The 144,179-nt window shown below is 32.3% G+C and overlaps 4 protein-coding genes across 7 annotated transcripts; 1 reads left to right on the forward strand and 3 right to left on the reverse strand.

Annotated features, from left to right (window-relative positions):
• Window positions 1-4,280: 4,280 nt before the first annotated feature.
• On the reverse strand, window positions 4,281-17,809 carry LOC134722165 (trehalase-like). 2 transcript variants are annotated; one of them, XM_063585733.1, is made up of 13 exons: window positions 17,426-17,809; window positions 16,054-16,150; window positions 15,314-15,443; window positions 14,700-14,787; window positions 13,499-13,599; window positions 12,423-12,515; window positions 10,697-10,936; window positions 9,629-9,678; window positions 8,881-9,078; window positions 7,507-7,727; window positions 6,446-6,670; window positions 5,447-5,500; window positions 4,281-4,867 (listed from the first exon to the last, which is right to left on the reverse strand). In XM_063585733.1, the coding sequence occupies exons 2-13, from the start codon at window positions 16,112-16,114 to the stop codon at window positions 4,700-4,702; spliced, it is 1,629 nt and encodes a 542-aa protein (XP_063441803.1). In that variant the 5' UTR covers window positions 16,115-16,150; window positions 17,426-17,809; the 3' UTR covers window positions 4,281-4,699. The 2 variants fall into 2 exon arrangements, with proteins under 2 accessions (XP_063441803.1, XP_063441802.1); XM_063585732.1 differs by having other exon boundaries at window positions 16,054-16,154.
• Window positions 17,810-28,159: 10,350 nt separating this feature from the next.
• On the forward strand, window positions 28,160-67,855 carry LOC134722166 (phospholipid transfer protein C2CD2L-like). 3 transcript variants are annotated; one of them, XM_063585736.1, is made up of 15 exons: window positions 28,160-28,716; window positions 31,208-31,303; window positions 34,521-34,640; window positions 37,369-37,473; window positions 47,535-47,744; window positions 48,189-48,285; window positions 51,482-51,590; window positions 52,062-52,126; window positions 53,208-53,338; window positions 56,817-56,994; window positions 57,504-57,626; window positions 58,129-58,142; window positions 61,387-61,465; window positions 62,678-62,833; window positions 64,323-67,855. In XM_063585736.1, the coding sequence occupies exons 1-15, from the start codon at window positions 28,324-28,326 to the stop codon at window positions 64,568-64,570; spliced, it is 2,124 nt and encodes a 707-aa protein (XP_063441806.1). In that variant the 5' UTR covers window positions 28,160-28,323; the 3' UTR covers window positions 64,571-67,855. The 3 variants fall into 3 exon arrangements, with proteins under 3 accessions (XP_063441806.1, XP_063441805.1, XP_063441807.1); XM_063585735.1 differs by lacking the exon at window positions 58,129-58,142 and adding an exon at window positions 60,559-60,683; XM_063585737.1 differs by lacking the exons at window positions 58,129-58,142; window positions 62,678-62,833 and adding an exon at window positions 60,559-60,683.
• A 34,678-nt stretch (window positions 67,856-102,533) lies between these two features.
• On the reverse strand, window positions 102,534-116,383 carry LOC134722167 (uncharacterized). Its single transcript, XM_063585738.1, has 7 exons — window positions 116,239-116,383; window positions 113,671-114,084; window positions 110,683-111,045; window positions 106,339-106,386; window positions 105,217-105,318; window positions 103,036-103,066; window positions 102,534-102,719 (listed from the first exon to the last, which is right to left on the reverse strand). The coding sequence occupies exons 1-7, from the start codon at window positions 116,294-116,296 to the stop codon at window positions 102,629-102,631; spliced, it is 1,107 nt and encodes a 368-aa protein (XP_063441808.1). The 5' UTR covers window positions 116,297-116,383; the 3' UTR covers window positions 102,534-102,628.
• A 9,884-nt stretch (window positions 116,384-126,267) lies between these two features.
• Window positions 126,268-132,959, reverse strand: LOC134722168 (uncharacterized). The gene is made up of 8 exons (XM_063585739.1): window positions 132,855-132,959; window positions 131,639-131,788; window positions 128,655-128,723; window positions 128,353-128,441; window positions 127,973-128,096; window positions 127,248-127,350; window positions 126,877-126,938; window positions 126,268-126,666 (listed from the first exon to the last, which is right to left on the reverse strand). The coding sequence occupies exons 5-8, from the start codon at window positions 128,078-128,080 to the stop codon at window positions 126,541-126,543; spliced, it is 399 nt and encodes a 132-aa protein (XP_063441809.1). The 5' UTR covers window positions 128,081-128,096; window positions 128,353-128,441; window positions 128,655-128,723; window positions 131,639-131,788; window positions 132,855-132,959; the 3' UTR covers window positions 126,268-126,540.
• Between the last annotated feature and the right edge of the window lie 11,220 nt (window positions 132,960-144,179).

A 144,179-nucleotide genomic window follows, 5' to 3' on the forward strand; every position in this document is an offset into this window, starting at 1 on the left:
ATCTCTAATTAATCTAATGAACGGATGTCCTGCAAATTATAGAATGGGGTTTTATCAGATGATTAAATAGTTGTGACAAACTTTCATGGATCTACAATCTTTCGACTCCTGTATCTTGGGTTTGTACATGGTCATGTTTTTTTCTCGGACTATTAATGACGTCTTTACACTAAATATATTTGAAGTTGGATGTGTACTGATTAATAATTTTGTCTTAGATGCATGCTTTTTTATTTGTTGTTTCTGGATTTGAACTAGCTATCAGTATATGCGAGTAATCTCAGATCTGTACTCGGTGCCTTTATATTGTTGGAATGTACAAGTACCCGGTCACGTCCACATGTTTTTGTAATATGTATATCCGATGAATATAAAAAAGAAGATGTGGTATGATTGCCAATGAGACAACTCTCCATATAGGTCACTGTACGGCCTTCAATATTGAGCAAAGCACATACCGCATAGTCAGATAGAAAAGGCACCGAAATGACAAATAATTGAAACGAGAAAACTAACAGCCTAATTTATGAACACAAATTGAACGAAAAATAAATATGTAACATATCAACAAACTACAACCACTGAATTACGGACTGCTGACTTGGAAGTGGCACATACATACAGAAAGAGGCGGGGATAAACATATTAGCGGGATCTTAACCCTCCACTAACCTGTGTAACAGTACAACATAAGAGCGAACTATAACTAGAGGCTCTCAAGAGCCTGTATCCGCTTACCTGTTTGTACTTGGGTTTTTGAAATCATATAAAAAAAGATAAAATTTGGCTACAAAGTAACAACACTTGGCCAGCACCTCATTAAGAAAGGAACATTTATGTTATGTTTGGTTTCATTCATTTCAGTGGTTCTCTAAAAGAAGACATTTAATATATGTATTTCCCATTAGGTCCTATGTTAAACTAAGTCCCCCGCTGGCGGCCATCTTGGATGATCGATTGGCTACAAAGTAACAACACTTGGTCAGCACCTCATTAGGAACATTCATGCATGTTTGGTTTCATTCCATTCAGTGGTTCTCTTAAAGAAGTCTTTTGTATGCATTTCCCATAGGGTCTTATGTTAAACTAAGTTTCCCGCTGGCAGCCATCTTGAATGATGGATCGGCTACATAGTGACAACACTTGGTCAGCACCTCATAAGGAACATCAATGCCATGTTTAGTTTCATTCCATTCAGTTGTTACTTGAAAAGAAGTCATTTGTATGCATTTCTCATAGGGTCCTATGTTAAACTAAGTTCCCCGCTGGCAGCCATCTTGGATGATGGATCGGCTACAAAGTAACAACACTTGGTCAGCATCTCATAAGGAACATTCATGCCATGTTTAGTTTCATTCCATTCAGTTGTTACTTGAAAAGAAGTCATTTGTATGCATTTCTCATAGGGTCCTATGTTAAACTAAGTTCCCCGCTGGCGGCCATCTTAAATGATGGATCTGCTACAAAGTAACAACACTTGGTCAACACCTCATAAGGAACATCCATGCCATGTTTGGTTTCTTTCCATTTATTGGTTCTCTAAAAGAAGTCATTTGTATGCATTTCCCATAGGGTCCTATGCTAAACTAAGTCTCCCGCTGGCGGCCATCTTGAATGATGGATCGGCTACAAAGTAACAAGACTTGGTCAAAACCTAAAAAGGAACATCCATGCCATGTTTGGTTACATTCCATTCAGTGGTTCTCTAATGCCCGCGTCACACTGTCCCGATTTTACTTCGATGGCAACACGATTATGGAAATGTTCAAAACCGGGAGTGATCGTATCCAGATCGGGCTATTCGTAATGCCATCTTTAACCATCGTAGAAACATCGGCCACTTTTCTAGCCTTCGGGGACAATTTCGGGAAGGTTTCTAAATTTTTTAACATGTTAAAAAATCCCCGAAGTTGCGTCCGATGTTGAGGGTTCGTATTGAGTTCGTATCACCATCTTCACCATCGTAATGTCACCGGGAATGCATCTTTGAACATTGTATTGCGTTCGTGTTTCAATCGTTTCCATCGGGCAGTTTTGACATTACGATGTCTACACGAATGAATCATGAAGCTACCCGAAGGTCTTACGATGGCAACACGACTTCCTGAAGACTTTGTAATCCCGTTGTGTTGCCATCGAATAAAAGTACGAAGGCGAAAAGATGGAACTACGACGGCAATAAATCCAGCTAAATGTAAGTTAATTTTCGCGCTAAAATACATTTAAAGTTCCATGCGCAATATGCACTGGTCAGTCTAATACGACAGTTAGGAAAGACGTTCACAAAACATGCAGCTCATATCATATGAATCTATGAGAACAAGAAAGGCGACAACGTTGTTCTTAATAATTCAAATGGAACAAGAAGAGCAGCTATTACAGGCTCAGGATTTACTTTTACAAGTAAAATATTATTTTTTTGTCAATTTTTCATGTCAAGTAACATAATGAAAATCATAAACGCGCCTCGTACACCAACATTGCAGGTAAACGTATATAGGGAAACCAACTTTTTCTTCATTATTCTGATTTTTTATGTATCGTCTGAGTTGTTGTCACATGAATGTTTACTCAATAACCATTTTGTTTTGTAATGTCATATTTTGTCGCATTTGTTGCTTTCCCCACATCCTTCTTTTTGATTACATTATCTAATATTCTCCTGGAAAGAGCTCTTTTTGAATTTAGTGGTTCTCTAAAAGAAGTCATTTGTATGCATTTCCCATAGGGTCCTATGTTAAACTAAGTCCCCCGCTGGCAGCCATCTTGGATGATGGATCGGCTTCAAAGTAACAACACTTGGTCAGCATCTCATAAGGAACATTCATGCCATGTTTGGTTTCATTCCATTCAGTCGTTACTTGAAAAGAAGTCATTTGTATGCATTTCTCATAGGGTCCTATGTTAAACTAAGTTCCCCGCTGGCGGCCATCTTAAATGATGGATCTGCTACAAAGAAACAACACTTGGTCAACACCTCATAAGGAACATTCATGCCATGTTTGGTTTCATTCCATTAAGTGGTTCTCTAAAAGAAGTCATTTGTATGCATTTCCCGTAGGGTCCTATGTTAAACTAAGTCCCCCCGCTGGCACCATTTTGAATGATGGATCGGCTACAAGTAACAACACTTGGTCAGCACCTCATAAGGAACATTCATGCCATGTTTAGTTTCATTCCATTCAGTGGTTCTCTAAAAGCAGTCATTTGTATGCATTTCCCATTGGGTCCTATGTTAAACTAAGCCCCCCCCCCCTGGCAGCTATTTTGAATGATGGATCGGCTACAAAGTAACAACACTTGGTCAGCACCTCATAAGGAACATTCATGCCTTGTTTGGTTTCATTCCATTCAGTGGTTCACTAGAAGAAGTTCAAAATGTAAAATGTTAACGACGACGACGACAAACGACGACGATGGACGACGGACGACGGACGACAAGTGATGAAAAAAGCTCACTTGGCCCTTCGGGCCAGGTTAGCTAAAAATCAGTTGAAAAAGGCTCAAGTCATCAGATGGATACGAATAGAAATACATATAACATAAATACAGAGTGAACATGGCCTGGTACTTGTATTTCCCAACAAATAAAAAGAAACTAAGCCATTTTCAAGTGATTTTTATAGTTTGTTCTCATGTTGTACTGATACTGATAGGAGAAGGTTTTGGATCCCGATAACCCTCGACATAACCATTTAAAGATTGACAATAGTCATATGGGTCATTGTGATGGGACTAACAGATCTATATAAATAATAAGCACTTTCTGTAGATCGAAAACGATTTTTCGGTTCATAGACAAAAAACATAATGTAAATCAACGATTTGACGGTCACATGTTTAGAATAGGATTTCTGACTTCAAATCTGTCAACAAACCCGGACTTTCTACTGAACATAAGTTTTACTTTACCAGCTGACAACTGAAGTTGTCAGGTATAGGAACAGTCTTGTACAACTGGGTTCACATGCATATACATTTGATTAAGGTCAGTATATAGTCTGTGTGTTTTCTGCTGTTTTCTGCTCTTTGGTCTAGTTGTTATCTGTTTGACACATTCCCAAAGTTCATTCCCAACTTTATTTAACATCAATAATGTATGAGTGAAGGTTTCAGATTCTTTTTTTTTGAGAAAATTTATTTTAAATTGTTTATAACGAATATTTCTTCAATGTTCTGTCATGTCTTGTATATGTTTGAAGCAAAGATAATAAACACTTTTTAAGACAAGAAATACTTTCAAAATCATAGCCAAATCGCATTGAAAATAATTGTGCTTCTGATAATAGTTATCGAAGGTAACAGGCATACAATTTGTTACGCACAACGCGCGTTTCGTCATCATAAGACTCACCAGTGACGCTCAGAATCATAATAGTTATAATGCCAAACAAGTATAAAGTCGAAGAGCATTGAGGACACAAAATACCAAACAACAGTTGAGGTAAATAGGCTAAGGGTATCTATGTCTGGGATCTCATCAATCCTTAGAATTTCGAATAATTCATTCTTTTGCAAACAGTCAATTTATAAAAATGACAATATAATTGGTTTTCATGTCAACACCAAAGTGCTGACTACTGGTCTGGTCATAAAAGTAATTTAAACATTTTCATGGCTATTCCAAGCCAAAAGAAAGCTACAACTTTTGTAACTTCAAATTTTAATAGTGTAACAATTAACACCACCAATACTACTTTTAACTGGAATAAACAATATAAGCTAGTAAAATAATTAAAATGTTTGATTTAGAAATAACACAACCGTTTATGCACGTTGATTGTGGATTAGAATCAGGGGTTGTGAGGCCGTTACCATATGTCTGCAGAATTTCCAAGGCAACACCATTTGTCCATCCAAATCCTTCCTGATTTGTAAAATAAACGAGAATATCAGACAAGAAATGAAATGCTGTTTATATTTAAAATTAGTCTAGTCAATATATAATAATAAGCAAAAAAGATATTTAACATATTTTAGGAAATTGGTAACGACTAAATGATACTAAGAAGGTTATGTCCATCATATAAGTTAGAGGCATGTCGCTTTCAGATTAAGTGCCATTTACTCTATAAAAAAAAACCATCTGTACCGAATCATGACGGAAGAGGATTTCTACACTGACTAAGATTTAATACTCTCCAACTGTCAGAATAAGGACGATCTAGCTAATGTTCGTGTTGTTATAATGCTGCATGTTGAAGAACCCAGACACTTTTAAAGTTTTGTCTTCATCTTATTTGCTTCATTGCTTTTGTTTCTAGTTGTGCCAGCTAATAGAAAATGCATAGAAAATGCATAATTGCATAAGTATACATTATTGTTAAAATCATATTTAATTATCTTCCAACATTTTAAAATCAAAACAAGAATGTATACTAATGGTCGGTTAAAGCCCAAACAGTTTTCATATACAAAATAACGTAATAAATGACGTGAAACGTACCTGTATATCATATTCACCTCCTCCACCTCGAGTACCTGGCTCAAGTACATTATACTGAAATACACAAAGTGTTTAAAAAACAAATTAACCGACATATACTCTGCAGGTGCTGAAACGACAAGTCCATAATAAAAAACAAAAACTCCAAGGAAAATTCAAAACGGAAAGTCCTAATCAAATTGAAAAAATCTAAAACACAAACACACCAATCGAATTGATAACAACTGTCATATTTCTGACTTGAGAGAGTCCGTGGCGGAAATTGAGCAAGTCATGAAATGTTTCCTTTGAAAACACAGACACACAGATGTTATTGAAAATGACAATGACAAAGGAACCTGATTTTCTTAAAAAATAAAATTCTTTTCTGTCTTCTCCTACGAATTTCATTAATAAGTGATTTCAAATTGCATTTTAGGGTAAACAAATCACTACTTTAGTTTGAATTGATAAAGTGAAGTAGAAAAAACTTGGTGGAATTGGAACTACGTACATGGAAAAATACTGTGAAATACACATTGTTGTACAAATAAAGACAACAGTAGTATGCCGCTGTTAAAAAGTCATAATTCGATTGAGAAAACAACACATCTACTAAGTTACCAACTGCTCAATTGTAGATATAATTTCAGTGTATCATATCGTTATATCATTGCTCGTTCATATTATCAAATCAAATGTAACATTTTAACGTTGTTTTTCCGTTGTGTCGTTTGTTTTCTCTTATATTTGAGTGTAAATTCACATTACTATAAGACATGTCACGGTGCTTTTCTATCCCAAATTCATGTATTGGTTTTGATTTTATATTTGTTATTCTCATCAGATTTTGTCTAATGCTTAGTCCGTTTCTGTGTGTGTTGCATTTTTATGTTGTGTCGTTGTTCAACTCTTATATTTAATGCGTTTCCCTCAGTTTTAGTTTGTTGCCCCAGTTTTGTTTTTGTCCATAGATTTACGAGTTTTGAACAGCGGTATACTACTGTTGCCTTTATTTACCTTTTCAAACATGCCTCTAGTTCTTTGCCAACCTAGAAAGTTGCTGTCGAGCCATGAAGAAGCTAATTTTCGAGCCATTTGCTCAGTCTGGTAAATACTTTCCAAAGACCATATCATTATCTGTTGTAGTGGAGACCAACCGTTTGGAAAATCCCACTGTTGTCCAGTGTTATCTAAAGAGGTTGGAACTCCTCCTTTCGATATGTATTCTGATATCTTATTAGTCTGAAAACGTACTAAAATACAATTTAATTTATTCCTTGGAAATATTTTTTTTAAAAGAAAAAAAAATGTCTATAATGTCAAGGTAATTAGAGAAATAAAGGTAAAAAATAGGATGAACAATTAAATTCCTGATTTGAACAAGTCTCATATATATAAAGCAAAGATATTATAATCGATTATAATTTGCTTACCTTTTATCGTGAAGTTTGTCTTAAAAGATTTTAGTGTAAACATTTAAGAAATTATTTGCTTAAATGTAAAAAATGTCACAAAATGTGCACATGATTCCACAGGGAAGGTTAGTAGATTAAACAAAGTTTTATGGTCTCACTTACATTTCATTCTTCGTACATACCAATCAAAACATGTATTCCAGACAAACAGTCACGGAGCAAGATACATTTTTCAATAGATATACAGATTGCACCAACATTTTATGTATCAAATATGTGTTATAAGAGTGTGCATTACTAGACGCAGAATTAAGTTTGTGAAGGGGCATCAACAAGGCGGCATAGTAATGCGACTAATAAGTATATGCATAAGGTTAACAAGGGAGCATATTCCGTCCGCTTAAATCCGCCTCTGATGGCATAGAAGACATACATACTTAAAGCTTTGTGTTAAGTAGTTAAGAATGAAGTACATGATGTAATGGTTCATTTGAAAATACTTTATAATCTCTTTCTTTTGATCAAATTTGTGACATAATCAGTCCCTGTACATGTAATCTATTTCTATCTCAATTTGTACAGAAATAAATGATTCATTTGAAAACCATTTTGAAATTTACCTCTCGTTAATTTGAAAATCAAACACAAACGACAGTTAATTACCTTTAAATATTGTAATATTTTTTCCTTCTTTTCATTGGTTAAATCTGTACACTCCATATATACAGGGAAAATATTGGACATATAAAAATACTCCCTTGATTTATTAGTATGTAGTGAAAAGTCATGCCATATTCCTGCATCTGTATTGTATAACACAGCTTCGATGGCTTCTTTACGATTCGTTAGTTTTTGATAGTAGTATTGTTCTTTTGTAGAATTACCTGAAAATAAAAAAAGATATGGCAAAATAAGAAAGACATATTTGGATGCATGCAATTTATAAAACGTATTGTTTTTTTGTTTTAACCAATAACCAATCGTATGACAGAATGTCATAGCGAACCATTCTAAGATGTTGGTAAAAACGAAGTGTAACCTTAGTTTATGAAAACCCACAAACATTTCCTAACTTAACATTTAAATTAGTCGACACTACGGCTGTTGGAATATTAATCCTTAAGTGTATCATCGGCCCAGTAACAGAAGCTCGGAATTTACATGATATATATTTTGTTTTAATAATATTCTCTGTTGATTCGTTTAGAAATTATTAAGAAACTCAATGTTCCCAACTACTTGATATTTGATTAATTTGGTTTATTCTTTAGCCCCCTTTTGTTTATTTACCTCCTTACGCGTTCAAGCAAATTTATATATACAGCATTAGCTTTAAATGTCTTGGGTTCAGGCATTTCAAAATTAATCCAGAAAAACGATTTGGATGAAGCAAATTTTCAAGTGTTATTTTTAATGTACATATTAAAATTCATAAACGTTGTTACCACACGAGTCATCAAAAAGATAAACTGAAAAAAGTGAATGTAAATATATACTTAGTAGGTGTAGAAAAAAGCAAATATGTGCGTAACATATTAGTATGCAAATATAATAATCCTGTTCTGTCCTTAAAATGTCCTGTACCAAGTCAGGAAAATGGCCATTGTTATACTATAGTTCGTTTCCGTGTGTGTAAAATTTAATGTTTTGTTTCTGTTGTGTCGTAGTTCTTCTTATTTTTAATTTGTAACCCGGATTTGTTTTTTTCTCTCAATCGATTGATGAATTTCGAACAGCGGTATACTACTGTTGCCTTTATCTGTAACAGTTAATTGACATAACGAGACGAACAAGTGAAATCGTACAACAGATGCATATCAATATACATATTTTGCACCCTCTCTGTACCTAACTATAACAGAACAAAATATGACTTAAATTTTTAGTTTAAAACGTTTGTTTATTTCAATAGGCCTAATTCAACTAGTTTCTTATTAATATTTGTTTTAGTTTTCAATACTGATGAAATGTTTTTGAATGGGAGCAAAATTCACAAATGACACGGTTACATAATTTACAGACTAAATTTTGCTTTACCAATAATTCCGGCGAATTTCATTAAGATCCTCTCATTTAAACAAAGTATACTGTTGAGGTCAACTGGAATTATATCCATGGTTGCTATAGTATTCAGTGTTAAATTCTCCCCCTTTCCTCTGGAAAACCAGCGTGAAGAAAAATCCCAACCTGATTCGCAAGCAGATACTAAGTTTGAATACAGTTTGTGTCTGTCAGCTATAAGACAAAAAAAAATCAAAATCGTTAGCTTATTAATGTTTCAATAAATATATCACAGCTTTCAAACACTCTTTTGTCAGTCGTAACTTTATGAAAAAAAAATCTCATAATTATTACTTTCTAGGAATCGCTAGGATATGTATTGCATTGTTTGTTGGTACAGTTTGCAACAAGACAGAATCTTACAGTTAAGATATCCGTCCAAAAACCCATCTGACAAAGCTGAGAACAATACAGTTGATACATATGAAACAATGGTAGAAAGGGCGGCGTATTTTAGACTTTCTTTAGTTATCATTGAGTAAAAATGTGTTAACAAAATATGTTCTAACGTGAAAAAAGTTCTAACAAATTCCATATATATAAATTGTTAAAACCACCCTTTACAGAATAACGCGAAAACTTGTGTTATATAAAGAAAAATAATATTTACTTTGCCATTAATGACATCAACTAAATGCTTGAGTCTGTGCATTATTTTATTTTAAATGTTTAGAGTTTGTTTATCCTCTTCATCAATTTTTGTCTCGTATCAGTTAATATTTACCTATATTTCTTTGCTCTGCCGTCCTTACATCTTCAAAATAAGACTCTGGTCTGCAAATAATGAAATTGTTAGTTGTGCAAGCAAACAATAATAGCGGTAGGAAAAACAGAAATTTCTTGAATTTATTTTCTTGGAAATCATTTTAAATTTACAAATGGAATGCATTACAGTAAACCGTTACGGTTTTAGTTTTCGTGTAATTTCCTTAGACTAGGAGAACCAGATTTATCCTGCAATAAGCCAACTATTGTACAAATAACAGTTATACAAAAAAAATGCCATGTTGAGCAAGCGGTAATAGGAACATTTCTTTTTTCCGTACCTATTCGTTTTGTGGTGCTCTTCGCGGTCTGCGTTTAAACCATGTCGATTTCTTTAAAATATTAGGAAGAATTATTTGATTTCAATAACTAAAGTTACAAGTGTTAACTTCAGTGTAAAAACAATATATGTACATTGTCTAAAAATATAAAATGTGTTTGTACTCGCTACGAATCAAGAGACATGTTCAAGAATATTGGACCCTTTGCAAGCGAGATAACCCAAGTTGTTTAAGATTTTTTTTATAAAAACTCTGATTGTTTTAAATTATTCACCGAGATATAATTTTATTATAACACGTGATATATCGTATGTGTATTTAAATTAAGTCTTTATAATTTTGGTAAATTGACATAACCTATGTTGTGATTTGTAGATTTGTTAGTCATTCGGTGGTATTCTGTTTCATGCCAAATTGTTTTCAGTTGATCTTGAAGTTTGTGTATCTTATTGATATCTTTATTCTAATACCGCATTAATTAATCATATTAATTTATTATCATTTATATTAATGCAACAAGTCATAATTTTCTCAAACTAGCTATGACCAATCATTGCCATATCTCTGTTGAATTATTCTATTGCATGTCGTCATTGTTTTTTTTATCTGTATGTATGTCTTTAACAAATCTTCTACAATGAGATGCCAGGTTTATTTATCTATAACACTAGATGCATATACTAAGTAACATTCCTGCCACCTAACCTCTCAGTAATCTGATTATTCCAGTATAACCTTTCACTTACCTTGGTTTGCTTACGTCTGATTTGTACTGGTTCAATGTATGCATCTTCCCATCCTTTTCTACTGATGCAGTTCTATGGTTCATCCAGAATTGATATTCAGCTTCTAATGTATGCAGATTACTTCTGATGAATTCCGAATCTCCTGTTGCCTTATAATATTCGTACATCATTGGAATAAAAAATGGAGGCTGCGATCTTCTGGAGAAATATGTTCTTCCACCATTAGGTATAAAGCCAAATCTAAAAACATGAAAATGATTTCAGTCACAAATGTTTGACTTAGTAAACTGAGAACTGTTTAGTCATTTCAAAATCAACTGATGTACAATTGGTGAATCTAACAATTGTAGTGTTTTTGACCCAGGCCAGGCTCCAAAGATTTTTTTTAGTTGTATGGTTTTTAAACAACTTTTATTGAATAAAAATAATGTATCATTGTCAGTTATGTGGGACACCAATGCTTATTGCGGCATTGGGTAATATAATAATAATCGCCCTATTTCATGATGTGAACTAAGCATACGAATAACGTATCTGAAAGAACAGCCGCAGTAGGGAAGATTCTGCAGCCGCAGTAGGGAAGACACTGCATACTCCTTTTGAGTGTAGGATTGCTTGAATCGATCTAAAGCTTTAAAACACTCTATATTAAACTATCTTGTCCTGACCAGAATAAAATTACTGCAACCGCATGACATTCTTTGGACGGACTATAACTTTGTGAGCTTGTACGATACCCATCTGACTCATTATATGGGTCTTGTAAAAATATGGATTTATTTAGATTACGTTTCGAATAAATTATCAGATTCTGTCTACAACCGGATATCAAGAATCTGTCAATTAATTTGTGTATGTTTAGTTTAAAAACATGTAATAAAAACTTAAAATGGACAGAAATGCTTTACATTTTAAAACGTAACTTGTGTAAAAGCATTCTGCCAAGGATAGTCTTCTAATAACTTTATTGCACTCTTTATAAACAAGATTTGTTCAACAACAAGGTACATTAGTTTTAACCTTGAATAAGTTGGATCATTTGCACATCCTAATGCGCTTTTTAAAATTTTATTTTACAGTTGATTGAAAATTACAAAAGACTATGTTACATCTTTGAAAACATGTCTCCGTGTTGAAGGCCGTACTTTAACCTATAATGGTTTAATTTTTAAATTGTTATTTGGATGGAGAGTTGTCTCATTGGCACTCACACCACATCTTCCTATATCTATTTATCTGTTTATGGTTGATACGAAAAAAAAGTTATTTGCCTGAAAATACACATATTGTGTAGCTAAAACTCGCTTTTACAAAATTTTGGAAATTATTTTATTAATGAAACATATCTTTCTCATTAAAAGCTTTGATATCTAGTCCGGAATATGTTATCTCTTTAGTCCTGTTTAGTTTATAAGCTCTTAAAAAATTTTTGTATGTTCATATATCTTGACCTCGAGCATTAATGAAGAGACGTTTATTAATTAAATGGGCAGAAAATTTGGACCGTTAATTTTATTATAATGTTTTTTATTTTTTATCAACTTTGCTCTTCAACTTTGTATTTATTTGGCTTTTTTAAACTATTTTGATATGAGCGTCACTGATGAGTCTTATGTAGACGAAACGCGCGTCTGGCGTATAAAATTATAATCCTGGTACTTTTGATAACTAATTATGATATGCAAACTATATACATTTGCCAAGATTTCCAGTTTGCAAACCTTACGTTTTGACATAGTGTATAAAATTTTCCATCATTCCTTTGACTGTAGTTTTCATTTCACATACCAGTAATCCCTTAATTACCCAGTAGGAATCCCTGAAAAAGAATCTTCAAAACCTTAATATTCGTATACTATTTAATGCATGTGTATATATGTTTTGATTCAAATCCAGATCGTTCTTTTTTTGTTAAGTAAACGATCCTGTTTGTTTCTGTATGTTACCAAATCGACTCAGAAACTTGAAGATCGGTACACAACTGTCGCCTAAACAGTGCATACCGCCATGGGATTGGAATTTGATTCCAAGTTTGGCAAAATATATATATTACAAATAAACATAAGGCCAAATTTTAAAGAATAAGATAATGCAATCAGTACATTGAAGGGTAGACAATCCCCATACCTTTTTAGCCATACCTTTTTATTTTCATCCTCTACTTATTTTATAGTGACAGAGTTACATTTTATCGTTTTAATTTTGACATGATGTTTGCATTGATATATTGGTTTTGATGCAGCTACATTTACACATAATATAAAATGACATAATCCATTAACAAATTTAATATCAATATATAAAAGTTCATTGTTTAACCTTAAAAGAACATTTAAAGACTACATGTATAGCATCTATATAAGTATATAATCAGTAGAAATAATTTTGATTTTGTTTGATTTGCAAAATTCAAAACCCAAGCAAAACCCTTGCTAAAGGTATGCGTTATTTTGCCTGTGTGGAATGTATACATAAGAAGCCCCATTCGATTAGAATGAAGACTTTTAATTCAACGCTTTATATAGGATGAGTGTCATGCACCCTGCAAATCCTTGCAACAATTATCTAAAGAAGCTTTTGCAATGCAACATGCCAGCCTCTACCCACAACACTCTAAATTTCCAGTGGCAAAGCTTATTACCCGCATTTCGTTTTTAATCTAGTATATTCAATATAACGGTTCATTTCATATTGATTCAAACTGGTAACTAAGTCTTGCTATCGTATGTTTTCCATACTGAAAATGTAAACGTTCCTGAAACGCCATATATATAGTTAACTATTATAATATTATGAAAATACCAATAAAATGTCTCCCTGAATCGACCACCAGGAACAATAAAGGGTTTCGGTAAATAGATCATCGAATATCGATCTGGATTCAACTTCACATCGTCTTTTACCTAAAAATAAAGGCTGCATACAAGTGAATTAAAACAAAACCGATATAGATATGTATCTAATTTCGCTTTTAAGAAACCGTAGTAGAAAACGGTCTCTTCTTGACCAATAATAGAAAGATGCATGGTAAGTTTCACTTGCACTCCCTCGGACTAACAGGCTGATCTGACCAGAGTGCTTGTGAAATATAATTGAATAGAACATGTAAATCTGTTATATTTGAGGATTTTTTTAAATCAATTGTAAACCATTACTTGAATTTGAAACATTATTCAGTGCTTAGATTACTTTAAAAGATATTATATATTTTTTCGTCAGTAATGAGAAAGGTATACCGGTGTATATAGGATTTACTGTAATTAAAATAAGATGATTCAAACTATAAATAGTAAAATCACAAAAATACTGAACTAAGAGGAAAATCAATTTGGAAAGTCCATAATCACATGGCAAAATCAAAAAACAAAACGCATCAAAAACGAATGGACAAGAACTGTCATATTCCTGACTTGGTACAGGCATTTTCAAATGTAGAAAATGGTGGATTAAACATGGTTCTATAGCACTAACCCTCTCACTTTAATAACAGTCTCATCAAATTCCGCTACATTTACATGATGCGTCAAAAAATAATAAGTCACAATTAATAAAATAGTCAAAATATGGGTACATCAGTCATCTGTTTCCATTCTGATTGTACATACAGTTTCTTCTGTAACAATATGTATAAACGTTTTGGCAATATATAAAAGCAACAGTAGTATCCCACTGTTCAATAGCCATAAATCGATTAAGCGAAAGCTAATCCGAATCACCAAGGAAAACACATTGATAGATTGTGGGTTTCTTATGTGCACCAATTACGCCCCTACAATATCAGACTAATTCCTGTATTGATATAAATTACAGTTATGACAAAACACAGCAAAGATTCGTCAATAGGATGAAATTAATATCACTATCTGTTAATGTGTTGCTATGTTTGCTCTAAGACACAAGAAAACTAGCATTAAACACATTTACAATGACATTTTCTTAATTAAATTACTAGTATTGTTGCTACGATACTAATTAACTATTATTATAAAGCTTACTACTATACCTTTCTTCCCAGATCTTTCCAGATTCTACAAAGGTCCCATCCAAAGTCTTTAAGTTGTGGGTCGTGTAAGTTATTTAGAAAATGTGGTCTAATTATCGGCGAAATGAAAAAAAACACAAATGAAAAAGATAAAGTGACATGAGTTTACGATCTGCATAATCAAACAGATCAAAGATATTTGATTATGAAATGTGCAAACGTTTCAAAATATCCGGGTAGTGTAATGTTTTGTTCTCTTTTGTCAATTTCACGGTATTTTTTCTATTGTAATAATGTGTGTCAAATTTCACGGTATTTTTTCTATTGTAATAATGTTATGAACAATCAGAATGGAATCTTTAACAATGGCAAATGTTTTGTTAATATGTTGGTTAAAACTACAATATACAAGAGTATATATTAAAAAAATATGATATTATTAAGTTGTTAAGTCTTTCTCGTTTGTACAATATATTTCAGTCATGCTTTAAGACTATGCACTAAAACAATATTAGAATCCGTCCTTCTTTGGTCTTTGGTATGCACTTTGTACCAGATAATATTTGGTAGTATTCATAAAACCGCATAATTTCTCAATTGTTTCAATGATATAATTTAGCTGTCTATTAACTTACAATTTCACATAATCTGTTGGAACCCATGTTTCTAATTCTTCACCAGGTCCAGTAAAATACTGAGCGACAAAGTTTTTCAATGTACTCTTAGACTGGTTTGTCAAGTTGTTAAATGCTGAGATTATTACATCTACAATTCAAAAAAAATATTGTTACGTCGTTTATCTTATGGGTTGTAATCAGCAAGGTGGTAAAAAAAGATCGTATTATTACAGCCCAGTAGTCAGCATTTTGATGATGACATGACTATCAATTATATGGTCATTTTTATAAGTTTACTGTTTGCAAAGATATGAACTACTTGAAATACCAAAGATTTTCTTATCAAAGGCATATATTACCATGCCGTATTTGGCACAACGTTTTGGAACTTTGGGTCCTCAATGATCTTCAATTTTGTTATTGTATGGCTTGTATGTGTTTTGATCTGAGCGTCACTGATGACTCTTATGAAGACGAAACGCGCGTCTGAGGTATTAAATTTTAATGCTGGTACCTATAACTATTAAGTGTACCTTATATGTCTTTACGTTTTGTACACATAATTTAAGGTATGTATTACTAAAGATAAGCACAAAAATTTACATAAACACGACCTTGTGTTAAACTAAATCAATAAAGAAACAGTAACAGATGAAGATATATACTATGCGGTATTTCAATATAAACTTTAAAACTTATAAAATTAGTAACACTCTAAAATATTACATTTCATGAAAGTTTTTTTTATACTTTCTCACCTGGATTTTCTTTCATACTCATGTCAACAAAGGTTTTGCCATCAGGAAATATCTTGGCCATTTGTATAGCATGTAATAATGGTCCATCACAGTAAATCTGGCTAATGAAATTGACATTCTATATCAACATTCAATAGAATATATAAAGGATCGTTTTTATAACATGAACTAAGTCAGGAAAATGGCAGTTGTTATCTTATAGTTCGTTTCTGTGTGTGTTGTATTGTCGTTTGTTCTGTTTTGCATTTCAGTGTTGCCGATGCTTCGTTGTTTCTCTCTTATAGTTGATGTGTTTCCTTCTGTTTTAGTTTGTAACCTGGACTAATTTTCTCTCAATCGATTTTTGAACAGCGGTATACTACTGTTGCCTGTATGTATACATATGGCGACCATTTCTACTGATATTTAACAGTTACGTTAATGTAAGTTCTGTGACATTCAATTTTCACATGCATTAACCGACAATTTACTTTAACAAACATTTAATCTTTTATAACTAGTATTTCTGCCCTCAAAATGTCACAGACATAGAGACGTTGTATGATAAACCTCAAACGATGCAAAGTAGACATCAAAGTACTATTTGCAATAAAAATTGAAAATAACTACATGTTTGTTTTCATTTTTCATTGGCTAAAAGTTACCGTCAAATCCACAGTATCGCGAATTTTTTTTGTATGTCAAATTTATACATTTTTTCAAGCTCTATCGTATTAACTTATTTTGTTATTAAGGAATGACTAATATTTTTTTCTGTTTATGAAGAAATAACATAAAAATGTGGTGCACACTAAATAACCAGCGTCGCGGGTTATTTAAAAGTGTGCACCACATTTTTTAGAATAGACAAAAAAATATTACAGTCATTTCTTCTAATTCAATTCTTAATTCCATTTTAAACCGAGAGGTAAATCATGAAAAAACGTTGATGACATCACGGTCACATGACAAAATTATGTATATGAGCTGATAAACAAACTGACGTCAACCAATCAGAAGACGTGTTACATTCACGATTAAATCATTGGATTAGACGGTGACGGTGAAAACTATTAAAACAGTACCGTTATTCCTTAATTGTAGGTCAATACAAAATGACAGTTGTTTTCCATTCGTTTGATGTTTTTAAACTTTTGATTTTGCCATTTGATTACGAACTTAGGGACTTTCTGATTCGAATTATCCTAAGAGTTCGGTATTTTTGTTATTTTGCTTTTTAAATACTATGTACTATATTGGATGTTTTTCGCATTAAAACAGAAGTATCATATTTAATTTTACTTCCCTGTGTAGACGTATCATATATATGAACGGATGCAGTTTACAAATCTGTACACTTCAATACATATCAAAGTTTTCTTCCAATTCTTACCTATCACAAGCGGCCAAATCCTCACTCAATGTATATCCATGATATCCAAAGCAAAGCAAAACAATTAAAATGAACATCCTAAATATACAGTACACGAATCATACTTGTATAAAACAGTGTATATTTGTGTATAAGTTCAGTACTGATGCGTACAGATAGTGTTACATATCTCATTTCCTCAGTGTTGTGTTGACAAAATGTATTTTATGAAAACATGCTTCAAGTTGTTTGTATAAATATTGCACAAATAAAACTTTCATCCAATAGAATCATGAATACATATGTTCATGAGCAAAACATACGCTTTTTATATTAGGTACGGTATTTTCATTCCTGATATAAACATTACGATACGATGGATTGTTTGTTTCCTGAGACATATATATGTAGGTATAACAACCTGCGTTGTTTGGTTGTTATTGGTTTATGACTTTGTCCACGTTAGCGTCTTCCGCTTCTCTTTTGGCTATTATTATTGCAGTATTAACCTTAATTTTCTTGTGGTCTTATTCTTTTTATTGTTGTAGTTAAATTGTTCATTTTCAAATATGTGTTTTTGGAGGAACCATTTGTTTAGAAAGTAAAATATAATACGCCGCTAAAAATGGATTTTTTTTGGCGATAGTCAAATTCGTGATCGACGTCAAATCGTTTAAATCAAAATCTAGAATATCTGTAAATAATTTACTTTTAAATGTTACACGTCTTCTAATTGGCTGAAAGTGTTTTGTCTATCAGCTCCTAGACACGATTTTGTCATCCGACCGCGACGTCATCGACATTTTTATCATCATTTACATTTTTTTTAGAACGACTGTAATAATTGTTCTGTCCATTCGAAATAATATAATGTCTTGCACACTTTGGAATAACCTTCTACATGGGTTATTCAGTGGGCACCATATATTTGATGTTATTTCTTCATAGACAGAAAAATATCAAAGTCCCTCTTCCAGCTAGAAGAGATTTTCTCAACCAGGGCATAACCAGCTCTGTAGGTTTTGCCAAATGCAGTTAAATGTAACATATATATGGTGAAGAAAATCCATAGTATTTTGAAATTTCAAAGTTTTGTAAATAGTTAATTTGTAATTATTACATTTCAATGATAATTTATGTAAACACATAACTACTTACTACTGGGCTGATGGCTTCAACTTGGGCTAAGTGAGTTGAAAGCCTAGTTTCTTAATACTAGTAGGTTATAAATGTATAAGCAGACAATTTTTTAATAGCTTGTTTTTCGTCATGTCAATATCGAAGCTGAGCTGATGATACCCTCGGTGACTGAAAGACCACCAGCTGAGCTAGCCATCCAGTGCTGTAAAAATTTAAAACGACGCTTAATAAATTTTATGGGCTTTTCTAGATTGTCTTCATCATAACCGTCCAATGCCGAATAGTAGTATTTAAATGCCAAGGATCTGTAATGAAAGAGTTTTAGATATATTGATGATGTCCTATCACTGAATATATATATAACCATATTTATATATGGGCATATTTCAGCCTACTTGCATCTCATATAACCCATCGAACTTGAAATTAGGGATACTATTGATAATTGAAGGACTGCTTCATACCATGATTTTTTTTTATCTCTTTATTGACACAGATGGACGACTTCATACTACAATCTATGACAAGCGGAACGATTTCAACTTCCCAATGATCAATTTCCCATTTTTCAGATGAATATATCCTTTTCCCCCATCGTATGATGTTTACATATCTCAGTTGATACGTTATGCTCGAGCATGTTCACACTACACGGACTTCATATACAGGAGTGTACGCCTTACACTGCTCCAACAAAGTAATATGATTGGTATACGTCGGTGAAACGAAGGAAGGCTAAACAAACGTATGTGCGGTCATAGATCAGACATTAACCTCAATGCTAACGACATTCTATACCAGCATTTCAACCAGCCCGCTCATTCCATCGTTTCTATGACAGTTCGCATTATCGAAAAGATATACCATAGCTCTAACAATTATAATCTTTCAACGACTCTCCGTAGACAAAAAGAAGACTACTGGATTAGACAATTGGAAACTGCAACACCGTATGGCTGCAATGACAAAATTGATGGTATAGGTATTTTATCTATTCCTTCGTGTAACTCGGTGAATGTGATGAATATTTTCAACTCTACTCCTCGACGTAGACGCAGTCGTGGTCATCGTCATTATACATCACCCTCTCTGCATGATGTCTCTATTAATGACTTTCTGCCATTCATACAAAAACCGTTAGGTATTCATCATATTCGCACGAAACTTTATTCATTACCCCTTTCAAAACTTCATTCTCTGTTCAATTTATGTTTGGAATCCACTGTTACAAACCGTCATACAAACCAATACAAACTTCAAGCTATAATTTCGGATATTGCAAGACACAGACTTTTCAAGCCTGTTCGCATTGGAAAAGATGAAAAAGAGAAAAGATCTTTTCTAAATCTTTCCTTTGCCAACAAAGGTCTTGATGGCGTCAACCTAGGCAATATCCTTCATCATAAATTAGTTCAATCGAAAATACCTCCTTATTTCAAAGACCAGTCTGTACCAATAATTTCTTATACCTATACCAAACCTATTGCAACTAAAATTTTCAATTACAAACGCGTTTTGCAGGATCTCGATATTGACGACTTCAAGTCTAAACCTCCTGATTGCTCTTGCGCTAGTTCCCAATTCACATATAATCCTGCTGGCAACGTTATTACCGGCGACCTTAACATTGTAAATAACACTTCTCTACGAAATGTGTTATCGAAAGGTCCGAAATATCGTGAGCCTAAATCCATCAATTGGAAATACAACTTTAAAATTTTGATGGATTCAGTCGAGGATTATGCCAGGCAATGGGCTAAGCGCGAGAAGGAAGACGTAGACACTCTATCCGAATGGATTAAGGCAGTGAGGTCGTTAATACAAATCAGAATTAAGAAACTGAATGGGTCCATCAATGCCCATGCTTCGTCAATATTCAAAGACCCAAATGTTGCTAAACACCTATCTGACCTTCATGATAAATATGTTATTGTCCCCGCAGACAAAGCCCCAAATAATATCGTTTTTGTCTGTTAAAGTCATTACATTAATTGCTTGATAAACGAATTAGGTATAGACAATTCACTTGGAAACTCAACATATACCCTCACGACACTTACCAAAGAGGAAATCCTGGATAATCATAGGTCTGTTCTTTGTTCCTTTGGTATTTCAACTAAAGATGAAGAACTGGATCTTCCATCACTGTATTGGATACCTAAACTACATAAGTGTCCTTACAAACAACGATACATTGCTGGGTCTTCCAAGTGCTCCACGAAACCCCTTTCTAAATTATTAACATCTATTTTATCAGCAATCAAAGACGGGCTTCAAAGTTATTGTGAAACTGCCTATTCTAGAGGTGGCGTGAATCAGATGTGGATACTTAAAAATTCCAAAGATCTTTTAGAGTACATACAATCTAACTCTCTTTCATCTTGTAACAGTATTAAAACATTTGACTTTTCTACTCTTTACACAAGTATTCCACATTTCAAACTAAAAGACAAATTAAAAGAGTTGGTATTACTTTGCTTCATAAAAAAGAATGGCCAACGTAGATACAAGTATCTGGTCTTAGGGAGGGATAAATCCTACTTTGTAAAGAATCACTCTGATTAAAACAAAAAATTCTCTGAAACCGATATTATCAAGATGCTTGATTTCTTGATTAACAACATATTTGTTACGTTCGGAGGACGTGTTGTTGAACAGACTGTCGGCATCCCAATGGGAACAAACTACTTGCTGACTTGTTTCTTTATTATTATGAGGCTGACTTCATGCAGGAACTTCTTAGGAAGAAAGAGAAGAAGTTAGCAATATCCTTTAACTCTACTTTCCGCTATATAGATGACGTTCTTTCACTAAACAATTCAAAATTTGGTGACTATGTGGATCGCATCTATCCCATCGAATTGGAGATAGAGGATACTACAGATACAGTTATGTCGGCTTCATATATTGACTTACATCTAGAAATTGACAATGAGGTTCGGTTGAAGACAAAACTTTACGACAAAAGGGATAATTTCAGCTTTCCAATTGTGAACTTTCCATTTCTAAGTAGCAACATTCCAGCAGCACCTGCATACGGGGTATATATCTCCCAACTTATACGATATTCCCGTGCTTGCATTACCTATCATGATTTTCTTGACAGAGGGTTATTGCTCACAAGGAAGCTATTAAACCAAGAGTTCCAAATGGTGAAGTTGAAATCATCCCTTCGTAAATTTTACGGACGCCATCACGAGTTGGTTGACCGTTATGGAATAACCGTTTCACAAATGATATTGGATATGTTCCTTAAGTTCCTTGTTCCTTTACCGGATTTGTAATCACATAAGCAACACGACGGGTGCCACATGTGGAGCAGGATCTGCTTACCCTTCCGGAGCACCTGAGATCACCCCTAGTTTTTGGTGGTGTTCGTGTTGTTTATTCTTTGGTTTTCTGTGTTGTGTCATGTGTACTATTGTTTTTCTGTTTGTCGTTTTCATTTTAAGCCATGGCGTTGTCAGTTTGTTTTAGATTTATGAGTTTGACTGTCCCTTTGGTATCTTTAGTCCTTCTTTAATAAGGGGGAAAGATTAATAATCATACTCCGTAAAGTTTAAAGACACCATCACGAATTAGTTAATCCGTACGATGTGTCTTTGTTTAAACTAAGTAAGGACAGTTTACTTCGTCTTAGATCATAATTTACCATTTACGTCATCATGTCTTTTTAGTACCGAACATGACCTATTCCCAAATATGACTGTTTTGATGAGTGTGAATTCGCAAAAGTGAGAGGCTTAGCGCTGTAAAACCAGGTTCTGCTTCAATCCACCATTTTCTACATTTGAAAATGCATGTACCAAGTCAGGAATATGACAGTTGCTGTCCATTCGCTTGATGTGTTTTGTCATTTGAATTTGCCAAGTGATTAGGAACTTTCCGATTGAATTTTTTCTCGGAGTTCAGTATTTATGTGATTTAACCTTTTGCTACAAGACGTGTCACGGTATTTTATATCGAACTTTTTTGGGAATTTTAGGTCATCAATGCTCTTTAACTTTATACTGATTTGGCCTTCTGACTATTCTGATATGAGCGTCACCGATGAGTGTTATGTAGATGAAACGCTCGTCTAGCGTATACAATTATAAGTCTGGTACCTTTTATAACTACTAGCATGGCGAATTGCATTTATGGGTTGTTTATTTTTGTATTTCTCTGTCCTGGATGTTCATGCATGTTTTTGTATTGTAGTCGTCTCGTGTAATATTGTCCTTTAGTGTTATATTTAACATTGCCACAAAAGCGCGAGGTTTGGTTAGCCACAGAACCAGGTTGAACCAACCATTGTTCCCTAAACTTTACTGAACCATTATAGGGAAATGGCAATTTTTATCGTATAGTTCGTTTCAGTGTACGTTACATTGTCGTGTTTTTTTTTGTTGCACTTAAGTGTTTCTGTTGTTTCGTTGTTTTCATTTTATAGTTGATGGTAACCTCAGTTTTAGTTTGTAATCCCAATTTGTTTTCTTTCAATCGATTTATAACTTTCGAACAGCGGTTTATTATTGCTGCCTTTATCTTATAAGTAAAGAGAGATAAATCCATCTAAGGTCGTCTTTTCCTGCGGGATTCGAAAACTTAGTTTCTTGATAATGTATCATTTTAAAAAACCGGACAATTTTAAGAAGTTCTTGTAAATGTTAGTGCCGAAGTACTATCTAATGATCTGGTGATATCGTAAACACGTTAATTCTACCAGGTATCCTATCGACCTAGTTCTGTTAAAATGAACACAACACTTAATGTCTTTTCTGGCTTTGCACTCATCAGAAATGTTCGATGCCTAATATTGAAAGCAAAGCATGTAGAAACAAAAAAAAAACATTTAAATAATAAAATAATAGATAAAAATGTCAAAAGTAGAGGTACAGCATTGAACATTGTGTTATAATCTTAAAAAGACAAACAAATATGTAACAAAGAAGCATAACATGGCATATGGATCAAGCATGTTAGCTAAAATTGAAGATTTACCATATTAGTGGTATTAAAACAATGACGGAATGTATGAGTACAGAGCCACGTTATATATGTAGATATAAAAAAAAACATAAAAAGGCATATAGACAAAGCACAATAGCAAAAAAGAATGACAAACATACGAGAATTATCATAGAACAATAACACAATGACGAGATCTACAAGTACAGAGCCATGTCAAATGGATATCAATAAAAAAAAAAAAGACTAAACAGTAAACGTAATATTTATAAAGACAAATAAAAGAATAGTTTATTAAAATGATAAACAACGTCAGTACCATTAATCTATACTTCAAGACCATTTGTAACAGGTGCTGTAAAAGTGGTACCGTTTATGTATAGTTGTACATTTAATCTTATTGTGTAAATGTTATCTTCACTAATACTATGTAGATTGAAATCATTCCTTAACCGAATTATACCTGACAAATAAATACAACATAAATATTTATTGATCGTGGTTAGAATTAACCTGTCTAAGTCTTCCTCAGTCTACCCTGGATTTCATACCACTTGGGTTTAATTCAGAACACGTCGTAAAGTACATGTTTATCTATGAATATAAATTGTAATGTTTCGGGGCAATTATATCTAATAATAGTCTATCCCTGTAGAAGAAGTATAATTTAGCAGTATTGTTCAAAACACAGTGCTTAAAACTGATATTAAACATTGTTAAAGGAAATTGCTGATTTCAATCTAAAACAAAAAGTACACACATTGTTTGGATAAAAGGTGAAATAGCAAAAATACCGAACTCCAAGGAAAATTCAAAAACAGAAAGACTTTTCACACAGTTCATTATTCTATTGCGCTGTATTTGTGTTATGTCGTAAATTCGTTTTAGGTGTTCGTTGTTATTCTGTTGTAAACATGTTGAGATTAACTACATGTTTATATTATTTATTTATGTATTTCGCGGTCCTGAATGCTCTTGCATTTAAGTGTACTGATTCCTGTTGTGTAATGTTTTCATTTTAGCGATATTTCTAACATTGCCATACAATCAGGAGGTTTGGTTAGCCATATAACCTAATTCAACCCACCATTTTGTTCTTAAAACGTTCTTTACCAAGTCAGGAATATGGCAGTTGTTATCACATAGCCGGTTTCCATGTATGTGGCGTTTGTTTTTAAAGCAGTTAGTGTTTCTGTTGTTCTATATTGTTTCCTCTTATAGTTTATGTGTTTTCCTCAGTTTTGGTTTGTAACACGGATTTCTTTCATTTAAATCGATTTATGACTATTTAACAGCGGCATACCACTATTGCCTTTATTCTTCAAATGGCAAAATCGTAACGTTTCAAAGCTCAGAAACGCCTGTCATATTCCTGACTTGGTACCGGTATTTCCTTATGTAAAATATGGTGGTTTATGGTGAACATGTGAGCAAAACGAACAGACATAATAGGAAAATCAAATGTAAAGACATATATTCCAAAAAACATACTTCATAGAAATAAAGAAAAAATCTAATAACCCACTAATAGGATGTTTTCGGGGAGGGAAATGTGAATTAAAAAAATAGTTCAAATATTGTATCCGTAGTATGTATATATTGTTTACGTCATTTGGTCCCTGATGGAGATTTGTTTCAGCTATAATCATACCATATCTACTCTTTTACTGGTCACACTCATTTCTAAAACTAAAATTATTATTTGTGAATTGTTATAACAATAGTCATAGTTAAAGTTTGTACCATTTAAGTGTAGGAATTCTAGATTGGTATATACAAGCTAAAAATATACACGCGTCAAATAAAAATCATCTGGTATTTCATTTATTCATTTTTTGTTTGAGGCCCAATTTAAATTCATCTGATGAAACAGTAAACACAATGAAAAGGAGGAATGATATTATGTTTTCATTAGAATTATATTGCAATTAGCAAAAGCAAGCAATATTTAAATTCTTTAAGATGAAAAAAAAACATGTATTATAAAAACGAGAATTGAAGCGAGGAATGAGTCAAAGAGTCAACCCGACCAAACAGATTACACCAATTGGTCTTCGACACAGCAAGAAAATCACGCTCCCGGAGGCGACTTTCAACTGGCTCCTAAACAATATAATGGTATACTAGTTCAGAGAAAATTGATGTCACGTTAAACTTCAAAACCTGGGAACGAACTATAGTGTTTTCTTTTATATATACTAGTATACAGATTTCCTCTAAAATCAAGTACGATTTGATCGCCATTCAGAGTTTAATAAAAGTCAATTGATACAATAGAAAATCTTAAAAATAAAGGTGGTAAACCCATGATTAACAAATATCCAAAGGTCCAAGTAAACATAGAGACAAAAATGAGAGTAAAAACAATCAGAATTACACGAAGAAGACAGGTAAGGTCGATATGGTGAGCTTCAACATAAAAAAAACGCACAAGAAAAATTAAGTTGATACAGCTTGGATGTTGTTCAAAGCGGCATAACCCAATAACAACTTTATATGTAAAATTTAAAAAAATCAATGGCATTTCGTATTAAACCTTCAAAGTTTTTGGTTGTACAGTAAGTGTACTTACAGAAAAGACGCAATGACTGTATCTATATATGTGTTTTTCGCATTAACTATTTGTTAAAAGGACAGATGGCATCAACCTAGTCACCATGCCGATTTAAATGCGGATGCGCTCTTTAAAATCTCCTGTCGACAATATGGCTTTAAACATAAATAACTAACTCTATTCAAATTGTATTTTAATATAGATATCTTTAAACGTATTTTTGATCTCGTAGTTATATGTTTGTATGATGCTTTTTCATGTCAATGATTTCTTTCGTCACTAAATTTTATTTTAATGTGATGTTATTTTATTTTAATGTGATGTTGAGGTTTAAACTCAGATTACAGTGGTGACATTGTTCCATTTGGTGAGGCTTTGATATATGCACCTATTGGTGGCCTTCGCTTGTTTTTCTGTTCGTTGACCAAATTGTTGTATTTTGAAAGAATCACCATTTCCATTCTCAATTTAAAATATTTGAAATACCTAACAATATATATCGTAGAATATATGTGTATAAAGAAGATTATTATAATGTATACAGATTTAAGACCACGAAAACATGTTGATCGTGAGTTTAGACACATAGATATAGTATCAGTTCGTTATGGTGGCTTTAAATCTGATGAAGTGTAGGTACATATGCCTCTATTATTGTTGTTGTTACCAATTATGTAAATCAATTGTATCTAATTTTATGCCCTTAATGGGCCCTGTAATTTGGGAAATAAAAGTATTCTATTGTATTCTATTCTATTCATTTCAGTCGGGTTTTTTTCCTCATAAACTGTTGCAGTTTTTATTGTCAGGGGCACGAGCGTAAGGATATAAAAACGCCATACGCTGGGACAGACAGTATGCTATCGCTTGGTATATAGGGAAGATGAAAATTCATTTTCTTTCATTCACTTTGAAATCATTACGTTTGAAAAAAAAGTTGGTCGGTAGGGTGCAGAATAAGTACCCATTAAAATTCCGACTATCTATTGTAGAAAAGTCATACATTTGATAAACAGATATTTAGAATGTTTTAATATTCAAATATATACGATGAGTTTACAATATGAAAGTCGGGCTTATTCTGTGGACCATTTTGGTAGACCAGCAGTAACTTAACTGTTTCCTTTTAGTTTAAAGACCGAGGCTCTTTGATGGTATAGATTTGTTTACGTATTAGAACGTTGTAAATTTCAAAAAATATGTCAGTTTTATTATTAAATCATACTTGTCACGCATGTTACTTTAATCGCGTGTTTTTTTTAATAGTTTTTTCGTGTTGTGTTGGAATTCATTTTTGCCGGGAGATTCGGTTGTACATGCTGACAGATCTCCGAGGCTGATAGTCTTTGATATTTTTGATTTCACAAATATTTAGACAGTCTCAGAGCAATTTAACAAGAGATTCAGTGAAAGTTATCGTAGGTACCAGTATTATATAATTTGTTACGCCACACGCGCGTTTTGTTCGTCTACATAAGACTGATCGGTGACGCTCAGATCAAAACATCTAGCCAAACAAGTAAAAAGTTGAAGAGCATCGAGGTTTAATAAAATCCCAACCCTTCAAGCTCTGTAAGGCCAGTCAAAGTCGTTAAAAACTTCCATAATCAAACCCAAAATTCCTAAAAAGTGGTGCCAATAAATACGGTTAAGGCCGAGAGTTAAGGCTGAGACTACGTTATAGTAGTCTCAGGTTAAGGTAAAGGCTATGTCTGGGATAAGAAAATCTTTAGTTCGAATTATTCGTATTTTTGCAAACTGTAAATTTAAAAAGATGACCATATAATTGATATTCATGTCCACGACGTGCAGTGCTGACTTTACTGGGCTGGTGATCTTTTCTAACATTGATCTCCACACTGGTAATGATTTTTCTTTCAAATTCAAAATGTTCAATCTAACTTCTGCATTTATTCGAATCATATTTCAAAAAAATTTATAAAAAAACAAATAATAAACAAGCCAATTAGCCTATATGGACAATCACACCATATATTTTTTCTTGTAATCAGAGTTGATGTTACTGAATTACCTGAACAGGTGCTCTGAAGCCAAGATAATCAATATCTATTTATAGCTGGTTAAAAATATTTTAATTGGTTAGTGTGACGTAGTTAAATAAACAAGGAATCCCCTCGGACAAAAATAACCTTTTCGCGAGGATGCACAAGATAAATTTAAGACAGAAGAAACTGTTGGCTTGGCAATATATGGGAGTCAAAATCCTAAAGTAAAACAGATCAGCTTACATGCTACTGCTTCTGATTGGCCAGCGATGGTTGATATCACTGCAAAGTTAATTTGGTATCGGCTTGGGGAGACTTTCGACAAAATGGCGGAAGGAGGCAATAGAGTTACGTCGTGGTTGTTTTCAGATTGGGACGACAATTTGTTGGATGTTTTACTCTTTGGGTGGATAGGATGGGCAGTTTTAGTCGTTCTAGTGGTCAATGCCGTTTTGACATTTTTCGGACCTCTTCAGCCGCGTGTGGCACGCTGGGAAAAGAAGGAAGGGGTTAGTGGGGCACCAGTGGAAGTGGAAACTGGTGCTGAATCAACCAGATGGCTTAACTCGGGATTAAATTGGTTCTATCTCCATTATGATTCTGTGCCGGAATTTATAGAATTATGGGTGAAATCTTTGAATGAGCAAGTTGTGAAGTTAGGGGTAAGTTTCAGTGTTACAATCCAATCCCTTTTGTGTACCCCAAATATTAGTTCAATTGCATGTTTCTATCTAATTACCGTATTTCCTGCATTATGCATTATACATAGTGTATCTAATGTGCTGATGTTTTTTATACAGGAAATATATTACCTTTATTTTCAAAATGATATTACTAATTCCAGGTGTCACAGATGTTACTAGTTCTATTCAGTTAGTTATAACATTTGTAAATTTGGTTCCCAGTATGAAGCTATTTATAAAATAAATCATTATAGATCATTATAGTATTTTATTTTATTTTTTTAAATTTTGCACTTTTTAATATATATATTAAAAAAGACAAGAAAATGAAAATTTTAAAGTGCAAGTGATGGACATTACTACAATGTACATACATGTAATTATCAATTTCAATATTAAATGTATATACATTTGTACATTTTGTACTGTAGCTATATACTAGCCATAAAGCATTACTGTGAATTTTCACCAAAATAAGGGATTACTTTTATAAAAATCCCTAACTTGAAAGCCACTCAAATTAAATATTTATGAAATATGGTGCTTCAATAGTAGTTTTAGAATCATGAATAGTTTCAATTAGTAATTATACTTCTGATAATATTGCTCTCCACCAGAGATTGATGTAAATAAAAGACTGACATGTCTGTATGCATGGTCTATTCAATTTGCACGGTTTTTAACAGTCAGGGGTGCTACTTAAACAAGTGATTTCAGAATCCATCACTTCTTCAAGTGATTTTGACTGTGAAATATTAAAAAAATTCTATAAATACATGTAGACACAGACTTTTTAAAATCACTGAAACAAGTCATTTGAGAAGATCACTTCAATGAGTGTTTATAACTTTTTCTTGATATTTTTCTCACAATCTGGATTTTTTTATTGTTAAAAAGACAAGAATTCTAATGAAAATACAACTATGTACATTTAGAAATTGTCTTTTGCTTGATAAGCCTGTCAGTTTTTACAATTTATTGAAAAAATGCATTTTCTGGAATAGACATAACCTTGAAGTATATCATTCTAACTCTAAAGAAAACCAATCAGGTTACCTGATACCAGGCTAATATTGTTGACCTTTGTCTGATAGTCAGAGTAGTTAATGAATATTTGATTACAGAACAATTCCCAAGGGTACTTTTAAAAGCTTTAGTGCTTACTGCCCCAGTGCACTGGTGAAGTTAATATCCATAGAAAAAGGGATAAATGATCTACATGTATGTAGGAAAATTATAGAAAAGTTTGTGAAAATATGGAAAATCAATGAAATTATCATTTGAAGATCAAAGGAAACACCAAAATCACTTAAATAGGTGATAACTGAATTTATCAAATTACTGAAACAGGTGATAATGAAATCACTTGTTTAAGTAGCACCCCTGACTGTTTAAGGTTCAACTTTTACATCATAATATTCAGACATAGAAAATTATGTTATACTCCAGCCAAAAATAATGTTTTGTGTTGAGGGTTTCCTAATTGACACTAGTAAGTTAACATACATGTATGAGCACTGTCCAATAAATGGGGATTTCCTGTTAAAATATAACAATCGAACCCGACTTGTGAAAGCACTATTTTCTGGATTGGGAATTAAAAAAATCCTGACTCTTTCAATCTTAGATCTTTACATTCATGACACTAAAACTATGTGACAAAATACATGTACATGTATACAATTAAAATGTAGTCATAATACATATGCATGTTTGATTCAAAACTTTTGAATTCCAAATCCATGAATTCCCTGAAGAATACAAATGATATGTGTACTTATATTTTTTGGCATTATTGCTTTCATTACTTGAGATTGTGTCAAGAATATGGTTTGGAATGTGTCTGCAATGTCTAGGTCAAAACAGTTTTACAAATATTACCACAGGGGGGTCAACTTCCTATTATTGGGTTAATGGGGATGTGCCAAAAATATGGGTCATAATTTTGCAAGATTTTATATAAGAATGACCCTCCTTTTTAATGACATCCTATATTAAAATGCATTTACGTTTGATAACTATATATTGATCTACATATCATATATAAATATGCTAAATTGAGAATCTTACATTATAAAATATATGTGCAACAAACGATGTCAATTCATATATAAAACTTAAGGGTAGCTGGTATATTTATGAATTATGATGATGAGTTAGTGCTTATATAAGCATGGGTAATATTTTAGATATTGTATATAAGTAAAGGTCATTCTTTCTTATTTTTTTTATATAACTATAGGTATCGAATTTCAGTGAATGTTATATTAAAATGGGTACGTTTTTTAAGGCAAAAATGGCACACCCCTACCAAAAAAATATCGAAGTATACAAATGTATGTACATATTTGTTTAGGGCCTGCTGAATAAACCCCACGATATCTCTAGGCACTGGATTTTTTGCTCCTTAAATTCTAAAACCATAAAATAGAATATATGTTTGTTTGTCATAACTTTACTTTTATTACAGGGTCCAGTACAGTTGAAGTTTGAGAGAGTAAAGCCTGGAAGCCTCCCGCCAAAATTTAACGAAATTACATTTGAAGCAGGATCAGATAACAAATATGTAAGTTATATTCGTACAAACTATAAATGTGTTGTCATAGTTCTGAACAATACATGTACATGCATGAAATATTTGCCACTGGATGTAAAGCAACCAACAATCAATCAATCAATTCGTCATGGTCATTAAAATATTTTGTTCATTTCATGAGGCACTTTTGTTGTCACAAAGTAAATACACAAAAGTATATTCACTGATGGTTTTAATCTTTGTTTGGTACAAACATGACATACATTTTTGAATTCCAAATCATATCACCTCTGGTTATTTAATTTTAATAATAATAATAAACACACCAAAGGCTTGTCTATTATCATATTGAAATTAAATAACTCTATTAGGTATCAAGCAATACATTTATATATCCAATTGTAACTAGTTATGAAACCTATTTTATGAGCTGCAATTTGTGCAAGTTTTGATGTTTCTGAGTCAAGTTTTCTTTTCCCTTCAAAATGACACTTCACCTGACCAAACTTACATACACTTGGTTTAATACTAGAAGTAAAGTATTGTATGTCTAATAAGTGTTAACCTTGGTAATTAAATTTTCAGTTTTCTTGATGAGATTTAAATTATCACATGAGACAGGTGATGTATTACACATCAACATACAAACACACACACACACACACTTTGACATAACCTGATTTCTTACAAAATAAAATAATAGGACCAGGTTTGATTTTCAATTTTATAGAAGTAAAGCAGTCAGTCACATCAGGATGAGTACATGATTCCTAGACCCATAAAAATTACTAAAAAAAGGGAATTACATGTGCAGTCTAGATCATGAATAAATCATACTTTGGTTTATACCAGAACTTACATAATTCTTAAAGCATTGAAAATGTTCTTTTAGATTTTGGTTGACTGATGAAACCCAAAAGTGAAGAAATATTGAGCTTTTATGAAAACAATCTTAGTAAGGAACCACATGTGTGACAGCCTTCCCTCTAAATTTCAAAACAATTCCTATTTAAAGTTACTGACTTTTATATTTCTAATGGTTCTTATAACTTGTGCTTCTTAATATCTTCATACTTTGTTACCTTTGTAAAGAAAAAGAGAGAAAGTATTGAAGAGTTCTCTAGGTACATTATATGCGTGCATTCCTGCATCCAGTTAGATATTTGATTGGATTACGTAACCATGGTAAATTTGAGGCAACAGTATTACAAATGTATCAGTGTTTGAATCTCCTAAAACCGTCAATTATAGACAGGGATAATCAACACAAACACACATCATGGTTCATTTTGAAGTCACTCTTACACATGAGTTTGATGAAACTATAAACAGTTATTACACTGATGACAGAGGGGGATTTAGAGGGTTTTTCGGAGGGTCTCCCACCCAACTTTTTTGGGAAAAATTTGGTTGATTATATAGGGAATCACTTAAGCATGACTGGAGCAGGCCCCTCCTATGAAAATTTCTGGATCCGCCACTGAGTAATGACTTTAGATTTTTGACACTTTATCAGAATATTCATGGATTTTACATGACAATCATGAGTAGCAAAAATCTCTATTTGAGAAATTAATTCTGATTCATCTGATATACGTGATTTAATACAATTCAGAAGCAATTATATCCATGGAAACAGATGTATTAAACAATCCTGGCAAATATGCAATTTTGACTATTTGTCTTACTGTTCTTGAGAGCTCTATTGTTTAATTAGAACTAGATATCTGCTTGGGTTAAGTGTTTGGTTTACAATGTCTGTCTGTTTCTTGTTATTCCATATACATGTAATATAGATAATACAAAATTCTTGTCACAAAATCTAGTTTTAATTCATATTCATATTGGTATTGGTTAGAATTTTACACATTTCAATTCCTTTATAGGGGGTTTCATTGGGGGGTTCTGATCCCAGATCCTGCTTACTGTTTTGTCAGATTCCCGTTTCTGGCTTACACTATGTACGTAAGCAATTCTCATTTTATTGTCATTTCTTTGGTCCCGCTAGACCTCATTTCCCGTTTTCATAACACAATAATTTGATTTTCCTGTGTCACACTTATCAAAAATCGTCAATCCCTCGTCATGCTTAGACCCTAATGAGACCCACTTTATATAAATGTACAAGTTCCACTCCTATTGGTGTTTATAGTTTGCCTCAAATCACCCCTCCCCCTTTTTCAAAATCCTTGATGTAAATTTGTGTTAATGAACAAATGTAGCAATACCATTCTAATTGAATATTGTTCTAAGGATTAAATAGAAGGAAGCAGAAAGTGTTCTTTTGAGATACATCCAATCTATTACCATGATTACAATCTAAGTAGTGAATCCATTAAGCTGTTACAATGATACACAGATTATCTATGGTAGATGTATATAGTGCTGACATTTGATTGGTCTCGTTTGAAAGACTTTCACGATGTCGACAGCTTGACATCTTAATAGATATTGTCATTACATTAAAATACCAGTGGCTTAAAAAGTGTTGCATACAGCTGTAAAGATTACAGAGGCTTGATATTTGTCTGATTCTTGCATCTCAAAAAATTTTCTCTAGATATTTTGAAATTCAATTAAGACACAAAATCAACTTTTTTAGTAGTTAAACTTTTTTGCTCAATTTGGATCATGAGTCACTGACTTTTAATTGAGTTCAGACATCTTCAGTTTTCATAAGATCTTGCTGTTATTGTTTTTGTAAAGAAAAACAGAAAGAAAATGTTAGAGCATTCTCTAGGTATATGCGTATCTGCATTTATTCAGAAATTTAATTGGATTATGTAACCATGGTCAAATATAAATATAGTACATTTAAAAGAGGAAAAAAACAACTGTGAGGAGTTGTTGCTTGTTATTTCTACAACTTGAACATGTTAAATAGTATCATTTGTCTTGTCCACAGAAAAAAGTGACCATGACCCATATGTCATTAATTGGAGGCATTGGTTGAAATTGGCACTCAGATACAACAACTTCCTTTATATATTATTGGCTCTTCTTTTTCTGGACCACAGTTTGCCCATGTCTGAATTTTTATATGAAGTAAAAGCTTAAGCTTAGTGATGGTTGTTCATGTTGTTTGTTATATTGTCACTACTGTTTATTTTTCCTTTCCTGTAAATATCCTTTTTATGTACTACTGTTTGTTTCCTTTTTAACTACATTATATTCAAACTTTTTTCGATATGATAATTATAGAATAATCAGATGGTCATTAAGATATTTTATATTTATTCTATTTCAGTTATTTCACAGTAAAGTTGATGCCAAAGATTTATCATTTGCTATATTTGCATCCCAACAAACATCAGGAGGGGTCAAACTGACCAACTTGACCGCTAATATACTCAAGCTCAAAGGAACAGTAAGTACAAAGACAGCTCTCCAATGAAATTATTATAAAAAGTGGGTTTCAATTTTGTTGGGCCTGCAGTACAGTATATATAGTTCTTAAAAACATGTTTTAGAAAAATAACTTTTAATTGAAAATTGCAATTAGATTTATTATGAAAGAGAAGTTTACCGTCATTGAATCAATGAACGTGACAATGTTCTAGTTGTTTCGTTTACACTGTTTATACATGTGCAGATTATCTTAAATTTTGTAAGTTATCATGGTTATCGTTAAGGTTCAGAAATTCTTACAATACTAATTGTATGTTAGTCATGGCTCCCAGTTTTTCACACAAATAGATATATACATAGAACTCAGTATTTCTCTGTGTGTGCCTTTCAGGGAGATATTGGTGAAACTCGATGATACAGAAAATCAAACTCTGAAAATTGCTTTGGATTGCATTCAATCTAGGACAAATGTAGAAATCCATACTAGTTCAATAGTATACAGATTAAAAGTTGTATTAGTTTATTGCAAATGAATGGTATTGCTATTGTAGGTTATGCAATTTTTTTTTTATTAGAACACCCCACAACAATTTTTTATTGCATTGCACATACTCCAGATTACTATGGATACATTTAATTAAGCCAAGAGTCACTATTTTTATACGACCGCAAATTTTGAAAAATTTTTCGTCGTATATTGCTATCACGTTGGCGTCGTCGTCGTCGTCGTCGTCGTCGTCGTCCGAATACTTTTAGTTTTCGCACTCTAACTTTAGTAAAAGTGAATAGAAATCTATGAAATTTTAACACAAGGTTTATGACCATAAAATGAAGGCTGGTATTGATTTTGGAAGTTTTGGTCCCAACATTTTAGGAATTAGGGGCCAAAAAGGGCCCAAATAAGCATTTTCTTGGTTTTCGCACTATAACTTTAGTTTAAGTTAATAGAAATCTATGAAATTTTGACACAAGGTTTATGACCACAAAAGAAAGGTTGGGATTGATTTTGGGAGTTTTGGTTTCAACAGTTTAGGAATTAGGGGCCAAAAAAGGGCCCAAATAAGCATTATTCTTGGTTTTCGCACAATAACTTTAGTTAAAGTGAATAGAAATCAATGAAATTTAAACACAATGTTTATGACCACAAAAGGAAGGTTGGTATTGATTTTGGGAGTTTCGGTCCCAACAGTTTAGGAATTAGGGGCCAAAAAGGGACCCAAATAAGCATTTTTCTTGGTTTTCGCACCATAGCGATAGTATAAGTAAATAGAAATCTATGAAATTTAAACACAAGGTTTATGACTATAAAAGGAAGGTTGGTATTGATTTTGGGAGTTTTGGTCCCTACAGTTAAGGAAAAAGGGGCCAAAAGGTTCCAAAATTAAACTTTGTTTGATTTCATCAAAATTGAATAATTGGGGTTCTTTAATATGCCGAATCTAACTGTGTATGTAGATTCTTAATTTTTGGTCCCGTTTTCAAATTGGTCTACATTAAGGTCCAAAGGGTCCAAAATTAAACTTAGTTTGATTTTAACAAAAATTGAAACCTTTGGGTTCTTTGATATGCTGAATCTAAAAATGTACTTAGATTTTTGATTATTGGCCCAGTTTTCAAGTTGGCCCAAATCGAGGTCCAAAATCAAACATTGTTTGATTTCATCAAAAATTGAATAATTGGGGTTCTTTGATATGCCGAATCTAACTGTGTATATAGATTCTTAATTTTTGGTCCAGTTTTAAAATTGGTCTTAATTAAAGTGCAAAGGGTTCAAAATTAATCTAAGTTTGATTTTAACAAAAATTAAATTCTTGGGCCTCTTTGATATGCTGAATCGAAACATGTACTTAGATTTTTGATTATGGGCCCAGTTTTCAAGTTGGTCCAAATCAGGATCTAAAATTATTATATTAAGTATTGTGCAATAGCAAGTCTTTTCAATTGCACAGTATTGTGCAATGGCAAGAAATATCTAATTTCACAATATTGTGAAATAGCAAATATTTTTTTAATTAAGAGTTATCTTTCTTTGTCCAGTATAGTAAGCAAGAAATATCTGCAAGAATTTTTTTTAATTGGAGTTATCTTTCTTTGTCCAGAATCAACTTAAATCTTTGTTATATACAATATACAATGTATATTCACTTTTTACTACCAACTGATAAATTTAAATAATCTTTACCATTCAGTGATAACAAGAAGTTTTTTTACATCTTAATATTTTATGACGTATTTAAATGAGTAGTAATTGTTGCAAACTCCATTAGAATATTTTAATTGAAATTAGTTTAAGGGAAAGGGGGATGTGATTAAAAAATTGGGTTAAATTTTTCTCATTTGAAATTTCATAAATAAAAAGAAAATTTCTTCAAACATTTTTTTGAGAGGATTTATATTCAAAAGCATAGTGAATTGCTCTAAGAGAAAACAAAAATTTTAAGTTCATTTGAATACATTCATTCTGTGTCAGAAACCTATGCTGTGTCAACTATTTAATCACGATCCAAATTTAGAGCGGAATCCAGCATGAATGTTGTGTCCATACTTGCCCCAACCGTTCAGGGTTCAACCTCTGCGGTCGTATAAAGCTACGCCCTGCGGAGCATCTGGTTATGCTTTCCATTTATGCAAATATATTTGACTAATCAAAAAAAAAGAGATACAATACATACAGATGTGTTACCCTTTTGAACCAATTAAAATGTCAATTCTTTGGTAGTTTTTAAAAATATTCCTACAAATTTCAGATCTGTTTTAAATGCTCAAAAGTTGGAAGTGATATGATACTGAACATCTCATTTATTGGACGACCTGATATCAAAGTTCAAGGGAAGCCAGTAAATCCATACCAGGTAAGTTATGGGCATTTATATCAATATGATCAAAGGTCAAAGAAAAGGTCAAAATACATTTTTCTTAAAGTTTAGAATTTTAGATACAATAGTCTTCCTTGTAAGTGTTTAAAATAGTACAAACAGCTTATCTATGTATTAGAACCCCTGATTAGAAACCAAAAACTTCTAAATCTAAATCAAGCACTGCACAAAAGATTAGAAACTTTCTATATAATATACGCAAGCCTGATAGCTAGTGAGACTAAGTATTCAAAAAACACTATAACCAGTTTTCATTATAACTGATTCAATAGGAAATGTGTTCACTGATTACCATTTAAAACAATTATTTTTGCACATTTTCAGTCTGTCTTTTCTTTTGCCTATGCAATACTGTAATATTCCTTTCATTATCGTGTACACCAGATTTGTTTTACATGCTGCATCTGCATTAGCTGTTAGCCTGGAATCAGATGTGTTAAACAAAACCTGTTAAAAATCAGATCCTGGGAAATCAGTTTGTGTTCCTATAATGAATTAAAACAATTGAAGTGCTTGATTGATTTATCTTCAATGTTTGGATTTTCCCTTGTAAACAGTCTATAGATGCATTAACCATAAATGTAGTTCCCTATAAGGCTCCTCCCCCCTAAATCTGCCTCGTCTTTCTGTTTTCTACTGTAACATTGTAAATCAAGAAGATTAGTGGGAATTAATACTTTCCCTTCATCTTGTTATCATTAGATATTTAAAGATTATGTAAGAACAAGATGAAATTATTGCTTTAATTAGTTTCTTTGCTTGAAAACAAATGTTCCATAATGCATGGTTATAACTTATGAGTGCGAATCGCTTTGCTAAATACATTCTATGCTTTTTCAAGCTATTATTTTATTCACCAACCATTTAAATATATTGCTTATTTCAAGGTCATGTTCTTTTCACCAACTAAAAATATATATATTTACTTTGATTCTTCAAGGAAATGTGAGGGCATGTTCAGAAACCTAATTTAGCTTTCCCATTGTAAGCTTCTTACAATAAAATCTATCTGACCTTTACGGTGACATTGCTCATGGCAGTAATCAGTAGAACATATGTTAAAGATTTTTCTCTGTAATGCAAAGGTAATGATATAAAATGATTTAAGGTTGGGCTACAAGGCGTGGAAAACTGTGTATTATTGATTGATATAGATGCAAGTCAAATCTCATTTCTAATTTAGATATTTGATATTTAGAATAAATTACAGTATTTTGAAAGTTTATAACCTCAGGTTTATTGTGGGAATAGTCATTCAGGTATAATGTATCAAAACCAGAATTTCAATGTATTTTTGATGATATTGAAAAAGAACTTGCTGTTATTAAAATATCATATACAAAAGTGTACTTTATTTATTTCTGATACAAGTTCTAATTTAACATTTCAAAATTTGAAAGTATTTTTGATGTTTTTATATAGAAAATTTTATTATTAATATTTCATATAGAAATGGTCATTTTATTTATTCTAATAAAATTTCAATAAGATTGTAAATACAGATCTGTGTGCATGCTTTGCAAAAAAAAAATCAATGTGTGAGGGTTTGTAAACTAGTCTATCTTTAAATCCAAACCTGATAATCCAGAACAGAAAATATAACAGGTCGTTATAAGGAAAGTGTAAAACTTAATTTAAATTAAAATATTTTACTGTACAGTTCAGGTTGATGTCTATTGTGGAAAGTAAGAAAAAGAAAAAAATGTGTTAGTGTTGCCAATTTTCTATACAAAAACTGAGTATTGACTGATGTGATTTTGATGAACCACCAACTGTGTTCTCCCACCTGAAGCCTGAGTGTGTAACATGTGTGATGTTATTATGGTTCAATCAAGTATTGTTACACTACTCTATTGTTCATTACAATCCTCACATCACAGGGGTTTTCACAGTTGTTTCTCTCACTACCTCATGCCAAACATTTGGTGGAACAAGGCCAAGCCAATTATTTGTAGAATTTGTCGGTACTTGTCAAATCCTATTATAAAGGCATAATAATCAAAGCTAGGAGACGTTTGTCTACTGTTAATTTTCGATGCTTTAGTGTTCATTATTATTGAATTGATTTACATATGAGTGTATCAATTTATCAGCAAACAATAAGGTTTTACACATATTTGTCTTAGAATATATGTCATACATGATATGCATACATTGACATGCAAATATAAACTTAAGGGGGCTCCTGGGTATAAATGAATTTTTTTTTCTAATATAGGATTTCGCTATATTTTTTCATAAATGAACTTTATCATATACGTAAATGAAAAATGAAATAAAAAAATGGGGTCACCGTTCATTTAAGCTAAAATCTGCCTCTGGAAGAAGCATACATTTTTGTTAATGTCCTTTTTTTCTGTTGAACTAATAGGAAAAAGAGGCAATATCGAAATAAAAAAATAACCTAATATAAGAAATCCTAAAATTTTACAATTATTTAGTTTATGTACAGCTTATATGCATCATACTAGGGAGTTTGAATTTGCCAACATCTGAGATTCTATGTGCGATGCATGATAGCAGAAAGTTATAGGAGGAAATTATATTTCTTTTCTCTGTTGTTAAAGTTACATTCTGTACAACCACAGCCATTTGAGGTTTTGATCTTTTTTTTAATGCCTCCACCAAAGAGGATGAGGCATTAAGTTTTACCCTTGTTTATTATCTCAAACTCATATCAAGTACACACTTGGGTAGTGTCACTTTTACAGTTTGCGAGTTATGTTTTATTACAATTTATTTGCAAGCAGGGCCTCCCTCATCTGTGATCATTCCTCATTTATTGTTTCTATGAGATATTCATTGCTGAGATTTTGTTAGCCTTCACAATATTTATTGAAGCTTCTTTTGTAATTTTATTGAGGTTTAGAAGTGTTTAAAGAAGCCTATTTTGTTTCTGACCTTCACACTAGTTGTATGTGCACAATCAATGCTTTTACAACCCTATAAAATTTCAAAAAGAAGCAAGGCATTTTTAGTTATAATATTACACTGTGGAAAACTTTATAGTACTGTAAGTTATAGAAAGATCTGTTGTATCTTGTTCTGAAAGCTTATTACCCTTCAAGGTCGTTGCCATTTATTCAAAGACTGGATTAACCCTTATAGACTTTCCTGCTTTCTTTCTAATATTTCCCATCTTTTTTAATTAGAATAAAGAATCTTGTGTTCATTGTTGGCCTTCAGTTTAATCTGTATTGATAGCTGACAGTTAGATGTGAATGATCATTTATTTTCTCTGCAAAATTATTTTATAAAACATATTATGTGTTTTGTTTCCATGGTAATACATTCCATGTAATTACCCGATTTATTATTAGACATGTATTAAGTATTCTCGAGAGATATAATTAATGACATTAAAACTCTTCCACAAGTCTTAAGTAGCAAATAATCAATCCTCTTCCTTCAAATGTCAAAGTTAAAATTATAGATGAAAGTATCATAAAAGTTTATATAGGTAGTTTAGTGCAAGCTCAGAATGATTGATATGATCTGTAGGATGTTGTAAGAACAAACATGTATTCATCAGTGCACATACCTCTCACTAACAGGACCCCCTCCAAAAAAAGCCCAATAAAAAAAAAAAAAAGCAGAAATACCTTCTGGACTCTTTAAATGAAATTGGTTAAGTATAGCTGACTGAATATGAAAATTTTAAAAGGTCTGCCTTTCAGGTATATTCTGAAATTCTAAAATGCTTGTGGAAAAAATATGTATTTCAGAAGGAAGTGGAAAATTTCCTTTTGAAAATAAGAAGCTTATATGTATGTAATTAAGAAAGCAGTTGTTATGAAAGTTTAAATCTGAACATCACACATTGATTTTAAACACGTTCCTGGTGCATATCAGAGCTTCTTGCTGTTCAATATATATATATAACTGTGCTAAAGAAAAACATTTGGTAAATTTGTTTCCTCAAGTTGTATCTTTTAAATTACCTCCAACAAATGTACAAAAATAGCATTTGTTTATGTGATATTGGGTAATATTTTGGCATCAAATTTCAAACAAAATAAATCCTTTTTCAGTTATTTGGCAGCTAGCTGCAATTTGTTTACACCCAATGAGTCTCAATTTATGCCTAGGCCGACAGCTATAGAAATCAGTAAACATGATAAATATTTGATGAAGAGTTGATGATAAACTGGTTGATTTTAATTCCACTATAATTACTTAGACATTGTTATAGACAAATTTCAGTAGGAAACTAATGAGACTTTGTAGCTTGATGGATAACACACCTGACTATAAATAAAGTAATCATTTTTTCACTTAATTTCCTGGTAGAAGTCTCCTCCTGATGACTGTTGACAAATCTCACACACAATGTGTCATTATAAGCTAATACAGAAGCTGTTGATTTAATCATTGGGTGATGATAACAGTCAATGTTAAACCTCGATACAAGTGTTTTCAGGGTGTTAGTGAATTAGTATATCTAATATACATTAAAATATTATTGTCAATAACGAATGATAGTTTTCATTACTTTAAAAAAAAAGGGGGGGGGGGGATTCAGACTTCACATGATAGCCAAGTTTAAAATTTTTCTTCTTATTTTTCTCAGGAACTACAATACAAGGATTTCTGAAATTTGGTTTCAGGGTTTATATAAGTCAGCTATATTGTGTGATGTGTTTTCAGATTCATCACTCGACAACTTCCTGGTTACTGAACACTTGCATGTTTTATACTATCAAAATTATCCACTTGGGGCAAGGGTATCATCAGTGAGCAGTTGCTTGCAGTTTCACTTGTTTTGCCTGCTGTAAACCATATTTCCTTACATTTTTTATGGAAACCAGGAAAAAGCATAGCCTTGCAGTGCACTGGAATATGTGTAACAAATATGTTTTATGCATGGAAAAAGAACATATATGTTAAGCATATCTGTTTGTCTGTTATTATAACTCATTGTATTAGGCATTCATAAAACTGACATATGTAAAACGTGTTTGGCGTTTTTTCCTGTTACAAAACTACTTCAACCAAGTAAAATTGGCACTTTTCTGATTTTTTATTTTTAATTTAGAAATTAGGGGATGAAAGTATATCTTGGTTACCATAATTCTCTACAGGTAAAGTAATTGGATTATTTTAAACTTTTCAATTTATGCCCTTTAAACTTTGGTTACACTGAAGGGTTTTATCCTTTTTTAGAATTTCAAGTTTGGAAAGAAGATCTTTGATAGTATCTGTTAAATGAATGGCTACTTTTTTAGACTCTGGTTGATAAACAGCTTATCATATGGTATAGCTAACAGTTTAGGCCAATATTGAAAGCAATTGTTTTCAGAATGTTGAAATAATCATCTGGAAGTTGAGCCCAGGATAAATAGAAGATAATTAACAACAATGCAGACATTTCTGGGTGATGATATTGTTTAGGCTGTGTCTGCTAGTTCAATGAATTAATAATTGGTCAGTTATTTTCTGATTGGTCAATAATTGTCTGAATGGCTAGTAATTATGCAGATGTATGTCTGATTGGTCACTCATAGTCCAGATGCATGTCTGATGTTAATGGCTATTCATATTGCTGGCATGATGCTCAATTTTATTGGGAGCCTTCAAGGACTTTTGTTAAACACATTAATATTTATTCTACCTGAACATTTCTAAGCTATAAAAATGATAATGCCTGGCAGTATGTAGAATAAATAGACAGAAAGGTTAAAGCAGATGAAACTTTCTGACAGAAGTCTGTACCACTCATCTGATCAAGGTTGAATGATGCATCAGAAACATTTATACTGCAATATGGATAGAATATGTCTGAATACCACATAAAACAGATATTGGAGAAGTACCAGAATTCTGTTTCTGTATGATGGGAGGATGAGTTAACATTGCACACTGTTTATCCTGTTCACAGGAAGATATTTAAATCACTAAACATATTGTACTAAATCAAGGGTTATAAAAGTGATTTTATGATGGCTTTTACTTTGATATATATAAACTGTAAAACAATAATATGAAGTAATTGTAAAGCATGATGAAAGAAATATTTTAATATATTTAGAAGTCCCAATAAAGTGTTGACTATCTTTATACATTTGTGTTGCTTTTGGTTTTTGCCAGGCCAGGCCCTACCGTAAATGTTGTGACAGTTTAATTGTATCATTCAAGATCTAATAATAGTTCCCATTCTCTCTTGAATAGCAGTAAGTGAACAATTCTATAGTAATTAGTTGACCAGTGATACTAGCCAGTAAACATTTAAAATCCATGAGTTATAAATGAATTAGATGCCCCTTGTGGAATATTTTTCATGGTTAATTGTTCTACTGATATAATTGAAAAGTAACATAATGAAATATTTACTTGAAAATTTAATCATACTTTTAGAATCAAGGGAATAATGTTGGTAAAGGAATATCTAAAGTAAGGTATATTTATAGATGTGCCATTTATTGACTTAGTTTCTGCAGGATCAATGGCATGCTGTAGTTTGTATGCTCCTTTGGTCATATCTCCCATCCTTTACAGATACTTGCTGATTTTTGCAGATTTAAAAAAAAAACTTAATTGTAAAAACCGTTTCAAACAGGATCAAAAAATGAATTACAGCTCACAAGACGTCCTGCTCATGGTATCTCCACATGCCATGAATCTGCTAACAACTCTTAATAAGTTTACATTGAAAAGACTATGGTATCTCCACATGCCATGACACTTTTAAGAAAGAACTCTTTTAAACTTAACATTTATTAGAAAGCCTAATAGTAATAACATAAATTTAATGACTGAACAAGTATCTATCTTTTCTTGTTTCAAGAATCTGCTTGGTATTAGACTTGCTAAAAAGGGTGTCATTTTTAACTTCATTGCTGATAATAAATTAGTTGTACTGTTTTCTATTGATGAGTTGATGAATAGAAAAATATAATGTTGATTACATACAGACATATACAGAGCAGCCTGAATAATAAGGTTTTTGTGTTTGAAGTTACATGTGTGAAGTACACATACTCCTTACATTAAATACTGTTATATATTGGTATAAGATTCGAGTGTTAGATGTTACATGTGTGAGTACACATACTCCTAACATTAAATACTGTTATATATTGGTATAAGATTCGAGTGTTAGATGTTACATGTGTGAGTACACATACTCCTAACATTAAATACTGTTATATATTGGTATAAGATTTGAGTGTTAGATGTTACATGTGTGAGTACACATACTCCTAACATTAAATACTGTTATATATTGGTATAAGATTTGAGTGTTAGATGTTACATGTGTGAGTACACATACTCCTAACATTAAATACTGTTATATATTGGTATAAGATTCGAGTGTTAGATGTTACATGTGTGAGTACACATACTCCTAACATTAAATACTGTTATATATTGGTATAAGATTTGAGTGTTAGATGTTACATGTGTGAGTACACATACTCCTAACATTAAATACTGTTATATATTGGTATAAGATTCGAGTGTTAGATGTTACATGTGTGAGTACACATACTCCTAACATTAAATACTGTTATATATTGGTATAAGATTTGAGTGTTAGATGTTACATGTGTGAGTACACATACTCCTAACATTAAATACTGTTATATTTTGGTATAAGATTTGAGTGTTAGATGTTACATGTGTGAGTACACATACTCCTAACATTAAATACTGTTATATATTGGTATAAGATTCGAGTGTTTGATGTTACATGTGTGAGTACACATACTCCTAACGTCTATACTGTTATACTGTCTATACTATATATATTCCTGTAGGATAATGATTAAATCAAGGTTACTGACTAATGATGAGGTTTATAAAGGCATTCTGGCAGTTTGCTAACAAAATGATGAGTTTAATGTATTTCTAACTATCTTATCTGCATCTCAAAAGCAAAACTAAAAAACAACAGATGATTAAAGAGGAAATTGCATGAATATGTCAATATCATGTTATAACTGCATGATATCTTCAGGTTTCATACATGTATGTGTGTTTGTTGAAAGGGTTTACCTTTAATATGGTATTCAGACGAATCATGCTTAGTAGTGCACAATATAAAACACTTAAATATATACATGTATACCTTTATGATTGTAATTAAAAAAAGCCATTCTAATTTTTTTACCACTTAATTATTTACATCTGCTTTCTGATAATAGTTCTTTCTTAATTAGTAGATGTGATCTCTTGCTAAATATGGATATAATTTTTTAAATTGTTATTTGGATGGAGAGTTGTCTCATTGGCACTCACACCACATCTTCCTATACCTTTATAAGAAGATTTGGTATGAATGCAAATGAGACAACTCTCAATCCATTAAGTCACATTTTGTAAAAGTAAACCATTATATATGTTAGTCAAATGCGTTTTGTTTAAATATACTTTTTCACTCTTTTGGTCTTTTGGAAAATGTTGTTTGTGCTGTTTTTAGACCCTTCTACAACGAAATTTGTTTGACATGCACACGTATAAAAATTGCGGTTTTTATCCAACACAGTCATAGGTTTGAATGTAGTTTTCAATTTAGACTCGTGTATATATATATATATATATATATAACAAGTCTAAAAGAATACAACATCACCAAAAACACAATAAAACGAACAATATGTTAGATATTTCGGATAACAGATATCCTTCTTCGGTAATTGCACGATGAAAAATGAATCATGTCAATTCAAATTAAGACTCTATCAAAATCTTGATTTATACAATTTAAGCGAACGCTGGAACAATTTTAAAATTTTCAAACACACCGCAAAGACTACAAAAATATGCCAAAAATAAAAAAAGTTATTTACGATGTGAACTGGCACAACTCTAAATTCCCAAAGGTGTTGACAGTTGAGATGTTAAACAACTGCGTGGAAATACAGTCAGATCGTCAGATCGGTCAGGACTGTTTATTGGGACTGTATTTCCACGCAGTTGTTTAACATCTCAACTGTCAACACCTTTGGGAATTTAGAGTTGTGCCAGTTCACATCGTAAATAACTTTTTTTATTTTTGGCATATTTTTGTAGTCTTTGCGGTGTGTTTGAAAATTTTAAAATTGTTCCAGCGTTCGCTTAAATTGTATAAATCAAGATTTTGATAGAGTCTTAATTTGAATTGACATGATTCATTTTTCATCGTGCAATTACCGAAGAAGGATATCTGTTATCCGAAATATCTAACATATTGTTCGTTTTATTGTGTTTTTGGTGATGTTGTATTCTTTTAGACTTGTTATATATTATATTATGTAGTGTACTGCATCATGTTTATATGATCCATCGCCCCGTAAGATTTATCGTTGACTATTTATTCAGTCATTTAATATATATATATATATATATAAATGGGTCAAAGTACGGTCTTCATCACCGAGCCTTGGTTTACACTGTGCAGCAAGCTATAAAGGGCCCCAAACATTATTAATATAAAACCATTCAAGCAGGAAAACCAATGGTCTAATCTATATAAAAAGGAGAAAAGAGAAACACTTATTAACTCTTCAACAAATGACAACTACTGAATATCAGATTCCTAAATAAGGACAGGTGCAACAAATTGCAGAGGGTTTAAATGTTTTAATGGTACCAAACCTTCACCCTTATCTGATACAAAAGTTTAACCTCACAACATAGAAAGACCATAAGTTGACCTCCAGATATAAAGTGCTGTTTTGTTTGTTGGTTTGCTGTCTCATAAACATATTCACCTTATCTTTTTATATTAATTCCTATAAACTATCACAAATTATAAAGAAAGTGAGCAAATAGTCATTATTGTAGTATTGGGAGTAAGTCTCTAATCCTGACCACATGGACCTTGGAAGGTTGATTGTAAACAAATCCAAATGTACTAATTTAAAGTACATGTAATTACATTGATATCAAACAATAACTAGTGAAGTAATTTGAGCAGGAATATGTTTAGTCATAACATATACATACACAATATTGAAGGGAATGACCTCAGCCGGTAGATGTTAAATAAATGTATCTTCTTCACTCATTCAAGATGGATGTCTAGTTCTTAATTGTCGTTCTTTTTGTTTTTACAGGATCCATCAGACTTGGTAGATATTGAGGTCGTAGAAGAAGTTGTACGTAACGCCATTTGTCTTGCCAACACTGATATTAACATCACTAAGTGGTTGACAGGCTCTACTCAGAATCTCCCCCGCCCAGACACCTCATCCCAACCCTCCAGCCCACGCCATGCTGCAGAACCTGTGTTTGAATCAATGGAAGCCAAGGAACAACACAGTGCTGTAAGTCTTTTATCTAATATTGAGAATGGAAATGGGGAATGTGTCAAAGTGACAACAACCCGACCAAAGAGTAGATAACAGCCTCAGACGACATCAAATGACTAATTAATCTTCATAAAGGGAAATTTTGCAGAAAAATCACAACCTTAAAAAAAGTGAAAAATTACTTGTGTTACTATACAATCTTTGAAAATAGTGCATTATAAGTTCAATTCTAATGGATTTAACATCCTTAGGAAGATGTCTGCTTGTAGACGTTACTTAGAAACCTAATTGAAGTTGAAACACACCAATCAATCTACCACCAATTAATTTGTCAATTATTTATTTTTGTAAGACAGATGTTAATTAACCAATCAACAAGCCCCAAAAGTGCAGCTTTTTTTTGGAAAGACATGTTACATTTGTTAAGTTTTTTCATGTTTTCTCTTGTTTACATTATAGTTCCATGCTCCACCACAACAGCGAGTGCAACGATCCATGTCCGGCGATAAAAGGTTACTGGTTAAAATTATCAAAGCTAGTGGACTTGGATCAAAAGGTTTGTGAAAGATTTATAGAATTATTTTCTAAATTTCGAAAAAAAGATATGGAATGGGTTTATAAGGTGAGCTCTGGTTAAACTGGGTAGTTGTTACATGACAAGTTTGTTGTTGATAATGTAGAGTAATATGAAGTGAATACACCCTTTGAAAACAATTTTCAAAGTGAACCCTACTTTAATATCTAGTTTATAGGCAGCATTTGACATCAGGGGTACCAAAGAAAAAAACCTGGGTTTAAAACACACATTGGTGTTACTGTAAACTTATTTTCACATGAAATTTATCAACCCCACTTTGGCAAGTAGAAATTTAAGGTGAATGTAAATCTTCCATTGTATGAAACATCAACAATGTTAAAACATCACTAAAATAAATCTTAGTGAAGTCTGCTTGATACGATAGCATCCTCATAACCCACATTTTCTAAAGGAAAATTTCTGTAATTTGTCAAGAATTTGATAGTTTTATTCTATTAATTATGCAGTGGGTTCAATGTTTGGTGACCTTTGTTTTATCAGGTTTTTATTAACTTTTGCTAAATCTGTTTAATTACAGTTTGCTATTATGGTTAATGCAAAATAAAAGTTTTCAATAATTAAGGACCCCTGAAGGTCTTTCATCAATTTAACCTTATTCCATGGTAAAGTATGATGAATGTAGGAATCTCTAATTGAATTACATGGCATTGTAAATAATAATATAAAATCAATTAAGGTAGATGTATCAGCTTAACAGATATCATATATTATTATTGACTAAAAACTAGTACAAAAAACTAAGATTCAAATTTGTATGTAAAAACCTGTCGATCAATATGATATGAATTGTACATTGGAATCAATAGGATTTACTAGATCCATTTTAAAACAAAGTTTGCTCAGTGAATGGGTTGTATCAACAATATACAAGTCTTTATGGCAGCTACTTTAAACGAGATTAAACAGTAAATACCTTGGGAATTGTGAAATATGGATTTTTATCAATTATTTATCTTATTTTATCACTATTTTGAATATTATGTCCTTATTTATTTCAAGTAGATGTTATTTTTGTTAAGATTTGATATTCAACATATAATCAAAAACCTTGACATAGATAGAGAGTTTTGAAAATGTTCAAATTTGTATAACTAGCCAGGTATATCAAATTTTTGTATGTTTTGGATTAGCCTTCAAAATTTTGCTATATTTGTATCTTTGAAAGGTTGCAATAAAAATGTTCGCATAAATAACAACTTACATTTTTAAATATGATAGATTTATTTTAAAAGACAGCTTTTATTTTCTTAGAAAAATGCAATAATATTGTTAATCTCACATATTTGTCCATTTTTAACCGGATTTTTGTGACAAAAATGTCAGTTATTGATTTGGGGATGCTCGGCAGGCGGGCCGGTGGGCGGGCAGCAATCAAATGTTGTCCGTACATTAACTCATGAACCGTTCAACCAAAGCTTTTAAAATTTTAATATGTTGTAACGGACAACTAAATGAAGGTCAAGTTCAATAATGGCTATTTTGACTTTTACCGTTCAGGAGTTATGGTTCTTGAAAGACTGAAAAATGGTGTTTCCAGTCATGTCTGTGCATTTACGCATGAACTGTTCTACCAAAGCTTCCCAAATTTTAATATGTTGTTACTGGTAACAAAAAGGAGGTCAAGTTCAATAATGACCATTTTTACTTTTACCGTTCAGGAGTTATGGTTCTCACAAGATTGAAAAATGGTGTTTCCAGTTGTGTCCGCGCATTTTCTCATGAACCATTCAACCAAAGCTTTTCAAATTCTAATATGTTGTTACTGATGACAAAATAGAGGTCAAGTTCTATAATGGCGATTTTGACTTTTACCGTTCAGGAGTTATGGTTCATGAAAGATTGAAAAATGGCGTTTCCAATAGTGTCCGTGCATTTATGCATGAACTGTTCTACCAAAGCTTCCCAAATTTTAATATGTTGTTACTTGTGACAAAATGGAGTTCAGGTTCAATAATGACAAATTTGACTTTTACTGTCCAGGAGTTATGGTTCTTGAAAGATTGAAAAATGGTGTTTCCAGTCGTGTCCGTGCATTTTCTCATGAACCATTCAACCAAAGCTTTTCAAATTCTAATATGTTGTTACTGATGACAAAATAGAGGTCAAGTTCAATAATGAGGATTTTGACTTTTACCGTTCAGTAGTTAAGGTTCTTGAAAGATCTTAAAATGGTGTTTCCAGTCATGTCCGTGCATTTACGCATGAACTGTTCTACCAAAGCTTCCCAAATTTTAATATATTGTTACTGATGACTAAATGGAGGTCAAGTTCAATTATGACGATTTTGACTTTTACCGTCCAGGAGTTATGGTTCTTGAAAGATTGAAAAATGGTGTTTCCAGTCGTGTCCGTGCATTTTCTCATGAACCATTCAACCAAAGCTTTTCAAATTCTAATATGTTGTTACTGATGACAAAATAGAGGTCAAGTTCAATAATGACTATTTTGACTTTTACGGTTCAGGAGTTATGGTTCTTGAAAGATAGTAAAACGGTGTTTCCATTCATGTTGTTGCATTTACTCACGAACCATTCAATCTAAGCTTTTCAAATTTTAATATGTTGATACTGATGACAAAATAGTGGTCAAATTTGATATTGATGATTTTCACTTTCACCAATCATCAGTAATGGTTCTTGTGACATTGCCAGGACACAAATAAATGCTAATAAATCCGGTTTGCTGTCGTTGTGACAGCCTCTTGTTCTGAAGTGTTTGTAAGAAACGACTTGACATTTACATGTGAGTTAATTTCAGTATTTATTTCTTTAAAAATGTATGTATGGATAAAACTTCTAAAGTTTAAACAAAGAGTCTAAATGACTAAGACTTTTAACATTAGATTGTACATGATACAGTTTTAAACAAAGTATCATCAATTGCACCTTTATTTTAAGAAGAATTTTGCGCTGATGTCTCCAAACCTTATAAATTGAGTACCCTGTAGTTGGGAACCTTACCAGTTTTCTAATTGGGATCTGAAAGAGTCTTTTATCAGTATAAGTCAGTTCAGAATTATAAAGATTATAACCTAAATTTTCAATAGATTTAGCAGAAATGGTACCCTATAATTCTACTTTTAGAATGTGTCTTCCCTGTTGACATGCCAACTGGAATGAGATAATGGAGTAGTAATTTTGTTTTATTTTTTCAGCACAAGTTGACCCTACCTGTTTGGTTTACCTGGACACACCTGCTCAGACTTATTCAACCAATGAATGTAGAGGAACTGCCAACCCTTTCTGGGACGAACAGTTCTTGTTGTAAGTGAATTGGATAAAATAATAATGGCTGCTTAAGCCAATACAAAATCATATCATCCAACTGACTATTAAAAACAACACACAGGAGCACAAGGCCAAAACCATATCATGGCATCATCGGTTTCCAAATGACATGTCACAATTTCCATTGAAAAAGGCATGCATAGTACGAATCCATATGATCATCATGTACAAAAACTGTTCTGAACATTAATGTTTTCTTTCTTTTTAATTTAACATAAATTTCACATGCACAGGCACTGGAAATGCTGCATTTTGCTGAAATTCTAACTAGTCATACTCCAAAACTCTCAACAAATGATTTTCATCGGAAATTTCGAGAACAATATCTACAAAGTGTACTGTTGAGATAATGAGATCTTTTTAAAATTAAGCTAGAACTATACATGATTAAAAAATGATTCAAATGAAGACAACCGTATTCATCATTTGGACTGATTTTCTTTATAGTGATGTCAATCAGAATTCCAGCCAGCTGAAGTTTGAAGTACTTGACAGACGCAAGCCAACAACAGGTATAGTGAAATGGAGGAAATGTTCTTTTGCAATGTTTTTGTTTAGCTGCTATGTGTAAAGTTCATTGACATAGTTATTTTAAAATAGAAAATTACTTATACATGTTCCAACAACTTGGCAAATTTCAGACTAATGCCTCGTTCACACGTACCTTTAATTCGAATTGAATTGGAATCGAATGCGAATTAAATTCCCTAATCGCATTCACACACTCTTCTTTTTTTTAATTTGAATTGATTCGAATTGGCTAATTCGAATTAACTAATTCGCATTAGATAAACGTTTTTGTTAATTCGAATTAAAAGTTAACGTAGTTAGGACAGTAAAGGGAATTTGATGCGCATTCCAGTTCGAATTAAAATTTAAGTAAGGACGTTAAACATTTCTAATGCGAATTAAACTAATTAGAATTAGTTAATGCGAATCGAATTCGAATAACGTGTGAACTCAGCATAAATGTAGCAAAACAAAAGTACATTTGGGAAACAGATTCATATCTCAAAGGAATACAAATAACAGCATGGCAAAAAACAAGACAATCTGAAAGAAGACAGTCTACATAAACCTACACAGAAAACAGTTATTCAGGAGCCTGTAAATTCAGTGGTTGTTGTTTGTTTTTGTGTTACATATTTATTTTTTTTCATTTTTTTACAACATAAATAAGGCCGTTAGTTTTCTCGTTTGAATTGTTTTACATTGTCTTATTGGGGACTTTTATAGATAACTATGCGGTATGGGCTTTGCTCATTGTTGAAGGCCGTACAGTGACCTATAGTTGTTAATGTCTGTGTTATTTTGGTCTTTTGTGGATAGTTGTCTCATTGGCAATCATACCACATCTTCTTTTGCTCTGAATTTAGTTTTATTCTTAGGATAACTATTTCTGTGGATTTCAAAGGTAAACATTAACCCATGAATATAAATATTCCATGAAATACAAATTTTGCTATAATCCACAAAAAGTGTTCCCACAAAAATAAATTGATTACTATTTAGACTAAAATATAAATTTTAAGATGCTTTTGATTAATAATCCATTTGTTCATTGTGTATGGCTTACTATTTGGACTTTTGTAGAGAATTTTCTCGGAGAGGCAGTTGTATACTATGATGAGTTGAAGAGAAATCCAAGCAGTCGCCAAATCATATCATTACAAGGACGTCCTGAAAGAGGAAATGATATTGTCTCAGGTTCCATAACTGTGGAGGTACGTACAATTGTCTCCCCTTATTTTCGTGTGATTTAATGGGCTGAGGAATTGTTTTTTCTTTAACAAATAAGTTTTGAAAACAATTTATACTATCCTACCTGCTATAAAGGTCAGTTCTATTAGTAAGAGAAAATATTGTTAGGTCATTGTCTTCTTGTATCGTTGCCTCTTATATTTTGTAAGTTTATAAATCCTTATCTGGTCTCAAATATAACCTTTTAATGCAGATTTAACAACATGTATTAAAATTCTGGTATCCTTTTTTGTCCAAAGAGATTGTGAAAAATCCTTTATTTGTCCTCAGAAATACTGAAATATCCTTCGTTTGCACCGAGATTGCGAAACATTCTACATTTGCACTGAGATTTTGAAAGTACTTATTAATTAAGATTGTTGTTATGTGCTTCCTTCAGTCACACCATAAGTTTTAAACACTTAGTTCAAAATGATCCTTTTGGTTTGGAGTGATTCTTTTTAGCCTGTTTCTTTTCTGTCCTTCATTAGCAGTGGCAAATCCAGAACTTTTTGTAAGGGAGATCCGCTCCTGTCATGCTTCAGTGATTCCCTATATAAGCAACCAATTTTGTCCAACAAAAGGGGGGGGGAGGGGCAAGCCTCCTAGCCCTCCCCCTGGATCCTTCTATGAATAGTATATTTTTATCAAATTTTTATTTTTTTTAAATATTTTTTTTCTAAATAACAGTACATAGAAATAAGTGTTTGAACAGGTTTATATTGATACACACATTAAAGCTTTATCTTTAAATCTATTTTCTATTTTTACTTTGAGTATTTATCTTATATTTTTATTTAAGTAGCTAATTGCATGCATGTAATGAAATATAACTTCTAAATTGTGTTGTTTTTTTTTAATTTTTACTTGTTTTTTATGACAATGATTATATTTATGCACATTTTTACTTGGAATATCTTCAGTCTTTTTGTACTTTTATCTTATTCACGTTGTTATCACTATTTATCTCCCTTTGTTGTAATCCCATCATTTCTGCGGTTTTCAGTTCCACAGTTTGGCGGCCTAAGACACTTCCTTTCTGTTTGATGTGTGTGTAATAGTGTAGAAAAAGTTTTTGTGTCCAGTGTGTCTAAAAATAGCTTTGTAAATAGCAAGCAATCTACATACAGGTGAGTTGTCATGACAACCAATTTCAATGTTTCTATTGTTGTTTTGTAGCATCAATGACAAGAAAATGGATTTTTTATTTTTGGTGTTTACAAAATTTATGAATTTTATTTGGCATTGGGGAAAAGAACACTGTTAATTTGTTGGTTTACATATTGGAATATTATTTCTTTAAAACTAAATTACGCATTCTTGTCAATGATAATGGACTGATAGATCTGTACATAGTTTGCTTGTTATGTCAAAGTGAGACGCACATGCATGGGATCTTCACACACTAACAAGTTTGTTTCCTTATAGATCCCTGCTTTCAATTATGTATATCAGGTTGTTTTATGTTTATTTGTATTGTTTTATGATGGTTTGACATTAAATGTTAATCTTGTCTATTTGAAATTAAGGTAATTCCATGAAGTAAAGGACAATATTGAAATCAGATATGAAATCTTCACGAAATTGTGTAAATTAGTTATTATTTAGTCGGATGAAAATTTGATTTGATATAAACAATTTTTTATTTGAATTAAATATGTAGAGGGTCTTTGAACAGTCTTCAACAAAAGTGTCTTTACATTATGTCAGCTCTATATTGTCCAGAGTTCTTACATAAAAGTGAATAAATTTAAGAAAGCATCAAAGATCTACCTCCAGTGCAATATACTCCATATGACATATATGAAGAAAATATAATGTGTATTTTTTATTTTGTATTTTCTGATATAATTTTTTTTAAAGATTCATTTTTTTAAATGATTTAAAGAGACATCAACCAAGCAATGCAATTTTAACAATTATAGATATTAAGATATGCAGTATGTCATGTTTGTTTTGGTTGACATATTATTAACATGCCTGTATTTCTCACTGCACTTTGTTTTTAAAAGAAGTTAGAATTTCAAAATGTTTCGAGTAAATTGATAGTGAGCGAAAATGACACATGATCAATTTTATGGGGTCAATTAGTTCTTGAATAAATTTAGCATCATTCTGAATGTTCAAACCATAAAAAATAAGAAAATCAGGGATATTGTGTAATTCAACACGCCAAGAGATACATTGTATTTGTCCAAAAGAGACTAAAGAAATAAAGCCAAATCAATCTTAGGTCAATTTTGTTTGAGGGAGTTTGAACCCTAGTTTCTTAAGAATTTCTTACTTTATCAATGGAGAACTTTTTAAGGTTTGTTATAATAAAATTGAGAATGGAAATGGGGAATGTGTCAAAGAGACAACAACCTGACCATAGAAAGAAAACAACAGCAGAAGGTCACCAACAGGTCTTCAATGTAGCAAGAAATTCCCACACCCGGAGGAGTCCTTCAGCTGGCCCATTAACAAATATATACTAGTTCAGTGATAATGAACACCATACTAATTTCCAAATTGTACACAAGAAACTAAAATTAAAATGATACAAGACTAACAAAGGCCAGAGGCTCCTGACCTGGGACAGGCGCAAAAATGTGGTGGGGTTAAACATGTTTGTGAGATCTCAACCCTCCCCCTATACCTCTGGTCAATGTAGAAAAGTAAACGCCTAATAATGCGCACATTATGCAAATCTAGTTTAAACTGAGGCCCGGACTTTTGAGCTGATGATATCCTTTAGTGTTTGAATTAGATGATATAGTTACATTTTATTATAAAAGTTTATGGATGTATTTTTATGCCTCTGCCACAGCAGGCATTAAGTGTTAACTCGACTGTCAATCCCTGTTTTACAATCTGTCCCATTTTCATTCAAAAGCAAGCTTGAATGGGGTCATTCATGCCTTAGATACATTCTTCTATTATAGTTGGTGTTGTGTGCTAGCATCCTGATTATTATTGTTTTATTAAAAAGTAGATAGTATAACTTATGAATATATGAACAACCGATCTAGAGTCACAGAGTATTACTTATATGTTTTATGTTTTAAATAATCAAAATGTAAATTTCTTAATAACCTTCTTTCTATTTCTTTTTCTATCATCTTGATATATTTGATAATATTTGTTCTTATAAATATAAAGAATTTACAGATTCTCTGTCTGATTTGCCTTACTTACCAGGATATGACAATATTGAGTTGTACAATATATTTTAGGCAATATGACATGTAACTATTTGTCAATTGTTAAAATAATGGGATATACTTGACATAAAATAGTATGCATTTTCATGTGTTTTTTTCCTGAGATTTGATTGCTCAAATAAAAAGATAGCACATAGTAAGTGTGGAAATAATTCTCCTTGTAAATATAAGTCTTCATAGATAGAATTTTTTTCGATTGGTACTAGCAGTGTTGTTCTCTATCTGAATTTACAAGTATAATTTGTTTATTTTTTTGTAGTTTCTTGTGTTGGACCCGTTAGAAGCTGAGGCCTACAACTATTCAACTCCCAAAAATCAGATTTCCCCCAAAAGAACAATAGAAGTAACACAGGCTAAATCTCCAAGTGGTATGTTAGTTACCAAGACAACAACAACCACTCAAAAACATAACAACAGACATGAACCAGGTTTAAATAGTAAGTATTGATATTTTGAAATACTTAACAGACGGGCAATGTGTTAAATCTGCAGTAGCAAAAACAACCATAGGCTCATAGTACACAGATCAGATTATGTTGTGTAAATCAGGGCTAATGAAAGTCGAATTGGCAAAAAAAATAAGGCACATATGAATGACATGAAAATAAGTCAATGATGGAACATTTCAACAATAAAAATTGAGAATAAAAATTGGGAATATGTCAAAGAGACAACAACCCAACCAAATAGCAGACAGCAACAGCCAAAGGCCATCAATGGGTCTTCAACACAGCGAGAAAATCCAGCACCTGGAGGAGGTCCAAAAGAGCATTTTTGTGTCAATTTTCACTGATTGCATTCTTCAGCAACATAATTTGTTACCCAATATAGTCTGAAAGTATTTACATTAAAACATGAACTCTCATGAAACACAAAAATTACAAGGCTAAGTGAAGTATTTCCACAGTTATCAGATTACTGTTAATTATATGAACTTTCATTATAGGTTCGCCAAATTATGTAGAAAAACGTCAGAATTTTGATTATGATATATCAGGATCTTCCAGCCTGGATAGAACATCACCAGATAATATGTTACCCCAGGACAGATCTTTATCACAGTCTTCTGGTAAGATTTAGCACATGTACAAATCCATATTAAATATATTTAGAGAATATATGAAGCAGTATAAATGCAGGAAGATATATCTTGGAAGAAAAAAAGAAATTTGATATTGAATGTTGCATTTCTGAAAATGTGCATGAAAAACAATTAAACTTCCTTTGAGCACAAAATGTGATAATATTACAAAGCACCTCACACAAAAATAACATTCTGCATTCACTACATGATTGGTTATGTACATTTTGAATAGAACAGTTTTAGATAAAGACTAATTTTGAAAATACACTTCAATTGAATAATTAAATATAGGTTGCTGTATGACCTTCAACAATGAGTAAAACCAATAGTTTATTTATAAACTTATTATTGAAAGCGTGGAAATAAAAAAAGTTCATAAATTGTATCATAAGAAGGAAGGGAAAATAATTGAATTAGAAATCGACCAACACAGTAAATAAAACTGATAAGTGAATGGTTAGTTTATAAAATGAATCAATGTTTACAGGAGCTACATACAGAGTAAGTCAAGCATGACTTTTACTGAAGCATGACAAACTAGTTCCCTGTTTAGTTATTGCATTCTACATTGAGTATACCCTTAATTTGTTTACCAGGCTTTGTTGATTGTTGCACTGATCTGAAACTTTTATGTTTGAACTATTTACCATAAAAAAGTTATAATTTTGATATTTTCATTTCTTTAAAAAATGGTCTTAGCTTTTGTTAATCCTGATATAATTTAAATCCTTATAATGATTCAATTTTTGTAAATTCAGAAATCCAATAAAGATATAACAAAAGGAAGTTTACAGGTAAAGCTAGAAGCTGGGTGATAATATAAAAAAAGAATCAGAACAAAAAACAACCCAATTATATAGGGGGGGGGGGGGGGGGGAATCATAAAAGAGCAATAAACAAAACAGAGGAAATCATAAGGAACACATGATTTTAGAATGCTTTTTCTTTGCTTTAAATTATTCCCTCAGATCATTATCTCATGGTCCAGTTCAAAAAAGTGTAGGTTTCTTTTCTCATCACTTGGCGTCATTCGTCCATCGTCTGTCGTTGTCCGTCGTCATTAACTTTTACAAAAATCTTCTCCTCTGAAACTACTGGGCCAAATTTAACCAAACTTAACCACAATCATCATTTCGGTTTCTAGTTTAAAAAATGTGTTCAGTGACCCCGCCAACCAACCAAGATGGCCGTCATGGATAAAATTAGAACATAAGGGTAAAATGGAGATTTTGGCTTATAACTCTGAAACCAAAGCATTTAGAGCAAATCTGACATTGTATAATTGTTTATCAGGTCAAGATCTATCTGCCCTGAAATTTTCAGATGAATCGGACAACCGAATTGGTAATTTTAAGGAAATTTTGCTGTTTTTGGTTATTGTCTTGAATATTATTACAGATAGAGATAAACTGTAAACAGCATAATGTTCAGCAAAGTAAGATTTACAAATAAGTCAACATGACCGAAATGGTCTGACCCCCTAAGGAGTATTGTCCTTTATAGTCAATTTTCACCAATTTTCATAAAATTTGTAATTTTACTAATATTTTCCACTGAAACTACTGGGCCAAGTTCATTACAGATAGAGATAATTGTAAGCAGCAAGAATGTTCAGTAAAGTAAGAAGTACAAACACATCACCATCACCAGAATACAATTTTGTCATGAATCCATCTGCTTCCTTTGTTTAATATTCACATAGACCAAGGTGAGCGACACAGGCTCTTTAGAGCCTCTAGTTTATTATTATCTTGAATATTTTTATAGATAGAGATAAACTGTGAACAGCAATAATGTATAGCAAAGTAAGACCTAAAATTAATTGACCCCCTTAGGAGTAATGGTCCTTTATAGTAAATTTTTTAACAATTTTCATAAAATTTGTAAATTTTTACTAACATTTTTCACTGAAACTACTGGGCCAAGTTTATTATAGATAGAGATAATTGTAAGCAGCAAGAATGTTCGGTTAAGTAAGAAGTACAAACACATCACCATCACCAGAATACAAATTTGTCATGAATCCATCTGCTTCCTTTGTTTAATATACACATAGACCAAGGTGAGCAACAAAGGCTCTTTAGAACCTCTAGTTTAAAAGTTATAATCTCAACACATGTTCTGCTATGTAGTTGAAACTTTGACTTAAATGGGCAATTGCAAAAGGTTTGCTCTAAATGGTTAAAAACAAATTTGAAGCTAATGTCAATTTTGGAATGACTATGCAGGTTTAATGAAAAACTAAAGGTCTGCAAAGTTTAATTGTTATTTTCATTGTCCTAAACACAGCATTCAATATTTAAATCTCTTGCTTAAAAACGTTATTATTAGTTCAAAAGACGTGTTCCTCTTCAAAAGATTTGAAAAAAGTCTTTGAATTGATGCCCAAAACTATATTCTTAGAATTAAAGTATATATTTGTTTAAGGGCCAGCTGAAGGACGCCTCCGGGTGTGTTACATTGAAGACCTGTTGGTGACCATCTGCCGTTGTTTTTTCTATGGTCGGGTTGTTGTCTCTTTGATACATTCCCCATGTCCATTCTCAATTTTATGTTCAAAATTATGTTCTAGATCCATCATATGCTTGCCATGCCAACTCCTCTAAAAATAGTAAATTGAAAATAAAAAGAATTAAAAAAAACTGGCATTTTAGGTAAAGTATATGTGTTTTATAACATGTCTGTTGAAATCTTACTAAATTATTCACCTTTTAAGAATCTTAAGGATTATGGGTAATGTCTTTGAACTCCAAAATTGAAATTAAATTACACTATTGGTTAAATAGCCATTGTGTAGGACATTTCTAACCAATCACAAAATTTGCCTGCACACTTTAGAAAATATTACCCAGAATGCATTAGATTCTAGCATGGTGAATTGTGTGATATTTATGTTTGCATGGTGTTTTGTTTACAGAGTTTGTTCAGATAGATGGTGTAGACTCAGTTGTAGAAACTGCCATTAGAGAACTTAAAAGTAACAAACGTAAATCTCGAACACCTACAAAGACAACAACACTTATTATTACAGGTGTACAGAGGGTAAGTCTTTAGCGGTGTGAGGAAAACTTCTCGTCACTAGTGAAATATCTGTTCTCAGAAAATGATTGGTTGAAATTTAAAAATGACTGAATTTTTCTTGATTTTTTCTGAATTTTTTAATGTGACGTCCTAAGGCAACCATGTCTGATGACTTTACATTTAAAGAACACAACTTTATGCAAATCTTTGAAAAGGAAGAATTAAATCATTTGAGAAACAGATTCCACCACTATCACTCATGTATTACAATATTTTTCTACTTTCAACAGTTAAATTTTAATTATTTAAAAAGGTCAGCTAGCCTCGCCCTTTTAAAAATATTAAAATTGAACTGTCGATTAGAGAAATATTATAACACACTTGTTGCAGTGATAGAATCTAACATATAACATGCTTTTTTACCAGCTTTCTTAAAAGGAGAAGTTTCATTTGAAATGAAGTTTTATGTAGTTCTTGGATTCAGATGTTTGAACCATATATGTGTTTATTTTAAAGCAGTATTTAGGAGCGTACCGAAAAAAATGTGTTTTAGCTTCATGTATGCTCACAAATTGAATTCTATATAAAGATTGGATAAAACAATAATTTATTTCAAATACCATTATTTTTCAGTGAATACGTTTATAGTGCACATAACCTTTTCCTTTATTTTTACAATAGTTATACTAGTGTAACAGTATAATCAATACTCCTTATTTTGTAGACCCCAGAACAGTTAGATGATGATTGTATACCTACAGTTATAACACAACCACCATCACCAGGGCATCATGATAGACCAGGTAAACCCTCATAATCTAATGTGGATTTTTTTTTCTCCATGGGAACCAATTTCTATGGCTACGGAGAAATTGCATTTTCATGGATATTTTATTTTGTGGTTTTACTATAGAATTGAGAATTGAATTGGGGAATTAGCCAAAGAGACACAGTTAGAAAATCCCATACTTGGAAGTGGGCTTCAGCTGGCTCCTAGGTCTACCAGTTCAGTGTGCATATAAGGCTACAGAAGATTTTAACTGTGTTGAACATATTAATTCATCTGCAGCCATAACATCCAAGAAAATTGGTATCCAAGGAAATAATAATGAACCCATTGTATAATTTACAAAGAAGTTTTTTTTATGCCCCACCTACGATAGTAATGGGGCATTATATTTTCTGGTCTGTGGGTCCATTTGTTCATCTGTCTGTTCATTTATCTGTCTGTTCTTTCGTTCCTCTGTGCGTTTGTCCGTTGGTTTGTCCTACTTCAGGTTAAAGTTTTTGGTCAAGGTAGTTGCTGATGAAGTTGAAGTCAAATCAACTTGAAACTTAGTACACATGTTCCTTATGATATGATCTTTCTAATTTTAATGTCAAATTAGAGTTCTGACCCCAATTTCATGGTCCACTGAACATAGAAAATGATAGTGCGAGTGGGGCATCCATGTACTGGGGACACATTCTTGTTATGCCAAATTTGAGTTTTTACCCCAATTTCACAGTCCACTGAACACAGAAAATAATAGTGTGTGTGGGGTATTCCTGTTCTTTGGACACATTCTTGTTTAAACTAAAGATTGAAAGCTTATGAAGGTTTTCTAGTGTAGAAGATAAGATTTACTGTTTATGATAGATTAATAAATATTTCAATGTAAGGGAAAAAGAGCTTGGTTGGAAAAATAAAAATTCCTATTTGAAGATTTGAAACCAGCTCCAAGGAGTTAATGCTTAGTGGTTTAATTTTCGTGTAGAAATTAAAAAGATAAATTCTCAGATACAAAAAATGTCTTTTGCTTTAAATGTTTGACAGGTTATGAAGTTTTAGTAATAATTAAAAGATAAGTCAATAGAACATACTAAATTTTGGAGTATAGCTCTAGCACAATTTACATTCTATGCCAATAACAAGTAGTACATAATGATATTTTCTATGCCTTTTATTTTATTTCATTATGATTTTTTATCTCTTTTTTTGTGTTCTTTAATTTAGTAATATGGTAAATTTTCAGAAAAAAAGAAAGGGTCTACTTTTGCCGGTAGAATTAAGAAGAAATTTACTCGTTCCAAGAAACGCTCTCAGAGTGCAGATAGAGCTGGTGGTTCCCTCCGAGAGGGTTCCAACTATCTCCAGCCACCAGAGGGCAGCACCTCTCCACGTTCTAAAGGTCTTTTTTTGGTTTCTGTTGTCGCTTTTGTTTCCTTGTTTTTATGGTTTATAGATAAAATTTCTATGACATTTAAATGCATGCTATTTTATGGACTGTTGTTTAGTTGCTTTAAACTTAGATTTTTATTTTACATATATTTGCTAAGATATAGGTTTTAGGTACTTCTAGATAGCATAGTATCCCTTATATTTATTTATTTTATGAATGTTTTAGTTAGAGCTGTTATATAAAATTTTATCATTTTGTCCGAGACGAAGCATGTGAGTAGCATCCTGTTCCCACATGTTAAACAGGGAGATAACTGAATTTACTGAACTTAATATTGGTCGAATAATGTAATGTCAGCATAAATCAGCCAACATAGCTGGGCAGATATTGATGAAAATATAAAATTTGTAGACCACAGCCTGTTGATGTTAAAAAGGAATAAAAACATGGTTCCACATGTGTAAGGGGAGATAATCTATTCCCTGTCAGATTAGTTTACATTAGTGGACTCTTAGCTATAGGTTTCTTAATAGTATAATTCTTACCCTGAAATAAAAATAAAGAATTTGTAAAACATTTGTCATGATAGCTTTTAAATTGAGCAAAAGATGTAAAAATAAAACATAAGTTTTATAAGGTTAGATAAATATTGTACTTTTAGAGTATTGTTTAAGGCAATTTGTCCTATGTAAGGTATATGTTGTTGTCTTTCTTTTTGTAATAGTATTTTAATGGATTTTATTTTACAGAATCTCTTCCTCATGTAAATTCCAGTCAAAATCAAAACAGGAAAAATATATTTTTACAGACAGTACCCATTAGAAAATTATAGAAAAAGAAACTAATATCAAATAAATTCTGATGTTAACATTTTCATAAAAAAAGGTAGTAAATATCACTAGTTTTCACAAGGATTTCATCATTACAAAAATATATGACAGTTTAATTATGGTCTGTTATCTATCAAATTTAAACCAAAATATTTGCTAACTGGACAATATTTACTGTGTGAAAAAATGATTCTAATTGATTAAGCCTTTCAAGAACTGAATGTAGTCTGTTACTAAAAATGCACATTCGATGCATCTTAATATGATTTGCATACTTATACATGTTATATTCCCATATTTCTCATTTGCATAGTACTTAAGAGGCCCTGGATTTATTGTGTTAATTTCCTGCTTATTTTTCATTCAAATGATTAATTTTGTTTTAAACATTGTATTGGGGGTTCTTTATTTTCTATAAGGTTAAAATTTTGAATGCAATGGATTTAATGGATTTAGAAGAACCATGAATATGTTGAATAATAAAATACAAGTTTCTGCTTTCAAATCATTTCATGTATTAATTTTTTAATTGTAGTTTTTAAAGTTGCATTAATTCGATTTAAGTTAAAACATGACTCAGGTCCTCAAAACCAGTGATGTCAATTGAAATTGCTTTTTAACATTATATTTATGCACTGTTCCTAATTTTTTTCTCCTGTTTATTTTAGATGATATGGAACTAGGCAGACAAGAAAACCCAGGAACACCTAATCTAAAGAAATCAAGATCGTTAGGTGGTAGTTTAAAGAAACTTTTTAGGAGAAGTAGAAAACGCTCTCAAGGAAGAGAGGATCAAGAAATGTCAAGGGAGAGTTCATTATCTAGGTCATCTGCAAGAAATATATCTAAGGGTCCATCACGGGAAACGTCATTAACAAGGACTGGACAATCATCAAGAGAGTCTGCTATATCTTAACTTGTTCATTATAGATCTAGATGTAATTAATTATCTCACAGCTTTAATATCTCAAAGAGTCAACTAAAGCTTTAAAATGTCTAGTCATCCTCATGAGAGAATGGCTATTTATAAGTTGATTGAGAAATGGTCCTTTAAAAAGGAGAGCTCAGTCAGGAAAGATAAATTTGATTTCTCAATTATAATTTCAGATACGTAGCTTAAGAGTTATTGAAAAAGTGAATATTGAAACATGATTTAGATTATGAAATGAAGTTGTTTTTTACAGAAATCATTTGAGATTTTTGTATGTAGAAAGTTGTACTTTAAGTTATATTATATTATACATTGGATATTACATTAAGGTTTTTGTACAATACTGGAAATTCAGGGTAATGATATAGACATAATTTTTAATAGTTTACTTAGGAATTTTTCCCATCATTTTGTAAATTATGTTTGAACATTCTGGTCAGTAAAACATTCACATGGACAATTACTATTTTCTTAATTTGTGAGAAAGTCTTTTGTATGTGATATCTAAATGTTGACCTTTCCTGGTTTTGACCTCTCTTTAAAGAAAATAGAATCTCATATTGAAAGCTTTACCTCATTAGTTGAAAGAATGTGACCTACTAATGAATGAATAATGTGGAAACTTGAGATATTTGTCTATAATTAGGTACTTCTGAAGCATTTGTAAAAGTAAAAGTATAACTTTAAAGATGTGATCTATAGATGAAAGCCCTAAGCTGTAACTTATTGATGATAAGATTATAGTCCTATAAGGGTGAACTCCAGCAAAATTAGAACATTTTTCCTTGTCATATGAATTTAAGATACTAATGTAGGGATAATATTGAAAAGATTTTCTTTCGAAATATTATTGTTTAGAGCCCAAACTCTCCCTTTGCTAGTAGTTTTAGACCAGTCAACCTTTCTGCCTTGACCACAAAGAGTAGAATATGATGACCTATAAAAGATAGCAAATGAAATGGTGACAAGAAGGAAAAGAAATACATTGTATCCACACTTCAACAATTTGCCATCAATACTGGTTACTGGGTATACTCTTTATTGACCTGGAACCAGTTTGCTGCATATGACCCTTCTCATTAGAACTGTTTAAGTATTAGCTTTATAGCATTCAAGTTAAGATGATACATATATAGTGTGATTCAAAAGCAGTATGGAAGGACTAGAACATGATAAGTTGATACATATAAGAAATTGAATGTATTATACCTATTTCAATTATCACTCAAAAAATTAGAGTGCTTACTGGTAACTACCATTTCATTGCTATAGAATTGCCCAATTATGAAGTCTTGCCAGGTATCATTGTAAATACTCAAAAACAGCTAGTTATTTTAAAATGGAAAGGGATTTTTTTGTTGCAGGCAAAATTCATTATCTCTATCTTAGACATGCATTTCATTGAAAAATTCAATTTTACACAGAACAGTCCTATCTGATAATGAGTTCATGCTGTTTAATCTTGAGATAATGATATTTGACTGTAACTAGTTTGAGTTAGGAGGTGATTTCATCAAACCATCTTCCTTTGAAAGCCAAAATGCAATCACAAATGCTCAAGGAGTGATAACAAGTCATGCAGAAATCGACAAAATGTTGTTATATTTGTAATTTGAATAAATGTGATATTTTCCGCTAACAATTCCTCATGTTGTAAATGACTCTATTTTCTACTAAGATTTTTATGTAATATGCAACAATGAATTAGCTTGATTGTGTTAGTAAAATTTGAACACCTTTAAATACTTCATATATTTTTTTATGACCCTATAACTCATATGGTCAATTGTTGTTACAAAAGTTTTTCGTATTTTCATCACATTTTTGTAATACAGTTTCATTTTTCTGAAGAGTTTGTAAGAAACTACTTGACATTTACATGTGAGTTAATTTCAGTATTTATTTCTTTAACAATTTCTGTATGGATAAGACTGAAAAAAATCCAGTGTGATGTGCTTCAGGTTGTAACAAAAAACATCAACTTGTTAAATGATATATTTTTCTAATTAGGTTGGTAACAGTTATCTTTTAACGATTTTTTAAACAATTTATTTTACTTTGACTTTGATAATTTTTGTAAAAATAAAAATGAGGGACAGTTATACAGAGCTGCAAGAAGTTATGCTTACTATATTTAGGGTAGGGATAGATGTTCACTATAATAAGGGGTGGGATAAATGAAAACTAATAACATAAATAAAAATAGAAAAATTGTAAAATGAATCATTTATCACATAAAAATAGAAATATCAAAATGATTAACCTGTGTGAATCATATTAACTTTTATTTATTAGTCCCTACTTTCTATTTGTCCCACTAATTCTGAAAGGACACTCTTAGTGTGAAGTAAAGATACCATATAATTCTCATATCTCATTTACAAATTTTGTGTATTCAAATTTTTGGTAAATTAAAAGATCTTTAACACTTACTGCTGCATATTCAATAACTAATTTTCTCTCTAAAATAAGAAATGACAAATGTTTGAATAATTAAGGTAAAAGCTTTAAAGGAAAACATTTTTAGAAGTAAAGATAAATATTTTTTTTTCTAAAAGGATTTTTTCCCCAGATAATTGAATTTTTATACATGTTTTCTAGCTTTATTTGTGAAGACCTAGTACCTCAGCTTTGTGCTAAAAATGTGTCATGATTTGTTTTATTATAGATTTATGAGAAGAGAAAAATGTCTGGTTTTTATACCACAAGCTCATCACCGTGCTGTTTTATTGTTGTTTGTTGAAAGTGTTATGTAAAGATATATATTTTAAAAGAAATGTTATTTGTAGTATGAAATATTAGATGAAAGCAGAATACGTTTTAAATGTTTCACATCTTCTGCATATTTAATCTGTTTATGCATATTTGGAAAAAAACTAGGAAAAAAACTATTCACAATTTAATTAAATATCTTTTTAGTTCATGGACTTAAAATCTTTGGAGGAAATCATACATAGATGAACTATCTTGCACAATGTTAATTACGAAAAACAAATATTTCATGTGTTGAATGCTACTGAAAAATGTTGATAACATATTTCATATGTTACAATTTCATATCATAACAAAGAATGAAAGAATGACAATCTTAGAAATCAAACACACCTTCTACATTACAACCCAGAAATCATTCATATCAAGTGTTTCTATGCTGATAAACCTCTTCCTTTATTTGTGATAAATTTTAGTATGAATGAAATAGTAGATTTCATGTTATTTTTTGGATGTGTGCAATATTTTAGCAGATTTGAATAAAATATTTATTTCACATTTGTTTGTTACTTGTATGTATTACCTTCTTGGTTAATACCAAGTAGTTGAGTATGAGATCAGGTCCTTTTATTTCTATACATACATAAGAAAAATTGTGACATATGTTTTCATATGTTTAACATATGTTTTTCATATGTTTGAAAAAATATGTAAACATATGTTTAGGCCCAACATGAAAACATATGTTTTTGATCATATGAAAAACATATGTTAAACATATGATAAACATATGTTGCAATTTTTCCTGTATACAGCACAATGAAAATGTTCTAGTATTTGTGATTGAGTAATGTAATTTTAGCATGAATTAAACATATTAGGATTAGGGGAGTGAAAATTAAGAAACAGTTATTATTTCAAATTGAATATATGGGAAGATATCAGTTTACCTTTAAGAGTTTGCAAAGTGATAGTAAAATATGGAATTTTTCTTTCTCTGTGTCCTCCAGGATTAGAAGAGTCGTTAAATAAAGATGGAAATTAGAAAAAATAAAACACAGAAAAAGCCAAGAAATTCATTGAATGCAAGTACTTTCCTGAAGGATTCACATTTTAATTTTTGTAAACTATAATTTGATAAATAGAATAGATTATTGAACAGGGAATATGTCAAAGAGACAACAACTTGATCAATGAATTGGTGACATCGAAATAAATTTGTTTTCCAGTTCATTTAAAAAAAGATAAGAACAAGGAAAAAGAAGTTCATGTGTTTTTCCTTTAAATTTTCTTTGACTTACATTTTCTTTTTAAAGTTCATTTTAAGAATTCGACGTGCCAGACTTGTCATTAGTTTTCCTTCACAAGAAAATGGACTTGTCGAATTAAGAAATTTAATTTGAGCTGTAAAAATTCCTTGTTTGGATATGTGTACAATTCACTTACAAAGTACCTGAAATCTATTCCAGTTCCGATAAAATGACGACCGATCACTGGTTTTTCCACCTGTGTATCTTCATTGCTCTTGATGAAGATCCAGGATTGGTATCGGTTGATAAACATTGACTTGAAAATGACATGCAGATTAGTACTACAATTTGAAACGTTTTGTTGGGATTCAGAAAGTTTCTACTCGTTTAAAAAAAAAATCATAAATCGATTGAGAAAAAAACAAATTCAGGTTACAAACAATGAAATGCATATTTAAAAAAAAAAAAGAAAATAGTGGCGTGTATTATATTTCAATTTTGGAACCAAACCAGTCTGCAAACTAGCTACACATTTGTATTTAGTGCTGAGTCAATTGAAATCTGTACACACTTATTCATGGGTTTTTTTTCAAACACATTAAAAAGTAAAATCACAAAAATACTGAACTCAGAGGAAAATCAAATAGGAAAGTCCCTAATCACATGGCAAAATCAAATGACAAAACACATAAAAAACGAATGGACAAGACATGTCATTTTCCTGACTTGGTACATGCATTTTCAAATGTCGAAAATGGTGGATTAAACCTTGTTTTATAGCGCTAAACCTCTCACTTTGTTGACAGTCTCATCAAAAGGGATTCATTACAGAAACTGGATAGACACATGTTAATAGATATTTATTTTACGAAATGTGTCACAAGGAGGTATTGAGATAAAGATATACTATAGCAATAAGATTGTATGGTTATATGGTTGTTACTCTTTTTGTGTGCAGTCTACATCGTTACAAAAAAGAAAAATACTAAACATATATCAACTTTGTTATATACTCAATCGATACTTTCGAACAGCGGTATACTACTGTTGCTTTTATTTATATAAGAATAAGGAGATGTTATATGAATGTCAATGAGTCAACTATCCACCAAGGTTCAAGTGAAGAGGGTTTTATAATAGCTTGGTATTTTGAATTATTTTTTACAATGCTACATTTTTTGTCCCTCAGAGTATAAGGTTTGTCGGAAGCTCTAAAATGAACAATGTTCGGATACTCAATTATACAAACATAAAATTGTGGTAGGTGTTCGTTGTTATTTTGTGGTTTATATTATATTATGTAATGTATAATTATATTAATTATTTATGCATTTCTCTGTACTGGTTTCGATTATTTGAACTATATTCCTGTCACGTATTGTTGTCATTTTAGCGATATATTTGGTTAGCGGAAGGGTTGACTAGCCATACAACCAGGTTCAACCAACCATTTTTTTTCTTAAATGTCCTGAACCAATTCAGGAAAACGTCAGTTGTTACTAAAAAGTACGTTTCTATGTATGTTGGCGTTTGTTTGTGTAGAAGTTAATTTCTGTTATTCCTTTGTTATCTCTTATAATTGATGTGTCTGCCATGGTATGATTTGTGACACGGACTTTTTCTCGCTTAATCAATTTGATGACAATTTTATACTTCTTCGGCCATGACTGAGCGTTCCTGATGAAAGTAAATTCAGAAAAGCGCTTCGGACACATGCAATAAATAACGTGCTGTTTTCATTTTTTATTCAGATTGCAACTATCTTCTAGTTTATGGATAAAAATTTACAATCATTGACACATTCAATACAGTATTTGTTCGTTGCAGACTTGACACAGTTGTCACAAATTTCCTGAAAAAAAAACCCAACATAACATTGATGTTCTTGAAGTATTCACTATCCTAATAATAGTTATCAAAGGTACCAGAGTTATAATTTAGTACGTCAGACGCGCGTTTCGTCTATATAACACTCATCAGTGACGCTCATATCAAAAAAGTTATAAAGCCAAATAATTTAAAAAACGTTGAAGAGCATCGAAAATTCAAAATTCCCAAAAGTTGTGCCAAATACGACTGAGGCATAAGCCATGCTTACATTTAAATGATTTTATGAAATTGTCATAATATAAATGAAGATTCTACTACTGCGTCGAATGCTTTTCCCTCTCGAGACTGTTTACCTTTCAATGGACTTAAGTTCAAATTAGGGCAAAATTGTCTCTCAAATGAATTATATTTGATATTTCCAGTATTTTCAAAATTGAATGTTATATATATGTTATATCATCAAACAATTTGGTTTCGTTTAGGATAAACCCTTTTCAGTTATACAGCAATGAAATAAAAGTCAAATCACAAAATTTGCGAACTTTCGCATAATCTTGACAATTGACTTATAGAACACAACTGTCGCCAACCAACAGATATTCAAACGCTAAGTTCGTTTGTGTTTAACTGATTTAATATGTACCAATTGTTTTTGGCGATCTTTGTGCTCTATTTTCATGAACCCAACATATTGTCACAATTTTATGAATATTACACTGAATAAATCATGTTATTTAAGAAGGAATTATAATGTTGCATATTTTAATGTTTTCGTGAAAATAAACATACCTTTTCAAAACTTTATCGATTGACCAACAAATACAGGAATTCAACAAAAACAATCAAAACGGTCCTCTCTAATAAAAAAAATTAATAAGAGTACGAAAATTAGTTAAGCAAGGCGTTATAATTAGACGGCATACAAATAAAAACAATTTGCAGTAAGATTACACATTTAAAAACGGTTTGTAGCGGAATAATAACGATATTATGTGTTTTGTGTTTGGTTTTAGAGTCATTGGTTATAGTAGTGTCTTCAGTGATAGACTCCAACAAAGCTTAGAGTATTTCAAATTGACTACATAACAATATATGCACAACTGCCTATTAAATTGTTTCTATTTTTGTAATGTTATACATTCATCATGCTGGTACATATGATAACATCCTGATCATGAGTTATATGTTACTGTAAAAAAAAAACCAGAAGATCTAAAATTTCAGTATTAACTACATACTCGTGGCAAATACAAACAACGCAAACATAATCTTAGTTTGCCGACAGCCCGTCATGCTCGAATCTTAATCAAATTATATTTATGCGTTTCGGTGTTGTGTCGTTGTTCTCCTCTTATATTTAATGCGTTTCACTCGGTTTTGGTTTGTTACCCCGATTTTGTTTTTTGTCCATGGATTTATGAGTTTTGAACAGCGGTATACTACTGTTGCCTTTATATATCCATGTAAATTTTGTAATCAACTACAAAATTTTGAAACTTTTCGTCTTGTGTTAACATACACCAGTACGGTGCTGACCTCCACTCCGGTACAACTAAAGTACCTTCACAACGTTCTCCTGTCATTTTGTTAATAACCTTTGTAATTAGTGAAGGAGGAGGAACTAACCAATTGTTTTCATTTGTCCAGTTCTGTTTAAAGGCATCTATGCCCGATGTACCTTTACAGTAAAACTTAGAATTAAACATTTTGCATTTTGTGTTGTAATCGCATGCAAAACGGTCAAATGTGAAAATACCCCATAAATCATTTAAATATTCAAAAATCCATAACTGGACCCCAGTCATCACAATCTGACTGTCTACTTAATCTATCAGCTTTAGTATTCGATTCTCTAGGAATCCAGTCACATGACATGTCAATTAAATATTTACTACATGTATCATTTACAGACATAGCTTTTTCTTGTAAATAGGGTTTTTTACTTCCTACTTTAAGGATGTGCGATACATTTTTGTTATCTGTGTATATTTTAACAGATTTCCCCTCTATCCTACTGACAGAGTTCTTAAAAACTCTATCTACCGCCTCTAACTCTCTCCAAGTTGAACTCTGTTTCGTTTCAGAAATGGACCAACTACCAAACATATTTGGTTCATCTGATTCGTCTGTCGAATCAAAGGTCAAATGACCACCATAGCCTACATCCGAGGCATCACAAAACATCTGCACATTTTCAGAAGTAACTTTAGACAACTGACTAAGTTCAGAACCCTTTTCATTGAGCTCGTCTATATTTTTTAACCAAAACTCAAACTCGGCAATTGCCTCCCTATTTAATACCACCAAAGAATTCCAACTGGCTTTTGCTAATATGCAATCATATGAAAACCGAGTTCTCAAACGAACTTCATCCCCAATAACTGCTTGTGCAAAAATAATTTGACCTTCAATAGAAGCTAAAAATCGAACTTTCACCAAAACGTTCGTATTGCATCATATTTGCAAAAACAAACTGTTTAAGCAGTCCTTCAATTTTTCGACTCTTTTTCCCTTTAACTGTATTAAACCATCAATCAAATTCCAATCAAAACCGAGCCACGTAAATTTTTGTGCCGGTTCCCAAATACATTTTTCGTGTGCTATGACAAAACCAAAACTTTCAAGATCAGACTTGATCTTTTTACTTGCTTTCCAACATTCAGAATAGGTTTTACCTCCACCTAGACCATCATCTAGATACATTACTATTTTCAAACCGTCGTTTCTCCAATACTTAACAATTTCTCTCATGACTTTGGAAAAAATGAATCCACTCGTTGACAGACCAAAAGGTAATACATTAAACACGTAGTACTTATTTTCCCACTTAAAACCTAAATATGTTCTATCGGAAAAACAAATTTCCACGTGATGATAGGCACTTTTCAAATCATATGAAAAACAGAAGTCACCTATTTTAAAGATTTGTCGAGCTGTGCTAGAATCTTCATATTTATAACGAAATTTTAAAAGATGCGGATTAATGTGTCTTGCATCAAGAACTAATCGAAGTTTATCTTTTTTATTACCTGCCACTGTTAAAGGATTAACGACATGTGGAATATAATATACCTCGCTTATGCATTTTTTTCTGTAATAACTTGTTTATTTCCCCTAAAACAAATTGAGGATTATCCTTCGCTGACCTATTGTTTTCAAGCTCAACCTTACCTGGTATTACCATGAACGGTATTTTATATCCGTTTTTTATAACATCTAAAATATATTCATTTGTGCCTATATAGTCCAGTCGAAATGTGAAACAATTGCTCAGAAGGTGGTAAAAGCATCAAACTTTGCAGAGTGTTAGTTGGGGTCATAACTAACATTTATAGCTATGGACCCAATTCAGAAAATCAAAATGGCGGCTCTGGGCGGCCATTTTGTAATCATGTCCAAAAAGTCAATAAAAATTATTTAAAAAATATGAAAAATATGTTACTTAACTAATTTTTATAAACTTTCGTATTTCTTATGACAAAGAATATAAACTGAGGACTATTGAAGTATTTAGTAGCCATCTTGAATTGTGGCCATTTTGGAAACGTAAATTTGCAACATACTTTTATTCGCTGTCCTAAATTGTTTTTTGAATTTAATTTAATACTAAGTTTTATATGCATTTACAACTAGTTTTGCTAATCATTTATTAATGACTGTTGCTTTTCATATAAGATATATTCACCAAGTGCTCAAATAAGGTATGCTTATGTTAACAAATAACTGTATTTAAAGAAATACGTAAATTCTTTTAATTGCAGTTTAGAATGTAGGGCTTAGGTAATTTGTTACCATTAAAAAAATCCGTATATAAAATATGAGCACTGTATGTTGAACAGGAAAAAATATGTAGGTATCAAAATCACTAGAGTTGAACAAATCTAATAAATGAATAAAGAATTCCGCAACGGGAAGAGAGGACACGTGATTATTTACAATGCCAAGCAAATACAAAAAGAGCAGACATAGACATTTGAGCTTGTAATCAGTCATTTTTTGTAAGCATACAACTGTTCAACGATGATGAAGGCCATACAATGGGAGAATCAAAAGGCAAAAGGTACTAATCCTGTCAAAGCAAATCTTAATATATGTAGTCAGAAAAAACAAAATGAGTCAAGGATTAAAAAACCCAGTAGTATAACCAGCCACAGTTGTGATGAATCAACAAGAACAATGGTTGCAGATATTTCTTTATTTCTTTGTGATGAGGTATCTGACAATCATCATGAAGCATCAACAATTGTGATTGACAATAGAGTATGTGACTGTCACTTGAACTAATAACCATTGTTCTTTGAGCCAGATACAGTGCTGAAGATTAATATTTCAGGAGCCGATCTCATGCTAAATGTGTGTTAAAACTGCACAACAAGTCAATAAGACAGAATTCGAGACACAGAAAGAAAGACAAAAATCTGTTATCCATTGCAATAGGGGTTGCCAAAATAATAGAAAACAGTGATGGCTCACAGTCTGGAACAGATATTGTTTTAATATTTGAAATTGATGATATGGAAAAATGGTACAGTAAACGTCCTTAGTAAATACTAGTTGTCATGGATGGAATGATTAATACAACATTTATGAAAAATTGAATATTAGCTACCATAGATGATATGCAAGCACACATGAAAGGTTGTGTCTTTCTCTGGATTCTCAATGAATATGTCGGGGAAAACCTGAAACAGGCCATGTCTTTTACAAAATGTTTAAGTCGTGATGGGGAATGCCTCTTCATAGTCAAAGTAACTAGAATAGTTTGAAGGGTTAGGCTATATATGCTACTATAGAAAGGTTTACAGGGACATTCATTGTAGGCTTTCAAAATGATTCCGTTCCTCAATCTTTGAGACATCTTTCTATCTATCGGAGGACTGATCAGTTGCAGTTGCATCCCTTCGATGACGAGTTGCACAATTGAACTATTATAGCTGAGAAATGGTGAGTGTTGTCTTCCACTCATCGATATTACTGGATTGTGTCTCGATGGTTGGCCACCCTTTGTTAGTTACATTCCTATTTTGTTAGATGCGTTGCATCAGTCCTTCCTTCCATGATAACTACAAGTTGTTCCAGGCGTTTATTGTACAATTTAGCGTGATCTGCAAGCTTGGAGATTGGTACAATACCTCTGCCAGACCGTGTGTCGTCAATCTATTTTATTATTTTGAAAAGCACAACTCCAAGGATAAAAGATTCTTGGCTTTCCTTCTATGTCTTTAATTCTGCCTATTTGCTATGTCAAGTTTTATCAATCATTAAGCAGGATACTGGTGATTTGACATCTCCAGCTCTTACTTTGGCTAAGGAAATATGTCTTGTAGTACAGGTACACAGTCATGTCCCATTTTTGTCGATTTTTAAATTTCGAAGTATCATGGAAATCTTCAGCTACATCACCACAGAAAAAATACATTGCAGTCATTGTTTGTGTTGATTCAGTATCACTTAACAGTGTCTAGTTACTTCTTGTTTTCTTTCAACTGGCAATTTATCTTCAACATCAGAAGTATGTTTTCCCTTTTACTGATGAAATATTTTGAGGTCTGAAAATTTGTTTGACAGGATTTGTGCCGTCTTGAGTGCTTCTGCAGTTCCATAACCCTCATTCAACTGTTTCAAATTGAGCGGAAGAAAAACAAATTCAAGTCCCAACATTGTTGAATGCCTGCATCAAAAAGAGTGATTGCCAGCTCAAATGTCTATGTCTGTTCTGTTTGGATCTGATTGCCATTGCATGCAAACCCTCACATGTCCTCTCTTGCCGTTTCACACATTCCTTCTACTCTAAACGCTCATTATTTTCTTCTGATATCTAGCTCCAGTGTTTTGGAAATCTATAATTTTGATATTTTCCAACAACAACGTTCAGTCATAAATTATATTATATTCGTAATTTCTGTTTTACAAAGTTACTTAGGCAAACGTGTAGGTAACAGTTAGAAATTCTTATACTGATATCTTTATTGTGTAAACATGTGCATGCCTTATCTGACCATTTTATAAATATCTAATGCATATAAGTAAAAAAAAAGTGTGAATGCAATCAGTGAATAAATAAGATTAGCGAATAATGTTATATTGGAAATTCATGTTTTCAAAATGGCCATCATTCAAAATGGCTACCAAAAAAATCAATACATATGAAGTCCTCAGATGACAGTCCTTGTCATCTGGGATGAATATACCATATGACTTTATAATAACTTCTTGCAGCAAGCGCTTAACTGATTAGTCAAAGTGAACACGGTTACTAAGGAAATGCTAATGTGTAAAGGCAGTATTACGTATGTAAATGTGGAGGACAATGTGATAGAACATGATAGACAGAGTGATGAGGTTTGGCAAATCATGTACATTTCATTTTTTGTTAAATATAATAGTGAGAACATTTGAGCAGTTGGTCTTCCTATAACATTAATTACTTGTATGATATGAAATTCATTATGTCTGCAATCAAGGTTTTTGAAAGTTGTTTCAAATGAACAATATCAACAAAACGAATTTTCCTGTAATCAGCCAACTATTATAAATGACAGGTATACACATATATTTTTTGCTTTGGAAAATATAAAGTAATTTGTATCCTCTACGAAACAAAAGAAAAACTCGGGTAGGGGGTTTATAGGCTCGCTTTTCGTCCTGTTTATATAGCTCAAACAAATACATTTGTATATCTTCGACATTGTTTTTTTTAAATTTTCATCGAATAATGACTACTTTTTTTTGGCTTAAAAAACAATGATTTTTCAAGATGGCCGCCATTCAATATGGGTAATATTTTCAAAAACTTTGTTCAACAAGACAATTGGAATCAGCACTTTATTATATTACCCAGGTTTCATGTCAATATCTTCTCTAATATTTTTTTTATAATTTTGTTTATTAATCTATAGAGATCAAACGGCCGCCATTTTAAAATGGCCGCCTCTTCCGCAAATTTTGACTTTCAGAGTGGGTCCATAGCTTAAAATGTTGTCCATGACATATACTTCCTCTATTCCAAATTTCATGCTTTTACCACAATCTGAGCAATTTTGTCAAAAATCTGCACAAATCGACTGGACTAATAGTCTCGATAACCCAGACGCATATTTAAATATAGCGTCTGGGGTGATTAACCGGACTGGTCAGATATTTATAGGGGGCGTAACAAATAGTTAAATATAGAACATATCTATAAATAGCACTTCCGGTATCACCATTCTATTTAAAAACAAAGATTACAAACAGTAAACAGTGTAACGTTACATGTATAAAAGTTATGTGATTATCAAAACTGACATTTTGTAGTTGATCCTATTTTTTTCCCAACTTGCAGATGGGCAAACTTAAAAGAACGATCGAAAACTGTAATTAATAGCGGTGGTCTTTTTTTCCTGAATTTTGTGACACATGTAAAAAAAAAATAAAAAAAAAAAAAATAAGAATTAAGACAGAATTTTTTTCGTGGGAAAAATTTTGTTGATTATATAAAGAAACAATGTAGCATGACTGTAGAGTGCCCTCATTATAACAAGGTCTGGATCAGCCACTGTGCTATGCGCTAAGAGAGCCCAGGGATCCGTATAGCCGGACGGTGGACCGTTGTACATAAAGCCATACAATATATCCCAATTTTCTGGCGAGTTATAGTTTCTCCGACATGTAACCCGAACGGCCTATAATCTAGGACCTCATCTTTATATTTATTGTCATTTTTTCAGTCCTGAACATTTGATACCAATATTTACCACAAGACGATAACCAAGCAACCCAAAATCAATCTTTTTTGTATATTATAATACACCACGTTTAATATTCTCTTATCTTCATACTATAAAATGTAATGTTTCTATATTTTTGTATTAAAGCATACACTAGATGTTCTATAAAATATTTTCCACTTGACGTTATAAGCAACCAACAATCGGTATATTAATCTATATTGTATCCACATTAGTCCGTATTCTTTATTTTCCCCCTTTTTTCTTAGTTTTGTCTCGTTATTCTTATTTCTGTAAATCCTTGTTATAATTTATGCTTTTCTTTTTATATAATCATTCAGATATCTGACGCACTTACCTAACTCGAAAAGCACACATCAAGTTACGTTTATGGAAAGAAAAAAACAACTCATACAAATACTAAGATTTCAATGTAAAAAATCCTCCATAACAACTTATTACTGGCAGATCAGTGAGATCATACAATGAGCCAACTTTTTATTTACAAGTTAACTGATCTTAAAATTGCAAACGACAGAATAGTCTGAATGTTTCACAATAATCGATATCGGCTTATCCTTTTGGAAAGAAAACATTTAGGGACCAATCTTCACACAATACCACTTTGTCAGTATCCGTGTCCATGAAGAAATACATAAGTTAACCAGTCATTCATGAAACCCAATTTAATACTCTTTGAATACATGTTTGAATCAATCACATGGAAAAGATGGAATGGGATTTGTCCCATACTGCATAACTTGTAAAAAAACAACCTGAAAAGTGTATTCTCCTACTACAAACTATTATGCTGAGTTCACACGTAATACAAATTTGATTCCAATATCCATCATGTATTAAAGGGCAGCTTCACAAAAATTCTCCTGTACATGTGAACCTTTATATAAAATAAGTAGATTGGTATGATTGCTGATGTGGCAACAACCTAGCAAAGTTCAAATGACATGGATGTTCGCAAATATAATCACTGCTGGGCCTTCAATATTAAGAAAACTCCATACCATATAAATAACTCAGAAGGGCCAGACATGTAAATGAGATACAATTCAAACGTGAAAACTGTAAAATTTCTTATATGATTTTTGATTTGTTTAATTTCTCCGACATATCTGACAACAATGTGATTCTTGATTTTTGTTTTATTTACTTAATGAATGTCTGTGTGCCTTTTTTCGCTTTATGGTTGCTGTCAGAATAATGTTTATACTGTGATTATAATGATTGCTGGCAGCTTCAGTAATTCAAAACAAATCTTTGAATCTTTTTTTCTTATAAAATTGGAGCTGTTTATGATACAATGAAAATTCAAGTATTATACATTTATTTTTTAATTCTTCACATTTTACACATAATATCTGTGTCCAGAAATCTTCATTGGTTTGTCTACAAAAGAAAGTAAATGTTAAAATCATATTAATTTTTGGTCACCAGTATAGCATATATGAAAAACAAAATGTTTGGAAAAACATCATTATATAAATATACATTTTAAAATGTCTTGGTGCAAGCTGAATCCTGCTACGGCATGCAAGATTATCTCGCTGTGTTGATGACACAACCCATTGGTGGCATTGGGTTGTTTCCTGTTCTTTTGTCAGGTTGATGTCTCTTTGACACATTCCCTGTCTGTATTCACTATCAAAATCATGCATGAACTTTTATTATTGTTGAAGGCCATACCGTTGCCTATAAGTGCTCACATCCACCTTGTTTGAACTTGGGGTGGATAACTGTTTCATTGGTATTCATACCACATCTTCTTATTTGTATAATGTTGACCTTTTGGTACTTTTATTCTCAACTTTTGTTTAAGTCAACAGTATGTCATCTTAATTATGTTGATCTCTACTTTTGGTAAGAGATCAGCCACCGGTTGTTGACTCATTGAGACCTCCTTTCATTGATGCTGGGTCTATTGTTTTGCATAAAATCAAATTTTCAGTGTTTTCCTCATGCCATGGTTTTATTTTAAGGTTTAGAAATCCAATTGGTATATATTCACCGACAACATTGCATGTATTCTTTTATGATTTTTTTTTAGTGTGGAAAAAATGCCTTTTAAAAGTGCAAAAAAAGTATTGTCCAGTTGACCAGTCCAGACTTTTTTTACTAACAGTATATTTAAATTACTTTTTATAACAACGTGTCCCACTTCTTAGTCCCCTTCTTAAATGTTTGTATAAGCTAAATGCATTTGTTTAAAAAAAATCGAGCACAAATCATTTACACCGTTTGGTGTATGTTCAAATTGGCATCTTCTAGATATACTTTGTTAGGTTTTCTTCTGCTAATGGTTTTGGATTGCGTTCCGTCTTTTAAATGTGTACAACATTGCGCATCATTCCTCCCCCCTTTTTTTTTTTACACATATCAAAATGCGAACTCCATCATACAATGCAGACAGATACCACAAACTTATCCTGGACGAAGTTCATATTTCATAGCACTTTCAATAAAGCATTTATAAAGTTAAAGATAATACAAATCAACAACAGAATGTATTTATAGCGTACACACGACTGTTCGAGTGGTCCCAGTCAATACAAAAATTGCCATTTATTATTATATTATTAACTTGCTTGCGTAGCACGGACATACATGAACGAACATAACTACTCGGTGTTTCAGGTTGTATTTAAATTTATGTAACAGTTTGTGTTGTTGTATCATGATTATATCTTACCAAAGTTTGATGTGCTGTTATTTTCCTTTGCGGTGATGGAAGCCATGCTGTCTGGTGTTTTCCACGACTTGTATGTCGTCACAGAAAAATATAAATAGCTTTAAACAACAATCGGTACACTCGGGCTTTTCAATAGTATTATCGTAATATAATTTCTTCCGAAGTCAATAACCAACTTCTTGGTTATTCGTCTTGGACATAATCTTTAAATGCAAGCTAAAAAATCCGATACTATTCCGAATGTCATAAATTACCATTTTTATATCACTTGTCATCCAGACGCTCTACTTTAAAAAATAAAGCGGCTGGATGATCGAGACTATTGTGCCTATCGATAACCATTTTGTAATGTGAGTTCTCAGTCTACCTACCGGCGATGTAATGTTTACATTTGAGATGTCAATTTCATTGTTTTGGTTGTTCATTTCATAACAAAGGGGTTGTCTCAGAGCATTTTTGTTGTATATATATCTACTATTACTGTCATTAATATCAAACAGAAAAACAGTACTTATCTTATCACTTGGTCGACTCTGACTTGCATTTCTTGTCACCTCTGGACATTCTCTTCTCCAGTGACCCGTCTTATTGCAGTTAAAACATTCCCCTGGTCTGTCGATATGGGAAGCTCTTGTGGGAATAGTGTACGGAGCTGGTGAACTAGAATTTGGTTTCCTTTTTAACTTTTCTTTCTTTATTTTCGCCTCCGCTCTTGTTTGGGCTTTGTACATTCTTTTCTCGACCTCTGAATTTTCAGCTAACGGATTAGCGGTATATTCTGCAACAACTCTCCAACCTGCTTCTGATGAGTCAGCTAGCATTATTAACTTTTGTCTGTCTCTAATTTAACTCATACCTTCTGTTATTTTGTCCTTGGCCGACTCGATATTGTCCTTTGTGAGATGTTCCTGATTTAGTTCACTGTTAGCTTCCTTGAACTTAACCAAAACTTTACTGTTATGTTTATGTTGTTCCTCGTTCCCCCTTTTCTTGAACTTGTAGTTATCGGACAACGTCTCGTCTAGCTTTGCCAATTGGGATTCCGCTAACGCTTTTTGAGTAGACTGGAAACTTTTGTTGAAACATTCTAGGCGGTTATCTAGAAGGGTGGTCATGCTATCCAATATTGTAGTTTGGGTGGTCTGAAATTCAGCTTGAACTTCATTTTGTATTTCGGATCGAATTTCGGCGTCCATCTTAAGTTGAGTGTTCACTCGTTGCACAACAGCTAGAAAGTGACCCTATGCTTTACTACCAGAAAGTATACCCATTGGTCACTAAGTGTGACCCTATTATATATTCATACGACCCGTACCCGTCAATACAATATTTTCCCGCTATACTAAACGAAACGCGGGAAAACACAATGATATGGTTTTAATACAGCGTTTGTTTTTACAGACCCTGTATTTGTTTGTAATCCTAAAAATAGAAATATACGTTGCAAATCCTTAATGATAGCTTGATTGTATATAGTTATCAAAAGTACCAGGATTATAATTTTAGTACGCCGGACGCGCGTTTCGTCTACATAAGACTCATCAGTGACGCTCATATCAAAATATCTATCAAGCCAAATAAAGAGAAAGTTGAAAGGATTGAGGATCCAAATTTCCAAAAAGTTGTGCCAAATTTGGCTATGGTAATCTATGCCTGGATATGAAAATCCTTAGTTTTTTTTAGACATTCAGTGTAAGCTTCATGTATTGTGCTTAAGGTTGTATGGGAGTCTAAATTAAAAATGATAGAATTTGGTCATACTTTGTTAAAACGTATTTTCTATTGATATATGTTAAGAAATATCATAAAATGATAGGTCACCGCGCATTTTCTCAAGCTACAGGTCAAAATGACATATTTTGCATTAATTATACAGGAAAAAGCACCATTATGTAACTAGAAGCTAACTAAATGATAGAATTGTAAAATAAAATACGTGAAGATAGCTTTAGGAAAATGATGAGAGAATATCAAAAGAAAAGATAGGGTAACCGTGCGTTTTCCCCGGCTAAAATACAAAATAGCAAAATTTCCTTCAGAAAATGCACTATTTCAGAGTTACCTCCCCTTAAAATGCCAATTTTTAAAAGATAAAAAATTAAGCAGAAATACTAAACACTTATAAATTTGTTCTTTTAAATGCAAATTCACATCAGTTATCTGCATTCCTGCATCAAATTGTGTTAACTTGATTAAAATGGCAAAATACACCCCATTTCACTTTAAGGTCTTTGATTTATCATTTTCAAAGGCCTTTGGTTCAAAGCGAACATAAGGAAGATATCCTTAAAAAAGTGTCCGTGCTCTGAAATCGGTATTTTACGTTGGAATATTGAAATGACAACTTCTAACAAGAAATATTTACTATGATCGATGATATGTTTTTTTATAGATCCTCTGAATCGATTCCACTGCTGATTGAGGTTTCCTTCCCGAAGGTATCACAAGCCCAAGTGATAGAACTGTGTTAACATGACATTGTATTGATGTGATTATATTAATATATCAAGTGTTGACAAAATATTTGAAATGTTTGAAACATCATTGTGTTTTACTCCAGAAATAGCTTGCATTTGCTGCAGTTCAGATTGTTTGTCCTCAATACACTTGATTTTCGTACTTTCTTTTGCGTTTTAATTTATTTGATTCCAACGTCAGTGATGAGTTTATTGAATTTAGAGGTACTAACATTTTTCAACAAATTGCCGAAGTCCCTATAGTACTGCAACTGACATCGAAAAAGACGCTTAGTTAACGAGTTTAATAGTCCGGAATAACACACGGCTGCAAATTGTTTTAAATGATAGAATAATATCTATATTTTAATTTTCGTTGGGTCGTAAAAAGTTTCTATGGTCACATTTTTGTATTTTAACCCTTTAATGGGGTACCCCTCAATTTACCGTTGTGGGTAGTTACCTTAAAATCCAAAAATATAATTTTTGGTTAAATTTCCCGCTATTTTCGTACATATTTTCTATGCACATATCATCAAGGATCATGGGAATGATGAAGACATAAATATAATACCATCTCCAAGTAAAACTTTCAAACTTAAAGTTGGCTGTTTTTTAGATAGAAATTTAACGCGTTTTTCTTTGAAAACGAGAAAACATATGATTTAAAAACAGTATTTAAAATTTGAGAGGACAAAACATATTATTGCGATACTGCATGCAAATTTTGTTGGGCAAATTCCAAACAATTTTGTCAAAAACTCAAAAATAAAACCACCATTTGTACCTGTTTTAATTACGGAAATTTCCTATCCGTCAATCAGCTTTTCCATTTATTTTTTCCTTTACAATCTATTTGATAGTTTCGATGTTATTATGTAGATTTTGTAGGAGAGGTTAATTTATTTTTTAGTAATTTGAATATGCATAGTAGTTCTTTCGTGTATTTTCTGTAAATAAGTTATATTTTTGTTAATAAAATTTTGACTTTTTATAAAAGTTAACCAAATCTTTCGAATAAGAGGTTTTTCCGGATCATGACTATAGTTGATATTGTGTGAAAATACATTGCATGTCAATGTTTAACCTCAGAGCAATTAATATGCATGCAAGTGGTCGGGGGAAAAGTACTATTGAAGTTTCGCAGATATTTGGTGTGTGACAAGGTGATGCAAAAACTAACTTCTCTTGATATTCTGCTTTCCTTGGACGAATCTCAGTGATGTTATGAGACTTGCACCAGAAAGCAAAATTGGTGCGTCTTTAAATTATATTGATTGATTGATTGATTGTTGCTTAACGTCCAGAGGCAAATATTTCATGCATGTTCAGGACGAGATCAAGTTCACAATAAAAACAATAGGTAGGTTTTGTCATAAAAGAGGTAATTCGGGATGATGGTTTGGAAAATTTAGACTGCCACTGGAAACGATGGTATATTGAATTGGGATAGAATTTGCTATTGCAACAGACCACCTACGGACTCCCCAAAGAGTTGCTGCAAGGGTTTTTAACGTGCAAAGAACGTTGCACTCCCTTTACACGAGGCATCGGATTTAACGTCTCCATTCTGACTGGACGTGACTGCGAACTTGATACATCCCGCACAGCCAAACGGACGTCCCACTTCGTTTTACTACCGGTCGGGAGAAGACATAGTGACCATATTTCGTTTCCCCAGTCACCCATGAGGAACTTTAAATTAGAAACAACAGAAATCCATATATGTGATCAAACTGATCGACATGTATCTTCACAACCTGACACTTTTATACGATCTCGCGCCCAGTTTCTTCATTGTAGTTTTGATATGAAAACAGGTTTTTGTGTAAAAGAAAAACCTTTAAAAAATCGGAAAACTACACAAAACTGAATCCTCTAAACGTGTTGACAGTCATTTAAGTCAGAGTGCTGATTAATGTGAGTAATCATTTATCCATGCATAAAAAAGTACTTATTGAAGCAAACATCTGTGCAATTAAGTAAAATAGTTACTGAAAAATCAGAATTTGAACTTGCTGTGAGTTCATTAATTACGTTAGTGAATTTATTTGTTCTTCCATAAGAAAAGCCTTTCTCATGTAGCACGACCCAATACATATACCGATCACTTTGCTCTGATGCTTACCAAACTGCCAAACTCCAGAACTAATACAATGATACAACACACCATCCAAGTCACAATTTTTAAAACTAAACCAATATAGGTCACGGTCCGGTTTTCAACACGGAGCCTATGCTCAAAAGTTCATTTGTTAGTTAAATGGTGAAAAATAACATAAAGGCGCTTCTGAACCGTATTTTGCCCCTTAAGATAACAAAAATGCGTATACGTATGGCTATTACAAAATCAATCGCTTCTGTAGCACCATTCGCCCCATTGCATTTGGGATTGGCAGTGTAGATATATCATGCATATACATATGGGAATATGGGTCACGAACATTGATCGAAACTTTGTACTAACATTGCTTTTGTGTTTCCTATGCAAAGGTAAGACTGCATATGACGAGTTTGACAGAATCATGACGGTATATTTACGCTCCAGATAGCATTTGTACTCAAAAACTGTGTTTGCTTTGAACAAACTCTGTCCTGCGCCGAACTTGTTCTTATAAAAAAAAAAGGGAAGCGTCTTGTAATGCTCATACCCCTATTTTAATAATGAATACTATGGCTATTGTGTGTCGCTTTTAAAATTCATATAAGGATCATGACTGATTTTAAATTACAAAATTAGAAAATTGGCATTGCATTGTATAATTTTTCATCCTTCCCTTAAGTTGGGGTCACACATTCACGATTTTTACTACCGTTCTTGACAGGACCATTCCCGATTAAAATTTATTAAAAGTCTGATCAAGATCCTGTGAATCGTGGATGGAAATTCAAACTTAAATTAAAATTTGAAAAAAAATAATTTGATCACGACAACAATCAGATAGTGTTCAGGAAGCACCGATATTCAACCGTTTCTAAGCGAATAAGTCCCGATAATCCCGTTCTGAATCCGCTTCTAATCCGATTTGTATTTTTTCGCCAGGTAAAATTCGACCGAGTCTGTCACGACTGCGTCCCGACTCTACCGAATGTAATCCGACTGAGATCAGACAGTGACCAGACTGTGAACCGACGCTGACGGAAGTTATTTGTTCGAAAACTGTCGGCATATTCGGGATGATCAGGTACTGTCGGAGCGTAATCCTATCACGGTCCGCTCTATCGCATTGCAAACGGCTTTGTCTGGTCTCAGTCGTATTGTATTCTGTAGTTGTCGGGACTCTGACGTGGGTATCGTTGACGAATTTCGTATTAATAACGGGACTGTTTCGGAACGGTTTCGGCAAAAAACGGTTCGCAATCGACAAGATCTGGATGCAATCTGGACTCAATCGGCAGAAAAACAGCTATGAAAAATTACTCCGGATCATTCCCGTTCCACAGGACACCGTCCAGAATACACAAGACATTGTTCGGAATTCGATCCGATACAGCAGAATCTGTCACGACATAGCCACGATTGTAATCCGATTAGACAAAATCGGCTGAGTTGCCCCGAATGTTACGGGACGCACCTAACTGTCGGGATGCTTTGCCGAACTATTCGGACCCTTCCTGATCCGTAGGAATCTGTTACGAACTAAAACGAATGCGTTCTGACAATGTTAGGACATTCCAGATAATTGAGGATACCAATCCGACTTTTTCACTTTTCATATCGTATTGCTGTCTGATCTCAAACGGGAGCAAGAATCGGCAATGTGTGAACCCCGCATTAAAGAGTTATCTTTTTTACCACGATTATCCCACTACAAAATGTTCATGCACCAAACTGACTTTGTTTTACACTCGATTATTTTAAACCTCGCATTCGCCTCGGGTGACTTAAGTATATTTAGTGTTATAACTGCTGTTCAGACTTTGCAAATACATAATATGTATTTATCTAACACTAGATACTAATATTTACAAAATACACAACCTTTAAGATGCAAAATTAAAAACACTGTTTCAGCGCTTGAATTTTGTTTTTTTCAAAGATAGAAAAAATATTGAAATAATTTAATAAACTGGTGTTTTATAGTTTAGAAAATAATTCTGTAATATACTATAGTGAAACACTATACACTGCATGAAAGTTTATGGATGTGAAAAGGACAAGGCCACTTCTTCGTTTGCTAAGTCTTAAATGGAAAAAATCAGAAGGTTCCAAGTCAACGTCATTTTGTAATGGCAGCTCTTCATATAAGTAGTCAAATCTGTTGTCTGAACATCGTTTATAGCATATGCTTATGATTGAATTGTTTTTGTTTCATTCTATTGAATAAATATCAAAATATTTCTCCTTTTTGTCCTTGTGGTTGAAATATTGATATTTTTAGGTCTGACCTTTGACCTCAATTTCACAAAATTGTGACCACTCTGGATTTTTACGACCCAACTTTTCCTATTGTACACGTTTTCCTCTTTCCATCGATATATAATTTAGGTGTGTGTTCTTCCGGACCATTAAAGTTTAAAAAAATGACCTCTGGTTGCAGTACTACTACGGGATCGAACTGTGTGCCTCTCCTTATCGAACTTTACTTGTTTTCATTTTCTAACAAAAACAAATAGTAGAAATAACTTATATTTTATATAATCAGATGCCTGTTACTATATTAAGTATTCAAATATGTCATATACCTATTGACTTCATCATTTCACCTTTTGACGTCCAATCACCTGAAGTTGAATCTGAAAAAAGAAACTATAAGCCATTTGTTTTGTCAACACAAACGAATACCAATCAGTTAGGTCTTGAAAAACATCACGAGACCAGCAATCAAATAAATAAATAGAACCAAAAGGAAACCTCTATAGAAAATATGTTTGTCGTCTACAAAAAAAAGTAGTGGCTATACAATATGGTAAGCATGCAACGTTTTGTATAAATATATCGAAGGAAAAATGGGACATCAAATATATAGCCAACTGGTTGAAGATGTAAAGCATAAACAACATTTTCCAAAAGGCCAAAAAAGTGAAAAAGTATATTTAAACAAAACGCATTTGACTGACAGGTCGAACAACAGATGTTCTTTAACCCTGCTGACTGCCATTATACATAGATTCTACCACTGCATCGAGTGTTATACGATATTTATCCACTCGAGACAGTAACATTTTAAAATTTAAAACACTAGGCTTGCCGAGCGTTTTAAATATTTAAAATTTAACTGTCGAGAGTGTATAAATATCGTATTACACGAGATTTGGTGGTGAAATCTGTTTCTCTAATGATTTTCAAATAATATGCAGGCAGAAGTATTCCTTCTTTTGATCTGAAAAATGATGCGTACTTTCCATGTGACGTCATCAGGCAAGGTCTCCTTTTTCATGCCGCCACAAGAGGAAATTCAGAGGAAAGCAAGAAAATTCGACGTCGAATGGAGAACTGAGATCAAACGAACCACATGTTGATTAATTCTTTTTGATACAATGTGTGCAGACAGGGATAATTGACGAAGAATTAGAGAAATGATAATACAGATCAGATGATAAAATTTTGCGTGATAATAATAATAATAAAAAATGACATACCTCTACTTTCGATAGTCGTTAAAGAACTGAACTGTTGTGACACTGAATCTGTTTAAAAGAAAAAAAGAAATATTTCTACAGGTAATTGATGTGTAAACTGGGGCTATTAACTCTTATCACACCAATAACCTATAGAAAAAAATATGTTTAGTTTTTGTAATTTTTTATCAAAACAATTGAAATTTTCAATCTATTTTTTTTATTTCTGGCTTTTATTAACCGCCTTGCTCTCATGCATGATATATTTTTACAAAGCATGATGATAGGAATAGCAGTCTATTTATTTTTCAAATTCGAATTCAATTTATTTTCTTTGAACTTAATATCAATGTATGTGTTCACACATAAATAGATCATAGGTAAATTCCAAACTGGCGTAAATATAAAATTTTAATCCTGGTATCTTTGATGAGTTTAATTATTGGCATAGTGAGTATATTTAATCGAAAGGTTAAGACAACATGGTTTCGTTAATTGTAAACCAAGGGGGAGTTCCAACGGACCAAGACTTTGAAAACATGCACATTATATAAGAATTATTTAAACATATTCCTTTAGTATAAAAAACAATTACTTTGATAATAATGTCCCTTTGGAAACAAATCTAGTTTATATCAAATTCGTCTACGTGTTTTACTCCACCATTTTATTCCACTTTTTTTCTAAAGACGAAAATGCCGGTCCCTTGTCATAAATAAGACAGTTGCTTTCCATTCGTATGAAGTGCTTGCGCTTTTGATTTTGTCATTTGATAAGGACCTTCCGATTTGAAATTTTATTGAAGATCTGTTTCTTTTTTTTTTATACTGCATCTTGTTTTGTTTATTTCTTAAATATAGTAACACAGCTTTATTTTGTGCAATGTCAATTTCATCATGGAACCCTTTTTCACAGTCAGGTTTCATTAAGGTTTTAAGTTTGCAATGTGTGTTACAATTTGTCTAAGTTGCAGTATAAAACAACATTAGGTCAATGTCAGGAAAATATAATTTTTTTGTACTCGGCGTAAAACTGGGTAAGGGCAGGTTAAACCTCGCTCTTCCCCAGTTTCTCAGCCTCATACAAAAACGTTGACATTTTTCTGGCATTGACCTAATATTGTATATTGCTTTAGTTTGTACAAGGATGTAAACTTGACATTCACAGAACGTCTTTGAATAGACGACTTTCGAAAAAACTCGTCAATTATACGCCCCTCTATGACGTCTTTTACCAGATAGAAGGGGATCGCCTGTATCCCTGCACTATTCACTTAGTGATCGTCATTATGCAGGATAAACTAGGAATACTGGTTGTTCTGTAGTTACTTAATGACAATTTCCTAATGACAGTAGTGCTGATTGTCAATTTTGAGAATTCAATTTGCCGAATAATTCTAACAATATAGAAGTATAGTTTTTGAACCAGTCGAGCAACATTGGAATGAAAGTGACAACGCCCGTAAACACACAAATGACGTTCACTAAAACCAGAGTTTTTGACGGATATGCATCAAACTCGAAAGTTGCCTATTGATATACATGTCACATGACAGTCACAGAACGTCTTTGAGTTGATATACATACAATCACAGAACGTCTTTGAGTTGATATATATGTCACATGACATTCAAAGAAATCTTTGAGTTGATATACATGTCACATGACAGTCACAGAACGTCTTTAAGATGATATACATGTCACATAACATTCAAAGAACGTCTTTGAATTCATCACATGACAGTCACAGACCGTCTTTGAATTGATATACATGTCACAGGACATATACAGAACGTCTTTGAGTTGATTCAATGTCACTTGACAGTCATAGAACCTCTTTGAGTTGATTCAATGTCACTTGACAGTCACAGAACGTCTTTGAGTTGATATACATGTCACATGACATTCAAAGAACGTCTTTGAGTTGATATACATGTCACATGACAGTCACATAACGTCTTTAAGTTGATATACATGTCACATGACATTCAAAGAACGTCTTTGAATTGAGCACATGACAGTCACATACCGTCTTTGAATTGATATACATGTCACATGACATTCACAGAACGTCTTTGAGTTGATATACATGTCACAGAACATTCACAGAACGTCTTTGAGTTGATATACATGTCACACGACATTCACAGAACGTCTTTAAGTTGATATACATATCACATGACATTCAAAGAACGTCTTTGAATTGATCACATGACAGTCACAGACCGTCTTTGAATTGAAATACATGTCACATGACATTCACAGAACGTCTCTAAGTTGATATACATGTCATTTGACAGTCACAGAACGTCTTTGAGTTGATATACATGTCACATGACATTCACAGAACGTCTCTTATTTGATATACGTGTCACAGGAAGTCTACAAAAATCACTGGTAATCTATTATATGCGATAATACAGATGTCAAATAATTTAATTGATATCGGAAATAATCAACAATGACGTACCTCTTGTATCCTCAGGCGGTAATGAAGTGGACTCAAGTAAAAATGATCAAAGAAATTCCTACAATGCGCTAACAATAACTTCGATTCATTGTCAATCATTAACTGTGGAAGTAGTGGTTTAACAGTTTTCATGAAATTGGTGGAGTTTAGTATGACGTCCATTCTCATTGAACTAGTACAGAAATTTGTTTTATGGCCAACTGAAGGACGCCTCCGGGTGCGAGAGTTTCTCACTGCATTGAAGACATATTGGTGATCTTCTGTTGTTGTCTGTTCTATGGTCGGGTTGTTTTCTTTTTTACACATTACCCCTTTCCATTCTCAATTTGATTCGGTAGATATATAAAAAAAAATAAAAAAAATTATCTGTATCTGTTGAAGCAATTCCATTAATATTCGTATATATTACATATACTAGCACTGCATGTTGTTAAATACGAATGTTTAACCGGTAACACATAACATTATATTATAATAAGACTAGCTGCATATGGTAGATATTTCGCACAAAGACAGAAATAATCAGCAATATCATACCTGTTATCTCTGCTGATGTCAACGTAGTGGACTGTATTGGAACCAAATCTGTATAAAAATAGATATTTCAAAGACTTTTTAATATGATAAGACCCGAGAAGTTCTTTACACCTATTCTCTACAAATGATTAAATATTTCATGTAATTAGTTTATGTAGTTTACAATAGACAGAACACACACACATTATGAACTAGAACTGATAGATCTCATAGTTACTATATAGAACATTCCCCCTAACATTGGTTTTGGTAAAACTATCTATTTTATATTGCATACTATTGCAAAATACATCCTTTTGCTCTTTTTGTTCAAATTATACCATTTTTGTTATTCTACTTTTTTGACACACAATACATGCAATGATCTAATGATGGCCAGAGGGAAAAGATATTATATGAGTATCAAATCTGAATTTAAAATATTTATTTTTGTAAAATTGTTCCAACATGTCTAATTATCTGCTTTTTCGTTATATTTAATGGATCAATATGAGCATTGGAAAAAATGTATAATTTTGCTCATGATAATATTTCATTCACAAATTTTTTAAAGAAACATTAGTTATCAGTTCTATAATAGGTAAAGCTACTTTGATTCTACTCCAGTACATAGTTTGTAAACAATAATACTTGATGCCAGTGGTTTGAAATACTAAAAAGTAATATCACAAAAATATTGAGCTCAGTGGAAAATCAAATCGGATAGTCCATAATCACATGGCAAAATCAAATGACAAAACACATCAAAAACAGATGGACAAGAACTGTCATAATCCTGACTTGGTACAGGCATTTTTTTCAAATGTAGAAAATTGTGGATTAAACCTGGTTATATAACTCTAAACCTCTGACTTTGTTGACAGTCTCATCAAATTCCGTTATATTTACAATAATGCGTGAACTAAGCAGACATAATAAATAAAATAGGGAAAAATATGGGTACAGCAGTCATCATCGTGTAACAATTTCAAAAGGAACAATTTAACAGAATACAAAAAGATTTATTTCAAAACACATTCATTGATTCGCGTGTCTGACGTCAAAAAATTGTATACGTCACATACTTTTGTTAGTAAAATAAAGTTGCTTTTCTTCAAAGTTTTTAAGCAATAGTGGTTTGAAATACTAAGTAGACGAGTGTGCCAGGATCCATTGAAAACAATTGTTGGGTATGTTTAGTCGAAATTCATTAAAAATTAATATAAAACATAAAATTGAGAATGGATATGGGGAATGCGTCTACGCAACAACACTTGAAGGCCACCAATGAGAAACTCCTGAACACGGAGGTGTCCTTCAGATGGCCCCTAAACAAATATATATACTAGTTCAGTGATAATGGACTTCATACTTAACTCCGAATTATACACAAGAAACTAAAACAAAAATCATACAAGACTGACAATGTATATTCAATTTGGCATTTTGTACATTTGCAAGAACTTAGTCGTGAACTGGACACTTTAATTTAAATTTAACCTACGAACAAACTGACAAAATATAAGAATGCTTACACAGTGGTTGAATGTAAAAAAAACAAAAAATATCGCAAATTGACTTTGTATTAATGTCCAATTTATTTGTTACAAACATGACTTCCATGTACAAATTACTGACTGCATATCAGTATTGAGGGGTTTTTCAAAATATTGTATTGAGAGGTTTTTCAAAATATTGATTTTACGACTGGTTCAAGTATCAGATCGTCTTATTTTGATTTTCAGCTTGTGATTTTGGCAGCAGATAAACTGTAACATTCATTAATCGAAAGAGAAATATTTTACTAGTATATGATTGATAACTTGACAAGAATGCTCTTCAATTTTGTACTGGTTTAGCTTTATAAGTATTTTGATACGAGTGTCACTGAAAAGTGATGCATCTTATGTAGACGAAACGCGCGTCTGGCGTACTAAATTATGGTCCTGGTACCTTTGATAATTAGTTACTTTATTCATTGCTTGTTATTGTGTTTTTAAAAAACTCACACCTGTAAATTGCAATATTTGATGCAATTGAACTGGAAAATCCACATGGCCAAAATGAACCGCCACTTTCACATCTGAATTCCGTATATTTATAATCGGCAGATACATTGTATCTCAATATGGACGTCCGGCTATTCTGACAGCCTAGCGGAACCAACACCCCTTGGTTATAGTCTTCGGCATTTAGCCAACCATATCATCTCTTCTGTAACACCACCTCAATTGTCCAGCATGATTTCTCCCTACTGTTCCTGTACAACTCAACTCAATCAATGTATTAGGTTTATATAATCCTTCTATTTCTGGTTTCGGACTGACTTGTATTTGATTGATCGTTGTGGGTTTGACTAAAAAAGGTATTGAATATGTTTATTTATCCATTGGAATTTTCACTGTTTTCAATAAAATATGTTCACTCTAAGGCAGAACCGACTGTAATATTATCATTAACAAGATTAGTTCATGGTCCAGAAAGGAGAGAGAGAGTCATTAGGACTGATTTTAGGATACGAAAGTTAAAAACGTTGTCATTAAATTGAATTAACTAAAATCATGCAATACTTATAGATGTACATGTATAACATAATTTCAAGCATAAAATATGCAATCCCGTTGAATGTAGATACTTAATTCGTAAGTATATGAATATGAAGATGTGGTATAAGTGCCAGTGATATATCTCTCAATCCTAGTCACACAAAATTATAGGTCAATGTACGGCCTTCAACACGGATTCTTAGTTCACACCGAACACTTAGCTATAAAGGACCCCAAAATGATTTGTATTAAACAATTCAAACAGGAAAATTAATGATGTAATCTATATAAAAACGATTATAGCTATAGAATACTACAATTATAAGCTTTCGATCTTTTGTTTTTAATTAATTTGTATGGAGTTCTAGATGATTTAATTGCAACTTTAATAACTGTTGTCTCGATGTTCATTGTTTGAATTGTATCATGGTGAAGAATTTTGAAAATTCACATAGCCGGTGACACAAAAGAGGGACGAAAGATATCAGAGGGACAGTCAAATTCATAAATCGAAAATAAACTGACAACGCCAGGGCTAAAAATGAAAAAGACAAACAGACAATCAATAGTACACATGACACAACATAGAAAACTAATGAATAAGCAACACGAACCCCACCAAAAACTACGGGTTATCCCATGTGCTCCGGAAGGGTAAGCAGTTCCTGCTCCACATTTGGCACAAGCTGCTCATACTGATAGAGAATATTTGTCAGTAAAGTTAGTACATTAAGCCAAGTTTCATTAATTAATGTATTTTAAAGGTATTATAAAGCTTTTTTTTTGTATCTTATTTCCTTTAACTATTATACGTAATATTAGCAATAATTGATTATCCTATTTGTTCTTTTATGTACATCACTTATGTCATCTGTTACAGATTGAAAACAGAGGAATAGACACATCAAAACAACAGTCCGACGCCTGTATCATGGTCAATCATCGTTTAATGTAATATCGCATTATATTTTTCTTTTAAATTTAGAGAACTTTCCATGTTGTAATGTTACACTATTGTTTCAGATAAAGGGTAAAGGTTTGATCCCATTAAAACGTTAAAATCCGCTGCAATTGTTTGCACCTGCCATAAGTCAGAAATCTATTTTACAGTTGTTGTCATTCGTTGATTTTGTACTTAGGTGTTTCTCGTTTCTTGTTTTTTTTTATAGATTATATTGATGTTCTTCTCTTTTGAATGCTTTTACACTAGTATTACCAATGTTATTTCAACTGATCGGGCGGAGCTAGGTTTTAATTTGCATAAGGACAGTCTATTTGAAGATGTGTGTGATAAGGATGATTGCCGTTATAATTATTACTGATTTCTAATCAACTATCAATGTCATCAAAGGAATTTACAAAAGAATTACTCGACACTTTATTGATGAGTTTATCCTAATACACCTATCTATAGATGGACTGGTTTATTACGAGCGAACCGGTTAAACTCCGCCCAGTCAAGCGAAATAAATCGAGTAATAACTTTTATGACCCTTTATAGCTTGCTTCTCGGTGTGAGCAAAGGCTCTGCGTTGAAGACCGTACTTTAAGCTATGACGGTCTACTTTTGAATAATTGTCACTTAGATTGAGAGTTGTCAAATAAGTCAATTAAAAAGTTCTATTATATAGCTCTTATATATCGTACCCTTCCGGAGCACCTGAGATCACCCCCATGTTTTGTTGGGGTTCGTGTGGCTTATTTTTAAGTTTTCTATGTTTTGTAATGTGTTCTGTTGTTTGTCTGTTTGTCCTTTTTCAATTTTGGCCAGGCAATGTCAGTTTATTTACGATTTATGAGTTTGACCGTCCCTCTAGTATTTTTCGTCCCTCTCTTTTCTTTGTTTAATTGTATACCTTTATATTCCACAGTTTCAATTCTCTCTATCTCGATTGGCTGGTTAGTAGCTGAGGTACCAATAACTTTACATCGATATGTTCATTCATCTGAACATAACACATTATCGGATTGGATGTCAAATTCTAGTCCAGTAGAAGTTGTGACGTGTTGTACATATTCCTTGATAATGGTGGAACGATTCTGCCGAACTTGCTGAGTCCATACTGTATCATTCTAAAATTCTTGATATCAAGATAAACAGTAACGATGTCCTGAAAACCAGTTGATGTATTTTTGGAGAGTGTGATATAAGTTACACCACCCCACAGTGGCAAGTTGGAAGGACTACATCCAAACTTAAGTTTGTCTTGCTGGAATAGAGCTGTTCGTGGTAGTATCATGGAGACATCTTGGCAAGATACAATATTATCTGGAAAAGAAACCGGAATAGCTTAAACATTCTATCTTTATTGTTAACGCAACACGCTTTCTTAATAAATATTTTTATCTATTTTTTTACACCGGTGAGCAATTAAAAGTATTAGTATCTTTATTAAACTTATAATTCCAATCTCAATGAGAAACATGTGGAGGGTTAAACATGTTCCGAAATAACCGTTTCACATATGATATAGGAAATGTTCTGAACTACAATACCCTCCACTTTTCATGAATGTAATCTAACGTTAAAGTTTTAAATTTAATGAGCAACACGGATGCCACATGATGATCAGGATCTGCTTACTCTTCCGGATCACCTGATCACCCCCAGTATTTGGTTGCGTTCGTGTTGCTTAATCTTTTCTATTTTGTGTCACGTTTACTATTGTTTGTCTGTTTGGCTTTTCTTGTTTAGCCATGGCGTTGTCAGATTTGAAATACGTTTTCGTGCTCTACACCGCAAAAACTTTCAATTGCACTTATGATGTTTTCACTTTCGGGTCATGTCCAGCTGCTTAATATATAATTCGTTATCTCAAATGATTTTCAGATTTACACCAATTACTGAACGAATAAACTAAACAATAGTCATTTTACCGAATTGCAATATCAGTAATCAATGGCAAAGACAATCAAGGTAAAAAAAAAAATCCACGAAATTAACATGAACTTCAAAAGGAAAGAAAAACTTATTATTTGATATATTAAACGAGGATATGTATGTCAAGACAAAACAACAACTTGCTACAATGTATTGTGATTATAGATGGCGAGATATTTCTTCGATTACTAGTATTTTATTATTTTCAATTCATTTCTACATAAAAAGAAAATCCCTAATTAAGGAATTTTCTTTTTTCCTTTTGATAAATCCGTCGTCATTTTATCGCCAATCTGCGAGCATGTTTTACATTGGTCCGCGAATACTAGTACCAGGACTATGGGTATGCAGCGACCACAAGACATAGAACATTGACAGAACTAATACTTGAACATGTTTAGAGGTTTTATTTTATGATTAAAAAGCATACTTTCATGTAACTTCATAGGCATTAATTTTACTTACAGCTAATTAGACTATATACTGATATAACTCCAGTAAAAATGAATTTGCAAAAATACATGGTATTTAATTCTAACTACTTTTCAGCTATCTAAACTTCCTCTGTCTGGTAGACATAATACTCAAATGCCTATAGCTAACAACAGGTATTTTCAAAGTAGTAGTAAATATAAGATATGAATCATAAAAAAAAACGACGTAGAAAATACTTTTAATGTGAGATAATCAAGTTGTATAACAGATTTTACCACTGTGACGTATCACAACCGGATAAAGGTTCTCTGAAGCAAAACATATCTATTTAACTACCCGTACAGTAAAAGTATTTTCTCTACAATATATCCACTTTCTCACATAATTTATCTGTAAAAACATACATTTATTCGGAATGCATTGTTGTTCAAGTGTGGATAAATAAACCTTAGCTCTACAAAAACTTTAAGTGAATGATTGAAGGATACATGCCTCTTTGAACATGTCCAAAAAGGTCGGATTCTAACTATTTGTGAAATAGAAACTTTGGGATCATTTACAGTCCTAAATAGTAGCTTCATTAAATGATTCACTATCACAAAAACCTTCTTGCCAGCAACACGATTTAATGAAAATCAAAAGAATTTGAATTCAACCGCTTCCATGATATCTTTGTGTACTATAGTTTGTCTGTTCAACTTTTTTTAGCCATGTCATTGTCAGTAAATTTTCGACTCACGATTTTTAATATCCCTCGAGTACCTTTCGCCTCTTTCTTTATACGGTGGTGATGCTACACAGTAGGTACAGTTATAACACTGGTGTCAAAGAAGGACAGAAAAAAATTCTACATAGATATAATTGTCTTTGAAATGGCAAACTAGTTTTTAATTAATGAAATCTTTCAATTATGTTTAAAAATGGTTAATTTCATCTGTCTTAAATAAATGAAACAGAAAATGTTAAGACAAAAATGTCTTTATTGTTTATTCTAACAATATATGCTGATTAGATATAGGAAGATGTGGTGTGAGTGCCAACTCTCCATCCAAATAACAATTTAAAAAGTAAACCATTATAGGTAAAAGTACGGCCTTCAACACGGAGCCTTGGCTCACACCGAACAACAAGCTATAAAGGGCCCCTAAATTACTAGTGTAAAACCATTCAAACGCGAAAACCAACGGTCTAATCTATATAAACAAAACGAGAAACGAGAAACACGTATATATTACATAAACAAACGACAACTACTGTACATCAGATTCCTGACTTAGGACAGGTGCAAACATTTGCAGCGGGATTAAACGTTTTCATGGATCCAAACCTTCTCCCTTTTTCTAAAACAATAGCATTACATCACAACATAGAAAAACGTACGATAAAATATCAATTGGCAGACTTAAATCAATCAAAAAACGTATGATTACATAATGAACGAATAAATTTGATCTGCGATATCTGAATACAAATGCACAGTTAATTAAATATTAGAAACAAACATTCATGACCAAAAAGCTAACAAACAAATTCAAACACAGGACATCACTGAGAAATATTTAACCAATCAATGTTCACTTTAGAAAAAAAACCGGTTTTTTATAATTTTGAAGTTTATACAAATGTTGTAAGAATAAGTGAAAAAATGAAGATATTACAAATAATCAAAGCTGGTGTACAGACAAGATCCATATAAATAAAAAATAACAAAAAAGCATTATAAACAGTATCAACAGGTCGAATTAACATATTTACGTCATGTTTCATCATCTTAAAAAACACGTTTATTCTGTTAGAATTTCATGAATAAGAATGTAGTATTAATCTTTATATTAAGAGTTAATTTCTTAATCATATACATTGATATATATATATTTCCGTATTATTGAATCTACAATTCATACTTCTCATTCAATTCTCTTTCAGAACAAGTAAATAACTATGTTAGTATTGAAGTTAAATGTAAGAATTTCGAAATCAGTCAAAAATCAAATAGTTTATATCACAATCTCTTTTTGTATTTATATGCCAAAATTTATTCCTTAAATGAACAATTTTAATTTTTCCATCTTTTTAAATCCGTTATGTGTCATATATTTGTAGTGGTTAGTTTTATAAGTATGTAATAATTTTATAAGTTCCAATTTGGAAAATAGATTGAATTACATGTCTATTGCGAGGTAGGTTACTTCAAAATAGAACAACTTGAACATGAATTTCTTTATTTAATACAGTTTTATGGAAAGTGTATTTTATAAATGTACCATTGAGATGTTAACATTTATAATTTATACAACAAGTAGAAGGAAAATTGAAGTTTGACCTTTCAATTGCTATATATGTTCACAAAAGTATGAATTATACTAAATTCTAATTAATAATGATGTTTTTGTCCAAGGCGTTTCGGTTACATTTTGTTTTGGGATTTTTGGTCTTCATTGCTTTACAAAATGTAGTCCTGGTATCTATGATGAGTTTATTTTCAACTTTGTACTTGTTTTGGCTTCCAAACTTAGCGTCACAGGTTAGTCTGTGCACGTCTGACGTATTTTGTACTTGTTTGGCTCTATAACTTTTTTGATCTGAGCGTCACTGATGAGTTTTGTGTAGACGAAACGCGCGTCTGGCGTATCAAAATTATAGTCCTGGTAACTTAGTATTAAATGTTTAAACTGGTACATTTGATGGCTTTTATTCATTTTTTCTCTGTCCTATGTTTTGTGTCATTTATTTGTATTGTAGTCCTGTCATGTAATATTGTCAGTTTAATGTTATAATTAACATTGCCATTAGAAAGGGAGATGTTGCCTGCCATAAAACCAGGTTCAACCCACCATTTTTTTCAAATGCCCTGTACCAAGTCCAGGCAATGGCCATTGTTATATTTTTATGTTTTTTTCTTTATTGACTCATCTCTTTGTCGATTGTAGTATTTAAGTGACCAATAGGTTAATAAAAATGAAGAAAACGATTTCTAGGGTGGAAGGAGGGATATAGCAGACACAACCGTTAACATAACAAGATAATTTTGCAATTTAAAAAAAAATCCGTGCATAAAACATCAAGATTAGGCAATATTCGGGGTAAATCCTCGTGTATTTGAAAGGTTAAACTAGTGACACCCATGTAGTTGCTCATGGGGGTTAAATCACGTGATGAATCGCATTCGATTATGGCACAAACAAGCAAAAGAATATGGGATTGTTTCGACGTCTAGTTTGAAATATACGATGTAAGACCTGTTGCTAAATATATATTATCAACTTCACAAAAAATACATGAGTGTATTGCGACAAACCGATTCCATAAAGTTCAACCAATCACAAACCATTTAGATACATTATTATTTGTTAAATCACTTTCTTGTAAGTAACAACCCTTTAATAGTAATGGTCGTTTTGGACCATCATATTAGTTATATTGTTTCTTTTCTTTTTCAGAACAAAAGTCATAATTAACTGTCTACTCGCGTAGTAGTATTAAACATATTTGGATTATTTTTTTTTATTTTAAATCTCGATCTTTCTCTGAATCCTTTTTTTTCAACCCTGTTAATCACCATTCCCCCTATGAAATGGAAAAATCGTCTAATAGTTAATAATCCATAATGCTTTTCAACATAAAAATGGAAGCATACGCTATAAATTTCTCAATTTGGGATACCATACGGCATATTTTTTTTATTAGTGAACAAAAAGGTAAAACATGCCACATTGTAGTCTGTAGAACAAGTGATCAGTATGCTGGATTTTCTTATTGAATCAATAATTATTGAACTAGGAGGTAAACGTTTTCAACAAATAGTCGACAATCCTATTCGTGTATTTGGTTTTGATGTTATATTTGTTTTTCTCATCGGATTTTGTCTAATGCTTAGTCTGTTTCTGTGTGTGTTACATTTTTATGTTGTGTCGTTGTTCTCCTCTTATATTTTAAGCATTTTCCTCAGTTTTTGTTTGTTCCCCTGATTTTGTTTTTTGTCCATGGATATACGAGTTTTGAACAGCGGTATACAACGGACATTGTTCCTCTCCTTATCGACCTCTTCTTTAAGTGGAAGATTCTACAGACCCTTTAAAAAACAAGTAGATCAGAGAAGCCATATCATATCATATCAAATTCAGATGTATTGATGATGTTCTTTTCATTAACAATCCAAAACTTTTCTGGTTGGGTTTCATTTATACATCATCCAGAACTAGAAATAAAAAAACCAATAGGCACGGCGTCCTGTGTCTCCTTTTAGACATTCCAGAACTTATTCGTTATTCAAGATATTGCATATTTTACTCAGACTTTGTAAAAAGGAAAATTACACAAATACTGAACTCCGAGGTTAATTCAAAACAGAAAGTTTCTAATCAAATGTCTAAATCAAAAGCTAAAACTCATCAAACGAACTTGTTATAACTGTCATATTCCTGACTAGGAATAGGCATATGGGTCATTTTGTTTATAGTGAACAAAAAGGTAAAATATACCACACGGAGGGACAAGTTATCAGTATGCTGGAGTATACTGTTCCTTATCAACATACAGTAAAAACAGGATCACTAGGATAGCAACACACAGTATGAAGTTCTTAACCAAATTTCAAATACTTTCCTGTTACAGAATTTGAGCAAGAATTTTGTGTCATGGCAACGCACTGATAAATGTCAAAATAAGACAAAACTTACTTGGTATTAAACTAATTCACTTCATATTAAACATAAGTTAAATCAAAGTATAAATCGCTTATTGTTAGAGACATAATGGTATTATTGATTGAACAATAATGCATTGGTACCGCACTTAAAAGAAGGAAATAGCAACAGGGTAACGCCACCTTGCTTATTTCCATGTGAAAGGAAACAAGACGGGTTCGATGAAATAAATCAATTATTATTATGATTTAATATTTTTTTCATTTTTTTTAATGTACTATTATATATTTACATTAAAAACCAATATTATCTTAATCTTAATCATCATCAGCCTTCTGTCGTATTGTACATATGATATTCTGTTGTCGAATCATAAACGTGTTCAGTAGTTGTCGTCGCGTTTGTATCTCCATAAATTCTGCAAAATATTAATAACATCGAATTAATAATTTCGACATTGCTGATATCTTTTACTTTTCTTCGTTTATTCACAAACACATAAAAAATGAGTATGCACTTAATTTTTATAAGGGTAAAGTAATACCTATGCTAGAAACTCATAAAACACGAAATGAATATTTCTCTCTAAATATATACACTTTAGAAATATATTTAGAAGGATTTTATCAAACACAAGGGAAATATTGACCCCGTAATTTTATGTAAGATTACCATAAACATGACATTTGAAAATTCTTGTTTTGAGGAATAGGATGACAAAACTAAGATCTCACCTTTCTTTTTTCCACTTTATAACAATGACACCTGTAAGTAAAAAGAAACAATGAAGTTTAAAATAAGATTTAGAGCTCTTGACGTATGTGTACTTGCTACTTGTAATACAATCTGTAATTTAATATTAAAATAAAAATGAAATTGCTTACAATAATTTGTTCATACAGCAAACCATGACCGGAAATATAATTTCAATTCAAAGTATATCCAAGTTAGTTACACATGATTGTATCATTATCAGATATAGGAAGATGTGGTATGAGTGCTAATATGACAAGTCATCGTCCAAATAACAATTTATAAAAGTAAACCATTGTGGATCAATAAACACGGAACCTTAGCTCACACCGAACATCAAGCTATAAAGGGCCCCTTAGGTTCTTTATAAGGTTGTCTTCAATTTTCAACACAATGTTGACTGCTTTTCCCCTATTTTTGACATTTTCCCCTTTTATTTCTGTTTGTTTTGTTCCCACATCGAAGTCAATATAAAAATTTTGATGCAATTTTCGTATAAGTGAGAGTTTAAGCTAGCTTTAAAACTAGTTTTAACCCAATTTATTTTAGTTTAATAAATGCCTGTAGCAAGTCAGGAATAACACAGTTGTTATCCATTAGTCTGATATGTTTTGGCTTTTGATTTTGCAATTTGGTCACGGACTTTCCGTTTTGAAACTCAGTATTTTTGTGATTTTACTTTATGCTACTGTTGGCATTGTTCAGTGATGAGCCTATTCGCTGATAAGTCTCATTGACTGATGTTGAATTATATGAAAAGGACAGAATTGAGGATCTAATAATTGTAAAATATGTATTGTCATCTTTGACACACGTATACCATAAATGTCAATAAACGGTATCTGTCAGAATTCCGAAGGAAAGAGTTGAGCTTGATCAGAATGATCCCGTGCTTCAATCTTTATAGTATTCAGCAAAGATAAGATGATAAGAAACACATGCTCTGGAAATATTTTATTAAACAAATGGATACCTAAAAGGTAAGAGCACAAACAAACTGAGCATGGAGAAAAATTCAAAACATAAAATCCCTAATCAAAGGCAAGATAAAAAGCTCAAGCACATCAAACGAATGAATATAAACTGTAATATTTCTGACTTAGTACAGGCACTTTTCTTTCTATGTAGAAAATGGTGGGTAACACCTGTTTTTTTCCGCTACTAGTTGCAAAACCTTTCCCTTGACAGTCGTTTTTGTTTTAATGCTATAAAAATGACAGGTTTCCTACCTTGTATCTTGTCACTCGATAATATCAATATATGTTATATTATGTGATTAATGAGTATGTTCATGTCATATGGTAGTTCTAGTGTTAACCTATTTTACTAATTCGAAACAGGGGTGAAAGAGAAAAAGAGAAACAGTCAAACACATAAATCGAAAATAAACTGACAACGCCATTCCACAAGAAACAACATAGAAAACTAAAGACTGAGCAACACGAACCCAACCAAAAACTTGAAGTGATCTCCATTTACACCTTTTATAATTGCATGTAAACATAATAAGGGAAACATTTTTGTTGTGTGAATATAAATAAAAATATAAATATAACTTAATTGTTGTGACAAAATGTAAATATTCCTACATACTATTCCAACATAAAAATATAAATATGTAGTAAACAGGATTATCAAGACACAAATGAATCTCACAATGACGAGAAACATCATTATACAAGGATACTATTTAAAACAGAACAATAAATGGGTAAAAAACATATAACTTCATATCAGTGTATTTCTTAATCAAAAACATAAAAATGCATTGTTTCTAATATTACAAATAAATCAAAATCTGTATCGTTTTAAAAATATTTCACATTATCAATTTCGTGTTTTAGTGACTGAGTTACATTAGTTGACGGAGGATAAACGGCTCAATGGAAAAATCTGATTTTACTGTGACTTTACACAAGAATTGTGACCGAAGGTGACGTTGAAATACACATTTCCAAAATTCGTCTTTAGAACCAAACTAGCTAAATATGTTGTGTATATTTCATTGCATTTACAAAAGTAATTTCATAAAAGTAAAAAAAAAACAACTGAACTTCAATGAAAATTCAAAACTGAAAGTACCTTATCAAATGGCAAAACCAAAGGCTCAAACATATCAAATGAATGGAAAACAACTGTAATATTCCTAAAATTTAACCCACCTTTTCTGTATAACAATACTGTTATCGCGAATCCTATTAACATTCCTGCTATTAGAATTGCTATGCAAACTATAAAGATTGTATTTAATTTGGATGAACAGACTGAAAATAAAAACAGTAATGAATTATTAGATTAAATTAAATTCAAATAACAAAGTACTTAAATTTTTAATGATATGTCAATCTAAACACCATAAGGTACTATTTGTTAGTTCAATGAACAGGATTGCAAAAGTCAGGAAGGTTGATAATGTTAATAATGTGTTATTTTACTCTGTCAAATGCCCATTGGCCTGCTCTTGGTAAAAAACTCTCATTCTTATTTTGTTTTTGTTATTTGGAAATATGTTGTCGTTAGCAGATCGTGGATCGATTAAATTTAATTGATTCACAAGTAATGTATTTTAATCCTTATACCTATTGTAGAAATAGCAGTTACTTTTTTTTGTTGAAAACTATAAGCTTATCGCTATATGTATTTTAGTTCATTAGGACATTTATTGCTGTTTAATTTTGATTCCGTTTAAATGTATGTATATAAACTCATCATAGAAACCAGGACTTAGTTTTGTATATACGCTGGACGCGCGTGTCGTCTAATTAAAAAAGTATATTCTCACAAAATATCCATTGAACTTCAATTAAAAATTTGAAAACAACACGTTTAATAATTTCAATGCGAAGCGCCTTTTTGGATTTACCTTCATCAGGAACGCTCAAAGATAAACATTTGAAATCCGAGGATGAATAAGTACCGAAACCGTTGAAGAGCTATATGTCAAATATACCTAAAACTGATTGCATAAAAAGGCAACTTTGTCTGAGGGAGCTGAGTACTAAGTTTCTTAATAATTTCAAAATTTATAAACGGACAATTTTAGAAAAGTTTGTTGAATCATGTCAGTACCAAAGTACTGACTACTGAGCTGATGTTACCCTCGGGGATGATACTGATAAATGATATACATAAAATGTTTCTGCGGAAATAATCCATACATATCCATGCTTACTTGATACTGGTTTCAGCTGTAAAATCATTCTTGTGCTATATCTAACAACTGAATTCTAGCTGCAGATGCTAGACATTTTCCACACAAGTAGAAATACTCATCAACTACATACCTGCCGTGTCTATATTAGTTAAAGAAGTTGACTGTTTTGGATCTGTATCTATCCAAAAAAGATATTTGATGTTATTTCATATTGCTAAAACTTTAGAAGGTTTTTCTATGTGGATGGGATTTTGAATAAATAAACTGATTCACCTGCGGAAAGGTATATTCACCGCGCCAAACGTCGCGTGCTTTTATGTGTATAATTTTGGTGAAAAAAACGTTTTATGTATAATTGGTTTTCATATTCTAATTACATACTTTTCTTTCGAAAAATGAAATAAAACAATTACTGTCTATATTTTCAGTAAATATGTGGTTTTATTGACTTTTGAAAAACAGATATTCACTTCGGCCGGTGTCCTCATCAAAAGACTGTAATTGTTTAAAATTTAATGTAATATATCCTTGCCGCTATATCGATAATTTATTTTGCTAAGTATTTAAAAATGTGGTTACTTTGTTTAATGCAACTGTCCAATCGAACTTGCGATATAGGATACAAAAGATACAGTTAGTTCTGCTTTATATCTAAACTTAAATCTACAAATTGACAAATTGAAAATGACGTTCGGGTAAACACAAATATGATTAAGTTTTTAACTGGGAACTTTCAGTTTCTATATAACATCATTCCAGCAGCGCCATCATATCTCTCTATTAATACGATGTTTTTCATATCATGATTTCCTTGAAAGATGATTGCTGCTCACAAGGAAACTTCTAAACTAAGAGTTACAAGTATTGAAGATACATATAAAGTTTAGTCCTGGTATCTATGATGAGTTTATTCACAGATGACACCGGATATGTCCAAATTGTCGTAACAACCATCTTGTCCCTTTTCCCTAGATCTATTATCCTAAAATAGGGGCAAAAAATACCAGAGGAACAGTCAAACTCATAAATTAAAAATGAAATGACAACGCCATGGCTAAAAATGAAAAAGACAAACAGACAAATGGTAGTACCAAAGAAACAACATAGAAAACCAAAGACAAGCAACGCGAAACCCACCAAAAACGGGTTCATCACAGGTGCTCCGCAAGGGTAAGCAGATTACGCTCCAAATGTGGCACCCGTCATGTTGCTCATGTTATTGAAACCCCGGTAATTAGTCTAATTTGGTAGGTCATATTCGTTTATAAGGAAAGGAGACTGCAGTAACGACCTACGAAACATATTCGATACCATCTTTGATCAGTTATTCCATTACGAAAAACCAACTTGTGATGTCGTCCGTCTGGCGTATTAAGTTTTAGACCTGGTACCTTTTGTTAGCTATTATTCGTGTTTTTTTCTGTCCTGTACGTTTTTCCATTTTTTGGTATTGTAGTCTGGTCATGTAATGTTGTCATTTTAATGTTATATTTTACATTGTCATAAAAACGGGAGGTTTGGCATGCTACAAAACCAGGCTCAACTGGTCAGGAAAAAAGCCATTGTTAAATTAAATTCTAATGTCGTGGTTCTGTTGTGTCGTAGTTCTCTTATACTGTGGATTCATTTATTTTCGTGGGTATCAATTTTCGTGGATTAACGAAAACTTACATATTCGTGGATATTTGATTTCGTGGTTTTGCCTCTCTCTGTATACAAAGCCTATTGAACATTTTATATTCGTTGAACATTTGATTTCGTGGTTTACTTGTGCCCACGAAACCCACGAAAATTGGTATCCAACGAATAATAATGAATCCACAGTATTTGATGCGTCCCTCAGTTTTAGTTTGTAACAACAACTGTTTAATTCATGTAAAAAGATGCAATTTTAAATTCTTGCGATTAAAACCATGTCGCTTTTCGCGCAATAATAAAAGGTAAAATCACCAAAATACTGAACTCCGAGTAAATTTAAAATGGATGGCCCTAAATTAAATTTCAAAATCAAATAATTAAACATATCAATCTAATAGATAAAAACTGGCATATTTCATTTTCAAATGTAGGATATAGTGAATTAAATCTGGTTTTATAGCGCTAACCTCTCACTTACATGACAGTCGCATCAAAATGAATTATATTTACAATGATGCATGAACAAAAAAGACACAATAGGTAAAATTGTCAAAACAGGTGAAAATCAGCTTGACTGTGTCACAATCTCACTTAGAACAAAAACAAACAAATTTTTAACAGAGAAGCACAAACATCATCTATTAAAACTAACGACCACATTCATTACTTACTTATATATGTATTTCAAATCAATCCATAAAGGATTCAAATCTTTAAAGTCCTGAGATTGTCACATCAACTCTAAATTCGCGTGTTTAAGGGGGCTCCTGGGTATAAATGATTTTTCTTTTCTAATATAGGATTTCGCTATATTTTTTCATAAATGAACTTTATCATATACTTAAAAGAAAAATGAAATAAAAAAATGGTGTCACAGTTCATTTAATCTAAAATCTGCCTCTGGAAAAAGCATACATTTTTGTTAATGTCCTTTTTTTCTGTTGAACTAATAGGAGAAAAAGAGAAAATATCGAAATAAAAAAATAACCTAATATAAGAAATCGCTTAAATTTTACAATAATTTAGTTTATGTACAGCTCATTTGAGTTAAAAAAAGATATTTCAAATTTAAGGCAAAAAAAATGGCATTTTCGCACCAAAGGGAGATAATTTGGAGCTTTTTCAAGTTTTAAAGTCATCTGGGGCCAAACCAAATTATTTTTGAGGGTTGTTTTTTGTACCATATCATAAAGTAACAACTAATAGTGTAATAAATAAAATTTGTAATGAAAAAATAAAGGTTTAATGTTTTACTAACACTTTTGTACCCAGGAGCCTCCTTAACGACAGAACGTAAACATCACATATGAAGAAATATAAAACAATTTTGTCAAGTATTTTCAAAACATTTCACTTGGGAATGATGCTATACATGGTTGAAAAATTTTAAAAAAGTTTTGTTACAACCAATTTCAGAAAAAGTACAGATCTACGTCATATGTAGCAAAGAAACACAAAAAAACCCACACGTCCATCCAAAATTTATTCTTAATTTACAGTAATCTTTTTTTTATTATTTTTTTGAGAGTACACGTGTCTCAATTGTTTCAATATGTGCGTCTCTGTAGATGTAATTCAAACAGAAAATTCTACAGAAATTAAGATTTCACTTTATTTGTTATTTAATTTTTGACATCGTTTCAGATATGAATGTTGTCAAACATGTAATATGGCCAAACGACTTTGTCCTCTCACAATGCCAATTTCCGGAAATGGTTAACGAAATGCACCTCTGCCGTCCAGCTTACGAACTGATCATTTGGTAAAATATTTGAAAGAGTTTTGTTATGGGACTAGTTGAAGCCCGAATCATTTGTGGTCTTCCGAACGGCTCTTTGGTCGAGTTGCTGTCTCTTTGACACATACCTTATTTTCCTTCGCAATTTTAAAGTGATATAATGTATATTAGCAAGTTTGTGGTATTTCATCAAACTCAATTGTAACTGGTAAGTTAAATCTTTAGCAAAAAAATAATAAAAAGTGTGATCAGAACATAAAACGAAAAATTGATGTTGTTGCTAATCTAAAAAAAAGTAGATTAAGGGCATACGATACAGTTTTGAACCTGTATTTACAAGTTGATAAACATTTGCTTATAGAATCTAGGCTTTTTTTTACCTGATCAAATCAATTATGTAATAAAAAAATATACCTTCATGTACTACTCTGTTAGTAAAATGAGGTAGAAATTTTGTATATTTGCTTAAAGTTCGGATTTGTGGCCGTATTTTCTTTTTCGAAGGAAAGATATAACTTTTTTGTTTAAAAAGATAAACACAAATTGTTTTTGGTTAAGGAATCGGTAATTTCTGTATTTGATAAGTATCATTAAAACTTATGCTATTTTTATTCAGAAATAACTCATTTATCAAATATTCATGAATAGAGGAAAAAACGTAGTTGTTTGCTGCATGTTTATCAAAATTAAAAAAACTTGCGCTATTAACAGTTTTATGAAAATTAGGACACATAATCTCCTGGCAAAATGAAACACATTGCCGTTTAAAAAAAGGGGTACATGCAGTTGTTTTCAAATTAAATTAGTTTGAATGATAAAATCAGTCGACAAATGCATCTTTTCTCGATATGTCATAGTTTGACGTCGCGAAAATAACATTTTACGTTAGCAACTTCATTACCTCCCCTGTAATTGTATCGTATGCCCTTAAACATTATACCTTAAGCCAATGTGGAATAATTAACAAACACCTTGTACGCTGTTATGACAGGCCAGAGAAGATACTAAGCTAAACGAATTATGTCTTTGTATCGATGAAAAACTTTTTGTCACGTTTATGTATATGATAAATTTTCAGTAATTTTGTTTTTTACTTACATCTTTGTATTGTTATATTAGATGCAATTGCACTGGGATATTCGCATTCCATTGTTGTACCACCTGTTTCGCATCTGAATTCCGTATATTTATAATCGGCAGATACATTGTATCTCAATTTCGACGTCCGGCTATACTGACAGCCACCATACGAAATCAACGGCCCTTGGTCATAGTCGTCGGCATTTTCCCAACCAACGAAGTTAAACATATCATCTCTCCGGTAACACCACCTTAATTCGCCGGTAGGATTTCTTCCTACTGTTCCCGTACAAATCAACAAAATCACTGTATTAGCCTTATACAGTTCTTCTATTTCTGGTTTTGGACTGACCTGTATCTGAGAGACCGTTGTGGGTTTCACTAGAAAAATAATGGATTGGCTTATTGCTATATTACAACATTACAAATAAATACATTTAAGTACATTTTCAACCTTTTAAAAAATATATATATATTCTAAAAAACAAACTTTAATCAAGATGGAAAATGCATTAGCTTGTAAAGCTAATCAAAGACTCATAAATCCCAGGTTTTGATTAATTTGGGTTTTAGCGATCTTGATCAATGTCCATCAACTTCAAGCAAAGTGCTTCAGTGCAACGACTCTTTCAAAGTATTATTTAAAACTATGGCTTTACATGCTAAAGAAAAAAAATCATTAAATGATTACACTATTGTTGAGAATACAATTTTTGGGCATAAATGTTATTATTTTAAACTTAGTTTTGAACGTTTCGTTTGTAATGTAATGTGTAATGTATTTAAATTAATTAAGTTCGTTGTGGTCATTACACATGATAATTTATTTTTGTAATAAAGCAACCAACAAAGCCAAAAAAAAACACCAACCAAAACAATATATATATATTTTCCATCTGGTTTATATGATCCTTTAATCATATATTGACTCTTTAAATTCAAGAGTCTCTTAAAATGAGGGTACTTTTGATATGGCCTTCCAAATACCGTTTCGATCCCTAACATCACTGAAGAGACATTTATTGTCGAAATCCGGATCTGGTGTTCTATTGACAACCTATGTTTGTGGCATAACATCGTGGCTACAAGTTATTTTTTTTTTCTGTTTAATATTAAATTTATATTAAGATCCATTTTGTTACATCTTGTGATCAATTTTATTTGCCAATCGCCAATGGCATTCAGCAGGGTAAAAGAACATCTGTTGTTCGACCTGTTAGTCAAATGCGTTTTGTTTAAATACACTTTTTCACTTTTTTTTCTGTCGTATGGTGTAAAAATATATCAGTTGATACGTTATGCTCATGTATGTTTACACTATAAGGACTTTATATACAGGAGTGTGCTCTTTACGCAGAGACTGCTCCAACACAGTAATGAGGAGGAAGGATTAAAATCAATATTTAGTAAATTTTATGAACATCATCACGAATTGGTTGATCCATACAATGTGTCTCTGTGTAAACTAGCTAAGGACATTTTACCACGTGTTAGATTGTTGTTCACTATTAACATCGTCTTGTCTTTAAAGTACCGAACGTGAACTATTCCCGAATTTGACTGTTTTGCTGAGTGTGATTGAGTGTACTTTGGGTATTTAGTTATTGTGTTTTATTTGTATTTCTCATCGGATATTGTTATTTGTGTTATTGTTTGTAGTTGTGGTTATATTTTATTTTAATATTCTCTTCGTTTGTTAAAGTAAATATGATTAACCATCGAGTTCATTGATCAATTTTTAGTTTTGAGCAACTTAACGTATACGATTTATTTGTTTTGTGGTTCTATTTATAAAATTGATACGTACAATTAATTATCTGGTTGCAATTCTATATTTATTAAACTGCAATTGTATTAAACATTAAATTCCATGTCATTTTGTAACGTAACGTTTTTTGTACGTAACAATGCACGGTTATATTGTACTGTTTATGTGCTTTCATTTTTTGTTTCAAAGTCTCAAACACATCAAACGAAGGAAAACAACGGTCATATTCCTGACTTGGTATAAGCATTTTCGTATGAATAAATTGTGAATTAATCTTGGTTTTATAGCGCTAAACCCATTGACTTCTTTGACATTTGCTTTAAACTCTATTATATTTATGACAATGTGTGAAAAAAAAGACGTAATAGATAAGATAGTTACATTAGTGGTACAGCAGTCATAATTGTATCACAAAACAAACAAACATATAACAAAAAAAAACACCACAAAACGCATCTATCAATTTTAAAAACCACCTGCATTTCTTCGTCACATAGGAAGAAATTACACTTCTGTTGCCTTTATTTATAATTATACATGTGAAAGACTTGTAAAAAGAAAAATGGGGGTCAATTGGCAAGACAATTCATGTATTAGAATGGATAAAACCAGAGGATTCCGAAAATCTGACAAAAGTCCAAAATATGACAAGCGAACATCCTTATAGGAGTTTTCCCTATACTGATTTAATTGATCATGATATGTTCGTTTAGTATTCTTTGTAATTCTACTGGTACATGGAAAAATTGATGATAAGCATATAAATACAGTTTTTATCCGCCACACATGTTCATGTGGTATACGAAGTTAGAAATCAGGTCAATAGTTGTCAATTGTAAAAACTAAATTGTTTGTTTTACGCCATCCGAATTTGAGAATACATTTGTTAGTTTTAGACTTTAGGCGACCGAGAGCTTGAAAGTCTGCTTAGACAACTATCTATTGTAGTTCTGTCTTCATTCAAAAACTTGTTTGTGTTAAAATACTGTTTCATTGACATATACCAAATACATCCGTACATGTATAGGTAGACCGATATTTTCCGAAGAAAAAGTAGAAAAACAAAAATACAGAACTCCGACAAAATGGAAATTCCCTCATCCGATTGCGAAGAAAATGACGGATTAATTATATGATTTCCCAAAAATAACGATTTGAAATCTGAGAACGATATTCATGTACAACTTAATTTGAAAATTTACATGCATAATACTTATCATCTTCTCTTAATTGTTTACCTTTCAATTTTACAGTTCCGATTTTCTCTATGTCTATTGGCTCGTTAAGAGCTGAGGAACCAATAACTGTACATCGATATATTCCTTCGTCTGAGCATAAAACCCTGTCGGCTGGGATGTCAAACTCTAACCCACTAGAAGTGGTAAGTGGGTTCACATATTCCCTAATAAAATTGGCACGATTCTGCCATCCTGACTGATTCCAAATTGTTTGATTCTGCAGAGTTTTAAAATTAAGAAAAACCGTTACTATATCCTGGAAACCAGTTGATGTATTTTTGGAGAGTGTGATATGAGTTACACTACCCCACATTGACACTTGGGAAGGACTACATCCAAGTTTCAGTTTGTCTTCCAGGTAATTCATTGCTCCCGGTGTTATTACATAAACACTTTGACAAGATACAATATCATCTGAAATATATAAAGTTTGAATGAGCTTTTGATTGATTTCGTCATTCAACGTTACAGGAATTGAGCTATACTTTAAATTACTTTCGGTCATTTAGCTTGTTCGTTAGCTTCATACGTTTGTTTTATATTTTACACAGCTTGCTTCAACTATTTCAGTTTTTAAAAGTGTTTCCGATAAACGTCAAAGTTAATAGAGAAAAGATCTTCAATCACACAAAATGTAATCAAATCTATTTTTATCTATCTTCAAAAGTTTAACCTTTTCAGTACAGCCTTTTACATCCCGTCAATGTTTATTGTATTTCATTTTTGCTGGTGTGTTTTGTATATGCGACGTTTTGTGTTTCTTTGGTTCTTATAACGTGACTCTGTACTGAAAAAGATCCTGTCAGTATGTTATTGTTTTATATTGTAACTATTTGTGGATTCTTATGAATTCTATAGTACTTTTGGACTATTTTAAATCCCGGTCTATTGCTGAGAGTAATTCTTACATACTTTTGATTTTTAACCCTGTATGCTAAAATTGCCCATGTAAAATTCTAAAATTGTTTGTATGAACATTGAACGACAAAAGTATGTGACATATAAATTTTCTGACGTCAGACACCCAGAGCAATGAATGTGTTTGTAGATAGATGTTTTTGTGTTGTGTTAAATTATTTCTTTTAAAATTGTTACACGATGATGACTGCTGTACCGATATTTTGACTATTTTATGTTGTATGTCTGTGTAGTTCACGCATCATTGTAAATATAACGGAATTGGATTAAACTGTAAACATAGTGAGAGGTTTAGCGCTATAAAACAGGTTTGATCCCCCATGTTCTACATTTGAAAATGCATGTACCAAGTCAGAAAGATGACAGTTCTATTTTATGGGGTTTGTCATTTGATTTTGCCATGTGATTAGGAACTTTTCGATTTGATTTTCCTCTGAGTTCAGTATTTTTGTTATTTAACTTTTTACACATACCAAAAAAATATTAATTGTTATGAATTTTCTGAATTTTAATTTCTGTCGTTTTCTATGCAATATATGTAGACTGCAGGTATTTGGATAATCCCGCGACTTCTAACATTTGACAGTGGAAGAAATAAAATCATCCGCCATTTGCAGTGTTAACGTCATATGAAAGCTAAATCAATGTTTAAAAAATTCAAAAAATCAAGGGTTTGACCGGTATGGAACAGTTATGTCACAGATAAAAACGACTGTGTTCCAATTTTCGTAAATTTTCCTGCCCTCTTACTACATATAACAGTATGCGTACTAACTAGGAGAAACATTACAGTTGCAACTGTTGGTAGAGGTCTTTTGTTTTATATGTAATGTTTTGTAGAACAGTTTGGCTTTCCTTCTTTTCTTGTTATTTTGTTTTTGCTGTGACATGGTCAGTTTTTCTTCGACTTATAAATCTGTTATTAGTCTCACTAACCTCTTTTCAATCACCACACATCATCTTTTTTGTTGTGTAAAAAATAAAGCAATATTATGAGAGAAAAAAAAAACCGGAACGATGTTTTTCCTAAAATTTGGCACGAACTTGTATTCAATAGTGTTTATTTTTTCTCGGAGTGCTGTTATTTACATTTGATAAGTGTTCAATCCAGCGTAAATATTTCTTTCCCAAACCAAAAAAAGAAAAGAAAAGATCCTGCTAACATGTTTAACCCCGCCACATTATTTATGTCTGTGCCTGTCCCTAGTCAGCAGCCTGTAATTCAGTGGTTGTCGTTTGTTTATGTGTTACATATCTATTTTTCGTTAATTTTTTCACACGAATAAGGCCGTTTGTTTTCTCGTTTGAATTGTTTTACATTGGCTTATTAGCCTTTTATAGCTGACTATGCGGTATGGACTTTGCTCATTGTTGAAGGCCGTACGTTGACTTATAGTTGTTTATGTGTGTGTCATTTTGGTCTTTTGTGGATAGTTGTCTCATTGGCAATCATAGTTTAGTGCTTTATTCGTTATAGGTTAAGAAATACAGGCAAAGTTTAGATGTTTATGAAGTGTCCTATATTTTGACTTTAGTGGAACCTTAAAGAACACAAGGTCTTGAACATTCACAGATAAAATACGTGTACATTTTAAATGTTAAATGAATAATAAAAAAACACACATCTAAATAAGAATAAACTTGACTCACTGTATGATTGCCAATAAATTAATATAACTCCAGTTACAATCAAATTAGGTAAATACATTTGATGTAAATTGAAACTAAATATTTGATATTAAAACTTCTTCCTGGTAAATAAAATTTTCAGATGAGAATAACTCACAATGTAAGGACAATTTTTGTTGTAAAAGGGGTTGTGTATAAGTTTCATAACATTTTGTTGAGGCAAACTCAAGATAAAAGAACGGAAAACAATTTATTGACGTACGGACGTACACACGGACAAGGCCGGTAAAACTTTTAAATGCACCTCCACTTTAAGTGAAATTTCATTGAGTAACTCGATGTTTTCTTCACTTAATAACGATACTTTCTTATTATAAGTATTTACCTAATTTGATTGTAACTGGAGTTATATTAATTTATTGGCAATCATACAGTGAGTCAAGTTTAGGAAGCGACTAAATAACAACCTCGCTAGCCAGGTCAATAATTTTCTATATTTAGATCGGAATTCCTTCTATTTATTAAGACTCGGGTTAATATCGGTTAGGGAAATTTTTTCCGGAATTTTATAATAAGAAAGTATCGTTATTAAGTGAAGAAAACATCGAGTTACTCAATGAAATTTCACTTAAAGTGGAGGTGCATTTAAAAGTTTTACCGGCCTTGTCCGTGTGTACGTCCGTACGTCAATAAATTGTTTTCCGTTCTTTTATCTTGAGTTTGCCTCAACAAAATGTTATGAAACTTATACACAACCCCTTTTACAACAAAATTGAGATCACATTTGAATTTTGCTGGCGTCATTTATACCATATTAGGGTTATGCGCCTAAACAATAATTGAAAAAATACTGTTTCCATTTTCTTACTTTTAAAAGTTTGCCTGACACAAAATCAAGACATATACCTAATAAATTTGCAGCAAAGAAACAGCGTCTTTATTGATGCTCTTCATCTTGAAAATTAAAGTAAGATCTTGAACACAGAGAAAACTATTCTCGTCTCAATGAAAGTTGCAAGACAGCCCCTAGCACCAGTTTCAGCAGAATTGTTTGCTAGTCAATATCGTCACAGTTGTACCAGGGAAGACACACGGCAGATGCGAGGCAATATGAACAATTTAATATGAATAGCTGGCAAAGAAATATAACAAATCTCTCATAGATTGCCCGACAGTTCACTTATACATTGATATAAAACGAGACAAATCACACAGGGTAAGTTACTAGATGTTGTATATATATGAAACCCCTCACAAATGAAGTAGGTGGTGTGGTGGGATGTATGATTAACCAAGTGTGTCCTGTCCTGCTTGTCGGTTTGTCCATAGATATAGAAAGTGAGGTACTAGTACACTATATTATGTAGGTGGTCTTTTAACCGAGCACAGAATAAAAATGCATCAAACTTGTCATTTTTGCTGAAGATGAAGCCAGAATATTTTTTTTAGTACCTAAATAAGCCAGATCATTTTTTTGTGTTAAAAAAGAGGCCAGATATATAAACCCCCCCCTCCTCATTCAAATGTTCCGTGCTTTAAACCACAAAACACAGATCGAGTTTGAATTTGGGAAGTGTCACTTTTACTATTGTAGAGTTATAAACACTTTACAAATGAAAACAAATGCTTATTTCTGTTCTCTAACTTGAGTTTGTCTCAAACACATATTATGAAACTAGTGTGCATCACTGATTAGGAGCAAACATTTGATTTTTAAATAAGGAGGAGTTGGTGCGAGGAAGATTTGTTTTTAGTTGTAATCCCTGACCTGCCTTTTTATTTTTCATTGTATTCGGTACTGCCTTTTTTATTAGTTTACCCTGACTTGTTTTACTTAAATTGTCATCTTGCCTTTTTGAGCAAAGTTGCTCATCCTGCCTATTTCGTTACTCAAAACTCTTGTCCTGCATTTTTATTTCAAATATCATCCTACTGAAGGTCGGTCGTTTTTCTCTCCGGACACTCAGCTGGTTTCTGACCGCCACAAAGTAGCCAACATATGGAGCTTTAAAGAGACGTAAAAACACCAACAATCAATCAATCAATCAATCAATCAAAATGGCTATTATAACAAAACTTTGATCAAAGTACAAATTTGGGTAGTGCTACTTTACTGTTCTTAAGGTATCCCTTAATAAGTTACATTGTATATGCAAGCAGGGGCATCAACTCTGTCCCATACACACAGTTACAATTTATTCTTTATCAAACGAAAAAAAAATCGTTTAAACTCTGAGAAAGATGATTGAAAAAAACAATATAGGAAATTGGACCATAGACACAGACCCGGTTTTACAGGTTAGTATCTTATAAGGACTAACCACCATAACCAGGTACTATAGTTGTCACACACTACCACATAGGACTGATTAAAAGACCCTTTTGACCATGGACTCAGACCAGGTTTTACAGGTTAGTATCTTATAAGGACTAACCACCATAACCAGGTACTATAGTTGTCACACACTACCACATAGGACTGATTAAAAGACCCTTTTGACCAGGGACTCAGACCAGGTTTTACAGGTTTGTATCTTATAAGGACTAACCACCATAACCAGGTACTATAGTTGTCACACACTACCACATAGGACTGATTAAAAGACCCTTTTGACCAGGGACTCAGACCAGGTTTTACAGGTTAGTATCTTATAAGGACTAACCACCATAACCAGGTACTATAGTTGTCACACACTACCACAGTGGACTGATTATAAGACCGTTTGGACCATAGACTCAGACCAGGTTTTACAGGTTAGTATCTTATAAGGACTAACCACCATAACCAGGTACTATAGTTGTCACACACTACCACATATGACTGATTAAAAGACCCTTTTGACCATAGACACAGACCAGGTTTTACAGGTTAGTATCTTATAAGGACTAACCACCATAACCAGGTACTATAGTTGTCACACACTACCACATAGGACTGATTAAAAGACCCTTTTGACCAGGGACTCAGACCAGGTTTTACAGGTTAGTATCTTATAAGGACTAACCACCATAACCAGGTACTATAGTTGTCACACACTACCACAGTGGACTGATTATAAGACCGTTTGGACCAAAGACTCAGACCAGGTTTTACAGGTTAGTATCTTATAAGGACTAACCACCATAACCAGGTACTATAGTTGTCACACACTACCACATAGGACTGATTAAAAGACCCTTTTGACCATGGACTCAGACCAGGTTTTACAGGTTAGTATCTTATAAGGACTAACCACCATAACCAGGTACTATAGTTGTCACACACTACCACAGTGGACTGATTATAAGACCGTTTGGACCATAGACTCAGACCAGGTTTTACAGGTTAGTATCTTATAAGGACTAACCACCATAACCAGGTACTATAGTTGTCACACACTACCACATAGGACTGATTAAAAGACATTCGTCAATTGCCATAGCATTGTCAGTTTATTTTTGATCTATGAGTTTGAATGTCCTTCTGGTATCTTTCGCCCCACTTTCAGTAACCTGACAGTTTGTTCTACGTTGCTATGTAACCACATAACACTTCTAAGTAAAACAAAACGCATATACAATTGTTAACTATCTCTTACTTTTAAAAAACAGTTCATGGAGGTGAGTACAGATATACGACTAACTTCAGTAACCTGGCAGTATGTTCTTCACAGAAATATACCTGTACAACACCTATTCTTAGTAAAAAAAACTCATTTTACATGGTTGACTATCCCTTATGTATAAACAGGTTACAGAGGTTAGTACAGGCATACAACTAACTTCAGTAATCTGGCAGTATGTTCTACACAGAAATATAACTGTACAACACTTGTCCTCAGTAAAAAAAACTCATTTTACATGGTTGACTATCCCTTATGTATAAACAGGTTACAGAGGTTAGTACAGGCATACAACTAACTTCAGTAATCTGGCAGTATGTTCTACACAGAAATATAACTGTACAACACTTGTCCTCAGTAAAAAAAAAACTCATTTTACATGGTTGACTACCCTTATGTATACACAGGTTACAGAGGTTAGTACAGGCATAAGACTAACTTCAGTAACCTGGCAGTATGTTCTACACAGAAATATAACTGTACAACACTTGTTCTCAGTAAAACAAAACTCACATTACATATTTAAATATCCCTTATGTATAAACAGGTTGCAGAGGTTAGTACAGGCATAAGATCAACTTCAGTAACCTGGCAGTATGTTCTACACAGAAATATAACTGTACAACACTTGTTCTCAGTAAAACAAAACTCACATTACATGGTTGACTATCCCTTATGTATAAACAGGTTACAGGGGTTAGTACAGACATAAGACTAACTTCAGTAACCTGGCAGTATGTTCTACACAGAAATATAACTGTACAACACTTGTTCTCAGTAAAACAAAACTCACATTACATATTTGAATATCCCTTATGTATAAACAGATTACAGGGGTTAGTACAGGCATAAGATCAACTTCAGTAACCTTGCAGTATGTTCTACACAGAAATATAACTGTACAAGACTTGTTCTCAGTAAAACAAAACTCATATTAAATGGTTGACTACCCCTTATGTATAAACAGGTTACAGAGGTTAGTACAGGCATAATACTAACTTCAGTAACCTGGCAGTATGTTCTACACAGAAATATAACTGTACAACACTTGTTCTCAGTAAAACAAAACTAACATTGCATGGTTGACTACCCTTATGTATAAACAGATTACAGGGGTTAGTACAGGCATACGATCAACTTCAGTAACCTGGCAGTATGTTCTACACAGAAATATAACTGTACAAGACTTGTTCTCAGTAAAACAAAACTCATATTAAATTGTTGACTACCCCTTATGAATAAACAGATTACAGGGGTTAGTACAGGCATAAGATCAACTTCAGTAACCTGGCAGTATGTTCTACACAGAAATATAACTGCACAACACTAGTTCTCAGTATAACAAAACTCACATTACATGTTTAAATATCCCTTATGTTTAAACAGGTTACAGAGGTTAGTACAGGCATAAGACTAACTTCAGTAACCTGGCAGTATGTTCTACACAGAAATATAACTGTACAACACTTGTTCTCAGTAAAACAAAACTAACATTGCATGGTTGACTACCCTTATGTATAAACAGATTACAGGGGTTAGTACAGGCATAAGATCAACTTCAGTAACCTGGCAGTATGTTCTACACAGAAATATAACTGTACAAGACTTGTTCTCAGTAAAACAAAACTCATATTAAATGGTTGACTACCCCTTATGTATAAACAGATTACAGGGGTTAGTACATGGATCAGATCAACGTAGTAACCTGGCAGTATGTTCTACACAGAAATATAACTGCACAACACTAGTTCGCAGTATAACAAAACTCACATTACATGTTTAAATATCCCTTATGTATAAACAGGTTACAGAGGTTAGTACAGGCATAAGACTAACTTCAGTAACCTGGCAGTATGTTCTACACAGAAATATAACTGTACAACACTTGTTCTCAGTAAAACAAAACTAACATTGCATGGTTGACTACCCTAATGTATAAACAGATTACAGGGGTTAGTACAGGCATAAGATCAACTTCAGTAACCTGGCAGTATGTTCTACACAGAAATATAACTGTACAAGACTTGTTCTCAGTAAAACAAAACTCATATTAAATGGTTGACTACCCCTTATGTATAAACAGGTTACAGAGGTTAGTACAGGCATAATACTAACTTCAGTAACCTGGCAGTATGTTCTACACAGAAATATAACTGTACAACTCTTGTTCTCAGTAAAACAAAACTCACATTACATGGTTGACTATCCCTTATGTATAAACAGGTTACAGGGGTTAGTACAGACATAAGACTAACTTCAGTAACCTGGCAGTATGTTCTACACAGAAATATAACTGTACAACACTTGTTCTCAGTAAAACAAAACTCACATTACATATTTAAATATCCCTTATGTATAAACATATTACAGGGGTTAGTACAGGCATAAGATCAACTTCAGTAACCTTGCAGTATGTTCTACACAGAAATATAACTGTACAAGACTTGTTCTCAGTAAAACAAAACTCATATTAAATGGTTGACTACCCCTTATGTATAAACAGGTTACAGAGGTTAGTACAGGCATAATACTAACTTCAGTAACTTGGCAGTATGTTCCACACAGAAATATAACTGTACAAGACTTGTTCTCAGTAAAACAAAACTCATATTAAATGGTTGACTACCCCTTATGTATAAACAGATTACAGGGGTTAGTACAGGCATAAGATCAACGTAGTAACCTGGCAGTATGTTCTACACAGAAATATAATTGCACAACACTAGTTTGCAGTATAACAAAACTCACATTACATGTTTAAATATCCCTTATGTATAAACAGGTTACAGAGGTTAGTACAGGCATAAGACTAACTTCAGTTACCTGGCAGTATGTTCTACACAGAAATATAACTGTACAACACTTGTTCTCAGTAAAACAAAACTAACATTGCATGGTTGACTACCCTTATGTATAAACAGATTACAGGGGTTAGTACAGGCATAAAATCAACTTCAGTAACCTGGCAGTAGGTTCTACACAGAAATATAACTGTACAAGACTTGTTCTCAGTAGAACAAAACTCATATTGAATGGTTGACTACCCCTTATGTATAAACAGGTTACAGAGGTTAGTACAGGCATAATACTAACTTCAGTAACCTGGCAGTATGTTCTACACAGAAATATAACTGTACAACACTTGTTCTCAGTAAAACAAAACTAACATTGCATGGTTGACTACCCTTATGTATAAACAGATTACAGGGGTTAGTACAGGCATAAGATCAACTTCAGTAACCTGGCAGTATGTTCTACACAGAAATATAACTGCACAACACTAGTTCTCAGTATAACAAAACTCACATTACATGTTTAAATATCCCTTATGTATAAACAGGTTACAGAGGTTAGTACAGGCATAAGACTAACTTCAGTAACCTGGCAGTATGTTCTACACAGAAATATAACTGTACAATACTTGTTCTCAGTAAAACAAAACTCATATTAAATGGTTGACTACCCCTTATGTATAAACAGGTTACAGAGGTTAGTACAGGCATAATACTAACTTCAGTTACCTGGCAGTATGTTCTACACAGAAATATAACTGTACAACACTTGTTCTCAGTAAAACAAAACTAACATTGCATGGTTGACTACCCTTATGTATAAACAGATTATAGAGGTTAGTACAGGCATAAGATCAACTTCAGTAACCTGGCAGTAGGTTCTACACAGAAATATAACTGTACAAGACTTGTTCTCAGTAGAACAAAACTCATATTGAATGGTTGACTACCCCTTATGTATAAACAGGTTACAGAGGTTAGTACAGGCATAATACTAACTTCAGTAACCTGGCAGTATGTTCTACACAGAAATATAACTGTACAACACTTGTTCTCAGTAAAACAAAACTAACATTGCATGGTTGACTACCCTTATGTATAAACAGATTACAGGGGTTAATACAGGCATAAGATCAACTTCAGTAACCTGGCAGTATGTTCTACACAGAAATATAACTGCACAACACTAGTTCTCAGTATAACAAAACTCACATTACATGTTTAAATATCCCTTATGTATAAACAGGTTACAGAGGTTAGTACAGGCATAAGACTAACTTCAGTAACCTGCCAGTATGTTCTACACAGAAATATAACTGTACAATACTTGTTCTCAGTAAAACAAAACTCATATTAAATGGTTGACTACCCCTTATGTATAAACAGGTTACAGAGGTTAGTACAGGCATAATACTAACTTCAGTTACCTGGCAGTATGTTCTACACAGAAATATAACTGTACAACACTTGTTCTCAGTAAAACAAAACTAACATTGCATGGTTGACTACCCTTATGTATAAACAGATTACAGGGGTAAGTACAGGCATAAGATCAACTTCAGTAACCTGGCAGTAGGTTCTACACAGAAATATAACTGTACAAGACTTGTTCTCAGTAGAACAAAACTCATATTGAATGGTTGACTACCCCTTATGTATAAACAGGTTACAGAGGTTAGTACAGGCATAATACTAACTTCAGTAACCTGGCAGTATGTTCTACACAGAAATATAACTGTACAACACTTGTTCTCAGTAAAACAAAACTAACATTGCATGGTTGACTACCCTTATGTATAAACAGATTACAGGGGTTAGTACAGGCATAAGATCAACTTCAGTAACCTGGCAGTATGTTCTACACAGAAATATAACTGCACAACACTAGTTCTCAGTATAACAAAAATCACATTACATGTTTAAATATCCCTTATGTATAAACAGGTTACAGAGGTTAGTACAGGCATAAGACTAACTTCAGTAACCTGCCAGTATGTTCTACACAGAAATATAACTGTACAATACTTGTTCTCAGTAAAACAAAACTCATATTAAATGGTTGACTACCCCTTATGTATAAACAGGTTACAGAGGTTAGTACTGGCACAATACTAACTTCAGTTACCTGGCAGTATGTTCTACACAGAAATATAACTGTACAACACTTGTTCTCAGTAAAACAAAACTAACATTGCATGGTTGACTACCCTTACGTATAAACAGATTACAGGGGTTAGTACAGGCATAAGATCAACTTCAGTAACCTGGCAGTAGGTTCTACACAGAAATATAACTGTACAAGACTTGTTCTCAGTAAAACAAAACTCACATTACATGGTTGACTATCCTTTATGTATAAACAGGTTACAGGGGTTAGTACAGACATAAGACTAACTTCAGTAACCTGGCAGTATGTTCTACACAGAAATATAACTGTACAACACTTGTTCTCAGTAAAACAAAACTCACATTACATATTTGAATATCCCTTATGTATAAACAGATTACAGGGGTTAGTACAGGCATAAGATCAACTTCAGTAACCTTGCAGTATGTTCTACACAGAAATATAACTGTACAAGACTTGTTCTCAGTAAAACAAAACTCATATTAAATGGTTGACTACCCCTTATGTATAAACAGGTTACAGAGGTTAGTACAGGCATAATACTAACTTCAGTAACCTGGCAGTATGTTCTACACAGAAATATAACTGTACAACACTTGTTCTCAGTAAAACAAAACTAACATTGCATGGTTGACTACCCTTATGTATAAACAGATTACAGGGGTTAGTACAGGCATACGATCAACTTCAGTAACCTGGCAGTATGTTCTACACAGAAATATAACTGTACAAGACTTGTTCTCAGTAAAACAAAACTCATATTAAATTGTTGACTACCCCTTATGAATAAACAGATTACAGGGGTTAGTACAGGCATAAGATCAACTTCAGTAACCTGGCAGTATGTTCTACACAGAAATATAACTGCACAACACTAGTTCTCAGTATAACAAAACTCACATTACATGTTTAAATATCCCTTATGTTTAAACAGGTTACAGAGGTTAGTACAGGCATAAGACTAACTTCAGTAACCTGGCAGTATGTTCTACACAGAAATATAACTGTACAACACTTGTTCTCAGTAAAACAAAACTAACATTGCATGGTTGACTACCCTTATGTATAAACAGATTACAGGGGTTAGTACAGGCATAAGATCAACTTCAGTAACCTGGCAGTATGTTCTACACAGAAATATAACTGTACAAGACTTGTTCTCAGTAAAACAAAACTCATATTAAATGGTTGACTACCCCTTATGTATAAACAGATTACAGGGGTTAGTACATGGATCAGATCAACGTAGTAACCTGGCAGTATGTTCTACACAGAAATATAACTGCACAACACTAGTTCGCAGTATAACAAAACTCACATTACATGTTTAAATATCCCTTATGTATAAACAGGTTACAGAGGTTAGTACAGGCATAAGACTAACTTCAGTAACCTGGCAGTATGTTCTACACAGAAATATAACTGTACAACACTTGTTCTCAGTAAAACAAAACTAACATTGCATGGTTGACTACCCTAATGTATAAACAGATTACAGGGGTTAGTACAGGCATAAGACTAACTTCAGTAACCTGGCAGTATGTTCTACACAGAAATATAACTGTACAATACTTGTTCTCAGTAAAACAAAACTCATATTAAATGGTTGACTACCCCTTATGTATAAACAGGTTACAGAGGTTAGTACAGGCATAATACTAACTTCAGTAACCTGGCAGTATGTTCTACACAGAAATATAACTGTACAACACTTGATCTCAGTAAAACAAAACTCATTTTACATGGTTGACTATCCCTAATGTATAAATATTTCAAAATTGATTATTATTTACAAAATAGCTCATTTATTTTCAACTGTTCTGTCTATTTCACAAACAAAGTCTTCATTGCTGGTGCCAGTTGCAAAAGCCTCACCAACACAATGGGTTTTTCTGTGGAACAAATTCTTGCATATTTTGCATTGAATCTGTAAAATACAATGTTCATGTATATTAAAGTAAAGCCTTTAAGTAATGTGTCTTTTCAAAAATAGAAAATAGATAATTATGTAAAAGCAATTGTTACAAAAAATTATGTAAGTCAATTGTTACAAAAAATTATGTTGATCTCTATGCATGATAAATTTGAAAAGATCAGACAAGATTATAAATAGAATATATAGAGTATACATGATTACCAATTGTTCTTCATCAGCATTTGTTCGAAATCCACAGCATGGACAGCATCCCACCATGTGTCCTGTAAAGAAAGGATTTTAAAAAAATTTGTGAGATATTAAAATATTAACAAAGCACTTATTATTATTATCCAAAACAATATTTAAGATACTCCTTCAAAATATGTGATACTGAAAGAATATATGTGGTTAACTCAATTGAAACATTGATTTCTTCTTCACACAATATCCAAATGCAAAACATAATTTCTCTGTCAGTGTTGTGGTATTCAACAATGAGAATTAAATATGTAATTGGGAGGGTAAAATATTGTAATTAATATATTTATTATTATGTTCAGTATTGATTTATATAGTTTTTTTTATAATACCTTCAAACATCATCAGTGTGTGGGCTATCATTACCCTTTTATAATTTACTTCTTCCTGAGTTATACCAAGCAGAGATTGTCCAGCCAGATATTTCTCTGCAAACTGCAATATATAATTAGAAACATTTAATAAAGATAGTGACATTAAGTTCTTAGCAATTTGCCAATTTACTAAATGATGTGCTGTTTTGATCAAAGTGTTGCACCCTTTTTTGTGTCAATAAATAATCTATACAAGTCCTGCTATTTGAAATAATGATGGGATAATTAAAAAAAAAGGTAAATATGTAGTATATATTTGAAGAGTTTTGTATGAAATTTTGAGTGAAATCTTTCAAAGCTTATACAATGTTTGTGTATAACCACTACCTCAATGCACAGATAAAATGTTTACTAGTATATGTTATTTAGAAACACTCTTTTGTTGATGAAATGACAATTATGTAGGATTTAATGTGTCTAAGGCGAGAAACTCATTTCAGGTCTTAATCTAAGTCACTTATGTATAAGATGTAGGTGAGGGTTACATTATTTTGATATGGACCTTCATTATTTTTCAAAGCACATTTACTGAAGAAGCATTAACCCTGTAGGACTAACAGTGTCTTGGTTATGGACCTTTACAAGATGGGACAGATGAATGGATGAACACAGCAGAAACAAATTGAATACTACAATCAATAATTTTGTTAATTATGACTTAATTCATTAATATTAATGCATACCAAAAGACAGAAGATGCCACAACTGGATCCATCTAGTTGTTTGGAATGGTCAGGTACTACTTCCAGTGTCCAGTTTTTGTACCCATTCTCTGGATGAAGAAGAAGCATCTGTCCTATGTATTTTCTGAGAAAAATATGTTATTTTGAGTTACATACTAAGTACTCCACACATATTAAATATCAGCATAAAAGCTTGCAGTAATGAAAATTTCAATGTAATTTATTTTATTTCAATCACTGTACCAGATTTACAAAAGATAAAGAACAGAATTTGTGAACAGTTCACTCACTAAATATATAGCATTTGACCCCTTTTGCACTCCTTTGCAGGTATCATCTTTTCTTTTATAAATATAAAAATTCTGGATAAGGTAGCTTACCTCCAATACAAAAGAACTGTTCTCTTTTGATTTGGTGAGGCTCCCAAAGGGTTGAGAAAAACAACCTTTCCCTTTGATGGTTCAACAATCTGAAAAACAAAAGTATTAAGTATTATATTGTTTTGGTATGGAGTAATGAAAACAAAACTTATACAACAGTCTTGCCACGTCTTATGACATTCAAAATGCAAATCCTTTTGATCATGGTCCTGTGAGCAAATATTGTCATTCACTAGCAAATTTATTTAGAAAACATTATAAAATATTAACAGTAACAATTGTATTAGCTAAAAATATCATACCTGCTTTTCTGTGAGTATCTACATTTGATTCTTTACTGCAATTATTTCTTAGAGTATCTTCTTTCAGAGCTGAAAGACAAAAAGTGAATTAAAGCTATCATGAAAATAATGTCGCAATGTTATGGTTTATCCTTTTAGGCAATTGTAAAAAGTTGCCCTATATGTATGGAATATACAATATTTTATAAGTGTCTACAACAAAACCAGGTTCTACAGGTTAGTCATCAGAAGATACTAACTTGTAAAACCTGTTTTGTGTCTGAGTATTTCTGGTGCCTTATCTGGTCCTATGGGAGATCACAGATGGATCTATAAGTGTCTACAATAAAACCAGGTTCTACATGTTAGTCATCAGAGGATACTTACCTGTAAAACCTGTTTAGTGTCTGAGAATTTCTGGTCCCTTATCTGGTCCTATGGGAGATCACAGATGGATCTATAAGTGTCTACAATAAAACCAGGTTCTACAGGTTAGTCATCAGAAGATACTAACTTGTAAAACCTGTTTTGTGTCTGAGTTTTTCTGGTCCCTTATCTGGTCCTATGGGAGATCACAGATGGATCTATAAGTGTCTACAATAAAACCAGGTTCTACAGGTTAGTCATCAGAAGATACTAACTTGTAAAACCTGTTTTGTGTCTGAGTATTTCTGGTCCCTTATCTGGTCCTATGGGAGATCACAGATGGATCTATAAGTGTCTACAATAAAACCAGGTTCTACAGGTTAGTAATCAGAAGATACTAACTTGTAAAACCTGTTTGGTGACTGAGAATTTCTGGTCCCTTATCTGGTCCTATGGGAGATCACAGATGGATCTATAAGTGTCTACAATAAAACCAGGTTCTACAGGTTAGTCATCAGAAGATACTAACTTGTAAAACCTGTTTGGTGTCTGAGAATTTTTGGTCCTTTGTCTTGGGTTGTCTGGTCCTATGGGAGATCACAGATGAATCTATAAGTGTCTACAATAAAACCAGGTTCTACAGGTTAGTCATCAGAAGATACTAACTTGTAAAACCTGTTTTGTGTCTGAGTATTTCTGGTCCCTTATCTGGTCCTATGAGATATCACAGATGGATCTATAAGTGTCTACAACAAAACCAGGTTCTACAGGTTAGTCATCAGAAGATACTAACTTGTAAAACCTGTTTGGTGTCTGAGTATTTCTGGTCCTTTGTCTGGTCCTATGAGATATCACAGATGGATCTATAAGTGTCTACAATAAAACCAGGTTGTACAGGTTAGTCATCAGAAGATACTAACTTGTAAAACCTGTTTGGTGTCTGAGAATTTCTGGTCCCTTATCTGGTCCTATGGGAGATCACAGATGGATCTATAAGTGTCTACAATAAAACCTGGTTCTACAGGTTAGTCATCAGAAGATACTTAACTGTAAAACCTGTTTAGTGTCTGCGTATTTCTGGTCCTTTGTCTGGTCCTATGGGAGATCACAGATGGATCTATAAGTGTCAATAACAAAACCAGGTTCTACAGGTTAGTCATCAGAAGATACTAACTTGTAAAACCTGTTTTGTGTCTGAGTATTTCTGGTCCCTTATCTGGTCCTATGGGAGATCACAGATGGATCTATAAGTGTCTACAATAAAACCAGGTTCTACAGGTTAGTCATCAGAAGATACTAACTTGTAAAACCTGTTTGGTGTCTGAGAATTTCTGGTCCCTTATCTGGTCCTATGGGAGATCCCAGATGGATCTATAAGTGTCTACAATAAAACCAGGTTCTACAGGTTAGTCATCAGAAGATACTAACTTGTAAAACCTGTTTTGTGTCTAAGTATTTCTGGTCCCTTATCTGGTCCTATGGGAGATCACAGATGGATCTATAAGTGTCTACAATAAAACCAGGTTCTACATGTTAGTCATCAGAGGATACTTACCTGTAAAACCTGTTTAGTGTCTGAGTATTTCTGGTCCTTTGTCTGGTGTGAAATGTACATGTATTGTATATTTATCACCTAAACTCATTCAGCATGTTCAGGACAGTTACCATCTCATTTTAAGTTTTAATTTTAGAAAGAAGTGATCTTTTTTCAGTGGAAACTGGTCCACTGATACAGAGATTTTAAGCCTAGAGCAATTATATACACAAATGGCTGATAAGTAGTGCAGAATAGTCAGTAATGATGAAATGAATTATTTTAATGCAAATTACACATACATATCAGATCACTTTTTCAAATAAAGATTAATGCTTAAATCTGTTTTACACAATTAGTTTTGTTTCAGTTTCATCAATGTACTGGACAAAGAAATAACATGATGATAAGTGTCTTTCATAATTTTCTTACCCTTCTGAACCTGATTTCACTGCCAATTTTAAGTGGAGTCCATGATATTTGTTTTATTTATTTCAACTGTTGTTGTAAACGTATTTTACTTTTCTACATTGGCTAGAGGTATAGGGGAGGGTTGAGATATCACAGACATGTTTAACCCCGCCGCATTTTTGCGCCTGTCCCAAGTCAGGAGCCTCTGGCCTTTGTTAGTCTTGTTTTATTTTAATTTTAGTTTCTTGTGTACAATTTGGAAATTAGTATGGCGTTCATTATCACTGAACTAGTATATATTTGTTTAGGGGCCAGCTGAAGGACGCCTCCAGGTGCAGGAATTTCTCGCTACATTGAAGACCTGTTGGTGACCTTCTGCTGTTGTTTTTTTCTATGGTCGGGTTGTTGTCTCTTTGGCACATTCCCCATTTCCATTCTCAATTTTATTTGGTTTTATAAGTCTTTGTTTACTCGGTGGCTTTGATTGTAACTATCTCATATTTAAATTTTTTTATTGCCAATATATAATGTATTGTATTAATACTGCATTGTTTCCCTTACTACCATGTTCTTGAACATGTATATTGTAAGTTGTTTCCCCTGATTACTTTCCCCACCTCATGTTTCATTATTAAATGTGCCTTCTTATAACATGTAAGTTTTTAGTGCTTACTGGTGAATGAAAAAAACCTACCAGTGTTTCCAAAAGTGGATGAAGTTTTCACAGAAACAAAATATGATTTTGTCTCCACTTCATAGTGCCACTTAAGCTCCTCCAACTGTTCTTTTGACTCAACAAAGCCATTATATGGGTTATGGAATGTGGAAAAAAAATCACACCATCCTGGAAAAAAAGGGCTTATACATTAAAGTATTATTATTCCACTGTGTGTTGATTTTGATAGCAAAATAAACATCTGATTGGTTGAACTAAACTATCACACATGAACAACAATTCATATTCCATTCTGGATATAGGGCTTGCCTTGTGTGAGGTTACAAACGGTACATGTTTTATAACGTTATCATTTGATTGTTTTCTTTATATATACATTTGTATAATATAGTATTTTCGTTTTTAAAAGTATTTTCAGATTTAAAAACAAACAAGAATGAATCAATAATTAACTTTTAATCGCAACTGATTATCATTGTGTACGTTGTTTTTTATAGTTAAAAAAAAAACAGATACAAAAAGAAGTATATTGATTAATATATAAATGTTTTAACGAAGCAAAAAAAGGTAAAGACAGTAGAATAAAACGCTCATTTCCAAGGGCTTACAAATGTAGGAAGATATGAAGATTTGTTCATCCAAGGAAAATCATATATGAAGAGGACATCATATCTCCGTTAGGCTCAGGAGATAAATGTATAACATTCATGCATAAAAAAACATACCCCTCCGTGAAGTTAAATGATCGTACCCGAACACTCACTCACTCAGTGAAGGTCACTCACTCAGACTCTTTACGATGAACTGTTAAATCTACTGCCCCGGAGATCAATTTTAGAAATTTTTTAGTTAGATTCTGTGGACCTGTAGATATGATTTTTACAGGCCCGAGAGAACGTTTACAAGCCTAGGCTGCCTGGGCTGATGTTCAGCGCGAAAACAGTAACATATCACTGTATATGTCAACATATCACTGTATATGTCAACATTTCAAAAGACAGGACAGTTAAACTTTCTTTGATACATGTTGTATAGAGTTATTTTTGTATATAAGCTTTGCTCTCATTCATAATATTTGTTCAATTTTATATAAAAAATGAGAACCGACTAATGTGGTTTAAAAATGTATCAATAAAGGTACAAGTACTGTCAGAATTAGGAGTTTAACTATTCAATCTGAAGGTTAGAAATTATATCATTGTATTGTACTATTGATATTAAATCTTCGAACTACCTCTATCCTCTGTCTGTTGGAGTGGGGGTTGTTCCATATTTGCGTTGTTCTAGTTATACATGTTTTAACTATTTAGCTTAGCTGTTCTCTTCACTCCTGTTCTACTTTCATTTTCAAAAAAAACGCCGGAAATAAATACGGGGAAGCCGTTCTATTTTTAACAAGTAGATGCGTACGCATTTCTGGTTTCAAAGGTTGTTATCTAGTTGCTTCCTAAGTATAAGGTCAATATTAAGGGTAAAATAGTCAACTATGGAACGCAGTAACTGTCTAATAATGAAAATGTTTAATTTGCTTCGTCTTTACGTCCTGTCATTTCTTCTTAATGTTACTTAGAGTAACTGCATTTATTTCCTCATATTGCATCTCTGTGATATGTCAAACTAATTCTTTGTTTGGTCAAACGATTGTGTGAAAGAGAGACGAAAGATACAAAAGGAACAGTCAAACTCATAAATCGAAAATAAACTGACAAAGTTATGGCTAAAAATGAAAAAGATAAACAGACATTTCACACAATAGTACACATGAAACAACATAGAAAAATAAAGAATAAACAGCACGAACCCCACCAATACATAGGGATGATCTCAGGTGCTCCGGAAGGGTAGGCAGATCCTACTCAACATGAGGCACCTGTCGTGTTGCTTATGTGCTTAAAAATCGTCAAATACTTTAATTCGGTAGGTCACATTCATGAAAGGGAAAGGAATTGAAGTTGCGACGTAAGGAACATATACGATATCATTTGTGAAACGGTTATTTCATAACGGTCAACCAACTCGTGATGGCGTCTGTTAAATTTGCGAAGGGATGATTTCAACTTCACTATTTGGTCCTCTTGGTTTGATAGCTTCCTTGTGAGCAGCAACCTTCTATCAAGAAAATCATGATAGAAAATGCAAGCACGGGAATAACGATTCAATCGGGAGATATATACCTCGTATGCAGGTGCTGCTGGCATGTTGCTACTTAGAAATGGAAAGTTCACAATTGGAAAGCTGAAATCATCTCTTTTGTCGTAAAGTTTTGTTTTCAACCGTCTCTCATTGTCAATTTCTAGATGTCATTGCTATTCTTTGTTGCTACTTATGTATATTCTGTGAAAACTTCTTTATCATGAGCCACTTTTACAATCTGTCTATTCTTCCTTTTAGGAAGTCAGTTAATAAATGCGTCCTATCTCAAATGAGATTGTTATAAACGTGTTGTGTTGATACATCTTTCGTCTGGCGTACTAAATTATAATCCTGGTTCCTTTGATAACTATTTAAACCACTGGGTCGATGCCACTGCTGGTGAACGTTTCGTCCCCGAGGGTATCACCAGCCCAGTAGTCAACATTTCGGTGTTGACATGATTATCAATAATGTGGTCATTTTTATAAATTTCCTGTTTAATAAACTTTGAATATTTCGAAAAACTAAGGATTTTCTTATTCCATGCATATATTGCCTTAGCCGTATTTGGTTCAACTTTTTTGGAATTTTTAATTGTCAATGCTCTTAAACTTTGTACTTGTTTGGTTTATTTACTTATTTCGATATGAGCGTCACTGACGAGTCTTATGTAGACGAAACGCGCGTCTGACGTACTCAATAATAATCCTGGAACCTTTGATAACTTTTATGGTGTTGATTGACTGGAGTTGTATTGGTACTGGACATAAGAAGATGAAATAACACGAGTGCAACATCATAATTTGATAATAATATACATGATATATAAGGTTTTCAATGTCAATAATTTGCAAAAGGTAAGTATTAAAATCTCAAAAATAGTAAATAAAATGTAAAAAAAGATCAGCCTTGAGCTGCATTTGGCATATAATAAGTTGTGGAATAATAAGCCTGTTCTGCTGTTGTGATTGCCGTTGTATCGTCATAAATTCTGCAAAATATTGATATTCAAAAATTAAACAATGTCGTTTTCATTTATACTTCTCACTTTTTCTGTCATTTATAAATCCATTTAAAAATTATGTTTTTTACCGTGCCACGTTCGGTCTGTGTTTTTGTTACTCGTTTTCTGCGTTGTATCGATCTGATGAACACTTTTCAACTGATTTTTAAAAGTTTGTAAACATTTATTTTTACACCACTGTCATAGGGTTATTGGTAGGGTTGTCACCCACTAACATGTTAAACACCGCCACATTCTGTATGTGCCTGTTTCTAGTCAGGAACCTGTAATTTGGTGGTTAGCTTTTTTGCTGTTTTTCATATTCATATTTCGTTCAATTGGATTTTTAAGCCCTCAATATGACTAAATCGTATAGGTTATACCTATTATTGACATTGTGACATATCGAAGTTAATCTTTATGTCATATGGTATTTGGTGGAAAGTTGAAAGTTAATTATACCATCTGTTTTTAAATTAAACGTGATACTTGTACATTCCTTATTTGATGTAAATAAACTCATCAAAGATATCAAGCTTAAAATCATATCTTTACTTTTCAGTGACGCTCACAAAGGTTAAAAATCCAAATAAGTTGTAAAGCATTGAGGACCAAAAATTCTTAAAGTTAATCTATTCCTGAGGGAGAAAGTCTTAGTATTTCAAAAATTCAAAGTTATGTTAACAGTTAATTCATAATTGTGATAACATTCTATGCAATATGCATGCAGCCGATTGATGTTTTATTGTTAACAGAATAAGTTTGAAATAGTTTCAAAGGAAGAATTTCTAGGAGACGGAATTCACGTCATTATTTAACCTATAATTTAGTGAATCATAAGTTGGTTTACAACCATTCAGTAAAAGAATAAATTGGTTACAAATTAGAAAATCGTATTTAACTATGCGATCAGTACCACTTGATCTATTACTATCGAAGAGCCTCAAACAGGTATTGAATTCAATTTTATCTGTAAAAAGACTTTGGTAACAACACTAAGTAAAATATCAAAGTTACACATCTGACAGCATCGTTTTTTCCCTCGGAGTTTTTTTTTGTCTTTCATCATGTATAATCCTCGAATCATTATTACATTCATTTTTCTAAGTTTTGTTTTCTTATGAAAGTCAAAACTATGTGACATCAGTTATTATCATATATCATGATGAATCTTTAAAGAAACAAAATAATCAAAGAAATTAGTAGAAGTATACTATGAAGCATGCTTGTTTAGCGAATACTATTGTGTGCAGTATGAATGACAACAATTTTTAAAACTCGTTAAAATATAGGTTTAAAACGTCTTGAACATAATATTATATCAACATGTATCTGATACCATAAATGGTAATCAGAAACTTTATCTCTAAGTTAAGGCGTCTCCCAAGTAAAGACTCAAAGTATATCAATTTAGGTTTCAATATATAAATAATACTTTTTTGTATACTTGTATTAAGTAAATGTAACAAACCTTTCCAGAAACCTATCCATTTACCAACAAGTACAGGAAGACAGCACAAACAATCAATATGGATTTTTCTAATAAACAAATAAATAAAAATAAAATAGAGCAAAATCAAAACGAATAAAAACAGACCTTTTAAACGAAAAGAAATAATACGTAGAAAACTTATTCAAACTTTTCGCTTTATTTATTATTTTCTAAATGAAGCGGAATAAGAATAACATCATTTGATATTGGGTTGAGGGTTGTTTCATTGGCAATCATATCGCATCTTCTTATCAAATAGCAGTAAATTTTTCTAACATATTAGAACAACACCAATGTCAAGTTCCTTCTAAGTAGACTTAAGACTTTTATCTCCATGCTTTATGTCCACGTGTTTTTAATTATGAATAACACGATGCACAGAACGTTTCAAATTCTGCTTTAAAGCAAGCTAATAAGGCCATGTTGAATATCCATATCAACTTAAAGCTAAGAAATAAAGCAAGTTTAGTGAAATCTCACGTTGAAGGTTCAAAAGAGACAAAGGTCTACATTGATATCACTTAAATCTTCTATCAAAAATTGATAATATTTCTCAAATGTCTCATTGCACCAACTACTTTTTTTCTTCAATTTGTTTTTTAGATTGGAATAAACGTTATTTAGATATAGTCAGAAATATGACAGTCATTATCCATTCGTTTGATGTGTTTAAATTTTTGATTTTGCAAATGGATTAGGGACTTTCCGTTTTTGAAATTTGCTCGGAGTTTTTTTTTTTTTGTGTGATTCTACTTTTTAGATAAACATTAAAAGTAGTACTCAACACTCTAAGCAAGTTAATAAACTAATCTCAGAACAACAAACAAAATATTCTAATGTTGCAAAAGTATCTACAGTGTTGTAAATATCAATGAACAAACGAATTAACAAATATTTGTTATGTCATATATAAATTTTGATATGTTATACATATTTGGTATGTCATAAATACATTTTGGTATGTCATATATAAGTTCTGCAAAAAGTTCAATATTTTAGATATTTGTTGGTTCTGTATACATGCGGAATACAAATATCAATATATGATAACTGTAAAATAACAGATACGTAAAAGAGTTGTTAGATACAAAGAACCTGTGTCTATCTATTGATTTAATGTCCCTTTACTAACATATCACTTAAAATGTCACTACCAACATATAACAGAAGCAGGTTATACTATCATATATCTATTCCCATAGGTTTATTAAACATTTTATATACCTGTTGTCTTTAAAGTTGAACCTCTAGACGTACTATCACCTGAAGCTGATTCTGTAAAAAAAAGAAATCATTTGTAGAGACATTTTTGTCAATACTGGTGGATACGATTAAGGTAAATGTTTTGCAAAAATCAGATAGAAATTCAATGATAAAACAGAAACGAAAGCGGCTTAATACAGATTAATAATTTGGTCTTCTACACTTCTCCACTCTTAAAAACCAAAAAGATAAATAAAAGACAATACCCTTAATTTACAAATACAATGTTTGGATACCCCCCATCCGGTTAATTTATTTTTATCTTTAAATGAAAATCGGTTGTATCATGTTCTTTTCTTGATAGATACTATTGAAAACTGATATTTCCTTTGATCTGTTTTATGGTATAAATGAGTTTTCTCGTGTCATTAATTATCTAGATTTATAGAAAATTGACAACTCACTCATACTATTAATAAAGATAGTATATCATATTAATGGAATTAAATGATATAGATCAATTATAATGGAATTTGATGAGACTGCCATTAAGGTGAGAGGGTTAGCTTTAAAGAACCAGGTTTAATCCACCATTTTCTACAATTGAAAATGCCTGTACCAAGTCAGGAATATGACAGTTCTTGTCCATTTTGTTTTAATGCGTTTTGTTATTTGATTTTTCCATTTGATTATGGATTTTCCGAATTGATTTTTCTTTAAGTTCAGTTTTTTGTGATTTTTCTTGTTGTTACAGTCACACAATTGATATTAGTATAATGACAAGAAGGATATGCAAGGAAAATTAAAAAACAGTACATTAAATAACGTTCGTAAAAATGGTATGCATACAAGTTAGACAGATTAAACTAACCCATAATAATAACATCAATTATTTTGATGATACACATTTTGTTTGATATGAGAAATTATAAACACTTGCCTACCTTTTGTTTCTGTAGTTATTACAGAAGTGGACTGTAGTGACCCGGAATCTGTTAAAAAAAAGCCATTCTTATCCCTTTTAACAATAACATCGGTTCATTGATAAGCATGCAAATATAAACGTAAATCTATCAGATAATTTCGAGTTTCATGAAATAGGTCTTCATGTTTTACAAGGACATCCGAACATGATATACAATGAGTTAATGATCAGAACAAAAATACGAAACAGTAAGGAAAATTCAAAAAGGGGGAAATCTATAAAAAAAAAAGTCAAACACTTTCAATCAACAGAACAAATGATAAATAACTGCAAGTCACCTGTCTTGATACAGGTATTTACCTTTTGTTATTATAATGTTTGTTTTATTTGTTTTACCCTTAATATGACGACATGTTTGTGCAGTCGTATATCGCTTTTTTATTTTAGTATTTCTCGTGCCGTTGGGTCAAGAGGTGCGATTCGGAATAGATGAACTGTTACAGTCACCCAGTTTTAAAAAGTATATTGAATGGATATACAATGAAAATTTAAACAGAATATTGAAAAATGATGGTTAAAATGGTGTACATAAAAATGTGACAGGACGTACTAAATTATCATCCTGGTACCTTTGATTACTAATTACAACTGACCCATAATAATAATATCAATTATTCAGATAATAAAATTTTGCTTGATTTTCTAAATTCTCCACAATACGGCCTCCCTTCTGTCTCTGTATACATTGAAGAAGTGGACTGTACTGAACTCAAAGCTGTTAAGAGAAAACTTTTCTTATCCTTTTTAAAAGTAACTTTTTTACATTGATAAATAAAGACAACAGTGGTATACCTCTATTTGAAACTCATAAATCGATTGAGAGAAAAAAATCCGGGTTAAAAACTAAAAAGAGGAAAACAAGCATATTGGTAAGTACCGATTATATTTTACAATATCAATATGCAGACAACCTGATAATCAATTAATCGGGCTGTATTTGCGAACTTAGAAATGTTTTTCTATTTTCAGCAGCAACCGATTGTTGACTTGATAATTTTGGGTCAATATTATCAACGTCGGTTCTATTATTATGACGTCGTTGTTATGTCCGGGTTGAGTTCTTAAGGCCGGGTCAACGTATTTGACCTCACAAAGTCATAATACGGGTAAATATTAAGAGTTGAGCAGAGTTATAAAGACAATTGAACGACCGATTCGGACGCAAGAGATTAACACGGTTGTTTTCATTTTGTTTACCTTTGTATCTTTATTTTAGTCAATTTGTGTATTATCGGGGGAATATAAAAAAAAAGATCTGGTATGATTGCCAATGAGACAACTATCCACAAAAGACCAAAATGACACAAACATTAACAACTATAGTTCACCGTACGGCTTTCAACAGTGAGCAAAGCCCATACCGTATAGTCAGCTATAAAAGGCCTCGATCAGACAATGTAAAACATTTCAAACGAGAAAACTTACGGCCTTATTTATGTAAAAAAAATAACGAAAAACAAATATGTAACACATAAACAAACGAGAACCACTGAATTACAGGTTCCTGACTTGGGAGAGGCACATACATCAATAATGTGGCGGGGTTAAACATGTTAGCGGGATCCCAATCCTCTCCCTAACCTGGGACAGTGGTATAACAGTACAACATAAGAAACGAACTATAAAAATCAGTTGAAAAAGGCTTAACTCATCAGATAGAAAAATAAAAGTGAACGTGGCCGGGTACTTATACATCCCGACACAAAAAGACACAATGAACAGATCTGAGAGTACTCGCAGTTATCTGACAGCTAATTCAAAGCCACTAACAACTAATAAAAACATCATGCCTCTAAGACTGAATGTATACTAGTAAGGCATTATGTGTTAATTCAACTTTTGTATTATCAACCACACAATTTTTGCTTTTGTTGGTTCTTTGTCAAAATTCCTTTTAATTACAATAACTGTTTGTTGTTTGCATTCGTATATTTGTATTTTGTATGTGTTGTACGCTGCGATGTAAGGTTACAACGTCTTGCTGATGGATCAAAATCATTCGCACATGAGCTAGAGGACAATAAACGTACCAAGTAAGTAATATGGCAGTTTTTTCCTCCATTTCGTTGGATGATATACTCTTACAATTATTCTTGTCAAAGTTCATGTTTTTTTCGAATTAATCTCGAAGTTCGGTGTTTTTGTTGATGATTTTTTTATACTATATTAACTCTGGTACATTGAGAATAATCAACTGAGGACGCATGACCAGGAAATAAATGAAGGTTTTATAAATTCAGGCTTTGTAATTTACAATATCTAATTTCACTATTAAAATAATCCATGAACATATATATGTATATTATATACTGGCATCAGCTGCATAGCAATTAAAAAGCTGTAATAAAAAAAATATACAATATTATATTATAATTATTTTGGCTGCAGATGTGAGAGTTTTCCTCACGGATGTAATATTCTAAGATAACATACCTTCTGTTTGACCAAAATCAAAATCTGATGGATCAAAATCATTCGCACATGAGCTAGAGGACAATAAACGTACCAAGTAAGTAATATGGCAGTTTTTTCCTCCATTTCGTTGGATGATATACTCTTACAATTATTCTTGTCAAAGTTCATGTTTTTTTCGAATTAATCTCGAAGTTCGGTGTTTTTGTTGATGATTTTTTTATACTATATTAACTCTGGTACATTGAGAATAATCAACTGAGGACGCATGACCAGGAAATAAATGAAGGTTTTATAAATTCAGGCTTTGTAATTTACAATATCTAATTTCACTATTAAAATAATCCATGAACATATATATGCATATTATATACTGGCATCAGCTGCATAGCAATTAAAAAGCTGTAATAAAAAAAATATACAATATTATATTATAATTATTTTGGCTGCAGATGTGAGAGTTTTCCTCACGGATGTAATATTCTAAGATAACATACCTTCTGTTTGACCAGAAGTTAAAGTTGTGGACGGTTTTGGCTCTGAGTCTGTTAAAATAAAGTTTACAGAATATTATAATATGATATCGCTGCAAAAACGCGTTACATTGATGCATGTGTGTAATCACAAGAATTTCACTTTTACAGAAATAAACCTTTTAGAAAAAAAATGTTTTAAGCAACTTACGTCATGTGTTTTTTTTACAAAGACGTCAACATAAATATTTTTAGTTTTAAATCGTGTAAAAAGACCGGGTTTTTGTTTGTAAATGCTATTGGTATATCATCTATCAAGCTCTAGCTATTCCTATTCTTTAATTTTTAAATTGCATTATTCTTTGAGTATCTTGTCTTATAAAGATCAATACTTTACTCTTTGATTTAAAGACGCACGACAGTCGCATTAAATTCCAGTATATTGACTACGATATGTGAACAAATCAGACATATATGATACGTAAAAATCTCAATTTTCTTGCACCAGATGCGCATTTTGACAATACGTGTCTCTTCAGTGATGCTCGTGGCTAAAATATTTCAAATCCAAAGCATAAATAAAAGATGAAGAGCTATAATCCAAAAGGTCCAAAAAGTATAGCCAAATCCGTGAAAGGAATCAGAGCTTTGCATGAGGGAGATCAATCCTTAATTTATAATAATTTCTAATATTTAATAACAGGAAATTTTAATAACACAAAAAATCCGTATTTTCACGCCAGTACCGAAGTACTGGCTACTGGGCTGGTGATACCCTCGGGGACTAATAGTCCACCAGCAGAGCAATCGACCCAGTGGTAGTAATAAAATTAACTTATTTACGAAGAAAATTAAAAACCAATTGTCAAACAAACAACGTGATTACCTATAATCTATATTTCAAGAACATCGTGTATTATTTATGAAATTGATACCGAGTATGTATATGTGTTATCTACCATAATTGGAGAATGTTTCACTACACCTTAACAACAGACATGGTACAGATACATAAGGAATGTATGCTTGAGCTTTTGATTTTGACATTTGCTTAGGAAATTTCCTCTGCATTGATAATTATTGGTATTTTACCTTTTGCTTATGATTGATAACTTTTGAACAATGTTGGTATAAGGGTTTAGTACTTACACCTGTAAACTGTTATATTAGATGCTATTGAATTGTGATGTCCACATATCACTGATGTACCGCCAGTTTCACATCTAAATTCCGTATAGTGGTAATCGGAAGTTACATTGTATCTCAATATAGACGTCCGGCTATTCTGACATCCATAAGAGAAAAGCGTTCCTTGGTCATAGTCGTCGGGATTTGGCCAACCAATGAAGTTAAGCATATCATCACTCCTATAACACCACCTTAATACTCCGGCAGGATTTCTTCCTACTGTTCCAGTACAACGCAACTCAATCTGTGTATTAGGTTTATATAATTCTTCTATTTCTGGTTTTGCACTAACTTCTATCTGATTGATAGTTGTTGGTTTAACTAAAAAAATAATTGTATTATGTATTGCTCTATAACAACGTTAAACAAAATATATTTAATTGCATTTTTTAATTTGTTTTTTCAAATATATATGTAGAACTCTAAAGTGCAATTAGGACGCTAAAGTAAAATGGTCACGCAAAAGTGCTATGGTCTTCGCTTAAGTGACGATGACTTCACACGCTAATGTGCGATGGTCCGCGAAAGTATAAACGTTTTTTACGTACTATGGATTATGACGTGAACAGTCGTTTATACAAATAAAATATGAACATGCCGAAAAAACAATGTAGAATATTTGGGTGCTGGAAGAAGGAATTGTTTCTTACAGTACACCATTTTTCTATGCAGATACAAAAGTATACGCACACGTATCCTTTGTCATGTTTCTGTTAGAAGCTAACGGATACATCGACATCATTGTTTATGTTGCAATTTACATTGCGGTCTCCGTTAAAATATTGTTGATTTTATTGCAAATTAAAGTCGGTAAAATAAAGGTACATGTTTTCATGCGTAAATCATAAAATGTCCGCTAAATCATTATTTTGAACATTGTAGGGTAATAAAACCTGCATTTGTACTCGCTGCGAAAAAGAAGAAAGCTCGGAGAAAATTGCATTTCTCATTCATTCAAAATAAAATTAAAAGAAATAAATGTTACACAATGAACGAATTTTGTTTGTAATTTACGATGACGTGTTTAAGGATAGATGTTCACATAAGGGATAGACTGTATGTGAACTGCAAGCTACGCGTAATGTCAAAATATATGATACGCCCGAATTTGGAAAAAAAATCATACACAGGATATATGGACTTTTGTTACACCTTAATTACCATTTCCACAATTATCATGTGGTCGGTCTTTTAAAATCAGAAACAATCACTTAAGCCTATCGGTACATTATAAAGCAAATGACATGTTATAAAACCTAAGCATACTAGCTTTTGCAAAAAGATTATTTATTAACATTAGTTTAGTTTAGTTTAGTTTTAGTTTAAAAATATTTATTTTAAGTGGATTGGGAAACAAGTTTTGCAACTTATATCAATCTCTTTCCACTTTTCGGGTGCGAGTGCTGGCTTGTAGCGGCATCTATTTTTTCGAAATCTTCAAGGGTGTATTTTTCGTGCAAGAGATACGGCTCTCTCTCTTAACACGGGTCAGCCATTTATCATCCCCTTCCGAAGGACTATCATCGTTTCCTCCAGACCATACTCGCAAATGGTGTCAAGAGAGAGCCGAAAATTCAGTCCTGGAAATTTCCATCCAGGAATGGGAATCGAACAAGGCACCTTTGTGTTAATAGTCCGCTGCAAAAACCACTACATCACATGAACACTAG

The sequence above is a fragment of the Mytilus trossulus genome, chromosome 6 (assembly GCF_036588685.1).
Source record: "Mytilus trossulus isolate FHL-02 chromosome 6, PNRI_Mtr1.1.1.hap1, whole genome shotgun sequence".
Taxonomy (NCBI): domain Eukaryota; kingdom Metazoa; phylum Mollusca; class Bivalvia; order Mytilida; family Mytilidae; genus Mytilus; species Mytilus trossulus.

Bases quoted from the DNA above. Each gene is read 5' to 3' on its own strand.
- LOC134722168 (XM_063585739.1), bottom strand. From the start codon at position 128,080: ATGCTTCTTCTTCATCCAGAGAATGGGTACAAAAACTGGACACTGGAA. The intron at 127,351-127,972 runs GTATGCATTAAT...TATATATTGCAG, and splicing joins GTGGCATCTTCTGTCTTTTG to TTTGCAGAGAAATATCTGGC. The intron at 126,667-126,876 runs GTAATCATGTAT...TGTATTTTACAG, and splicing joins ATGCTGATGAAGAACAATTG to ATTCAATGCAAAATATGCAA.
- LOC134722165 (XM_063585732.1), bottom strand. From the start codon at position 17,502: ATGTTCATTTTAATTGTTTTGCTTTGCTTTGGATATCATGGATATACA. The intron at 14,788-15,313 runs GTAAGTTAATAG...GCCGATAATTAG, and splicing joins CCAACAGATTATGTGAAATT to ACCACATTTTCTAAATAACT. The intron at 5,501-6,445 runs GTAAATAAAGGC...TGTGTATTTCAG, and splicing joins CTAGAGGCATGTTTGAAAAG to TATAATGTACTTGAGCCAGG.
- LOC134722167 (XM_063585738.1), bottom strand. From the start codon at position 116,296: ATGTATTTACCTAATTTGATTGTAACTGGAGTTATATTAATTTATTGG. The intron at 114,085-116,238 runs GTGAGTCAAGTT...TATATATTTCAG, and splicing joins AATTTATTGGCAATCATACA to ATGATATTGTATCTTGTCAA. The intron at 102,720-103,035 runs GTGAGATCTTAG...AATATTTTGCAG, and splicing joins ATAAAGTGGAAAAAAGAAAG to AATTTATGGAGATACAAACG.
- LOC134722166 (XM_063585735.1), top strand. From the start codon at position 28,324: ATGGTTGATATCACTGCAAAGTTAATTTGGTATCGGCTTGGGGAGACT. The intron at 52,127-53,207 runs GTATAGTGAAAT...GGACTTTTGTAG, and splicing joins CAGACGCAAGCCAACAACAG to AGAATTTTCTCGGAGAGGCA. The intron at 53,339-56,816 runs GTACGTACAATT...ATTTTTTTGTAG, and splicing joins CAGGTTCCATAACTGTGGAG to TTTCTTGTGTTGGACCCGTT.